This window comes from Tachypleus tridentatus, chromosome 10 (genome assembly GCF_004210375.1).
Source record: "Tachypleus tridentatus isolate NWPU-2018 chromosome 10, ASM421037v1, whole genome shotgun sequence".
NCBI lineage: Eukaryota > Metazoa > Arthropoda > Merostomata > Xiphosura > Limulidae > Tachypleus > Tachypleus tridentatus.
The window spans coordinates 146246063-146390241 of record NC_134834.1 but is presented as its reverse complement, the minus strand read 5'-3'; the positions used below and the strand labels follow the sequence as shown (position 1 = coordinate 146390241).

The window sequence follows — 144179 nt, the reverse complement described above, 5'->3', positions numbered from 1 at the left end:
AATTACTGTAACACGATATTACACTTAATATTCTTTCATCGATAAACGAGACAGACTTCATGTACAAAGTATTCCACTTTTCCAGTTCTTTAGACAACCAAGTTCTTCAGAAATCCTTTAACGGATGTCTCGGTTCATATTTAATAACTGGAGGTGCAAAATAAAACGATCAACGCTGGTTTTAGGTCATTTTGTTGAGTAAGAATCTCATTAAAATTTTTGTTTTTAGAGTCACTCATTGAACGTACTCTGTACATTCAGCAGTGTTCGTATTGTAAAAATAGCAATTACGAAATTACAATTAAAATATGACGATCCTGTTACTCGGTTCAAAGAATCGAGCAAAGTCCAAGTATTGCTGGCTGCTTTCTTTTACCTTGATGAGTAGTTTAGAATCAGAAATGAGCATACTTAGATCCTTGTTAGTTTTTACATGACGTGCCATAAGGTGTTGTTCAGGAAGGAAATTCCAATTCCTTTTCTCATGGCCAGGTGGTTAGGGCGCTCAACTTGAAATATGAGGGTCGCGGATTCGAATCCCCGTCCTATCAGACATGCTAGCCCTTTCAGCCGTGGGGACATTATAATTTGACGGCCAATCCCATTATTCGTCGTTAAAAGAGTCACCCAAGAGGTGGCGGTAGATGACGATGACTATCTACATTCCCTCTCATGTAGCTTTGCGCAAAATCCAAAAACAAACCAAACCAGACCCTTTTATCATGCTGTTAAAACAGTGCTTTATTTTTAGTTTAGTGCTGATTCATTTGTTCTCAAATATTTTGTTCTGAGATAAACAGAAGAGTATATATATATATATATAAACATGTACGAATGTAAACAGTCTATCAAAAAGTAAATAAACACTTTTCAACATTTAAGTCAGAAAAAGTTAATCTTCGTACTTGCAAGATATGAAACCAGGATCTGGAGAAGGACCCAGATGATGATTTATTTAGAATTAAATTGGAACAAATGTTCATTATGGTTCATATGCAGTGACTGACCTGGCCACGAGAGAGTGGTAACGTTCTTATCCTCAAGCCATCCTTTTGTAAAATGGGCTGAAAGAGCAGAATCCACATCTGCCATGAACACCTTGTCTTATCTAATAAGTTGGCCAATAGTGTAGAAAAGTTGAAGAACTCGCTTCAAAAGTGTGATGATTCAACCAACAATAATTGCTTCTTTTCAAATCCTTTGTTGTGGTCACTCATCTGTCCAAATGACACTAGAAACCACTGTAACCCATATTAAAGATGTCTCTTGACTAATAGAGTACAAATGTGCTTCTAAGAAACAACAGTGCCATTCTCCACGTTCCTCAAACGGCACGAATAGTATGTTATGCTTTTTTCAAAGGGGTTTGTAGTGAAAGTGATCTTTGAGTTATAAGTAAACTTGCATGTTATCCTTCTCACTACGGATAGTACTGTTGAAAGTGACCTGGTGATTTCTTGCTGTCTTTGATCAGGATTCTTGACTTTGTTGTATGGTTGTTTGAATTGTTTGGTTTTACTTCATCCGTCTGGTTCTTGACATTTATTTTGGCCTTCAGAACCTGAAAGATAGCCAGGGAGGACCAGAAATGTCTGTTTTTCTTCACTTCACGTAATGACCAATGTATGAGAGAGAGAGAAAAAAGTAAATTTATGGGCTACAAAAGCTATCCCATGATGTGATGCATTTCTTGACCCGTATACTGGTGTCTAAGGCTAGACATGATGTATTTCTTGACTCGTGTTGTGATGATGGTGTCTGAAGCCGTCGATCGATTAATGAAAATGTAATAAAATCTATATAAACTGTACAATGATGGTATCATACTGGGTATTATACCATCTTTCTTATTTTCTGTGCTTTGTATTTTTTTATAGCAAAACCAATGAATGATTTCAGTGTTGTAAATCCGTAGACTTACCGCTGTTAACTCTTCCTTCCCGTCCCGTCACACCAAACATGCTCGCTCTTTCAGCTGTGGGAGCGTTATAATGTGACGGTCAAGCGCACTATTTGTTAATGGAAGAGTAGCCCAAGAGTTGGCGGTGGGTGGTGATGATTAGCTACCTTCCCTTTAGCCTTACACTGCTAAATTAGGGCCGGCTAGCGCAAATAGCCCTCGTGTAGCTTTGCACGAAATTCAAACGACATTTTTAATTTCAGAACCGTTAGGGAAATCGTCTTGTTATGCATTGTGAATCTGATTTTATTTCAACACTGCATCGTTGGGTTTAACTGTACCGTTAGTACTATAAAGTATTGATACCAATTATTTCTTATGTATGGTTCCAATCCTCGTTTTGTGATCATTTGTTTAATGTTTCACTGGCAATGCAGTAATCAATGGATGAAACTCTGATTCAGCTGGCATGTCAGGTTGATTGGGATGTCTTCGGATAAGTTCTTCCCTCATCCAACCTGGATCCATAGTTTAGCTTAATCACTACGCTTAAACTGCCTCATTCACAATTACATCTAGAATATTCCAAGCATGTTTCGTTGTTACATCGTTTTACTTTACATTTAAAAGTTAACTTCTCCAGGTCGGTTCTCATGATCTCAGGTCAGGACACGGGTTTTGTTCCAGGGTGACCTGGATCTAAAATATAGTGTCAAATGTCTCGTTTTTGTCTAATCAAAACAACCAAAACCTTTCCTGATTGACGCTTTTTTAAATTCATATCAGGATGCTGGGCTGGCTCTCGTTGCAGATGTTAAAAAACATAATTATATTTCAAAATATTGCTACTCCATTGGAAAGCAGACATGGCATGTAGTGGTTAGGGTACTTAACTCTCAATCTGCAAGTTGCGAGCTTGAATCTCACCATTGAACTACTTGTCCTTTCAGTCGTTTTATGAGTGTTATGATCTGACGGTAAAACCAATTTTTCTTTGGGAACATAGTATACCAAAAGTTGGCGCTGGATGTTATTGAATAGCTGCATTTCCTCTACTTTATTAATGTTAAAAAAGGGAAAGCTAGCTTGATAAATCTCAAGTAACTATATGGGAAATTCTAAGAATAAAATTATTGGTATTATGTAAACTTGTTAGTTTTGCCATCTGTTAGGAGCTATAAAACCTAAAGCCAATTATAAATACATTTTTACGCTACAAAAGGTGATTTCATTTCAACATTTCATTTCAAACACTTAAAGGAACGGGCACACGGTTGAAATAACAGTTGCTCATCGTGAGAACTTATTTGATATACTTATTCCTTTCCAGTTTGATGAGCTCTTCTGGGGTACAATAACCGTTCCGTTGGTAAGCGTCACGTGTTAAAAAATGGGATGGTGGCGTTCAAAGGAACTCCAACAAGCCCAAGATTTTAGCTTGACGTGAGCACAGTGATAACTGAATTAACAATCTATCGATTAACGTAGAAAGTTTATTCACAGAGAGGGCGACGACCTCACAACAATAAACAAACAAACTCCACGATAATTAGCTTCACGTGCACGTGGGTTAAACAGCTAGGTCGGCGACTTATACAGGTCAGACATAAGCGCCCCTAACTGTTAATCAGAGGAAAGTCAAAAGCACGTGCTGCTATAAGAGATTTACTATTTTAATTTTTAGCAAATATAGCTATACAATGTACTATCTGCTCTCTGTCCGTCGCAAGGAATCGAATTTCAGATTTTAGCATTATACGTCTGTAAACTGTTATTCGGGAATAACTATAACTTTTATAAAACTTATTTGTTCCAGATATGCTCTCGAAGCTGCTTTAGTCTTCCCAGTTTTGAAATGATAGACTAGATGGAACTCTCACATTCACTGTGTGGTTGAATAACAACTTGAAACTAGATCATGTACAGACCATGTTTATTTATAAAGCACTCACACCAAAAAGCTGAGGAACACGTTTGGTGGTATAACTTCTTTGATACTCGGATTCTCCAACCAGCAGCCCGACATGCTAGCTAGTAAGCCACACTTATCCCTGTAAACAATAAATTACTGGCAGTGTAACTCAAAACGGATATCAAATTTTTCTTCCATTTGTTTATTGTTAAAGAAAGAGATGCTTATACACAGTGTAGATAGTACATGTTAATAAATATGTAATAGGTGAAATATTGGAGCATACATCGTCTGCTGATAAATTCTTTAGTTTGTATCCAATGGAATGGTGCAGTGAATCTTGGTTAGTCTCATATGTTCCATAATATCATCTTGACTTGACTAGTGTTAAAACATAGTAACAATACAACATTAATAAGGAGAATAGATTGCCTGTGAAATTTATTTTCTGGCCAAAATTTCTATAGTAAGTTTTAATACATCTGATCCTGAATGTTATAACATAACATTTGAGTGACAATGTTCTCCTTGATACGTGAATATTTAAACGTACCCTATAATTTTCAAGAAATTGTTGATTCCCTTCTTAAACTCCTGTAAATTTGTTTGTTTGAAGCTAAGCACAAAGTTACACACTGGGATGTCTGTATTTTTTCCACCTCTGGTATCGAAACCAGCGTTGTAAGTCCTCAAACATACCAATGTGCCACTGGGGGGTCAAACTCCTGTATAGTGCTGGCCTCCACTAACTGCTGACCGTACCTCTTTCTTTAAACCAACCACGTGTTAAAAAAATAAAACTGTCTTAATTCGAATCTATTCTGTCTTTTCTAAATCTTAAACTTGTGTCCTCTCGTCTTATTGTCTTCAAAATATAGAACAAATAAATCAGAATTATTTATCCTATTGATACCCTCTCATATAATATTATAAAATTAAGTTAGATCATCCTTTACCCATCTTTTCTCAAGAAAAGTAATCTAAGATCTTAAGTCATCGTTAGCATATAACCGGAATAATTCTATTAACTCTCTCCTGTATTCTTTAAAATAAACAAACAACCAATATCCTTTCGTTCGTATGGACTGTACACAGCATTCCAATACAGGCTTAACTAATGATTCGTGTAAAAATATCACTAACTCTTTTGACTTGTAATCAATATACTGATCAATTCACCCCAAAATTTCATTAGCTTTAACAACCAGAAGGACACTGCCTCGATGGCTCATTACTCAATATGTCAATATCTTTTACATTATTGACGTTATTGAATAGGGTCCCATCTATATTAAACGTGTGATCTAAATTATAATAACTCACATACGTTATTTTGAACTTTCTATAATTAAAGGTCATTTACCAGATATTTGTCCAATATAGCAATTGGTTCAAGTTATTCTATAGTATCTCAACGTTTTCAAGAGATTAATGTTATTAAAACATTTTATCAATTTAATAATAAGTCAATAAATAAGCAATTGCAAAGACCCAAACTCTGTCTCCTGAGATATTCCATTAGTAATAAGGGTCCAGGGACTGGGCCTTATTGACGAAAACCTTCCACTTTCTTCCACCAGCCACTTTACAATCGAATTCACTAGTCCTTCTGCGACCCTTACTGGTGTAATTTGCTTAGCTGATTTCCTTTGTATTACTTGATCAAAAGCCTTTTAGAAATCTAAATGCACCACATCCACACCATTAACATTATTCAGATAACAAGTAACATCCTCAAAATGGTTATAAGGTTAACAAGGTAAGGTTTCTGCATAGTAACTCCACATTAGGCTTATTTTATGGTATCAAAGTTCTCTAAAAGGTTATTATTATTATCAGACTTTCTAGAATTTTGTGTAGTATAGAAATAAGACTACATTATGCAAAGTTTCTAAAAGAACTTTTATCACCTTCTTTAAAAATAGGAGTAATATTAGCAAATATCCAATCCTCAGTCGCCTACCTACTGTCTATTGACCAACAAAAAGAAAAATAATATTTGATATTTGACTTTCTTAAGACCCTGGAATCATGGTGCTTTAGTTGTAATCTCACTTGTACCTCTACTTAATATTAAATTATTATTATTTACACGTTTCAAGTCAATTTAAATATCTCCCTCCTAATGCTCAGGACCAGAAACATTGCAATTTGTCATCTCTTACAAAAACAGAGGAGAGGTAAACGGTTAAGAACTATTTCACAGCCTACGAGAGCCCAATCCCTCTTTTTGCATTTTTTTACCTTAAATACATTTAAAAAATCATGACATTAAATTTTAACATTATTAGCTATAAGTTTCTCATAAGACTTTTTTGGATGTCCTAATAACTCTGTGAATTTTTCATTATTTCTGCTAGTTTAAAGTTCTTAATCTTCTGAAATTTATCGATTATTTTCTCCTGCAAACCTTTATGGACATACCTACATTGAACAAGCAGCAATTTAGTTTTCTAAAACTTCCAAATCTGTCCAACTTAATTTTAAACCTATTATTTCGATTCGATAACGATATGTTTTGTTTCGTGGCCTCAAAATTGACTTCCTGAGAATTAAGAACCAAAATTTAATTTTTGTTTTCTGAACATGTATACAGAGAAGAACATCACTGTTCTGTCTTATCTCGTTATTTGTTAGGGATGAGACAAAGGGTTTTTGGTTATCCTCTTTCATAGTTATATTCCATGTATTCAGATTTTTATTTTTAGTACTCTCAGTTTACAGTTATTCATCGTTGTCAGAGAATGGATCACAAATTCTATGTTTCTACTCCATCAAGTTTACTCTACTGTCTTCTAGTTTCACAATATTTTCATTGCATTGAACAATATTATCCTCATCTACCTTGGGATTCTGTTTGGGATCGAGTCACATTGCATCACGTGGAACTGTATATACAGGCCTTCTATTGATGAATTGTTCACAATGTTCACCGGTTTGAGAGCATCTTACCTTTAGCATATCAGTACCTCCGTTTCTTGCCTAATCTGTCACGCCAGAGTTATTAATATCCTGTATCAGGTCAAGTCACGTCTTCTGTTGCATTTGGAGACACAATGTCAGTTTTTTTATATCCTTCTGTTTTTTGTCGTTGGCACCCAGATGTGTCTCTATTCTTCACAGTAATCAATGACCATGTATCACTGATATTTTGAAGATTTATTGTTTCAGAAAATTTTCCACACTCTTTTTATGTAAATTTTTCTACTATTGTATTGTTTATTTTCTACATTCATTCATTTATCAATTCTGTATTGCTGATTGTAACTTCTTGCTACCATTGTGATTATGTATTTACTGTATTTTAAAATGACTTGTTGTATAGATATGTATTTACCTCTTACCTCATGTGGATTTTTGTTGTTGTTGTTTCTGAGCTTAATTCTTTGAGTTATTAAAGCGTACATTTTGGTTATAATTGTACGGATTCAGTTCTCTCGGGCTAACTGTCTCCCGCTGGTACAGCAGTAAGTCTACAGATTTACAACGCTAAAATCATGGGGTTTATTTCCCTCGGTGGACTCAGCAGATAGCCAAAGGTGGCTTTGCTATAAGAAAACGCACAAACACACCCATGCTAGTCTCTGTATTTGTTTATTTTATCAAAACATTTCAAAAATGTATCCTACTTCATGGTCTACCCTATTAATTGCTCTGACCTTGGCATGTGGTCATCTACTGTATGCACGTGGGGCGAAGTTGGAAAGCGTGGGTTCTCAAAATGTCTCTCAACGTCGGTCAATCGCTCCAGGGTACTTGTGCCATCGAGGAAGAACAATTCCATCATCACTGGCCTCTCACTTAATCTTTAAATATAATTAAAATAGTTGTTTCAATCATCAGAAGAATTTGTTACACATTCAATGGTATAAGTTTGGTTAAAATTCATATTTTAGGGATTTCTCTTCCTATCTCTATATGACCTACACTTAATATTTTTTATAAAAACGTCTATTCTTTTTGTGCTAATAACTACAAACATTTCTTCTTTATACTGTGAGTTTTCAGTCCAAACTAGTGTGTAATTGGGTTATTGATTATAAGTGCAAGTTTTGTTAAATACAGATACTGGAAAATATTACGTCACAACAGGTGTAACTATAAAGGAGTTATAAAACATTCATTCATAATGGGAAAGAGGGACAAGTTTATGACAGCTGAGAATGAGTAACTTCCTCTCTCCAATTCTAAATTTTCTTTTTTCAGTACATTGTTTTATTTTTCATTAATTCAATAGAAATATTAATATAGTGCCAATTTTAATTGGAGAATGTAATGTACTCCACTCTATTTCAACATGTTTTTATCCATCATTTTTCAAATACTGAAATTATAACTGACTGAATTAGCTACTATATCATGTAATTTCCACTATATATTGGTAGTAATTACTTTATACATTGTAATCGAAACATGAATATGTTATTCATTAGTAATAAAACATTTCTTTTACAAACCAAATTAGCAGGAAATAAATTTTCACAGAGACCAGAACTGGTTTCCTACGACTGTATTGATTTCATGTATGTCTCATTACATATATGTTGCTATAAGGTTAACTAGTTAAATAAATGTCCAGGTAAAACGTATTCTCAGATAACGAGATATTTTGAATATAAGTCACAATAAACGAAAACTGTCACGAGAAAAATTATTCTAATGGTTAAAGTTGAAATATATTCCTAAAGCAAATTTAAGGAATACTAATGTTATAATTTCTGTCTTCAAGTATCTTTCCAAGTTTACTTTCTAACACTTAACGTTTTGTATATTTGCTAGGTGTATCGAAACATAAATATTCCTCTAAAGTTAAACAACAGTATCTTCCAAAATCCCAAGTAATTAAAATAATAGATCATTACTATATATTACAATGGTGACGTTTCAGATATGTATCTTAAGATCTAAATGATTCTTTTCTTTATGATAAATATAGTTTAAAATCATTCACGTAGTATTCTCGCTTAATCGCTTATACATTTTCACCAAAATAAGAGAGTCCTAGCCTATAATGCTGTAAATGATAAAATATTATTTATCAGTTCCAAGTTGTTTGTTATAAAACATTTTTTTTTAATTTAATTGTGAAACATAATAGTGAAAATTTACTCTGTAATAACAGTGAAATCTCTATAGTTAAATGTTGTGTAGATTGTACAGATGGTCAAATTAATTCTTGAAAATAATTTTACTATACAAATATAACTTCTGTTGTTCTTACGATTACAGGTATAAGTGAAAAGCTCATATCAGTACTTGGCCGTAAAACTGTCTCTGTATCTCTGGGTATTTCACTACTAATCAATAGTGCTATTAATATTATAACCTCCAATTATCGATAATAACGGCATGTTATACGTAACGTTACAGTCAATGAAATGTTATGTCTTATTTTTTTTTAATTTCGCGCAAAGCTACACGAGGGCTATCTGCGCTAGCCGTCTCTAATTTAGCAGTGTAAGACGAGAGGAAAGGCAGCTAGTTATCGGAGACTTCAAAATGGTGGCATTCCTAATGGATCTCCAAGGAGATTTTACCAAGTTTTCCTGTTATCTTTGCCTTTGGGAGAGTAGGGACACCACAGCGCACTACAACAGAAAGCACTGGCCACAACGGACCGAGTTCTCTGTGGAGAGGCACAATGTCAAATGTGAGCCACTAATAAACCTCCAGAAGGTGTTGTTCCCACCATTGCACATAAAATTGGGTCTTATGAAACAATTTATCACAGTTCTTGATAAGGAGTCTGCAACCTTCAAGTACCTTCGAGACTTCTTCCCTAAGCTGGTATCTTCGTTGGACCACAAATAAAGAAGATCCTGGAGTGCACAGGATTCCCCAAGAAACTCAGTAGGAAAGAAAATAAAGCTTGAGGTAGCTTTGTCGCAGTAGTTCGGGGCTTCTTGGGCAATCACAAGGCTGAAAATTATGTGGAACTGGTTGAGGATCTGGCAAAGAACTACGGCAAAATGGGCTGCAGGATGTCCCTGAAAGTCCATATCCTTGACGCTCATCTTGATAAATTCAAGGAACACATGGGAGCATACTCAGAGGAGTAAAGAGAGCGCTTCTACCAAGACATAGTGGATTTTGAATGCCGCTACCAAGGAGGGTATAACAAAAACATGATGGGAAACTATACTAGGGGCTGCTAGGTGAAAGTGATTTACATTACAGTCGCAAATCTCGAAAAACTACTCACTTCTAAAGATTCTTGTATAAATTTAGTATAAATACATTAAATTTTGATTCATTAGTTGTTTTATTCAGACCTTATATAAATGAAAATATAGAAATTTGCCCGTTTTTACAAAGAAAATAAGTTAATTTCTAAATTTCATTATTCAGGTCACAAAAGCAAAGTTTGAAGGGAATAATGGCAATTTTCTGTACTTTTACAACATAAACAATTAAGAAATAACACATACTATCCAGGAACAAAATTTGTGTTATATAATGTAATTAGTGAATAATTAGTCAATTAAAACATTTATTAGACATAACGAGGCACGACATGGTCAGGTGGGTTAAGGCTTTCGACTTGTAATCTGAGGGTCTTGGGTTCGAATCACCGTCGCACCAAACATGCTCGCCCTTTCAGCCTTGGGTGCGTTATAAAGTGAGGGTGGGTGTTATAAAGTGACGGTCAATCCCACTATTCGTTGGTAAAGGAGTAGCCCAAACGTTGGTGGTGGGTGGTGATGACTAGCTTACACTCCTAAATTAGGGACGACTAGCGCAATAGTCCTTGTGTAGCTTTGCGCGAATTTCAAAAAACAAACAGAAATCAATCGTTCGTACAAACTACACATAAAAGTGAAAACCACATTTTAGTTCACTGCTGTGCAGTTTACAGAAGATAAATTAACAATCAATATTTAAGATATGTAAAGTACTGAAATGAAGAGAAAAAATTCTTAATGTTTAAATAAAAATGAGTTGAAATATTATCATAATTTCACATTAATATTACATTCATTTACTAAAAATAGTCCTGACTCTAGTTTTGTTCATTTCTAATTTCATTTACTCTATATTTATTACATTTATTTGTGTTCATCGAACATTAGGTAGATTATACTGCTAGGTTGTGTCGAAAAATGAAGAAAAAATGTAGGCATTGGCAGTGAAATATTTACCATAAAGTTAACCCTAATGTTATTTTTCCCTTTAGAAACATAGCTCTATCTCTGTTTTGTAATATATTTATATGTTGTCACTGTATGTGAATTATACTGCTATGTAATGTCCTAAACAAAAACTGAGACGTAAAAAAGAAAGAAAATGGAGAAAACTGTTAATATTTAAAATAAAACCATATTTGACTAATGGATGGCAGCACGTTCTAGGTGGTCACAACAGGAACCTTTTCATTCAACAACGTAATAAGAAAAACCACTGCGAATAACATAACTGACACATTTGTAAACGAATATATGGGAATTTAGTGGTATAAATATAATTATTTTATAAAACATAGTATTATGGTTATCGTGTATTGTTTTATGGATCTTTCTCCAAGACCATTAGCTAACAAGCCTTATGTGAAGACATTTATTTCTTGGTGAGTTATTTTTAACAGTTTTAACGGCTTTTAATTTGTCTTTTTCATATGGTTTTATATTTTCTGTACTTTTAAAGCATGTTTTAGGAAGCAATTTGAAATACTGTCCATTGTGGGGTGTCTGGAGATCACCGTAGCTATAAATTTAACCTAACTTAACATAACAAAACCTGAGGTAATGTAATGTAAAGTAGTGTGAACTAACGTAACCTAATCTTACACAATGCTAGCAAAAATACGTAGTTAAAAAATAATGTAAGGTGATATTTCGTCAAATCAACAGGTTTGTAAAAGAAAAGTACCATGGTATAGACCGCTTTTAAACACAATATTGATTACTCTACCGATAGAGAAAAATTCTTAATGCAATATTAAGTACAATAATTTAAAACCCAAAGGTTACTACTATTTATTAGCAATCATTGAAAAACAATATTTACATAAAATTATTTACAACTAAATCAAAATCAAAATAAAAAACACATTAATACTGATAAAATGAACAAGTGTGATACACTAGAAATGAAATGAATCCAAGATAAAAAAAAAAGATCCATGTTTTAAAAAGAAAACTTGTAAGGATAGAGTGCAATTTATGGTTAGTTTTCTCATTTAAGCCTTATTTTAATTATTTATACATTGTTTTGTTTCTAAAGGATGTTTCCTATTTTAAACGTTTAATTCCCTCAACAATACATGGCGATAAATTGTACACCAGTGTCTCTCTCTTTTTTATTCATTCAATAAAACATTCTCTCTCAGTAATAAAAGTAAAAGAATAGAGAAAAAAATCTGTACAAATAGCTTGTATTATTAGATATGTAACAGGTTTATAAAGTCTTCCCCCAGTGATTCAACAGTATATCTGTGTATTTCACAACTCTAGAAACCGGGTTTCGATGCCCGTGAATAAGAGAGCACAGATGGTTCAATGTGCAGCTTTGTGCTTAACTACAAACTATAAGTTTATAAATGTATCCACACCAGTGTCGATTACGAATTTTGGTCACCTTTACGGAACTGTAGAATAGCGAACGTACTTATTTATCTATGACGTAATCTGTATCAAGTTAAACTAACTATTTTCAGTTGGTAAGGTTTGGTTTGGTTTGAATTTCGCACAAAGCTACACGAGGGCAATCTGCGCTAGCCGCCCCTAATTTAGCACTGTAAGACTAGAGGGAAGGCAACTAGTCATCACCACCCACCGCCAACTCCTGGGCTACTCTTTTATCAACGAATAGTGGGATTGACCGTGGCATTTTAACGCCCCCACGGCTGAAAAGGGGAGCATGTTGGTGCAACGGGGATTCGAACTCGCAACCCTCAGATTACGAGGCCAGCGCCTTAAACACCTGGCCATGCCGGGCCAAGTTGATAAGAAAAGCCCAATAGCTGACCATGACAGGCTGCCTTGAAAAGCTAGTTCAAATAGCTCTTGAATAGCTCTACACAATATTTAAAAAACAAGAAGACAAATTTATGTAAAATTGTATACTTTGCATCTAGTGACGTAGTTATATAAAACACATATCGGGAATATTATATACGGTTAAGCTTAGTACAGCCAATAGGTTATCTGTAATAGAAGTAGATAAATATTTAAAGGAAACTTTAGTGAAATGACTTAGAGCTAAAAAATCGTTCCAATAGTTGTCTTGTGTCATTTCTTTACAGAATAATTTTGTTTTTGTATAAGACTTTCATGACTGTTCAAACATTATACTACTAACTTATTTTTGTGCATTAATCCATCGTACAAGATGTTTTACAAATACGTTGTTGACCCAATAAATCTTTTAATCCACTGCTTATTATCGAATTATGTTACTTTAAGAAATTCTATATATAATAGTAAAATTTCAAAAACATTTTCAAAGGTTACGTCGAGACTCCATATTGTGTTGGAGTATAAATTATATTAGTGGTGTGTTTGAAAGTCTTTTACTTCTATTCTAATCCAATATTTATATAAGAAATTTAAAGGTATGGTTATATGACTATACTAATTTATTCTCGAGTAGATCCCCCTTCAGTGGTACAGCATTATATTTTCGGACTTATAACGCTGAAAACCGAGTTTCGATACTCGTAATTGACAGAACACATACATTCCATTGTGTAGTTTTGTGCTTAATTACAAACAAACAATTCTCGAGTATTATTTAGTTAAATAAATATGTAACTCAGTCTGCCGTCAAACTGTCCTCTTTTCACAGTTACGCTTCATTCAGAATATTTCAGCTCTCGTTATTGATCTCAGAGAATATGTAAAGTTTTTATATTTTTTTAGAAAAGAAAATATTATATCATTTTTCTTATCTTTTGATCAGAGTGCAGCTTTTGATCAAGTTTTCCGTGACCATCTATAGTAGATTTTGAACTACAGATCACTGGGAAGGGAACAGTTTGATAACAACCATCGCCAGTTCTTGTGTTGTTTACACATTTAGTGTAACACTATAAAACCTCCATTACCTTAACTAATAAGGTGTGAACGTCTGACTCTGCGTTTTTTCCATAATAGCCAGACCATTCCAAAGCTTGGTAATTCGTACAGAGCTTATTTGTGCACTTTTTCAATATAGTTTAAATTTTCTTTTGAAGTTTTATTTTATTTTGGTCATGGGCTAAATTAGTAAAGAACTTTGTATTTTGTATAACTTTATTTTCTAATTAATTACTATAACATCTCGAATTAATTCAAGTTGTGTATTAGTTACTTGGTTTTCGATGAGTCACAGTCATAGTTTTGGACCCAACATGCCTAAACTTGGCAGTAAAATTGGGGTTTTCTAGCAGGCTTAGTTACCTATATCGCTTATCCCCCTACCTATTTACAGTCTTCTCAGTATGATAAAATAGAAGCTTTTTGGTTTTGGACGAAGAACCTCGAAGTAGAAAGGAATGTATTTATGAAGAGACTCACTACTGTTGAAGGGATCTTGCTAATTTTATGATAGTAATTATACACAGTCAACAAATAAATTTATATGCCTTATTCTTGGTTGTTTACTTGAATAATTTAATTTACAACCCGATGATTTGATGTCCTGTTAAACAATTATTTGTTATCAAGTATAAAGGTACTACCAATGATATCGAACCTGTTTTTTACGTTATAAAAGCCTGGAAAAAATAAGTTTGGTCATGTTTTTATTTTAATAATATCTGTTATTAATTTTGAGTTTTAAAAAATTATTTTTATAATTTATTTTGTGAAGTTTTTTCAGTGAACCGAAATTCTGTGGCCTTTTGGGATAAAAAGTAAACAATTTGATGTCATTTAAAGCAAAAATAACTTAAGTTTCTCAATAAATAACATTTTGATATTGCTTAATTAGCTACACAACCTGGTTTATTCTACTTGTGATATGAAAGCATTAATACACATATACTCCTCCACACAAATATAATCAAATAAATTAATATGTCTCCATGTAATAATATTAACTGATATTCCAGTGTAAACGTTGGCATGGAAGACTTATCAAACGTAAAGAGAGTCTGATAATAATAAAAACTAAAAAGTGTTTGTTGTTAAAAACAAACACATACCATGATCAGCTATTTGTTGCGCTCGCTGTGGTTGTTGAAACTCGAGTTTTAGCATTTTAAACTCCCAAATCTTAGTTCCCCACTTCAGAATTTAAATGATGCTGCTACAGCAGGGGGGAAGAGGGGTGATGCCATCAAAGACGACGAGTTCATAGTTCCAATTTTTCATACCAAGGGAGACACTGCTGGGCCGCCATGATACCGAAAGTTGCCACCAGGGTCACGTCGTTACTGGCACGTTGCTATTGTTAATATTATTGTCTAACACCAGACACATAACTATGATGGATGGATGATTTCATTTTAGTACCACTAAATCCAAGATGATTCATTCATTTGTCAACAGGAATTTAATAATGAAAGTGTTCTAAAAATGATGATTAATCTTAATTTGTTAGTTAATTACGTCATCATAAAAAGGATGCTTAATACATGGAAGTAAATTAAGTCCTGAAAAGGACATTATATCTCCTTATCAATTAATTAGTCCTACAAACCCAATAACATAATTAAAATATACTCAATCAAGTGATTTAAAAATTTTTCAGGTTAAATTATTTCATTTTTGTCCTAAAAGGGCTATATCTTACTGAATCTTACATATACATGACTATATGTTGAAATCGCCCTGAAAATAACAATATCACACAATAATTGAAATTTATACTTTTATTAATGTGACTTTATACAACATTTTACCATGTAAATAAAACGTTTATTACGCAATAATACTTTTACTGATTTAACATTATAAAACAAAAAACTTACACATATCACTTTATTTCATGTTCTAAAATGCTGGACTTTCACATATGTGGGCCTGGCATGGCCAAGCTCGTAAGGCGTGCGACTCGTAATCTGAGGGTCGCGGGTTCGCGCCCGCGTCGCGCTCAACATGCTCGCCCTCCCAGCCGTGGGGGTGTATAATGTGACGGTCAATCCCACTATTCGTTGGTAAAAGAGTAGCCCAAGAGTTGGCGGTGGGTGGTGATGACTAGCTGCCTTCCCTCTAGTCTTACACTGCTAAATTAGGGACGGCTAGCACAGATAGCCCTCGAGTAGCTTTGTGCGAAATTCCAAAAAACAAACAATTCACATATGTATATATTTACTCACTATTATTTTAACAACCTTTGGTAGGATTTTAACAATTATAATGTGACAGCACTTCTACTTGTCATCAACGTCTAGATGTAATTGTGTTAAATTCATCATCTGTAATAAGAATAATAAATGAGTGATTTACTACTTATCCTTCCGTTATCTATACAGCCAGTTATCACCTCCAAACGAACCTAAATTGTTGTGCAAATATGGAATATACAACTTCTTTCAATGTTCTGCAGGTTAGTCGATTGTAATTAAACATAAAGCTACAAACAGGGCTATCTGTACTATGTCCGCCACGGGTATTGCAACCTGGTTTTTAGAATTATAAGTCCACTGTATCAGTGGGTGACATTCTGTAGGATAATGTTTCTCAAATCATGCCTAACCCTCCTATTTAAAACACCAGAACTTTCAGATTGTCTAGCACGAAAGATACATACGGTTCTCTACACATTGTTTGTATAATAAGTATACAAGACTAACGAACAGAAGTCTGTTTAACGTGTAAGTAGAAAGGACTATGAAAATACTTTATGATTTCATGAAACTTCAATAAACCAAATATATTAAACATGTTGCTTTCAAAGTCAAGAATGATGAAAGGATAGATCTAGATTGATCAAGTGATTTACACTGCTTTGTAATGCAATGCAAAGTTAGAAAAGTTAAATGTCAGTAACAGAACTGAGAAAAAAACACATAGGATTATTTTAAGTACTATGTAGTTCATAAACCAAGTGATTAAAGTTTTGATAAAATGTTTTTGTTAAAACCAATAAAACAGTTACTATAATAAGATACTAGTACTGATATTCTCTTTATAAATATTTAAATCTAAAGAAGGCCCAGCATGGCCAGGTGGGTTAAGGCACTCGACTCCGAGGGTCGCAGGTTCGAATCCTCGTCGCACCACACATGCTCGCCCTTTCAGCCGTGGAGGCGTTATAAAGTCACAATCAATCTCACTATTCGTTGATAAAAGATTAGCCCAAGAGTTGACGGTGGGTGGTGATGACTAGCTGCCTTCCCTCTAATCTTACACTGCTAAATTAGGGACGGCTAGTGCAGATAGCTCTTGTGTAGCTTTGCGCGAAATTCAAAACAAACAATTTACAAATATTGATAAACTTTTGTTGTTAATTAGTAAAGTTAATCCACTTAGAAAAAATAAATTTTAATTATACTTGAAAGGATGACACTAATTATTATAGAAATTATCATGTTTTTGAAACAGTGAATTTATATATTCAGACATAACGCTGCGTAGAACAGGATATTGACAGTATTCGACCTTGCTATAATCTCCACCTTTTTCTACCTTAATGCCAGGAAAATTTCGGTTTACCCTGGCATAAACAGTGGCCACTTTCTTATCTTCTTTGATATTCAACTTAACAAACAGGAAACTTACATCAACCTTCCACTGGTTTATAAGTATACAGACACGGCCTTGAGAAACTAATTTTATCTGACATCATAGTAACTTTTGATATTTACAAAACTGAACTAGATTAAATTATCATTGTACAAGTTAGTGGAAAATACTTCTGTTGTTACAGGAAAACTTAGTAAAGTAAGTCTAATTAGAATAAAGTAAAGGTTCTATTTTAACACGTGATATTTACAATACATTTATGGAAAGTTTATTAATTATAATACTATGTCAGACATATAACAAATGGTCACAAGTTCAGCCTGTTTTAGTTTGCTTAGAATAAAAGATTGATTATTAAAATATGTGAGATTTCGTTACACACCATACATTATATCAGGTTTCAAAACACTGTTGTTATATATTAAACAAAGTCTTCAAATCATTCACGATAGCCAATTTTGACTTATCTAGAAGCAGTAATAAGTTTATTTCAAATCGAAGTCACTCAAATCATTCACAATAGTCAGTTTTGACTTATCTAGAAGCAGTAATAGGTTTATTTTAAATCAAAGTCACGACAGTGGTTTTGTTAGCGTAAACATTTCCTTTAGAATTTATTACACTGACGATCAGTATCATAATAATTACGTACAGGACATATAACCTGTCTACGTTTATTCTGAAAACACTTTTCTAAAATCAATGTTTGTATAATGTTACAAACTTCACAACTGTCTTTGTTAACACCAAAATCACATTACTCATACCTTAGATTTAGTCACCATCATTTAAAATATTTTTCAAATGATTTAACAAATATATTCTTACACATTTATGTCATTCGCCTAGTTGTTTATTTTGTTACAATTAAAAATAATTAATGAAGGACTTATCGATTGTTCATACATTTTCGTTTAAAAGTTCGCACGAGAAACACTTATCACATAGTTAGAAAGCCAGAAAATTTGTGATTGTTAGAGGAAATTGTCTACTTTTGTATGTTATTATTTTATTTTCTCTGGTGAATTAGTTAAGTTAATAAAAAGTATTTAGTATATTGTTACCATTAGTATAAAGCGTATTCTTAAGTTCCATCGACAATCGACAACAAGAGAAAGGTAGTTTGGCTACTGAAGTATTTTATTTCAGGTTTCTCATGTTTATTATTTATTTATTATTATAAACGCAAATAAACTATAAAACTACGGACATTTCTTGGTTAGTTAAGATTAGATTAGGTAAAATAAATAATAGCAATGCCATAATAAAAACAATTCATGTGGCATGCACGCGAGTAATGTGATTCGACAGCGTAACATTCAGCACGAGCCCCGAATGATTTTCAGCCTGTAGTGACGTAAACAGTAGTTAAAGATGGTTCAGAGGGCAATCAAAGGAGCAACAAAACTATACAATTTTATAAATAGATGTACACTTTTGTGAGCTTAAATCTACTTAGGATAAACAAATGTAGTTTCATGTTACAACTGAAGTCAATCTAGAAAGAAAAAATTGGTAATTTCAATTTGTTTCGATTTATTTTTTGTTGAAAAATAACAAATAAATAAACATTTTACTGGAAAAAACGTTTGAAATGTATTGAAAAAGTTTTAAAGATTATGCAAAGGAAATTTGAGAAGTTTCAATTGAAGAAAGGTATTTTTAATCTTAAAATAAAAAAATCACTTTGCACACAGACTATTCAAAACAAATACTCAATGTACAGTCATTTGAGAAAGTTACGACACCCTATGAAAGATCTTCTGTAAATGTAATTCTACAAAAATGCATATTCTAACTGAGGAAATAGTTAGGATACCCCAACATTTATTTCCACTTAAAGTGGCTCAACTCTCACACGGGTGTATCACACCTGGTGCACATGATTAGAAGATCGTTACTCAGCTGGTAAAGGATTTAAAAAGATCCCAAAAGATTTTGAAATCAGCCATTCCACTGTCCGGAAAATAGTCAACAAGTGGAGAGCTTTCAAAACAACTACCAACATGCCCAGGTCCGGTCGTCCAAGCAAGTTCACCCCGAGAGCAGACCGCAAGATGCTAAAAAACACCCTAACATGTCATCACGGGACCTACAGCAGGCTCTGGCTATTGTTGATGTGAAAGTGCATACCTCTACAATCTGAAAGAGACTGCACAAGTTTAACTTGCATGGAAGGTGTGCAAGGAGGAAACCTTTGCTCTCTAAGAGAAACATCAAGGCCAGACTAAAGTTTGCCAGAGAGAATGCAAACAAAGACCAGGACTTCTGAAATAATGCTCTTTGGACAGATGAGTCCAAAATTGAATTATTTGGACACCAGAACATAGGAATTGTTTGGCGTAAACCAAATACAGCATTCCAGGAAAAGAACCTCATACCAACTGTGAAGCATGGGGGGTGGAAGTGTCATGGTGTGGGGCTGCTTTGCTGCAGCAGAACTTGGACAGCTCACAATAATAGAATCCACCATGAATTCTACTGTGTATCAGAGGGTGCTTGAGGATCATGTGAGACCATCTGTACGAAAATTAAAGTTGAAGCGGAATTGGACCCTGCAACAAGACAATAACCCAAAACATACCAGTAAAATCCATCAAGGACTAAAAACTAAGAAATGGAGAGTCCTGGAATGGCCGAGTCAAAGCCCAGATTTTAATTCCCTGTGGGATTACTCAAAACAGGCTGTACATACAAGAAACCCCTCAAACATCTCACAGCTGAAAGAATTCTACATTGAGGAGTGGGGCAAACATTCTTAAGACAGATGTCAGAGACTGGTAGATGGCTACAAAAAGCGTCTCACTGCAGTTATTTCAGCCAAAGGGGGTAGGGTGTCTTAACTTTTTCCTCAGTTAGAATATGCATTTTTGTAGAATTACATTTACGGAAGATCTTGAAAAATCTTTTCTTCAGTTTTAATTGTTTAGTTATATTCTTATAATCTCTCAGTATTGTTAAAATTGAGATTAAATATCTATATATCCATAAATGTTACAAAAATACACAGGCTTTCATAGGGTGTCCTAACTTTTTCACATGACTGTATTTTCAAGGACAACTCTTTATCTTATTAAAAGTAATTCATTAGAAATATGATTTTTTTTTACATGTAAAAGACCAGTAATGTCAACTGAAAGACTGTCAGATTTTGTAAAGATAGAATTTTCAAATCCATAAAGACTATAAAAAGTACAAAAACATCATGTAATAGTGTTTCAACGGACACTGATACATTTCTCGTGATTGGAAATGTTTCATATCAAGGTAATAACTGGTATAATTTTGTAACTACTAATTTTATTCATTCCCAGCCGACACTACAAACTATTAGGTCTGCCACAAACGATAGTCTAACAAATTAGGACGGCATTTAAGAAAGCCGTCGTACATTTATATAGAATATAGGTGTTTTTATATGTTTTTATATGGAGGAAATCCGGGTGTATGGATATTTACCTGTTGTTATTACTTAGCCTGAGACTTCCATGATGTCGTCAAACATTCAGTTCTTAGGTTTTATTTTCACTGACATAAATAATGTTTATTTGATAATTTGTTCATCAATTTACCATCAAAAGATATCAACGATCAACTTGATTGTTTTGAAGTTCGCGCATAGCTATACGAGTGTAAGACTAGAGGGAAAGCAGCTAGTCTTCACCACCTACCACCAATTCTTGAGCTACTGTTTTACAAACGAATAGTTGGATTGGCAATAACATTATAACGGAAGTAATATTTCATCTCCACATGGACAGAAGTCTCTCTGTCGATCGTTAATGTAGTTTCATGAATGTCAATTTGCTGTTGGGTGAGCTCAGTATTACCTCGGAAGCTTCGAGAAAAAGTTGCAAAGATTCCGAACTGGTAGGAGCCAAGAAAGATAGATGTACTTGCTCGAGAAAGGGAGAGCACGAGGTGGTGACTTCAGGCGTTTGGTATTTTCCATGATGGAGAAAGAAGCATGATATGGCGTACAGTAGGTTTTGCTGGGTTGGAACGGTAAATTGACAGATATGTGTAGAACATGATAATTTGGAAGTTAGAACTAATGATTTTAGAATTGTCGAATATTTGGATTAGACATAACGGACCAGAGATTTGTGATTTTTCATATAAGATTTAGGTTACTAAACATTACGAAGTAAAGCGTACATGATGCGGTCCTCTTCAGCGCCTGGATCGTTCGATCCAATAGCACGAACATTTTCACGTAGGGGAAACTGGAGTGCTCAGAGAAAACAACTTTCACTGAACAGGTGTTTAATAAGTACATCTGCCCAATGCCCTTACCTAAAGACGAAACAGTGGAGTAAAGCATAAATATACATATATAACTTCAAGAGTAGGTAGAGTGGGTTGAATTTGTAATGTTGGTAATCATGTTGAGGAGTGAAGTGTGTCTGGCCCATAATGTTGGGGTGGATGCAGTTCTTGCAAGTTCTTGTGTCAAAGTATTCCTACTTCGTGTATATTTGTGGTAACGAGTGGCGAGTTTAATATAACGTTTCTTTAAGAGGGAGAGGAGGTAGTTCGGCAGGAGTGTACAGGTATTCAAGAGAAGTGTGGTTCCGCAGTCCATGTACTATTTTCTCCCTTTATTCTGACGGCTGTGTAGACATTTGTATTGATACTTTGACGTGTTACTGGTTACGTCATTGCCATGCTCCAAGGAAAATGTGACGTAGGTTTGTTAAGTTGTAGTAACGATTTTAGTCAAGTAGATTATTTTAATACGTCCACTGACTGTAAGATAGTTAATTCTGTTATCAGCTTACTTCGTACAAGTGTTTGTATCAGGTTGAATTGAAAGTGAATCTGAGGCTCAGGAATTTGACAGTATTAATAAAGTTTAACGAAGTGAAATGAATGTAAGGCTCAGGAATTTGACAGTGTTAATAAAGTTTAACGAAGTGAAGTGAATGTAAGGCTTAGGAATTTGACAGTGTTAATAAAGTTTAACGAAGTGAAGTGAATGTAAGGCTCAGGAATTTGACAGTGTTAATAAAGTTTAACGAAGTGTTACTCCAGCTTGATATAAGGTTTTGGAATTTTTATCTGGACTACTTAATTCCCTTAGGGAATGCGATTGCTTGGGATTTGGCGGAATTGAGGGCAAAGCTCCATTTATTACATCAATTGGAGAAGGTGTTTAGTGAAATTTGGACTATGGAACTAGTGGTGTATGGGTTACCTTGAAGTGCTCCATATGGCAGTGTCATCTGAATACTAAGAAATGAGTGTTAAAGTTAGGGGGGACGGTATGTTGTTTACGAATATATTGTAAAGTGTTAGACTTAATACTGAATTATTGCGGGACTCCTGCAGTTAACTTGAACAGGTGGGTCATTGTTTTGTTAATTTTGACTTTGGCTGTACAGTTGAATGTGAATATCCATCGGATTAGTTTGGTGGGAATACCGATAGTGTGTAATTTAAACTAATATCATCATTTTAGAGCAAGTCGGATGCTTTTTGAAAATCTAGGAAAGTTTGGTGGTTTGCCTTATGTTAAAACCTTTATAAACTGATTCGGTTACACGAATTGGGTTATTGATTGTTTTAATAAAAGGTATAATTATTATTTTCTATGTGATTATTGGCTCAAAGTTTGATTAGCTTGTGTGTAGTCAATGGTTAGTGATAGTAGTCAAGAAAAGTTTATCCGGTTATGATATTGCGTTGTTATCTCTCCAAATACTGTAATGTACTTGGAAAACATGTGTCAGGTTAATTAGTGAAGTGGGTATAATAGATAAGTCTAGAATGTCTTGATGAAAGTGTGTGTCTTAGACTTATTATTGATTGGCACAATATTATTATTTTGAAATAATTTATGCAAAATTTTGTCAACACCGTTGGTGGTTCGGCAGATAAAGTCGATGTGCTTACTATTGAGATCACCGAAAATTTATGTTGGGAAACAATTATGAATGTTTTTGAAGGATGTTTAGTGTTCAATTTTTCGATGGAGAGAAACAAATTTTAACTATTGTAAAAGATGGCGAATTGGTGGGAAGATTGGAAATAATATTATTCCACGTATTTCAGGTTTGTTAATTTGAAATAATGTAACCTTAAGTTATATTCTGTAATGCTATTCCATGGCTACCGATGCTCCGGGTTTCTCATATATTTGTACTTTAATTTAACACCATTTTGAGAACAAATTCAAAATACTGTCACAAATCTGTTATTCCTTTTGAGGGCTGAATTAATCACGATTTTGCTGAAATCAGACCCGTGAGAGAAACACGACTGTAGCGTTGAAGGTCTCAAAAGAAAGTTGGAGTTGATATTACACGATTGGTGAGTATAAACATCTTTCACTCGTACACTAACACAATATATATTAAAGAAATTTAAGGTTGTGCGTATACTAGTATATTGATTAATAGCTGTAAATTATTTAGCTAGATAAGCTGTCTAAGTATGTAAGAAGTAAACGAGTTGCCCACTCTATGAAACCGATTACGACTTCTCACCAAGTTATGATCCTTTCAGTATTTTTACAGCTATATAAAAGTTTTACAAATGTTAATGTATATTATATGAAAATTTATACATCTTCATTAAGAAAGACCAAGAATCGTGAAAAACGTACTTTCTCTATCGCGACACTGTCTACTTTGAACAATAAGTATGAGGTATATTCTAAAGGTCACCAACAGATGTTATTGAGAACACAGTAAACAGGTGAATACAAGAAGTAAGAACTTGAACACGTTATTACCTGGTTAGTGTGAAAAAAACCGAGACCAACGTTTTCAGAATCTTTATATCATATAGATCTGCATCATAGTGAAAACGTTCGTCTAGTATTAAAAGTTGCACCCACCAAATACTTAACGATTATCAAAAGTAAATATAGGAATTATAGCCATGGTTATACCTCATCACATGGTAGTAAAATTATGCTTTAATAGTGAGGTTTTGTATTAGTTATTATAGTGAATCAGAACATGCGTTTCATTGAAAAGAAATGCCATCTCGGATACTATCGTCCTGCTTTTAGTACACTAAAGACCTGTGTATTTCATTTAATAAGTGAGCTGAGATAATCGAGGAAAACATTGAATAATCATTACGCTGACAATTAAAATGATCTCTAATTTCGATTAAGAAACAAGTGAAATGTTTTACTGGTTAAAGATTAATATTTCTGATTGAAACCTATACCTTCTTTATTAATATCACCTGAGTGTTTTTCTATAAACATTCAGGCGCCCTAATGTTGTTATATAAATCAAAAGGAATGCTCAATTTCATCAGTTATTAATACACTGCGGTAAAAGATTTTAATAAAATAAAATTTTTCTTCATACTTACATCAAGTAGTTGTGTTGATAGTTAAAATTAGTTTCCAATAAAGTGATTCATCGATTTCTGACTTTTAAAAGTTGAGACTACCTGCTGCTTTCTCTTTCTAAAAACAGGGAAATGATTGTATTTGTGTTTATCAAAATAGAACACTGAAGCGTCTTGACTGTTCTACGTTCACCCCAATATCTGTATAGAAAATTTTAGAATATGCGTGTTAACCATAGTAATTAATTATTGGGTATTAGTTGGCTAGAAAAGCTGTCTATCTATCTCGGAAATGAACATGTAGCCCAGTCTGTCATTCAGTTTACTATTTTTAACAGAGTTATGCTTCTTTCAGTAATTTAAAGGTCACGTTTTGATATGCAAGATTTTTTACGACAGTTTCTGAATGTTCAGATTATTATTGTGTAATACATGTATTTGAATCAGTTCTTCTTTAAAAATCTTCTTTTAAATATTATTTTCTGAATTATTTCATTTTAAGTTCATTTTAAAATGGCTTACCACTGCCAAAATTTCAGCTGTTTAGTAGAACTTAAGTATTTTTAATATTGAAGATAAATAATCGACAAAATTTACTTGGTAGAAATAGTGACAACCTTACAGATAAAGGAGGTACGAGTTGTTCAGATTGTCATATTCATTGTTCAGAATACTTTTAATACAAACATATAACATCCATCGTTCGTACAAACTAAAGGTAGAAGTGAAACTTTATGTAAGTATTGGGGCATGAAACTAATGCTAAATCTTGGGCTACATTTTACCAAGGAAGAGTACTACTAAGGTTATTTCTTCCCGATTGTCATCAGTAGCAGCATGTTATAAGAAAATATAATTGTATAAGTTTGTGTTTGAATCTCGCGCAAAGCTACACGAGAGCTATTTGCGCTAGCTGTCCCTAATTTTGCAGTGTAAGACTAGAGGAAAGGCAGCTAGTCATCACCACCCACCGCCAACTCTTGAGCTACTCTTTTACCAACGAATAATGGGATTGACTGTCACATTATAACGCCCCCACGGGGATGCGAACCAGCGACCCTCAGATTACGAGTCGCACGCCTTAACCCACCTGGCCATGCCGGGCCAATTATGTAAGATTTAAGCCCGTTTAATTTTTGTTAATAATACTGTTCTGCTTTTATTACTATAAATATCCTTGTTTTATCTATGAATTAAATTAACTAAGATAATTAAGGATAATATAGAATAATTATTATCCTGGCATTTAATAAGATCTGTTGTTTCGTTCAAGAAACTAATTGAATGGTTTATATTGTTAAGAGTGTGATGGACAAGATAGATTTTATTAATATCTCGATGGTTTTCGTCTCCATTTGTGCGTGTCGCCATCTATCGGTTTTCTTGCTGTTTTTAATTTCACGGAACAAGTAGCTATTCATACAGTATATAGTAAATTATACCTACAGATTTGCTTAGAACATTCATATATGTTCTAGATCAAACATATGATATTAATAAGTTTATCAGTGTTTCCTTTGTTTATTTACTTCAACTCAGTGAAAAAGATTTCACGTGTGATATACACTCTGTGCCATTTTGAGTTTGAATCCCTGCTTCTAGCATTATACGTCCCTTAAACCTATAGGTAATACATCAAACTACCAATGCTTCATTTTCATCACGTAATTTAGAGGAAATGTGGTTACTAGTTTAGTATAATTAAGTAGAGTTACTTAGAATTGAAACACTTCAGACCAATCATAATTTGTTTCCTTTAAAATATTTCACGAAACACTGAGCAAATTTCTGTAATTACGGCTACAACATAAATGAATATAGGAACTTAATCGGTTACAGTATAATGATGTAACTCACTAAGTGATGAACGTATAAGAAAAAATACAGAAGAAATAGAAGTGTTTCCAGTTATTTTTCTAATTTAATGAAATAAATGCTCTGTTAATATTGTTTCTTGGATAAATATTTCTTGTATACATGAGTAAGAAATCACTACATTCAAAGGTCTCTAAGAATTCAACAGCTTTGTTTGTTTGTTTGTTTGTTTGTTTTGGAATTTCGCACAAAGCTACTCGAGGGCTATCTGTGCTAGCCGTGACTAATTTAGCAGTGTAAGACTAGAGGGAAGGCAGCTAGTCATCATCACCCACCGCCAACTCTTGGGCTACTCTTTTACCAACGAATAGTGGGATTGACCGTCACATTATAACGCCCTCACGGCTGGGAGGGCAAGCATGTTAGGCGCGACGGGGATGCGAACCCGCGACCCTCAGATTGCGACTCGCACGCCTTAACACGCTTGGCCATGCCGGGCCAATTCAACAGCTAATGACAACTTTACATGATAAAGAATTCAAAATACTTTGAACAAAATGTAAACGGTATCACTTACTACCACGACACTGGTTATATTTAGATAAATTTGACTTTTTTGTATCTGTTAAGCACAGCGAACATAGTAAATTAAATATAGATAAAACATTTTATGTTATTCTAATATTACGTTTTGTTGCATGAAATTTGATTCCAAAAATTCTATTTTAAGTTAACTTGAATTATTTCCACGTTTACTGCTTTATTAATGAATACACAAGAATCATTTATGGAGGAGATGATTATTTTGTAAATACTCTATATTTTCAAATATTTTTGTTTTCATCCTTTTGTTTTAATCTATATTATTTGTTACGTTTTTGATATAGGAGCATTTTCTCTTTTAACAATTATATTAAGAACTTTTAATAATTAATTATCTAATTATAGCAAAATCTATACTTAAACTGGTGTTTACAAATGTGTTGTGAAAGACACGTGCACACCACTGCTAAATGGTATGACTGTAAGTATGTTTACTAGAGCTACTTATCAAGAACCATCTGTATACACAACAGTGAATGAGCTTTCAACCTCATTTATAATAAAATACTAAAAAATAATTCATTTCCCAGTATTTTCATCCCTTAATACGTTTACGTAATTGCATATCGACTCATGTGTTTGTCCAGCTCATCTGTGTCTTTGACACATTGCAGGTTAGTCCTCGAAAGAATAAAATCAATAATAAACAAGATGTAAATTTACAATATTTTTCTCACATTCTTCGCATTTCCTTTTGTTGTTGAAGTAACTAGACAAGTGGTATTTTAATTATAATATCTGATTGATAAAATAAATTTAAAATGTTTCACAATACAAGTGTAATCTTTTTTAGTTTTCAAAACTACTAAATTAAAAAAACTTTTTCTGTTCCCATTTAATCAGATGACAAAGATACAAAACATTACGTTGTGATCAATACTGCTTTCTTACAGCATATAGTTAAACATCAAATAAAGAAAAATAGTGTACTTTTTAAAACAAATATTGGTCACATGAAATACATTGTAAAATTTCTTAAATATTACATTTTTAACATATTCTAAATATTATATTCCAATCTGAAAGATTTTACATAATTAGTTTATGTAACGCATATTGTGCTTAATAACATTTTTCATCTATCATCATAAAACATTCAGAAAGAAGAATAAACGTAAATGGTGATTTAAAATAACACCATAGTTTTATCGTATTAACGAAATTATGTGTAGAAATAAAATAAATAACAAATACCTACACAGTAAGTGGACAGCTCACATACTCACAATTAATAATCTTCTTTATAGAATGTAATTCACATTTCGTCAGATCTCGGGGTATTTTAGGTGTATTATATCACAATGAGAGTATTTTCAATGCATAAATAAGTTATGTACAACTAGACGTTAAGAAACAAGAGGAAAATAAACACTTATTTTTATCGAATAGCTTCAATCTTTAGACAGTTGAGAGGTTTGTGAAGTAGGAATTGGCGTCTGAATTTACTTAAAACCACTATTCCTTTGTACCAAACCATATATTAAGATGTTCCTTTACTTGAGTTTCGGTGGGGTTGATCCTGGCATCTCTGTGGGCATTCGTGGTATCATACTTCATAAGTTAGGATCCGTATGTTTGCTCCTTTTAATTGGTCTGACTCTAGCATGTGGTCATCAGTTATGTTCAAACACAGTCATTTGTGGTGAAGGTGGAGAGCATTGGTTCTCAAAATGTCTCTTTAACGTTGGTTTCTCGCTCCGGGATATTTGTACCGTACAGGAGGAAGCATTTCATCTTCACAGGCCTCCAAGTATTCTAAAAATAGAATGAAAACGTTTCTTTCAATTATTAAAGTTATTTCTTGAAAGTACGAAAATCCTGACAGCGATTAAAATGTGTATTTTAGGACTTTCTTTATCAGTCACAAGACGAGGAATTTTTCATTTTCCAATTTCTTTTTAACCACAAAGCTACTCAAAGGGCTATCTGTGTTCATCCGAAAGTGGGTATCTTAAGCTGTGTTCAAGCATTATAAGCCCACAGAGATACCTCAGTGCTACTGGGAAGACTCGTTTCTTTAATCAACAAATTTTTGGTTTTTTAATTACACTATAGTAAACGGATTTTTCTTCAGAACCACTGTTATAAGAAATCTTCTACATAAGCTAGTAAAGTGTGCCCCGAGTAGGAAATAAAACGCTTGTGAATTTTCATTAAAAAAATATGATGCCAAAATGTCATTTTACATGTTAATTAAAGAGCAATATTGAATCAAAATTTGTTAACTACGTGTATTTGAATGTACTACATTATAACATTAATAATAAAACATGAACGAGAAGTACAAGTTTATGACAGGAATGTGAAATCTTCTTACACTATTTTTTCACATTTGTTTTCTCTCTTGGAATATGGCCCGGCATGGCCAAGCGCGTTAAGGCGTGCTACTCGTAATCTGAGAGTCGCGGGTTGGCATCTCCGTCGTGCCAAACATGCTTTCCCTTTCAGCCATGAGGGCGTTATAATTTTTACCACTATTCGTTGGTAAAAGAGTAGCCCAAGAGTTGGCGGTGGGTGGTGATGACTAGCTGCCTTCCCTCTAGTCTTACACTGCTAAATTAGGGACGGCTAGCACAGATAGCCCTCGAGTAGCTTTGTGCGAAATTCAAAAAACAAACAAACTCTTTTAATACAAACATAACCTCCCGCTTTCACCTATACAGTTAACTAAATGTTTTACTGGTTCATATCAGCTTTCTGTAGTCGAAAAGAAAACTTCTACGTCTGGTAATTCACATTTTGTTGAAACGAATAAAAACAAAGAAATAAAAAATGTAAACAAAACACCACAGAAATCCATGAATTAAAGATTCAATGATACTATAACAGATATCTCAACACATATATTGTATAATTTATAGAATTTGACAAGACTGGTACTGTGCTGTGTTCCTCTCATTTTTTAAGTCTCTCATTAACAAGTATAGTATTGAACTGACAACCTTTCCAAACGTACAGTTTACCTTTATCCAAACGTACAGTTTACCAATATGCTACTGTTTAAATAGTTTAATTGTTCCATTACCACCTTTCACTTCTTTATTGTCAAGCACCTAAGTCTATTATTGCTGCGTTTATTCTTTCACAAAATCTATATAGTGTTTGTTCTTCACTTGTTTTTTCCCCTATTTTACCTCTATTTTCATTTGCTAACTTCAGTACCTCCGCTGGTATACATGTTTGCTGTGTGTCTGCAAGCCAACTTTAATTCAACACTATTTTTTCAGTCATCCAATGATGACACTGTTGTTCTTCTACTTTAATACCAGTCCAGTTGTCATCTACGGGTTAGTAAGTTAATTTTTGTTTATATATTAAAAATTTGATCGAATTTACTTTTAAGCTCAAAATTTGTTAGATATAAGAATAAAATGCATTTAACAAAAACACTTAGCAAAACTCTAAATGGAAAACACAACCAATTAGCATTTAATACTGGTATCGTTCCCCAGTGACAGAGTGCAATTTCTGCAGATTCGCACTGCTAAAAACTGGGTTTCAATACCTGTGATTGGAATAGCATTGTTAACCTTTTGTGTAGCTTTGTGCTTAATTCCAAATAACAAGTTACAATACTGGTATCAATATTCCGTGTTGAAGGACGGAAAAACTATAGACAGTTACTAGAAAATATTTTCGTGGAATTTAAGTTTTAGTGCGTTATTACTACAGTATAATATATAAATATAGTGCCATACCTATTTGTTAGGTGGATTGAAAAGGCTGTCTATTGATTTAAGCACTATGTTCACTGTCTATTGATCATGGAATTGAAACTCGAAATATTCATCCTTTCTCTCTTCAAGTTGTCACAATATAATGGTTAATTCGACTAAAAGAGTAACCTGAGGATTTACAGCAGGTAATGTCGATTAGCTGTTTTCCAGTCGATATCTTTAAACTTATGGACCTGTAATTCAGACAGGCCTCTAATAGCATTCCCTAAAATCAAAAGTAAACAAACATTGTAAAGGTGAATGAACGGTACTTGAAGGTTTCTAGCTGAAGTATATTAAATAACCTGTGTATACACAAAGTAGTATATCGTTGTTCAAAGTTCCCTATAATATGCATGCTTCACTCATATTTTGATAAAAATATTGAAATGTGCTTCATCTATGATGCTTCACAATAAATCTCTGAAATGTTTACGTATAACACTAGATTACTGGTATCTATGATGGCCAAAATATCTTCACTTGAGCAAATCCAGATGAGCTTTTGTATGCTGTCCGCTGCTTGAGCTGTCATCAAAGATTTATTTTAGTAGTTTGGAGAAGAACAAACTAAAACAAAAGACCTCTCTGCAACAACGGTAGCTTAAAGTTCTAGCGAGTTCTACGTTCTCTAAATTGGCTTGTTCAACTCCTCTAAACCAGTTTCAGAGCATTTAATAGGTAGGACACCATACGGATCTTAGGCCATGAAACATGGTACTGATTTTGAATTTTATTCATAACAACAAGAATGTTTAGTACAATAAGTACTATAATTTAGAACAAAATTGGAATTGAATTAAGACCTAAAATAGACTTAATCTTTAAACAATCGTTATTGTTTTACATACTAAGTTGTAATGGAAATTAGAAAGTAAATTATAAATTTTAAAAATATTAATACATAAATACACAAGTTAAATAACTGAAAAGCAAATTAACTTGACCTGTGTTTTATGTAGATTACAATGATAGTTTTATGGTTCCGTTAATAATCTTTAACAAGGTAGATGACACTAAAGCTAATTGAAGTGGTTGGTAGGTAGACGAATATTTAGGGAAAAATGATATCAGATTTGACGGATGAAATTAAAGGTATTATCTATGGAGTGGTCGAATATATAACGATTCCTAGTTATCCATCATATCTGTGTAACTAATGCTAGACAGTAAGAAAAGGAAAAGTAGTATTGTTAATGTACTATCATCAGTACGTACTCAATTATTGTTTGGTTACTGATGTGTGGGATGTAGAATATATGTGAGTGGCATTGCCAGACTGATGTTACTAGAAGGCAGAGTACAGATTGAGTACTGACTCTACTGCAAATCTGACAGGCTTCAGTTAAGCTGATATTTTGAACATACTTTCGTTTTCTCACTGAACGTATTTTGTAGACGATTTGTCGGCATAGACCACGTAAACAACTATCATGATTAATAATTTTTACCCTAGTTGTGAATTTCTACACGTGGTGAGGGGACCTCTCAGAGAATGTTCTGTTCTTTCAGTTTACCTCCACTGGGATCTAAAATCCACCGACGCGTTTGTCATCCATGGCAACTCGTGAAGAAGAGGGGATGATCCTAGAGGTTTAGTGATTGAGCCATAACACATACTTTGGCCTTAAATTCCTGTAGACTATCAGACTTGTGGTGGCCCCTTAGGGTCAATAAGCTGGTTCATTTGGGTTAGGGCCAATCATGTACAAATGTTGGATGTTTTCAACGTGTGTTGTGGACATATTTGATGCTGGTGTTTGGGTAGAGTGCTCATGATACCCAAGCATTGTTGAAATCTTCTTGTTTGGCACTATAGTGCGTCCTCTCGTAGGGATCCATGGTGGGATGGGTCAGTTGGCACCGGAACATTCTTACATTCTCAGGGGTTCCCCTAATCAGATTAAAAAAATGGTGAAAACAGAACATTGTTTAAATGACCACGTCTTGAAGATTCTAAACAGCAATCTTCAACACCTGAACCTCATTATTTAATATTTCGCTCTTTAATCAAACAAATCTTTAGGGTAGACGACTCCCTATTTTATTCAGTCTCCTAAATCAGTCAAAAGCCTCATTCTAGTGACATATTGGTGGAAACATCTGCTCTTAAAGACAATGTATTTCTCTTTTATTTAATGGCGATTGAGAATATACCCATTGAGAGTACTCTCCATACTACTTTTAATTCGTCATGAGGTGTTATTGTTGAGAGGAGTTTGAAGAGCATCCCCGAGACAGATCCCCGTTGGTATCTCCACCCAAGGAGTTTCTGCAGTAATGCATATCTCCACTTGCAAAGATGGAATTATGATGCTGACCAATGTCCTCATTTTGATCTTTACATTACCACGTCCATCTGCAACCCTCAAGGCAGATTATCTTAATTGCAAGGTATTGCCATATATTCTGAACCCTCTCGGATGTTTTCAATGTCAGCAGCTCAGTCACTCGAAGACATCATGTCGTGGTTCCTTGGCGTGTGCTTGTTGTATTGACAAGGACCACTATGCCTATGGGTGTGAAACAGTCCACATTGCATTACTTTTAACGGCTATCACCCATCCTACTTGAAACTTCGATCAGTAACTCCTTTCTCAAACCTCAACTTGTATTAATATTCTTGACCTTGAGAAGGCTTATCATACTACGTGAAGGTATGGCATTTTGTGAGACCTCCATTTATATGTGTTATGTGGCCATTTGCTCATTTTTTTATTAAAATTGTTTAATGGGCAGGAGATTCCATGTTCGTGTGGGTTCGACACTTTCTTGTTCTTTCCTACATGAACTTGGAGTCTCTTAGTTTTGTGTTACACTTTTCAGTATAAAGCTTAATGCTATCACTGGAGAACTCCCTTTTACTATTCAAAATAGGCTCTATGTTGATAACTGATACGAGTCATGAAATTTATTGAGTGGCAACTACAGACTGCCCTCAATCATTTCCTGAAGTGGATCACAGCAAAAGTTTTAACTTTTCTTGCTTTCAAACCATCTATATGCACTTTTGCTGCCAAAAGGGTATTTACCCCGATCCTGAACTCTGTGGAAGTGTGCTTTCCGTGGTCCCTTAGTAAAAGTTCTTGGGGCTTATCTTTGAATGTAAGCTAATATTTATATCACACATGAGCAGTTATAAAATTTACAAGAGCACTAAACATCCTCCGTGTCCTATTTTCCATCAGTTGTGGAGCATATTGATGTTCTCTGATAAAGATGTATTGTGCTGCTTTTCGATCAAAACTGGACTATGGGTCTCTGGTCTATGACTTTTTTATGACCTCGGCCTTGAAGATGTTGAATCCCTTTCATCATCAGGTCCTTCGGCTCTGCTCTGGGTTTTTCCACTCTTCCCCGGTCCAGAGTTTGTACACAATCTCATGAACATCCTCTACAATTCTGCCATTTGGAACAGTCTTTGATTTATTTCTAAAACCTTCGATCTTTACCACAGCATTCCACTTGGGGTTGTGTTTTTCTCACTTGGCCATGCTTTTGGCCTTCGTATTCTGGAGCGGTTGGATGAATTTGATCTGTCCTTGAATAACATTGCTGAATCCACTGATCTGCCCATCCCACCATGGCTTATTCCTATCCTCAAATGTGACCTTTTTTAAGTCGTCTGAGAGAAATGGATTCTATGTATCGTCTTTTATTTGCTGAACATCTTTTGAAACGTCCTTCCATTCGTATTTATACGGATAGTTCGAAATTATGTGACAATGTAGGGTCTGCCATAGTTTGTTAATTTTTAGTGGTTGTGCACACAATTCCCTCTACAGTTTCTGTGTTCACTGCTGAACTGTACACCATTTCTCTTGCCCTTGATCACATAGAAGGTAGTTGGTACTGGAATAATATTATCTATACCGACTCACTTACTTCTCTACTTGTCCTGGAATCATTTCACGTTAGTTCTCACCCTGTTCTCGCTGATATTCAAAACTGAATTTCTCTTTATGATCTACTTTTATCCGGTTCTTCTGGATACGAGACCATGGGTGTTCTTTGGAACGAGCTTGCCAACACCACAGTTAAATATCTGCTCTGGCTGTTCTATACATGGACTATGGTCCTGTATTCAAGGCTCGGCTCCATGTCAATTGGCAGTCGACTTGTCGTGAGCAATGTGAAAAACAAGCTTTTCCACATACAACCCTCTATTGGACTTTGGTCTTCTTCTTTCCCTAAAGATCAGAAATAAGTTGTCCTAATTTGACTAGACATTGGTTCCAGTTTTTAACTCATCATTTTCTTTTATCTGTGTCTGATTCACCAATGTGTGGTCTGTGTGACACTTAGGTCACAATAGTCCACATTTTACTGTTTTGCCGTTGTTATGATTTTTAACGATGGCACCATTTTAGATATGTTTTGTCCCAAGGTTTATCCCTCATGCTGGCCAGTATCATTGCCAATGGTGACACTGTCCACCTTACAAATATTTTTAGTTTTATAAAGGCCATTGGCCTTTTTAATGCTATTTAAGTTTCTAATTCATAAATTAAGCCCTATTTTGTTTTAACATGATTCATTTTTCTAATTATAGTAAAATTAAATTGATACAAAATTATAAAATGGCCGTAACGTCAAATAACTTGAAACCAGCTAGGGAAAGACCAACCTTAGGTGACAAATGCTGATGTTTGAACTTACCCATTAGTCATCCTAACATTATGCTACAGAAAGTCATTTAACACTTATATTACTTTATTTTTTCTCGTACTGCTGTAAACCAGACTCAAAAATTCGATTTAACGCCATTTATGTTTTCAATTCAAAAATTAGGCATTTGTTTTAATGATTCCTTTTTAATAGGTTTAAGAGCTTTATTTTTAATTTTTATCGGTTGTTCGGCGCAGATAGCATTATTACTTTGTGCCATAAAACACCAAACAAACTACCAACCAATACTAATGATGCATAGACAAACTATCTTCCATTGGATGCGAAATGCTCATTGTACTATTTTTGGTGGAGATAGTGAGGTGAGAAGATGATACAGGGATTAGACAGACTGGGTGTGAATATTAAAATCTGAGCCCTCTTGTGTGAGACTGCAGATTGCAATGATAACTGATGATAAACAATTAGGGGGATCAAAACAGGTAAGCGTTAAAAGAGTGCAAGTTACACTAAAGTATTTGATTCTAAATGCTATGTAGTAACTAGTAAGAAGATGACATGAATGATTGGTTTGTTGGAGGCTTCAACGAGTTAAATCTGTGTAAGGCAAACCATTTTTTGGGTATTACTGGAACACAAACACCTCAATCTCAGAGAGGAAGATTAAATGTCAGACGAGCTACCAGTTCAGTTTTGTAGTTCCATATAAAGTTTAATTTTTTGGACAATTTATCTGGTGGAAGGCAAATGGCTCTTAAATACCAAAGAAGAGGCATTATTCTCTGGCAGATAATAGTGAACTAAAGAGCGAGTGATTGCAGGGAGTGTTTATAAGCTTAAAGTACGTGCTACGAGTGTGAGACAATGTTTCAGGTTAATTTCAGAGTTGTATGAAAACCATATCCCCAAGGATTTCCCAGCCTGTTTGGTCTAGTATAAGTTGAATGGAGTGTCTTGAGAAGATTTCCATCGACCTAGTCATGTGGCGTTCGACTTTATGTAATTCAGTTGGGCCCCACTTTCCTCTGAATAGAGAACTATCATGTCCATTAACTTGCCAAGAGACACTGTGTTTGATATATAGAATGATATGTCATCAACATGGTAGTGGTTTTGATGTGAAATCCTGAACTACCTGAAAGTGGTACTCTGATGATATCGGTTGAGTGAGTGACATGAGAAAGTAGATATTCAATTAACAGCACATAAAAAGTGGTAGAAATGGGTAACTCTGAAGAATAGATAATAATAAATTTTTGTCAGTGACTTTAGAAGGCGTATCTGGAATGTTTGTTACCTTCATGACACGCTGATTCCAGATGTAGTAAAGCCACGTGCCTTTTGAATACGTATCCAGAGGATATAGTATTTTTCAGATCAGCTGACTCCAGATATAGTAAAGCCACGTGACTTTTGAATACATATCCAGAGGGTATCGTACTTTTCAGACCAGCTGACTCCAGATGTAATACAGCCACGTGACTCTTAAATGTACATCTAGTAGGTATGGCATCATCGAAATAACTAGCTTCGAATGAGTATGCAGAGGGTGTGATGCGCTCGAGGTCAAGTGACCGTCCTCGGCAACTCGGTTAACAACAAGTTACCTGAGTGACGTCAACAAATAAACATATCTGGAATTAAAGTGTTTATTTCTATGTGAAATTCGCACAAAGATACACCAGATCTATCTGCACTAGTCATCTCTAATTTAGCAGTGATATAGTGCGAAATTCAAAACAAACAAACAAACAAACCACAAGAAACCATAGTGAACACAATCAAAAGCTTTGCTGTGGTCTAGAATAAATGTGTGTTTGCTGTAAAAAGTGCACATTAACTTCAATCTTTGAAAACGGGATATCACATAACATTGGTTATAATACTACGTAATCCTTATATATTCAAAGTTACATACGTGAGTCCCATGGTAAAAATTATCAAGTAAGAAAAATACAAAATTATTCTTGACTTTGGGGACGGTTTCACTGGAACTTTATGATGAAGATGATGATAAAGACGATGAGGATTGGCGTCTCCTCCGTCTCGGGGACCTGGAACATGTTCTGGATACTCTAATTGCCTTGCAATATTTCTGTTGCAAGAAGGCACTAACAACTTGTGGAACTAAAGAACACCGATAGGGACGTGTAGAAAGCATTGAACCTGGTGTTCTTGGACCGGTGGTGTGTGAAAGACCAAATCAGAGGAATCTGTCTTGTTATCACCTGATGGTGGAGTGACTACAAAATAGTCTGGAGGTGGTAGCTCTGCATGAAAAGACAATGATGATTGGTTACGATCAGTGGAGACCAGTAATGCATATGAGAAAAAAGACAAATAGTGGCTGATATTTTGGTATCATTGGATCTGGAGAATCGCACTGTTCTTGGTCATAATTAGAAGGTACTGTTGGTGAACTTGAATTAATGACAGGAAGATTTTCTGTTACTTGTTCGACCTTCGTTTGAGCAACTGTCTTTTCTGGAAAGACCTCTCTAGCAACTTGTTCTAGAGGTGGAAAATAACTGTTGCACAGAAGCTGATGAAGGGAGAGTAGCAATCTAGGCTTTACCACCATATGTGGGAATCTGTTGTGATTATGTTGCAATTCCGTGGATACAGCTACAAATGGCACACACAGCTGTGCAGTTGACATCAGAATGATCATAGAGGAGGCATTTAGAACACTTAGGTGTATCACAAACTTTAGAGTAGTGTCCTTCTATACCACATCGTCTATACTGGCGTACCAATCTAGAATAGCTGATCATTTGCGTGTAGTTATGAAAACGAAAAAGTTCGGAACTGTAGTAGACATATTCATACGCAAACAACGGTTTCCTGTTAGGATATCAGGATGACCAGGGGAATGTTCATCTGCTGTGTGAAAAATACGATCGAAGGAAGACAATGTTGTTACTATACTGTCATTATGGATTTCACATGGTTCGAAACGGATGGTGACCAACTTCAAATTGGCATAATTTAACTACCATGTGACGAGGTATAACAATTGCATAGTTCTTATATTTACTTTTGATAATCGTTAAGTATTTGGTGGGTGCAACTTTTAATACTAGACGAACGTTTTCACTATGATGCAGATCTATATGATATAAAGATTCTGTAAACGTTGGTCTCGGTTTTTTTCACACCAACCAGGTAATAACGTGTTCAAGTTCTTACTTCTTGTATTCACCTGTTTACTGTGTTCTCAATAACATCTGTTGGTGACCTTTAGAATATACATCATACTTATTATTCAAAGTAGACAGTGTCGCGATAGAGAAAGTACGTTTTTCACGATTCTTGGTCTTCCTTACTGATAATATTTAGATTGCCATGTAATATGAAATGTAGTTTTGGGTAATGGTTGTGTTTTGTTTTTTATAGGAAGCCGCTTTTACACCATAAGCATTAAAATCGTAAAAAAAAAGAATATTTAAAAGAAGCGAAGAAAACGTCACAGAAATTGAATTCCAGATAAGAAAGAAGGAAATATTTGTAAATTCATTTTCACATATGTATAAGTAGATATAACTTGTTTCCTGACATTAGTACCTTAACTACTAATGTCAGGAATCTCCGTCAAACCAAACATGCTTGCCCTTTCAGCCGTGGGATCATTATAATGTAATGGTCAATCCCACAATTCGTTAGTAAAAGAGTAGCCTAAAGGTTTTAGAGGAGGGAGGTGATGTCTACCTGCCTTCGTTATATTCTTACTCTGATAAATAAGGGATGGCTAGCACAGATAGTGCTCGTTTAGCTTTGCGTGTAATTCAAAACAAATCAAACCCTGACATTAATTAGAATGAATAGAACTCCATGAAACTGTTATAATTTATTAAAAAGTGATGAAGTGAATGATTGATTCCATATTCTAAACAGTTTGTGTGGCTAAGCAATTCACGAGAATACTTAGATAACATTAGTTATTTACATTCTTTAAATTCATACATAAATGCCCCCTGCTAGTCCAGCAGTATGTCTACGGATTTATAACGCTAAAATCAGGGGTTCGATCCATTTCGGTGGGCTCAGCAGATAGCCTATGTGGCTTTGCTATAAGAAAAAAACACCCACCCACACACACACACACACACACATACATAAATATTGGATCATGGTTCGTGTACAAGAGTCTTAAGAACACTTTAACTATATTGTACTTAACTTTTATTTTTTTTTTTTTCTCCCTTCTAGGATTGTTGATTAGGTTTGGATTTCTCCTTTTTACTTTACACTTTGAATAGATTGTCTGGTTAAATAAAACTCGCAAGTATAACTTAGTTATATCATCAGCGCATGTTCTTGAAACTACAATATAAATGTCTGGTTAATGTACGAGTAAAATCCACTTCAAACGCCATACGAACACTACTGTAATAAGTTTTAACCTTTAAATCATTTCTCTAACACTACCTTTACCTTTAAGTATTTATTTTTTTCTTGTCATGCACCAATGCTGAGAGCTGCAGAAACCCTAATGACATCATTTTTTTGCGAAAGTTTTCTCAAAATATGTGAAAGTACTATTTCTAGGAAGAAAATGTTCCTTATACTATTCTTAAATTAATTCATAATGTTATTTGCATTCTGTCATTCTGAAAGCACCATAAGACCATACAAAAGCACATCAGGATTTACTCAAGTTAAGATATTTTGACGATCATAAATACCAGTAATCTAGTGTGTTATAAGCAAACACTTCAAAGATTGATTTTGAGGTATTATACTCAAATAATGTCCGATATTAGGTTCAGAAAAAGATAAGGATATCAAACGCTTTTAATGTTATTTAATCAATAATGTACGTTCCATTATTATTAATTACTTCCTGATAACGATTTACAAGCTTTTGAATGCCACTTCTATAAAATTCTTGGGGTTTGGAGGAAAAGAATGTAGAGACGGTAGTTTTGATATCTTCATGTGTTCCAAGCACTTTTCATCAAGATAGTTCTGCAACCTTCGGAATAGATGATAATCAGATGGGCAAGGTCTGGAGAATAAGGAGGATGTGGGAGTTTTTCCCAGTCTAGCTCTTCAGTCTTTGCAGATGTGATCTTTGCTGTTTGGGACCGATTATCCTGGTGTAACACAACACCTTTACGATTGATCAAAGCAGGCCTCTTTTCCTTCCGTCCAACATTCAAGCGCTCTAACTGTTGACAATAGAAGTCTGATGTAGCCTTCACGTTGTGTGGCAGCAACTCAAAGTGTATCATACCAACAATATCCCACCAAACACTTAACAAGACTTTCCTAGGGTGGAAGTCCGTTTTGGGTTGTGCTTTAGCCAGTGTACCTGCACTAAGCCATTGTATGCGGCGCTTAACATGTTTATAATATATCCATTTTTCATTTTCAGTCTCTAACCTCTCCAAAAAAGGTTAGTTACGTTCACGAGAGTGCAGACAAATGCAAATGTCCACTCTAAGATTGGTTTCTGTCAAATCATGGAGGACCCATTTTCCAACTTTTGACATCTTTCCAAGCTGTTCCAGATGATGATGAATTGTTTAATGGGTTGAATTAAGCTTCTGTGCTAGTTCTTCAACTGCTACAGCACAATCTTCATCAAGTGCAGCCAGCAGCAAGTCATCATTTAACTCAACAAGACAACCTGAAGGTGGCGCATCACTTATGCTGTAGTCACCTGATCCGAACTTCTGAAACCACCTTCGACATTTTCTTTCATTGAGAGACTTTGCACCATAAACACCTTGAATGTTTCGTGTAGTTTCTGCTGTAATATTGCCTTTTTTAAACTCGTAAAACTTTACATGCCTAATGTGCTCCTCAGACACATCCATCTTAATAAGGGTTTATTTGATTAACAATCTGAAAAAGTAGAGTTAGGTTAGTTTCATTTATTTGTCTGAACATTTTTATACACGTCCTACTATAAATTTACTCATTAAAGCCTCCTACAAAGACAGAAATAATGATGCACTTTCTGTATTAAATTTTCGGAAATTACTTATGAGATGACCTGATAAAACAAACATAAAAAGTGTACAAGGAGTTACCCTAAATATTTTAATCATAATTATTATCCTATTTTACCACTTTCAGAATTGCCCTTTCACTCTGTAAGTTTTGTCAAAAATTTCTGAAAGTTAACACATGGCCTCATATGCGTTCGTAGTGAAAATATTTGTATATAAAATTTAGTAATATTGGTATATAACAATAATAATTTATACTTGTGTATTATTTAACAACACGAGCTGTCCAACTGTCTATCAAATAAAACAAAACACAGTTTCTTACCCAGTTTACAATTTGTCTCTAAGTTATTCCTGTTTCTTCATATTCTGATCTCGCTATTGATATTAAAAACATCTAGAATCTAAATATCATTTTAGGCATATTAAACGCAATTATATTCTCATCTCTTCCTTTAGTACATATTTTTGCAATGATATTATATATATGTATATATATATATAATTATTTCATACTTTATTTGTCTATTGATTTTTAGTTGAATTTATAAATAATTTAACGTTTCTTAAAATAGCAACTTCTTATAGACGAGATTAGAGGAAAATTTGACGATTTTTAATACTGGCGATAAAAAAATACCAATGTTCACTTAACTTCGAGACATTTCGATATATTTAAGGAAAGTGTCAATATGTACATGATCACATTCGTTGTTCATAATACTTTTAATAAAAATATAAGTTAAATTGTACGTACACACTTGAAGTAGAAGTACAAAGCACTTTTAAGCACTCTGCTCTTAACCTAACACTCAATCTCAGGATAATTTTTTTACTAAGGTATCGTATGAAATATGTCAACTCTTTCGCAATGTCGAAAATGCAATCAGGTTATAAGCATATGTAACATATATAAATGTTGTTATCCCAAATTTATCTTTCGATTTATTACTTATTATCGAATTATATCACTTTCAATAAATTCCTGTTTTAATCAATAAATTTTGAAAAAAAATTGCAAATGCTAAGACGAGGCCTCATACACCTTTGTGGAATACATAAAATGAGTGGTGATTTAAAGTAATTTTACACATACACTACCACAATATCTTTATAAAAAATTGAGTAACATACATATACGACAAAAATAATTCAATCTTGTATATCATTTAACTACATTAACAGCCGAACTACTTGTAAATTAACATATTACTTATCTTCTTAACCACTTTAATAATTCTCACCAAGTTATCCCTGTTTTATTACGTTGTAGATCTCGCTTTTGACGTTATAAAATAGTTCAGATTTTTACGTCATTTTAGATATATACAAATATAATTATACTCTCATATCCTCCTATCGTGCATGGTACTAGGAATTAAATTTTATTTGCATATCTATAATTCTTTTAAATTTTCTTAAACGTTTGACTTCAGCTTGGTTTATAATGGATTAGACTTGTAAAAAAAAAAAAGTTTTTCTAGGCCACATTATTGGAAAATTTAAGTATATTCCATACTGGCGTCAACAAATCGTAAACTTTTTTGCGTAACTTCTGAAATTTTTTTTGGGTAAAGATATTACCAATATGTAGTGTTCGCTCTCATTGTTCAGAATACATTTAATAAAAAATATGTTCTATCTTTTGTACAAGCAATATTATAAGTACGAAGCACTTTTAAGTACTTGGGTATTAACGTGCCGTTATATCTCGAGCTCTTTTATTCCAACTAAGGTACAGTTGGATTAAAGTTGAATTCTCCCCATTTCGAAAACGTCATCGTTTTATAACGAAACGTAACAACTGCACGAGGTGATATCCCAAATATGTATTTTGATTCCATACTCTTATCGTATTATACCAGTTTAAAAGAATTCCACTTATACTCAGTAAATTTTTGTAAGAAGAAAAAACATCATGGTAAATGTTTCGGTTTAAATTTATATGTCTCCAGGTGGAACTTGGGAGCAGATATCATTGGAGGAGCTCAGGAAATTCCTTTCTCTTCACCCCGCACTAAAGTCTTTTATATCTTGCTATCTGAGGAAGTGAAAAGTAAAACATTCAAATTATGTACTACATTCCTGATATCTGATTTAGTTAAATCTACAAGCAGCAGCAGCGGAAACAAACCGACGACAGGCATCGAGCGGTGGGTATCAAAAGATCAAAGACCGATATGTGGCTTAGGGTCCATCAGGGCCGCGAGGATCCGTAGATCCTATACAAATTTTTGATGTGGGGAAAACAGGAGTACCCAGAGAAAAACCACTTTCACTACTCGGACGCCGAATATTCAGTCTGAATAGTGCCTTATCTGAAAGCAAAATGAACATATATGGACTAAACCACTGGATATGTTATAAGTGTTTCAGTTGATGAGTTAGTGTTTGTTGAGTTAATGAAATTCAGGGACGACGTGTGAGTTTGCCATGTGTGTGGAATGTCCGACAGGGTTAAGAATTCTGAAGATAAAGGATTTCTTATATATGTAAAAAAAATGGCTGGTATGGATAGATAAAGCACTATGTAGAGGAGCGAACAACATTTCGACCTTCTTCGGTCATCGTCAGGTTTACAATTGAAATTGTGTTGGCTTTTTTTCATTTTTAGTAGTATTTTGTTTAGTTGTGTTTCGTGTGTCATTGTTGGATTTTGTGTATTGGTTTAAATTTGTTTGTGTCTGATAGGATGTTCTTCATTTTTGGATGTATTCATTTGTGTTCATTATGACCATAGCGTTTCCTTTTTCTTTTATCTTTTAGAATCTTAATGTTTTGTCTTGTTTTAGGTTTTTAATGGAATTAATGTCTCTTTTCGTAACGTTGTTTTTTAGTTTTCTGTTCTGTGAAATTATGTTGACGATTTTGTGAGAAACTTCTTTGAAAAAATCTTAAAATCTTGTTTTTAAGTGTTTCTGGAAAATATAATTTTTTAATTTTTCCTGGGAAGTTTGGCTGTTGAATGTCAATAGAATTGTCGAAGTCGTCTTCTTTCTGTCGGTTATTTTCTGTGAAAAGTATCGGAAGTCTCCTGGCTAGGTCATCTAAACATGCTTTAATTTCTAAGGTCAGAATGTACCTAGGTGCGATTACGAAGTTGAGTTCTTTGTTAAGTAATGTATCTCGTCTGTGTTTAATTGTCGATCGATCTGTTAATTTTGAGGTTAGTCAATGGTTTGTTGTGTTGGTTTTTTTCCTGTTGTTTACATCTCAGTTTCTCCAGTTTTTTGTTGTACCAGATCGTTTTGTCCCTGTTGTTCCTAATGTTGATTTGGTTGATGTTCCATTGTATAAGTCTGTAAATCTCTGGTTTAATACAACATGTCAGTTGATGGTCTAGGTTCATTTTGTGTGCCTGTAAGTCATGTAGTTCTTTGTATTTCATGTTCAACATGGTGTTAAGTAGTTTTTCTGTAAATTTTGGACAATGTTTGTGCATTGATTAAATTTTTTTGATAGTTTTACCTTTACAAAGTTCTTCTCGTCATCACGAATAAAGGATTTCTGTTGACTGATTTTTTTGTAAAAGGGTATCACTTGTGTTATTCTTTCTTTAATGCTTGAAATTCTGTCGACGCGGGTTAAGTAAGAAAGAGGGGTATATGTGGGTAGTCTGTGTGCTATCCGGATGGCTGTATTTTGGTGTACTTGTAGTTTATTGTATAACTTTTCAAACATATTACAGAGGACCATGTTGCTATATTCTGAAATTGACTGTATATACATTTTATATATATGTAATACAGTGTCTGGGAGCAACCTTTTGAAGGTGTCCTATTTTGTGGAGGTAACATAACCTCTGGCTTATTCTGGTACTAACATTATTGATGCGAGTCGTCCACGTTAGGTCCCTGTTAAAAATGATTCCTAAAAACTTTGTTTCGTGAAGGTGATGCTTACATTTGTTTAACTTGAGATATGTTTTTTCTTTTTTCCCTTGAAGCATCTGTAGAATGTTATATCTTGCGTCTTGTGTGAGTTGAGGGCGATCCTCCACAAGTCGCACCAGCTAGTGAACGCATCAAGGGCGGTCTGTATCTTGCGAGCCGCGGCTAACGTGTGGTACTTCATATCGCTATATCATCAGCGTATTGAAAAGCATGAGAACCATTTTGCTTGGGGAACGATATGCCGTTTACGAATATTATACAAAGCAATGGACTAATTACTCAACCTTGTGGTACACCTGCTCTTAATTGTTTTGAGTAAGTATAATTAATACTAACTTTGGTTGTTCTATTGTGAAGAAAACTAGCTATCCAACGTGTGAATATTGTTGGTATTTCATGTGTTAGTTTGTATAGTAGGACGTTATGCCAATACCACACTGAATCAAAGGCACGTTTAACATTTAAAAATACTGCTACTGTAACATTTAGTGTAACTTGGTGATCAGCAGTTTGTCTTTTTCCTCTAGTGGCATTTTGGATGTTTGAAAGAATTTCTGTGTCTTCTGGATGGAATAACATCCTGGTTGCGACATTTTTTTCCAATAATTTACTAAGATTATTAAAAAGACTAATAGGCCTATAGTTAGAAGGGTCTTGGAGGTTCTTAGCAAATTTCACTATTACTATTATTATTGCTGTTTTCCAGCTGTTAGAGTAGTTTTAAGTAAAGATTGTATAGAGCTACCACAGTGCTCAGGAAATTGTCAGGTAGTTCTTTAATTATTCAGTTGGTAATTCTGTCTTCTCTTAACGCGGTACTATTTTATGCGTAATTTGGACTCTGTTATGGTTATGGTACGAGTTAGTGTTTTGTGCATATCGGAGAGAAGAAAAGGGTGTCATTTGAAAGTAACAGATTCGGCGTAAACGCGCGTGAATGTTGGTTGATGTAAAAGTTTATTAGTTTTTCGTGATTGAATGTTGATGAGTCTGGCGTGGTAAATGACTTCTCCAGAAATTTTGTAAATAGGTTGTTTTTTCGTCACTTATTACATACGTATTGTCGTGTTTCATGTTGTGCATATTCTGTTTTTGTGTGGGGTAACACATGGATTTAATTTTTTTTTCTGAATTTAACTTGTTTACCTTTTGTATGGTCGTTTATTTTGAATATCACTCAAAGCTACTTGAGGGCTATCTGCGTTAGCCGTCCTTAATTTAGAAGTGTAAGACTGCAGGGAAGGCAGCTAGTCATCACCACCCACTGCTAACTCTTGGGCTAGTCCATTACCAACGAAAAAATGAAATTGACCGTAACATTATAACGCCCCCACGGCTAAAAGGGTGAACATGTTTGGTGTGACGGGGATTCGAACTCTTGACCCTGGAGTTACGAGTCGAGTGCCTTAACCTGGTCATGCCGGGCCTTGTTTGGTCGAGTAAATGACAGAAATTTTCCCAGTTAGTTTCATTTTGAGCTTGGATTAAGTTTTTAATTTTGTTGTTTTTTACGATAAGTTAGTGTTTTGAACTGTCTGTTCCGTATCATGACAAATAGCCTTCTTAATCGGCGTCTTTCACGAATGTGTTGATATATTTCGGGGGTTAGTTGCTAGTGTTGAAGGTGTTTGGTGTTCTGTTTCAAGGGTGTTGTTCTTTAAATTTCTTCTTGAATTGTGGTTGTAATTTTCTACGTGAGGATATCAATGGTTTCTGTCTCGTTGCTGAGCTCTGCTATCTCTATATAGGTCTCATTCAGAATTTGTGTGAATTTTTTTGACTCAGTTCTGGTATAATGGAAGGACACATTTGATGGATGGTTGGATGATTTGTTTTTCATGAATAAAGTGAATAACATGAAGAAGTGATCACCATCTATGTGTACCGTAATATGAAAGTTATGAATATGATTGAAAATGTTGGACGTTGAGAATTCTAAATCTAAAATGTCTTGTATTCCACCTGTATGTGTTTGGGTGGGCTAGTCGTCATTAATACAAATTAAATTGTTACTATATGTGAAACTCCGGGGTATTAACCCGTTTCTATTATTAGTTTTGTATAAAAAGTCTCTGTGTTTGAAGTTTAGGTCACCTATAACTCGTTTCCGTTTTGTCATCAGGGTTTATAGTAATGTGACGTTTTGTGATTTGGTCTTACATACATCACGACTAGTATGATTGATAGATGGTTGGGGTGTGTGATGTCAGCTATAATGATTTCATTATTTGGGACCTGTGTGACATTATGGAAGTCTATTCTGATATTTTGTTTTAAAAGAAGTGCATTGCTCTAGTGGTTTCTGTGTGTGGTATATCTTTGATATTGTAACATGGTAATTTAAAATTATGATTTGTTTTAAGTAAAGTTTCGTTCATGGATAGGATATCAATATCTAAGCTATTGCGTAGGTTAAATAGTTCATATTTCTTATGTGTTAAACTTTTCTGAATGTTGACGTGAAATATCGAAACCAGTTACCATTACCAAAACGTGGCTCTGGAGTGCCAATGATCGATGTACTCTATCAACAAGAGTTGATCCGGGTTTTCGAGAACCAAGTAAAAGTCGGCTGCAGAACATATTTTTCGATGAGTTGGGGGACCAATTGGACAGACCCAGAGAAGCAGATTACAACTACGTAAGATAAATGGGTCTATAATTACTGGGACAAATTTTATCACCTCCCTTTAAAAGAGGAGTTATATTAGCTAATTTCTAATCCTGTGGTACATGCCCACTATTCAAGGATTAACAAAAAATAGTAGTAAGTGGCTCACATATCTAATATTTAACATCCTTCAAAACCATTGGAGAAATACTCTGTGGCCCAGGAAACTTGTCGTTTTTTAAACTTCCCAATGTTTTTTCTTAACCAGCTCAGAATTAATGCAGTCATCTTGTTTGATCAAGCTTCCATTTATCAACAGTTTAACACCCGGAATATTGCCGAAATATTCATTATCAAAAACCGAAGAAAAAGCAAAACTTAGTAACCCAGCCATCTCTTAATCATTAGATTCTAGCTTTTCTTTATCATCCCTCAAGGGTCAAACCCCCATTTCAACATTTCATTTACTCTTAATGCATTTAAAGAAATCCTTACTGTTAATTCTTACATTTTCAGACAATCTTTTTCTCATGCATCCTTTTTATGTCCTAATTTCCTGTTTAACCAACTTTCTTGATTTTATATAATCTTCTAAATTTCCTGCAATGCCTGTCGGTTTGAATTTCTTAAATTTCTTATGCTTATATCCAATTTTATCTTTTGAATTATTTGTGAGCCAACCTGGATTTTTACCTGTAGCTACCCTTTTCCTTCTATAAGGGATACTTTTACCTTAAATATTTAAAAGTTTATCTTTAAAACCTTTCCATATCTGATCAGTGTCTCCAAATAACTCAGCTGCTTTGTTCATAACAGATAAATCTTGTCGTATCCGCTCAAAATTTGTTTTTGTTTCGTTTCTTAGCAGTTTGTAATCAAAATATCATTATTCCTTTTCTCCACATGCAGCAAAACACCGAACCGAATGAAGAAATATCCTGTACCCAGATGTTTTCCAATTTACAATATCTCGATCATTTCTATATTTGAAATTAACAAATAACCTAAAATAGCTTTCATTCTAGTAAATTCTTTGACTAAATGATGGAGTAAGTCATCCTGAAAAGTTTCCAAAAACCCTTTTCCTTACTCGTTTCACTCTAGCGTTTCCCAATTTATATGCCTGAATTTAAAGTCACCCATAATTATGTCTTAGTTTACAGCTGAAATCTTAATGTCATTGTAACGAACCTAACGAACATTCACGTTCGTTTGTCAAACTATCGTCGGTACTTTTCTGCTTCATCAGTGGATTATCTATATATGTATACAATATCTCAGTAAACAACAGTAACAAAACAGTTACGGGACATGACGAAGATTCCCGATAGTTCGTTAAAATGTTCATAAAATCATATTAATATATATTTATATATATCATTTTAATAGTTAGCTTTCGCCCTCTAGTGATAGTTTAAATTGAGCTGGTTCTGCGATTTTGTGAAATCAGTAAGTTTTCTTTGGTGAATTTTAATATAGTGTTAGTGACTTTTTCTGACGCTTTAGTTAAAAAACTACGTTAAAGTACCATTTGTTTACTCATGAACTATATTAATCTTGGTTTGTAAAATGAATAGAAACGTTGTATTATTTTCGTTTTTGATAAGCTTATCGTTTTTCGGTTTTATTTACAAAGCAACTGCAAGTGATAGTGATGATAAGGTTAAGCTGAGATATCGTAAGTTTAGTGGGATTCCCTTGGAATCGACTTCACCAGAAGGGGCTAATAGTACAAAAGAATGCAGATTTTGGACTGAGGTAGCAAAAAGTAGCCTTCTTCCTGCCCCTTTGAATGATTTTTCAATATCCTTTGGCTGTACAAGAAACGTATTATGTACTGGAATAAGCTGCTCGGGAAAGTACGATAATACTACGTTCAGTTTTGGTTTGGCTATTAATGCATGTATTAGCCCACTAAGTGTAAGTATATTTGGAAATATACCTGTGCTTGGAGCTAAATGGAATAAGACACTAACACATGGTGACACAATTGATATTGCAGAGGAAGGTATCCAGTTGGATAAGTTGGGCTTAACCCTCAAGCCAAAATTAAAGTTTGGGATGACACCAGCTGGAAACGAATTAGTGTTGAATTTAAAGGAATACACAGAAAGTAATGTTGGGCATGGGTTGTTTTTACCAAAGAATTTCACTATTTTACACAACTTGAGAATTCCCTTACCAGTTTGCTCTCCAAAAGCTGTTGATCACCCTGTATCTTCCCAGTCAACTTCAAGTCAGCCAGAAAGTAATGAGAAAACTGTCAACAAGGTTAAGGAGCCCCACCAAAAAGCACTTTTATATCCCAAAAGAACACAGTTGAATGAAAAAGAATGTTATATTGGAGATATGAATGCTTGTGGAACAGATTATTATGAAATATGCGAGCAAAAGACCTATAATTCTCCAAAAGGAATCTGCCGCTGTCAGTACGGTTATCAGCGAAAACAAAATGGAAGCTGTATGCTAACAGAAGAAACTCCAACTGATACCACAGTAGTGACTATTATCAATGGAGAATCTGAAAATACAACCTTCAAACTTGATTCAAGTGTTACAGCCAGTTCATCTCTTAAGGTCATTCTGATGGCCACTCTGGTTCCTCTTCTAGTAATCATCCTGTTCTCAGCTTCCATTTATGCCCTTGTACGTTACAAACTGTGCCAGCCACTGCCCAGAAGACTTCGAATTAGGGCATCTGAGCACATGCTTCTTGACCAAGGTGATGAGGAATTGCAAGATCCTGCAAGCTAAGTTTAATCTCAAGAATATAGAAGTTAAATGATATCATGAGTTTATTTCATATAGTTTGTATGCATTGTTCAAAAGTGCTTGCTCTAAGTTGATTTTGACATAAAATTTATTTACTGCATAAATTTGTTACAGTTTAGAATTTCCAAATAAAACTTTGAGAGTGGTTTGTGTTAAAGAAAGTGTCATTTTGTGTATTTAAGAACTTTTTTCTTGTAGATTGAAAATAATTTTATATTCAAAACCCTGAAAACTATTTCTATAATTATGTAGTTGTTTTTGTTATTTCATTGAACTTTCATTTTTCACCCAGTCTTTCAAGGATACTTCAATAAGAAACATTTCTATTTTAGTAAGGAATTATAGGATGATTTTATTTGTCTTTGTTTCTTACAAGAACATACATCAAGAAACAAATGCTTCTAATTTCTTCAAATAATATACATAGCTTTCTATAGGATAGTTTTGTTTACCATCCAGTCTTTCTTGTGTAAACTGGACATGTTATCTATTGACTATGCTCAGAGTTAGGAGTTTGTAACAGTTAATATGGACTTGTTCATGTGACATCACAAAGCCTTACTGGTTGTATTCTCACATTAACCTTGAGATGCAGACTGCAATTTACTTATAAAACTGTCATTTTTGCATAAAGTTGAAAATTAAATTACCAAGAATTTGTTGTTAATATTTTGATTACCAAGTAAGCATTCGTCAGTGTATAGTTGAGAAACTCAGAATAAAAATGTATAAGTATTAGGCTCTGAAATGGTTTGTATTCATAGAAATAATTATATGGTCAGTAAGTGCCCACTTATGAAAAAAAATTTAACTTAATTTTATATGTCAGGAAATCACTGATTTCATCTTTAGAACACTTTTATATAGCTATAGACTATACTAATGCCAATGCCAACATTTTCCATGAGCCAGTCACTTGGGAATTTTAATTTTTTTAAAGGATAACAAAGGACCTGTTCTCCTCAACAGTAGGCCATAACTTTCCATACCTTTCTCAAAAGGAACAAGATTATACCTTATCTATATACTCTAACCCTTATAGCCATGGAATTCTGTTAGGCCTCGTCTGAATATTGCCCAACAGGTCAGTATCTTTTTCTAAATAAGTATACCAAAACCATGCAGTATTCAATATGAAGCCTAACCAGTGATTTGAGATATTACCTCTTTTGACTCAATCAGTATGTTTACAAATACACTTTCAAATTATTTTAGCTTTACTATTATCAACAGAGCACTGCCTCAGTGACTTTAGTGGCTTATCCATTTCTATCTCAAAGTAACTTTCTTCAGTCGAGTTATTGAACAGGTTCCTATGCATAAAATGTGTGTTCTAAATCACGATAGTCTTAATGAATTATCTTGTTATTTGTATGATAAAAAATCATATTTACCCATCTTAGCAATTAACCCAGTTAATTCAGTATTTCAGCATCCTCAATACAGATAAAAATGCATTGGGGTTAAGTTCGTTGGCTAACTTATGATAGCCCTATCAATATTGTTAATATACACGAAATAAAGCAAAGTTTTGTGCACTCACCCCATTGATTACAAGTGTTGAGTTTGACTGGACTCCACTAATAACAGTCTTATTTTGTTTTCTCACCAACCATTTTATAATCCACTGACCTTGTCTTTCCCCAGTTCAAATCATTGATTATCTTGTTAAATATTTGTGCATCTTATATCCTCAAAAAAGTTTAACACCAGATTGGTAAAATAAGCTTTCCCATTAGTAACTCCATGTTGACTTTTTTTTGTAATATATTTCACTAAATGATTTTGTAAAGCTTCTCTTATCAAACTCTGAAAGAAAAATAGATCTCAGAATGGCTGGTTTGGATATTAACACTTTTATTGATAAGCAGAGAACAATGTTTCAACCTCCCTAGGTCATCTTTGTGAAGATGACCTAGAATGGTTGAAACATTGTCCTCTGCTTATCAATAAAAGTGTTAATATCCAAACCAGTAAGTAATTCAGAGATACATTTTTATTTCAAGTGGGTTTCTCTTCATCAAGGAAGACTGAAAGACTTTTTCCACTACAGACATCAAATAGAATAACTGGCCTATAATTTCCAGGGCAAATCTTATCTCCTTTACAAAACAACAGTAATATTAGTGACTTTCCAATCCTCAGGTACTTGCCTACTTTCTACTAACCTATGCAAAATAAGAGAGGGGGAGGTTCACATATTTGAACTTTGATCTCCTTTTAAGCCCTGAGGTAAACATTTTGTTCATAGTGCTGTCTCCTTTCTACAAAGGCTTAATATGTACATAATTCAGATTAATTCTAATACTTTATTAAAGTTATCTGGTGAATGATTCTCAAACTCTGATCATAAACATATTTTTAGTCTATATATTCAGAACAAAATAATACATAGCTTCAGGAGTTGTAGTGTAAAATAATTTTATAAATGGTGCATTTTGGGAGTTCAAAGTGTAATTTGAAATGAAAGCATGCTGTAAGTAATTCATAAAATAACCAAAAGTGATTTGATTTGAGTATTCATTATTACTTGGTTAGACAAATTATTCATGTGGCATCTGATTGGGTGATAAGGCCAGAAATGTAAACCTGAATATAATGAGTATTTTCTAGAATAATTATCATTAAAACTTTAGTTGATTTGTACACGTTATACAGGGGTGTGTGTTTTTATATATAGCTAATTTGTTTTGTTTTTATGATGGGTGAAGGGGTGGTGGTATTGGCATAACTGATCTTCTGTGATATATATATATATATATATATAGAAATGCTAGAATTTCACCTACTAATGGTTAGCTGCTGTATTCTAGGTGTGAGTGTGGATATTTGTAGCCATACAAACAGTCAGTACATTTATATTACTCATGTTATAGAAAACTTTACTGACTTGTTTTGCACACAGTTTTTTTCTAGTACAAGGTATACATGCAGAAATACTGTGTATCAAATCCTTAGTACGTCAGTTAAAAAATGAGAGGCTTAAGAAAATTCGGCTTTTATTGTTTCAAGTTTGGATTTAGTCTATAATTTTACATGTATTTTAACATGTCATATCTTCATATACTGACATTATTAATTTAATTATACTACTACAGAAGTTCAAAAATTAAGATATGTTTTAACAAAATTCAATTTCTAGATTTAATATTTGCATTTAGTCATTGTTGAAATCTTCAGTCCATCAATAGTTGTCTGGGTTAAAATGTGTATTATTGAGCATTAGCATTAATTAAAGTTTGGAAAACATTTTGAAAGCATTCATGGTATTTGAATAGGAAATTAAAGTAATATAAACATAATTATGTGAATTGAATTATATATATGTATGTATGTGTGGGTAACTTTTCTGAGTTTTAATAATCAAAAATTCATTCACTTTAGTAATTCCTTGCTCTCGTTTTTACTTTAAGTATATTGTTTATTTTGAGATTTATGTTCAATAATTGTGATAATTAACAAAACATTAAACTAGCAGTGTATTATGGTGTCTGGTAATATGACATTAACACTCAACTTCTAGAGTGGGGTCTTAATAACCCACAGACAACAAACAAACAAACAACAGTAGGATAGAGAACTATGACAGTACATCAGTTCTGTTTAACACTCGATAAATGATTGATGGTATCATACAGAAAATATTAGGTAGAGAACAGCACCGGCTGTGTTGGAATATATACTTGAAAAACCAACATGGGTCATTCTGACCTCATGTTTCAGTGGTCAATAAGGGTTAGCCAAAAAAGCAAAAAAAAGCCCATATAACTAATTAAAAGAAAAAAATGTACAAACACATTGAGAAAACCATTTATCTTGTTAAAGATGCACACAAACCCAACTAAAAAACTGAAAATATATCTAGTGACAATAAAACCATTTTGCTTGTGAAAGACACACACATATATCCAAACAAAAAATTGTATGTATATATCCAGTGACAAAATTAATAATTTATCTTGTCGAAGGCACACATGAACCCAAACAAAAAAACTTAAGATATATGTAGTGACAAGAAAACCATTTTGCTTGTAAAAGATGCACACATATACCAAACAAAAATTGTATATATATCCAGTGACAAAAAATAATTTATCTTGTCAAAGGCACACATGAACATCAAAGAAATAACTGCATGCATATCCAGTGATAAAAAAAAAAAAAACACATTTAGCATGTCAAAGCACACATAAACCCAAGCTAAAATTTGTATATATATATATGGGGGAGGGGCAAAAAACATTTATACTGTCAAAGACACACACACACAAACCCAAACCAAAAATTCATATCCAAACAAAAAACAGCATGTAAATCCAGTGACAAAAAATCATCTTGAGAAAGACACAAATAAACTGAGACATTTTATTTGTGGGGTTTGATTTTTTTACATGTTTATTTATTATTCATACTGTTAGTACGGTGTTCGAAATACAAATGTATTCTTTCATTTTTAATCCATTGAATGACTTCATGCTGCAAAATCGCACATCATCTGTACAAGTAAAGTTAATTCTTATGATATAGGATTTATAGCCCTCTGGTGGCACAGTATTATGTCTACGGATTTACCATACTGGAAACTTTGTTTAGATTTCCGTGATGTGCAAAGCACAGACAGCCCTTGTGTTAATTTTTCTGCATGAAAGACAACAGAACAAAAATGAACCACTCTATCTATTTATTTATTATTTCCAAGACAGTGCAGAAAGTAGTGCATAGTTCGTTAAAACTGTTGTAGGCTTATGTTATTCATTCAAAAATAAAGACCACCGTCAGTTTAGTGTCTTTTACGCCCTCGCATGAGATTTGGTCGCACTTCATTGTCTTATCTTTACGTTATACTCTACATAATTTAAAAAAAGAGCGATTTGGGTTTGTTAGATATAAAACAGTAATATAGTTTGTGCTGCATAATTTCCCGTAATTTTAATATGTGTACGAGTTTCTTTTAAAATATGAAAGAAATTTCAACATTATTGGAAGTTTTATTGTAATTATGCTTAAGTGAAATTTACATTTTTTTATTAAAATGTTTTTAAATAATATTTTCAACAAGTTATTGAAATTGTTTTATGTTTTGGTTTAACTTTTATATAAAATATTAACACTCCTACGAAAAGTGGGGCCTAATAGGCCCCAGAGCAACTTGAAAGGTTATTAATATTAGGCTAATAATTTTGTATTTAAATGAAATTGCCATTTAAATCCATTAATGAATGGATTAACGAGATTCCCACTGTCCCTATCTACTATCTAGCGAAACCACAGCCAGGGGAACAGGCTTGGAGAAATCAGGACTAGAAACGTCTTTTCGTAGGAGTGTTAAAACTTGTTATTTTTTGAGGCTTTGAAGACACTAAATTCTAAACAAGCCTGCCATCTAGTGACTCTTTGATATAATATTGACAGTGATGTCTTTTACCTTTTAATACAAATTAAATATGAGTAAATGACGGTGATAACTATATTTAATCTAGAAAGTTTTGATATACCCTACTAACATATAAGTAAAGAAAATATTCCTTAATATAAGTAGCGAAGTAAGTTGTTCAAGTTATAATGATGAGTAAGTAACAAATGATAACCATCCAGTAACTTTCCAAGACATAGTTTACACACGATATTATTAAAAAAGAAATACAGAAATGAAATTCAACGTCTCCAGTCACAGAACTTAATGGCATTTTGTCGGTTATATATTCTTTAAAGTTTTATGTTCTGGTTTTAGCAATTCTGTTTATACTATTCGAGAGTAGTAATCTTAGAATTTATGAGTTTGTAAATAAATATATCAGAGTTTTATTCTTTCTCTTGTAGTTTGATATTAATTCTGAATATTAGAGTTTTCATGCGGAGATTTATTAACTATTTAATAAAATATACATTGTTGTTGAATTATTGTGTATGTGTGCGATATTTTTTAACATAAAAGTATGACATCACCTAATACGTATGCACGTTACGTCATTGTGACCTGTGTACGTTTAGACCTGATAGAGTCAATCGCACGCGCTACTCTATACTGAGCAGATTATTTATTAAACATCTTATTTCAAGTCAATAAATCTTTGATTACAGAGATTAAAGTTTTTTTTTTACTGTAATAATTTGATATTATAAATTCCCAAATTAAAAATTCGCACCCAACAAAAACCTTTCAATTTCGACGATTATAGTTTAGTAAAAATGACTAGTAATTTTTGGAAAAAATAAAAATTAACATGAAAATAACCTGAAGATCAAGAACATGTAACATACTTAATAAACTAGAAGATGTATTTCTTATTTCATTGGGTGTGTGAACTTGCATAATAGGCCCTGCATGGCCAGGTTGTTAAGGCGCTCGACTCGTAATTTGAGAGTCGCGGGTTCGAATTCCCGTCACACCAAACATGCTCGCCCTTTCAGCTGTGGAGGCGTTATAATGTGACGGTCAATCAAACTATTCGTTGGTAAAAGAGTAGCCCAAACGTTGGCGGTAGGTGGTGATTACTAGGTGCTTTTCTCTAGTGTTATACTGCTAAATTAGGGGTGCAGATAGCCCTCGTGTAGCTTTGCGCAGAATTAAAAAACAAACATAATTCTACTTGAGATAGGATTACGGGTAACCCCATTTTCTTTTTTTGAAACTAAACTAAATTACGCTTTCTATATTCTAAACCAGTAAAACGACCTGTCTGATTCTCTCTTTAGTACCTGTCTAGACTAGTTTCAGAGAGCAACTGTCAGAAGCCTTTCGTACAATCTTTATCAACATTAAGGTTTTAGTTTTGGTTTTATCTAGATAACTTGCGCAAATGCATTCTGTATGATAAAGTTAACATAGTTTAACACTCCTACGAAAAGTGGGGCCTAATAGGCCCCAGAGCAACTTGAAAGGTTATTAATATTAGGCTAATAATTTTGTATTTAAATGAAATTGCCATTTAAATCCATTAATGAATGGATTAACGAGATTCCCACTGTCCCTATCTACTATCTAGCGAAACCACAGCCAGGGGAACGGGCTTGGAGAAATCAGGACTAGAAACGTCTTTTCGTAGGAGTGTTAATAAATCAGTTTCCAGATAACGCATTGAGCCAACTTGGGACCTATTGGTCCATCTCAGCTGTTCCATCCTATAAATTAAACTATTAATAAATAATTTAAAAAAATTTTAAAGCCAGCCCTTATCATTCATATATCTATCAATCTTTCCATTAAACTCACTTAAATCTACTACTTCCACAACATCCAAAGGCCAACCACCTTAATAAAAATAAAACTCTTAGTTGAATACGAATCCTGCCTTACAAAAAAATATATATTTGTGTCCACTAGTCCTACTGTTATAGCCGTTAATTTTGAAAAAATCAACGATGATGTATCAACACTGTCAATTCCTTTTACAATGTTAAACACCTCAATCAGATCACCTGTCATCTTTTTTCAAGAGAAAAACAATTTCAGAGATTTAAGCCCCTCCATCTCAGGCACCATTCTAGTAACCTTTCTCCGAATCATTTCCAACAATTCAGCATCTCTTTTAAAACAAGGAGACCAAGATTGAACACAAGATTTCAAGTATGACCTAACCAGTGATCTTTACAATGAAATTCTAACTTCTTTAGGCTTGTATTCAGTGTTTCTATAGATACAACCTAAAATCCTGTTCTCCCTGCTACTAGCAACAGCACGATGCTTGGATGGCTTTAGACTGATCAGTTATTACACAAAGATTCCTTTCCTTTATAATACTGTTAAGGTTATTCCCATCAAAATTATACTTATAATTCAAATTATGATAACCCACATGCACTATTTTGAATTTATTATAATTAAAACCAATCAACAGCATCCTCTTCACAGCCAGAAACATCCAAGACCTTGATATCATCAGCTAATTTAAGTAACTTATTGACTACTTCTTCATTCCTCCGCTGGCACTGCGGTAAGTCTACGGATTTACAACGCTAAAATCAGGGGTTCAATTCCTCTCGGTAGACACAGATATCCCGATGTTATAAGAAAAACAGCTATTTCTTCATCTATGTGACTGATGTAAACCAAAAATGCGAAGATCCTAAAACTGAGCTCTGAGCACATGTAACATTAATCCAATATGAGTGAACTACACTTATAACAACCCTCGACTTTCTTCCATCTTCTATCCAATTTGCTAATTTATCCTCCACACCTATAAAGGTAATTTTTACAAGCTTTTTGTGTGGTACCTTGTCAAATGCTTTCTGAAAATCCAAATACACGAAATTTACACTCTTACCCTCGTCATTTTATCATTAACTGATTTAAGTTTTTTTTTGACTGACATCAGATTATCATCGATGGTACTTGTTAATCTCTACATATTTTTTGCAAGTCTGTAAAGATGAAAGTACACAAGGCACTTTTAAGTTATTTTACAGACAGTAATTCATCAGTAACAGTGGAAGATCATAACCCCACATTATCTGATGTTCATTTCCATACACGGCAAACTAATTTAAAAGTGAATTTTACCACTGAAGTTAGCTATTGTTTTCGTAGAAATATTTATGTCTAATAGTAATCCACTGAAGTTGAACGGTTTGTAATATTCTAAATCTATAAACATTCGCGTTCAAATATCTGTAGTTTCCTAACTGATAAATGTTAATCTCAGTTATAGCTTCCGAAGTATTAGAGTATACAAACTGTAGCAAACCAACATTATGTACTGTCTCTCCGTGTGTTGCGATGGTTATATTTTATAATCATTAGGGTAGATTCTTGAAATTTCAGCTAAGGTAATAATACTAATATTTACATGCGTATATACACTGCTAATTCTTAACTTGAAAATCTTCTACAACTTTATTGAATAGGCGGAAATTTCGCAATGCACATCTAACAGTATATATAACATGCATTTCAAAGTATGTATTTAACCGAAACAAACATACATATTAAAATAATTAAGTAATAATAAATCCGTTACAAACCTCACGTCTTGCAATGCTCCATCCAGATTTGAATTGTATCTTATGGTTTGTTACATTCGTGATTCTAAAAATTACATATTTATTCTTCAGTTCTAATAATCATTAATTTATAACAGACACACTGGATTGTCCGGTTCTATTACAGCCCAATTATTTTTAATAATTTCTGGTATGAGTATTTCAGTTATTTTACAACAACTGCTCTCCTTATCACAGGAAGGTCAATTCCTGTGTCATATAGTACATAAGAATTTCCTGGTAACGGGTTGTAAAACTAGCATAACCTGTCATCCATGCTTCTGCGAGAAGTTGATTTTCAATATACACTCTTCCTCGATGTCAATAACCCACAAGTCTTGAGGCGTGTAGAAGTCTCCTATAAACTGGTAATCTTCCTCTTGCTGGAACCTTATGTTCACTTGTTAGTGTACTACTCCTTTTTATTCGTATTTGGAGGCAGTTTATCAAGTTTCATTACCAGTTCAAGTCGAAATATATATATTGTAGCTGTAGAACCTATGTTGATTAAAATTCTGCATGATTTCCCATCAACTAATTTCATTAGAAAGTGACCTTATCTTATTTGGGGTAGATTGGGTACTGCTAACTGAAGCCTTCCCTACGAGTCCAGCTAATTCCTATCTGGTTAGCTCTTTGTTCTTGTCATTTATTTAGCTTCATGGCTCATCCTTGGGGTATTTTTTACTTCGATCATTAACAACTGTTTTTGTTTTGTCTCGACTGTAATGGTTAGGTTTGCCACGTCTATATCAACTCCCCTTTCTGTTACCTTGTAGGAGGATTTTTTATTCCATAGAAACTTAAGTCTTCAGTTCCCTGTAATATGTTTTTTTTAAGTAACACTTCAAATGTTTACTGTCTTGTGATTTATTTACTACATTTTGTGTAATAGGCTGTCTAACCGTTCATTTTAGCTCTTCAAAACTATCGTCAGTATGGGTTTGATGCTTCAGTATTATTCGATGTGGCAGTCCTATCGCTTCATGTTGGTATCCATAATGTTTCAAACCGTGATCTAAACAGATTCTAGTTTTATCACCAACTGCAGAGTGTCCTTTGAAGATGCGCATAAATTTTGCTTTGTCCTGATTCTCAAAGCTTCATTTGCAATAGCACCTATAAATTTGTTACATGCCAACAAATTCATCATTTTACAAAGAGCATCTGGATAATATAATTGAACAAGCCTTTCCACATTTTGGTCAAGCTCAGAGTTCTCATCTTTTCCCTATACCCATTTCAAGAACTGTATTCTGGATTCTTCCTTTTGGTGTAACAATCCTAACCTGTACGATAAGACAGCAATCAAAATTTGATACTTGTTACAGCTCTTATGTAGAAAGTTACTAAATATTCTCAAAGATGGCGGTTCTTGTTAACTATTCCACTCATTCACTTTGTAAATTATTTTACCATGGTACTTTCCCATCAAAGTCTAACACTTTCTCTATTGGCCAGTTTAATCTACCCAACGAACTTCTGGAAATGAATTTGATGATATCATAGCTAGAGCAGTACAGAAACGTCATTCAGTAATATCTGGTATAGCAGTAGTGATAACAGATGTAGACCAGTAAACTCTCCTATTCCATATTTTGTATTAGATGATGCTCCAGATTAGAACTATTGAGTGGTGTAGTTGTTTTAGTGTTCACATTCAATATTTCATCTTTCAAATGTTTTATTCTGTTACTGATGGTGTTTCCTAACCCAATGACACATTTTTCTACCTCGTCAATGTCCTTTTTTACTTTGTTGTAATTTCAACTTTTCTATACTTTCTCAATATTACTCACCCACAGTGGCACAATGGTATGTCTGCAGAATCGCACCACTATAAACCGGGTTTCGATACCCGTAGTGGGCAAAACACGTATATTCCATCGTGTAGCTTTATGCTTTATTTCAAACAAATCTACAAACTTATTGTTATAATCTTTCTGTACTTCTCCAATAGTTTCCTTGATCTTGTCTTCAATTAGATTTATCTTTATTCAATTTCATAATATTATTATAGGGTTGTTCTTTCACTTGCACATTCTTTTAAACTATCTGGTGAAAATAATTCAAAGTTAATCCAAGTCAGTTATAATGAATTGGTTTATTTCTTCTTTTAAAGTTCATACAGGCCCGGCATGGCCAGGTGGATTAAGGCGTTCGACTCGTAATCTGAGAGTCGCGGGTTCGAATCCCCGTCGCACCAAACATGCTCGCCCTTTCAGCCTTGGGTGCGTTATAAAGTGACGGTCAATCCCACTATTCGTTGGTAAAAGAGTAACCTGAGAGTTGATGATGGGTGGTGATGACTAGCTGCCTTCGCTCTAGTCTTACACTGCTAAATTAGGGACGGGTAGCGCAGATAGCCCTCGTGTAGCTTTGTGCAAAATTCAAGAACAAACAAAGTTCATACAAGCTTGAACGCTTGCATTATTGTAAGCCTACGTTTTAAAAAGAGGTTAACTAAGGTAGAGTGAATCAACTTACTCGTACAAAGGAACTCGACTGGCGCGAATGTGAACACAAATCGTTTACAAAAGCACACTGACTGTTTAAACACTAACTAGAAGAGAAACTTTATCAACTTTGTGACTATCTTTCGATCTAATTTACGTACTTTACAATTAACCCGAATTTATAGCACAGTTTTGAATGTACCATTTACGTCACATTCTTATAACGTTCATGTGTTATTGGCCAATTGTTTCTTTCTTAGACCTTTTGATTCGCTCGTCATCGTTAAGACTCGAAGCTTCCTATAGCTGACACTTCAATTACAAAATTACAAACGTAGCTTATAACAATTTGATTGGGTTGTCTTGAATCAGCTAAATATTTGTAGCGTGGGTATCAAGCAATAATTAACATTTGTTTTTAACAGTTATTCAGGAATGACCCTTAACTGGGCAGAAATATAACATATCAGTTTCTGAATCAATGAAGAGTTTACGTCCAGAAGACGTTTTAGTTGGCTGAAGTTTAACATGTAATTAAGTAGTTAAGTTTAATAACTTTGTTGAAAGGTAATTTATTATAGTCACTCAGTGGTAAGCTTGACAGCTCATAACGTTACATTTTGGGATTCCATTCCTGTTGTAGGAATATTATGGATAACTCGACAGTTAACAAATAAGTATTGTAAATATTTACTGTTATTTCATTGAGAATATATTATATGTATGCGCACAAATGCTTAACGGGCGACTTACTATCCTGCTATATTATATTTTATCTGCAGATTGTTTGTTTATTCGTTTTTGGAATTTCGCGCAAATCTACATGAGGAATATCTGGGTCCATAATTTAGCAGTGCAAGACTACAGGGAAGGCAAACAGTTATCAACACCCACTGCCAACTCTTGGGCTACTCTTTTACCAACGAGTAGTGGGATTAACCGTCATATTATAAAGTCCCCACGGCTGAAAGGATGAGAATGTTTGGTGTGACGGAGATTCGAACCAGCGACCCTCAAATTACTAGTCGAGCTCCTAAACCACGTGTGCATGTCGGGCAATTTTATTTAAAGAAGTTAAAACAATGACCGGGTGGGATTCGAACCTATAGCTCTTCGTTGAGGGAAACATAACAGTTGGAACGATTCGATTCAAATCTATCCCGTATAGATAGACATGCTTTCAAAAATGTTATATATATATATATTTGTGTGTGCACATTTTTATTTGAAGTTCATCATAAAAAGTCATAGATGAAAATGGAGTAAAGATTGATCCAAATTGTTTTGATCGTATTGTAATTATTTTCGTTTTGTGAGTATATCTATCTCGGCTACTGTTTCAAATAGTTAATTACAATATTATTCTAAATACAGTCTCTACGAAGAAACAAGAAATGTAACAGAATTTTGAGTCATATTACGAAGATGTTATCTCAATAAAATGAAATTAAAAATAACCCATGTATGATCATATATTTCCAGCTAATTAATCACATTTTTGGCTAATGAGACTGTATTTGTCAAATTTACAGGATTTAGCTCTAAGCAAGTTATAAATTTACATGTTTCAATTTATGACCAAAGGATGGCAGTAAAGTATTACTATATAATTTCAATTTTATGAAAAAAAACATTTCATCTCTAAAAGTAATCAAAAACAGATTACAGATGAAACCACTATTTTAATACTATGCTTATGTCTTTAGCATTAACTAATCTCAGTATTTTGGTAAGCAAAAACAATAATTATTAGAAAATTTAAATTAAAATGTACTAGCTGAAACGCCGCCCTACTCGTTCCTGTTTGTGCTAGTGTTTACTAATCAATGTATTCACACTTTATTGAAACAATAAATTGTAAAAAGTGAACATTTTTTTAAAATGGATATTTCTGATAAATGTTTTCGAATTATGCTGATATAATGTTTTTATATAGTAAACGTGATACCCTCTATTCAAAAAAATAAATTTAAGAACTTACGTACAGTTCTAGTGAAGGTCGTGTCCTTGTTTTGAGAATAATACGTTAATATAAACTTGTGTTTTATGATAAAGAAATGTTATTGCACACATCACAGTTATTTTTCTAATTGTATGAATCTTGAATACCTAAAGTATAAAAATATGTTTTTGTTTGTGGTGTAACTCGATAGATGGCACTACATAATTTTTTTTTTGGTCATGTACACAGATATATACACACACGCTGCGTCCACTGTAGTAAGATTGTTCCGTAAATATACTAATAAATGTGTTTGCGAAAACCTGGAAAGCTATTGTTGGCAGCAGTATCTTATGTTTGAAACTCTTATATTATTTAGGAAATATTACGTTTCAGACTTTTTTTGGATACTCACATATTCAATACATCATTATTAACTTGTTTGTTTGTACCTGAGCACAAACCTCACAATGTGCTTTGCTAACCGCGATTATCAGAAACATGGTTTTTAACGTTATAAGTACACAAAAATACCGCTGAGCCACTGTTAATAAGGATAAAATTAACAGTTTTTTTATTTTGTAAACCAAAGTAATCTGTTTCTACTCAGTGTGCGCCGTGTCAAATAAAAGGGCTGATTAAATCTCACATTTCGTTAGAAGCCCGCATGCGTACAGCTAAGCCACTGGGGAACGAGCAATGAAAAAAAAAATTAAAGTTACACAATAATGGTAACCCCGCGAAAGATACTTTAAAATACACTAAAAAGCGTATACACTTAGACAAATATCTGTAATTCTTAAATGAAGCACCAACCACAGTAAACTATCTGTTCACAAGAGATTAAAAAGTAAGTTCAATATGGAAAACGTAATAAGTAATCAACCTGTATGAGAGAGTAAACATGTAACAGTTCGTACGAGCTCCTCCGTCGAGGGTATTCCTCGTTGTACAGAGAATCGAACACGGGAATGGAACACCTTTCTTTCGACAGCACAAGTATGTAGTGCAGTAGTTCAATGTCGTGATGCCAATCGCCTAAATATTTTACAATTAGTACATCGTACTAATGTTTAGAAGGAGACATGAGGGAAAGAAACGACGCAAATGACCTCGTACTAAACAAATAAGTCACACGCAAACTTAGCGACGACATAAACAGTTTAATGGATGTTTTTTGTGTCGTTTTTTTCTTAGTGCCTAATTAGGTCAGGCGTGAAGTGCAAAACAAGGGGATGTTTACTTTGAATAAGTTATAATCTATCAACATTTTATTAGTCACTAGAAACCCACGACTGAATGAATGTTTGGAATGTGATGTTTATATGTAAATGTTCACGTCTGATACGGTCCAATGAACTTCAGATTAAACTGAGATATCATCTAGCTTTTATTCGTTAAGTATTGAAATGAAATAAAGTTCTGGATTATCTGTACTGCAAGTCGGATTCAAATACACTGATTAGGTTATATTACTAAATGATTACGCATACTAAATGTTAGGTAAAGTAACCATTCTACTTGGTTATATGTACTACAGTTGTGTGAAAGTAATTATTACTCCAGGTCATATGCACTAAATGTTAGGCTAATTACTCCACTCCTTTGCATGATTTATAATTATAAATGAAGTATATGACGCATTTGAAATGATAAATCATTCAGTTATTGTATACACTTCTCAATGTATATAAAACTAGAATTACTCTAAATAAACATGACTACTGGATTCTAAGTAAACATTTAGTGCAATGCACTAATCGTCCTACTTGGGTCCTAGCGCTCTTTTTAGCATCTAAAAAGTTTAAAACGCATTACAAAATATCATTATTTTTCTCTACATCCTACCTTTCACTGCCCCTATCCAAGTTCTTTCTACGAATGTTAGAAAGTTAACAACATTCATGGAATCATGTAAGAAATAACCTCCTGTTATTGTTTCACAAATAAATTAAGAATAATTAAAGAACAACCGGCTTATAAGATGATGAATAATAACAAAGAAAAGAACTAAGAAATCTATTGTGAATTAGTGTGTTTACTGTGACATACACGTCCCTAGATACACAACACCTACTAAACATCTATTGTGAATTAGTGTGTTTACTGTTACATACACGTCCCTAGATACACAACACCTACTAAACATCTATTGTGAATTAGTGTGTTTACTGTGACATACACGTCCCTAGATACACAACACCTACTAAACATCTATTGTGAATTAGTGTGTTTACTGTTACATACACGTCCCTAGATACACAACACCTACTAAACATCTATTGTGAATTAGTGTGTTTACTGTGACATACACGTCCCTAGATACACAACACCTACTAAACATCTATTGTGAATTAGTGTGTTTACTGTGACATACACGTCCCTAGATACACAACACCTACTAAACATCTATTGTGAATTAGTGTGTTTACTGTGACATACACGTCCCTAGATACACAACACCTACTAAACATCTATTGTGAATTAATGTGTTTACTGTGACATACACGTCCCTAGATACACAACACCTACTAAACATCTATTGTGAATTAGTGTGTTTACTGTTACATACACGTCCCTAGATACACAACACCTACTAAACATCTATTGTGAATTAGTGTGTTTACTGTTACATACACGCCCCTAGATACACAACACCTACTAAACATCTATTGTGAATTAGTGTGTTTACTGTTACATACACGTCCCTAGATACACAACACCTACTAAACTAGATTAACCCATCGGTAAACTTCAGTTTTCTTCTAAAACTGGATTTTAGTTCTTACAGAAAAATGTATATGTGATGGTAAAACCATGTAAACAAACAAACTTTTACGAAGCCTGGAATATTAAGACACGTAGCTATCTAACAATAACAGTAGCAACATCTCAGTAAAGTACAGTGTACCACTTTAAAACAGTAACAATATATCAATCATGTACGATGTATGACTTTTGTAACAGTAACATAACCTCTATAAAACACAATGTATTACATTATGAATAGTAACAGCATGTCTCTAAGGCACGAGGTTAAATAAGAAAATTTTTCTGAAGACAGGAAGCTATCGAGATTCCAGCCCCAAATTTCCTTAAAAGGTAGGTGAAAGAGACACTGAATGACGTAACTGTTACCTGTCACTACAAGTCTGATTTTACTACCTATTAGGGTATGTCATAATAGAGACGTTAGTTGTATAATTACGTTAGCTACAACATCAATACCGTAAATATTGTTGAGGGTTCGAGTCCCACTTGGTTTCAGTTTATACTTCTTTAAAGGATGGTGTATCGCTACTTAACAGTCTACCTTTTTAAACCTCACACTGCTGTTAATAAATCACAGAGGATCGAAGGTTAAACAATCACAAAGTAGGAAACTCCATAACGTATGTGCTTCAGAAAATCGATTTATTTACGAAGTATAAAAGTCCGACCTCCGAAATCGTTTGGGGTTATTGGGTTCTGATGTCATTAGTAGCAGTGGCTTTACTCATACGTTATGCACCAACTAAAATTGTTCAGAGGAAAATATTGTACGAGTGGAAAATGTCACGCAACTGAAAACTGCCAACACCGAAACATACTTTGTGATTATAAAGGACGATCCCCAGGTATTTAACTTGAAAAATCAGTTCGTGTTCTTCAATGTTCCTCCACCACTGTAGTGCAGTAACTGGTGCTAACATTTGTGCCACATATAGATCCTGCTGTATGCTGTGGTCACGAACCTGTAGTGTAAAAGAGCTTTACAAATAGTCTACTTGTATTCTTTACAAAGTGTTCCTTGTTGGTGACACAATTTTGTTTTCCTGATGATAAGTAGGGTAAGTAATGAGAGGGCAAAATAACTACTCTCCTTACTATTATTATTTGTTGACTGTTTACTAGCAGTCAAGAGTTAAGGAATCGTTCTTATATATGACATCAATTTCAAGATTACACGAACCTCTCCTGTAGTATATAATAATTTGACACTTCTGTCAAAAGTCCTCAGGGCATAACATTTTTTTTCTTCCCGTTTCAAAAGAAACGCGAATTAGGTGCATAAAACTGTGGAAGACCGGAGCAGCCACACATATACACAGCCCTTCATTCACTGGTAAGTTTTGCGGACGAGTTCAATTTACTGTCGTTGTCACAAGGGGCTATTTGCGTTCTGCCCATCGCGATTAATCGAACCCTGGGTTTTAGCACCGTAAGTTCGTGAACCAACTGGGGAATAATATTTAGAAATAACAATATAGCGACTAAACATTTAAGAGAAGGGTGACGAAACGTAAAGATATGTTGTACAAATCTGCTGAGTGTGATGTCATGTATTAGTTTAATTATACACATTTAGCCTATCAACAAGCACGAGGAAGTACTTCAGTAACCAGGGTAATGTTTTAACACTTACCTTCTAAGGTCGTGTGCACTTTGCCGGTGTAAGAGAAAAACATCGATAGAATACAAACTACACTGAGTCTGTTCTAATGACATATTTTACTTATAACCACACTGGTTTACATATATACAACGATCAAAGTCTTTACTCAAAGGCCCGGCATGGCCAAGTGTGTTAAATTAGAGACGGCTAGCGCAGATAGCCCTCGAGTAGCTTTGTGCGAAATTCAAAAAACAAAACAAAACCAAAAACTTTACTCAAAACTTATACATTCTTAATTGGGGTAAGCTGATAATGTTACTCTCGCTGTATTGTTTCATTAAATCCCAGTCTTTCTCCAGTGTTACCAAGTTCGCTTAAAACAAACGTAATTCGTCTTGTTTGTTATTATCTTTTAAATCACTTTAATGTTTTGAGAACTGAGGGTTGCAGTTTTTGGACTTGTTTTATTATGAGGTTGCTTATTTGAGTGTTTTTGTTTTCTAGATGGCACTAACACAGTAAAGTATTTCTATTGGTTTAATGAAAATCACAATATTATAGAGTCATCCTATCTCCACTCTTGTTCACTTAGAATGAAAACAACAAAAACACTCCCACAACGTGAACGTTTTTTTTTTTTGGCTCCTCGACTCGACACATTCAATATTCCTATTAAACCAAGCAAATTGCCGTTTTTCAGGATAAACCATAAAATATCACTTTTGAAAGTCAGTGCTGCTTCTTAAATGTTAGTTTCGAAAGCCAAAGTTACTTGCTTAATGTTTGATTTCAAAGTCAGGCCTACTTGTCTGTTTGTTTTGAAAGTCAGTGCTGCTTGTTTAGTGTTTGTTTTGAAAGTCAATATTACTTAGTGTTTATTTTGGAAGTCAGTCTTATTTGTTTCTTTCTTTTGAAAGTCAGTGCTGCTTCAATGTTTGATTTGAAAGTCAGCAATACTTGTCTGTTTGTTTTGAAAGTCAATGTTACTTGTTTAATGTTTGTTTTGAAAGTCAGTGCTGCTTGTTTAATGTTTGTTTTGAAAGTTAACGCTGATTGTTGAATGTTTGGTTTCAAGTCAATATTACTGGTTTAATGTTTTGAAAGTCACTGCTGCTTGTTTAATGTTTGTTTTGAAAGTCATTGCTGCTTGTTTAATGTATGTTTTGAAAGTCATTGCTGCTTGTTTAATGTTTGTTTTGAAAGTCATTGCTGCTTGTTTAATGTTTGTTTTGAAAGTCATTGCTGCTTGTTTAATGTATGTTTTGAAAGTCATTGCTGCTTGTTTAATGTTTGTTTTGAAAGTCATTGCTGCTTGTTTAATGTTTGTTTTGAAAGTCATTGCTGCTTGTTTAATGTTTGATTTCAAAGTCAGGCCTACTTGTCTGTTTGTTTTGAAAGTCATTGCTGCTTGTTTAATGTTTGTTTTGAAAGTCATTGCTGCTTGTTTAATGTTTGTTTTGAAAGTCATTGCTGCTTGTTTAATGTATGTTTTGAAAGTCATTGCTGCTTGTTTAATGTTTGTTTTGAAAGTCATTGCTGCTTGTTTAATGTTTGTTTTGAAAGTCATTGCTGCTTGTTTAATGTTTGATTTCAAAGTCAGGCCTACTTGTCTGTTTGTTTTGAAAGTCAGTGCTGCTTGTTTAGTGTTTGTTTTGAAAGTCAATATTACTTAGTGTTTATTTTGGAAGTCAGTCTTATTTGTTTCTTTCTTTTGAAAGTCAGTGCTGCTTCAATGTTTGATTTGAAAGTCAGCAATACTTGTCTGTTTGTTTTGAAAGTCAATGTTACTTGTTTAATGTTTGTTTTGAAAGCCAGTGCTGCTTGTTTAATGTTTGTTCTGAAAGTTAACGCTGATTGTTGAATGTTTGGTTTCAAGTCAATATTACTGGTTTAATGTTTTGAAAGTCACTGCTGCTTGTTTAATGTTTGTTTTGAAAGTCATTGCTGCTTGTTTAATGTTTGTTTTGAAAGTCACTGCTGCTTGTTTAATGTTTGTTTTGAAAGTCATTGCTGCTTGTTTAATGTTTGTTTTGAAAGTCATTGCTGCTTGTTTAATGTTTGTTTTCTCTTAGTGGCAATGCCTTGTTTTTTTTTATGTCACTTGTTATTATTGCCTAAGAAGGTTATACACTTTATCGTTAGAAACTTAGAACATAAACTCATAGTTACACTAGTACATAATATACATACGAATAAAGGTTTTACGGCATGAATGTTAGATTTCAAATCGTTTTATCTAAAACAACGTGTTCATCATTTTGGTATGTTGTGATCAATACCACACTTGTTCACAAGTAAAATTCTAATAAACAGTCTCTGAAAACTAGATTATTGGAAGTAAAAATGTGAATTAGGTCTTCCGGAGGAAAGAAACGTAGTTTTTCGTTGTAAAATCGTTTATCAGTTTCCTACAAACGTTAACACGTCATGCTTGCACTTACTGGTACCCAAGAAACAAACAAAATAATGCTATACTGTCGTTAAGTCGTCTCTTGTATCACACTTCCCAGGTTTAAGTTGGTACCAAGACACATAACACGTATTAGCCTTTAAGATAGAGAAGTATGGCTTAACCAAAAGAGATCTTATAAATAGCATAAGATGATCAGCTAGTTTTAGTTAGCCCTCGAGGTTTACTTACAAAAACCGAATTATGTAAAGGAATACTCCAACAGACGACGAGCTCATCCATGAGTAAGTAATTTCTGACCTAGTTTTGTTCCCTCCGATAAACAGACTGTAAACTTTTGTTTGGAAGATAAACTAAAATAGAACTCAATAGCAAAATATATTATTGGGTTTTCAACTTTTTTCTTTTCTTTATTTTTTTATTTTTAAAGACGGTTGCAGGAAACCATTCGCCAAAATGACCTTGTGTTAGTTTCTGTTTAATTTCAGGAAAGCTACATGAGGACTGTCCAGATTAGCCATCCATAATATAGCAGTAGAAGACTAGAGGGAATGCAGCCAGTTATTATCACCCACAACTAACTTTTTTACCAACAAATAGTGAGACTGATCCACACATTATAATTTCCCAGGGCTGACAGGGCGAGCATGTTTGGCAGGACGATGATTCGAACTTACGACCCTCACATTGCGAGTCCAGCGCCTTAACCACCTGGCGATGCCACGTCGACCTTGTGTTAAACAGACACAAAATTCTTCTAATGTAGACGCTCGTTGTTAATACAACTTTATATATATACACTTCAAAAAAAGAAACGCAAAAGGCAAAATATGAGACAAATTGTTAACAAGTTTATTCCGGGTAGTTCTGTATGACATGTGTGAAACTTTGCACATTCACTGCTGAACATCCAAAGCCTGCAAAGGCGAAGTCCACGCTCACTAGGTGAAGTTTAATGTCACTCAACGTCAATAACGAGTATGCCCCCCGTGAGCATCAATAACTGCTTGGCATCTCCTGCCCATGGAAGCAATGAGATGACGAATCACATCCTGTGGAATGGCTGTCCACTCAGCCTGCAAAGCTGCTGCAAGCTGAGGTAGAGTCTGCGGTTGAGGTTGTCGCCGTCGCAGACGTCGGTCCAACTTGTCCCAAAGATGTTCGATGGGGTTTTAATCTGGTGATCTGGAGGGCCAGGGAAGAACGTTGATGTTGTGGTGTCTCAAGAAGACAGTGGTGAGTCGGGCTGTGTGAGGACGGGCGTTGTCATGTTGAAAAACATCGTTGACGTTCACCATGATGGGTTGCACATGGGACCAAGAATCTCGTAGACGGTTGCGTACGGTCTGATCGGAAATCCTACGCAGCCCTGGTATGGTTAAGGCAGTAGACGTCGTAGTGGTGGTCCTATCCCGAAGGTGACGTAACCGGATGTTGCGATCTTGTCCGGGCGTGGTCACACGAGGTCTGCTAGATCGTGGACGGTCACGAGTTGATCCATGTTGTTTGTGACGATTCCATAGCTTTGTGATAGTGCTTGGGTAGACATTCACAGCTCTGGCAACATCTGATCGAGATTCGCCTGCTTCCAATCGATCAATGGCGTTGTTGCGTTGTGCTACAGTCAGTCTTGGCGTAACTGTATTGCGTGTCGGTGGCTTAACACTGAGCTATGGAAACCGAGAACCCGTCATTTTTATAGGAAATTTGCACATGTTGCACTTGCAAAACATGCAGATCTCTCAAACAAATTTATTGGACACGCATGCGTTTTGTCGAAAAATCCGATGTTTTCCTCCGTTTTCAAAGTGCACAACTTTTATTGTCATTTTGGTCTGACAATCAGTGCCTTAACACGTGTAACATCACATACTCTGAGCTTGTAACGTTATTACATATATTTCTCTTTAAATAACAAAAATATCCCTTTTGCGTTTCTTGTTTTGAAGAGTATATATATATACAACTAATATAAAAGTACCAGCAAATTTACCGTGTTAAAATAAGAATAGTATAATATATATATTTTAAGAAATTTGAAACAACGAAGAGTGACATTCCGCGATAGCCTCATGTTCGACACTCCGACAATTATGTTAATATAAATCCTTTAGTACTCGTCTCTTCCGCAACTTTCTATTTCAGTCGTTACAATACCCATCTACTCACAAGTTCAGTTATCTACACATCTGCCCATCTAATTAACTATAATCAGCGCTTAGAATTTCATATTCAGGTTTGTTAGAACAAAACCATATTGCGCTATCTACTGTGCCCAAAACTTACTATATTATGGCTCAAGTAAAGTTTATAAACTTGATTATATTTTACACTGGCCTAAAACTGGACGGACGATTTATATTATATAAAATCAAACGTTTTTGAACTCACTAAGACTAACTGTCGATTATTAAAAATACCAGCAGTCAATAGACATATAATATTGTTCAGTTGTTTTCATATTAAAGACAATTTTTCTAAGCGTAAGATTATTACAGTATTAAGCAGCAATGCGACCACGAGTTAAAAGTTAACAGTATGAATATTTCTTCAACCATAACCACTAAAGTTAAGCCTCGAAAAAGAAGGGGGAAACATATCACTCACTAGTTGACAATCTAAAGTTTAGTATTCTTGTACTTGGTAAAGTAATGTTAATTATGGAAATGTAGCGGTGATACACACACTGGTATATTGTATAAGACTTCTTTGTCTTAGACAGAGCATTACAACATCTATTGTTATCATTGCTGTACACGAAGGTACCACGTGTTTTCCAGTGAGCTAAGCTAAGATGTTCAAGTTTTTCGAAGTTATTGTTTATCAGTGTTTCTAATTTGGACGCAAAAAGTCGCTCAGGCAGATGCCTGAACTTTCCTCGTATTGGTACGCGTAAAAAAGGAGTTCATTAACTGGTAATTTATCGAGTTTATTATATTTAAGCCTTTTCAATCAATTTTAACTTTAACACCTGTATCTATGATGATTTAAACTGCGATATTTATAACTTAAAAGACATTCTAAACTAATTATAACATTTTATAACCGTTTTTATGATTTATTTTTATGTTTGTTTCATTAGTAACTTGATAGCTAAGAATAAGGTAAATTTAACTTATAGTGCGTATGTTTGTTTTCATATTACATAGCCACATCGGGCTATCTGCTGAGTTCACCGATTAACTTATAATGAACTTCTATTTAGGTTTGTCTGTTTTGAATTTCGCGCAAAGCTACCGAGAGCTATCTGCACTAGCCATCCCTAATTTAGCATTGTAAGATTAGAGGGAAGGCAGCTAGTCACCACCACCCACCGCCAACTCTTGGGCTACTCTTGTACCAACGAATAGTGGGATTGACGGAAACATTATAACGTCCCCACGACTAAAAGGGCGAGCATGTTTGGTGTGACGGGCATTCGAACCCGCGACCCTTAACCACCTGGCCATGCCGAGCCTCTATTTTGGTTCACCCATAAATGTTGTGTTTGCTTAAAGCAGATGTAGTTTTGTTTTATAAGTTTTAGCTTTTGGATTTCCATTTACGCTAACTTTGGAGGTTTCACTTTTATTTGAAGTTTGGAGTTGTTGTTTTTAATGTTAGTTAAAGGGAGACACACATTGAGATATTAAGAACATTTGAATGGTGTCTTCACGCGTCTCTTTATCAGTTTGACACGCACATTATACTGATATTTTATATACAACAAATTCTGTTTCTTTGTGTCCGTTGATGTCGAGTCTTTCGTTAAGACGTTCCCGGCGAACCTCCGTTTATAGCGGGACTAACCGATTGCCCTATGAGAAACCCGTGGCATGGAAAAATCTACATCATACAGTTTATCACGGTACGACTGTACAACATTGTTCTACTGTCCAGCATTAGTCCCCACAATACAGTCAAGTTGCTTGACTGTATTAATCATTTCAGGTTTTACAGACGCCGGCGCAGACTTACAAATGTTGATATATGGATCCTGTGTAGGCCAAAACATGGTTATCAATGCTCCAGATCTTTTCACCATCAGTATATAGCTTCACTGCATTTTTTGTAAGCTTGATGTTATTGTCCATTGCCATTGTTTAATGAAGGGTATGCACGTAACGGGAAGGGGGCGCTGCAGAATGTTGGTGTAACCCGAGTTATACGTAAACAGATGCGAAAGCCAAACGCATTTTTATACAAAACCAATGAGGCATAAAATGTGTGTTTGTATCAATATAAATTATGTGTTTACTTGTTTTTCGTTGTTGTTTTTCCACTTACATCTTGCCGCCATTTCTTCTCTTACCAACATGTTTGCATACCCGTACATACTGCATCACTTTAACCACTGTATCTAGCAGGAAGATGAAAACCCACTGTAAGAGTCGAGTTCCTGAGGGAATGATACGATAGATCAGAATCTAACTGTACAAAGCAGCAGTCAAGGTGCCATCAATTAGAAACAACTTATATGAGTCACACACATTGGATCTGCGTTAAGTTTACAGACTTAAATGCTAAAATACGTGGTTCTATTCCTCGACCTGGACACAGTAGGTTGCCTAATGTAGCTATGCTTTAAAAAACAAAAAAGAAATACTTACAATACTAAAATTCGAAACTTGATTCCCGCGGAGGGCAGAGTGCAGATAGACCATTGTGTACTTTGCACTAAAACAAAGTTTAAATGAATGAAAAAATAATAATATGTTGTATTAAATATTACAACGTGTATCAAGATGTTTTTATTACATATTTATTATAAAGCTGTTTTTTCTTTCATTGACTAATCATGTCGTAATTGGCGATTAAGGATACAGTATGTTCAGATGAATAACAGCTACAAGACACTTTTAATTTATTAATAATTTAGCAACGGAACAATTATGAGTAGAATACAATACTTGAATATCACTTTTCATAAAACTACAGCCCAGTTAAAAAAAAAATAATTTATTGAATGTAGAACAATATTTGTACCACTTTATTGCTTATCAAATAAAAAAAAACAATTTAAATGGCCACACGAGAGAGTGAGTGTGTGTGTGTGTTTGTGTTTTCTTATAGCAAAGCCACATTGCACTATCTGCTGAGTCCTCCTAGGGGAATTAAACCCCTGACTTTAGCGTTGCAAACCCCATAGACTTACCGCTGTGCCACATGAGAATGTAACATGGTTAAACCCTATTATATTTGAGTGCTAAACAAATGGGGCAAGATGTGACCTCCTTGACTTATTAAAATAAATCTAATGAAATACATGTCGCGCAGTAAACATGTGAATGAATTGGTTTAAAATAATGACATTTAGTATTTAAATACTGTTGTTTTGTATCACAGAGTTATATTTAATTCTGACAAGAAACACGATGCTATTTGTTAATGTTTCTGATAATTAATTCGTTACCATGTGTTATTCAGGACATGCTGTTGGTACTTACTTTCCTGGCATTCCTTCTTCGAGTTGAAGGACAACAGCAACAGGTGTTTTTCACCCCGCCGTTAGCCAACTATCACGATGTGGACAACAATAGGAATCCTCAATTTCGTCCTATATTGGAAAATCCACCACCCACGGACAGATTTTACGTTTCACATGAACCCACTAATACTGGTTTTTATACGTCCGATCGTTCCAATGGGTTTAGTTCTAAAGGATACGATACTCCTAATTTCAATGATTATTATATTAGAAAAAATTACTACAATCAAAAAACGCCCTCTTTTAGTGGTTTCAGAAGGGTAACACCGACCAAACTTGACAGAAAGTCAACAGGTCGTTTTCAGTTTGATGTTCCAAATATAAAAGACAATTTCAATGAAGGACGAACAGCTTTTGGACGAAAGCCTACTTCGATCTTTCTTCGAAAAGTTTTTATCAATAACTCTAAACTGAAAAGTTCCAACAAAGCTCCCAAATCTACTGACAGATTTATCACGCCTTCCATTCACAACTGGACACCGTTGACTGATTACGGAATAAAATCCAATTCTCACAACCAAAACCAACAAAGAAAGCCAACCTTAGTAAATGGCAACAGGAAGCCTTTAGTATATTTTGACGACGATGAACCATTATCTAAAGCTTTTGAAACCCCATCCGTTCAAGATTCTAGCCAGAAAATCCGAACACCATCTTCCTCCACTGCCAGACCTGAGTCACAGTTTAACCACTATGACCATTTGAAAGACATGTTTTTCAGAGAAGGAAATATCTTTTCTCGTTCTTTTAAAAATCCAAGATTCCCATCTACTGCGTTTAGAAATAACCAGCACCGGCCACAAGAAAATTCCAACAGCAAAAGGGGGCGTGGCAGTTTCTCTGCGCAAATCACTAAAGAATTAGCTCCTAATTTTCGTGATAGCTCAGTGTCAACTAGAAGAAACACTTCAAGTTTACAGGAAGAGGTAGTCCAGGAGGTCTCACCAACACCAGAGAAACTTCGCGATGTTATACCTTACCAAATCAACCAATCACACAACGAACATAACGGTGAAACAGGATCAAAATTTGCTTATCGTGTGGTATATCTTCCATATGAGACCATTCAACAGCTTCTGAGACGTTCTGATTACAAACGAGATATTGAAGTGTAAAATAAGCCACAACTTCTATTTCAGCTCTTTGAAGCGGACATAACCAGATCGTCAACCTACTTATCACAGCTAATGATAAAACTTATACATGAAAACTAATAGGAAAACTGATGTAGGTGTTTGTAAGTTTACTTTATAAACATAAACGTTGCATGAATATTTCAGTTTTGTTCCACGTTACAAACAACAACAATAAGTTAATTACATGAAAGGGGACTGTCAATATTCTTCATACGTTTTTAAAGAAAAAAACATGCACGAGTTTTTAAGTTTCAAAATACGTCGTTTATATCAAACCTTTTGCGTATCAGATCTTAAAATCAGAAGTGTTTTCTAAATTGGCAGAAACTAAGAAAATAGTTTTGAATAAATATTCTCTAAACTAAGAAAATAAAAATACTTATTCCCAAACTGGATATAAAAGTTTCTTGGAGTGAGTTAACTAAAACAACTGCGTCAAGCTCTGTAGTGAAAAATGAAACTTCCATTTCTAAAAACTTATTATATAGCTATAACGCATCTTTAGAGAATAACCTATATCTGAATCTTAATACCAAAAGCAAGTGACAACAATAGTTTCTGAAACAATGAAATGAAGTAATGATTTTCACTCTGTGTTACTTGGAAAACTCTTATGTGATTTCAAACTTATTTATACACGTGATGTGTGTTCACTTTACTGGTATAGCCGAAATTCGAACTGGAAGCCTTCAGGTAAAACAAATATATCGCATGAGTTGTAGTAGGTTTGATAATGCTCAAAACTGGGTTTCGATATCCGTGTTGGGCACAACACAGATAGTCTTTTGTGTAGCTTTGAGCCTAACAACAAAGAAGCAAACACTAGATTTCTTTTAGCCCAAAGCTATCAATGGGCTAACTGCGATCTGTTTACTGTAGGGAATCAAATCCCGGATTTTATGGTTGTAAATCTGTAAATTTACCGTTAACCAGCCGGTTTAACTTTTAAACGACGAGGAAACAACATCCCCAAAATATGATAAATTATATCTGTAGTTTGGATTAGAGTTTATGGTTCACGTCCCATGGTATGGTTTGCATTTTTGCAAAATTGCTTATTTACAATGTCATATAATTTAGTCTGTCTCTCTATCTTTCAATTTAACCATTAGTCAACCATCGTAATGAGATGGTATATTCACAAATAACATTTGTCAGTTTTACACTAGAACATGTAAAAATAACAGCATTGTCTCTTGTCAGTTTTACATCAGAACACATAAAAATATCAACATTGTCTCTTGTCAGTTTTACACCAGAACGTATAAAAATGTCAGCATTGTCTCTTGTCACTAATTATGCAACTTTTATTACACAAATTATTGTTAGTTCAAAGTATTTTGAGTATCTTACTGCCAGATTTACTCTATAGGAGACGATTTAGCCTGAAATGACCAGAAATATTTCACTTATTCAGTCTAACTCTCACCTTCCATGAAGAACCACCCGGTTTGTAAAATAAGTCGCCCTCTGTTTTCATGGATATAGTTGTGCTGAAAATGAATTACAAAAATACATTGCAAAAGTCTGTGATAAATGAAATAGATAATAAATCACTATAAATAACTTTAATGTGTCATTCGTAAGATACTGTTCACTTTAATGTGTCATTCGTCAGATACTGTTCACTTTAATGTGTCATTCGATAGATACTGTTCACTTTAATGTGTCATTCGTAAGATACTGTCCACTTCAATGTGTCATTCGTAAGATACTGTTCACTTCCAAACACCATATTTTATTACAATCATCTTTATTGTTCATTTAGGAGTAGCATTATTTTGGCTCCAGTGGTTCACCTCCAAGTATACAGACTTTCGACGCTAATACTCTGTTTTCGATACCCATGATGGGCAGAGCACCAATAGCTCATTGTGTAAATATGTGTTTAACAGCAATAAAAATTAAATAGAAGAATTGTTTTCATGAAAAAATCTGCATTACTCTAATTTCATAAATAGAAGACGCAGATAACCATGACATTCCAATCTCAACATTATTGTAACTTCATAAATAAAAGACGCAGATAAACTATGATATATTTTATTCCAGTCTTGTGTTCCAAGTTATGTATAGTATAATACACGACACGTACTGGTCCTATTAGTTTAAAATTCGGTAACAATTTGTTCGTTTAGCAGTTAAACACTTTACATTAATCTCCAAATAATGTCAAGAGACTGAAATTTGGTATAAAGTAAAAAAAAAAGGGTGTTACGGACAGATGAGTCCAAGTTTGAAATATTTGGTTCAAAGCATAGGTTGTATGTCTGGTGGAAGAAAGGTGAAAGATACCTTATTCTATAGCACCTACCATGAAGCATGGAGAGGCCTTATGATAGTTTGGGGGGGGGGGACTTCTGCTGAGGCAAAAGGTGATATCTGAAAATAGATGCAATAATGGACCAACACAAGTACCATCAGATACTGATCCATCATGGCATGTCAAGTGGTTTATGTATTATTGGTAAAGGATTCTACTACCAAGAAGATAATGCCCCCAAACACTCATCCAAGCCATACAGAAATTCCTTAGTTAAGAAAGAAGCTACTGAAGCTATTCAAATTTTGCTCTCACAGAACCCTGATCTCAACCCAATTGAGCATATCTGGGATTTGACAGGTTGAAAACTTTATGGTAGTATAGTATGGACAGTTTGAGTAAATATATTGCAGCAATGCCTGGAAGACTGTCTGTAGTTATTAAAACAATAGGGGATACACAATATCTTAATTGTTTGCTGAACTCAAGCACTTCCACTGAGTTTCTGTTGTGTTAAATATAATGGTTGATAAAATGTTATTGTTTCACCTGTGATATACCTTCCATTGTTTTTGAAAGAAGCCTGAAATCTAATTTTTGACTTTTGCACAGTACTATATTTATATGTAGCTGGTGAGTTTTAATAAACAAATATTTTTTATAAAAAACAATCTTCGCTTTTATTCTCTCTTAATCTCACTTGCCTAAAACAACAATTGTTTTAATAAAATTTTAATGTATTTGGCACGTGAATGTTGCATTTAAGCCAAAACATCTGATTTGAATATGAAAATTTCCACATGTAGGGCATTTCAATCAGTGTTAGGACGGTGACAGCAACATTTCTAACAGAAATTTTGTAAACTCACACAAACCTACGAAAGAGCTACTTGTGATGAGCCTACTCAGTTACTCAATTTTGAAATATTAACTAACCAGCAGCATCCGACTCTGTGGCTGTCTTACTGAAGGGTGGAATTTAACTGTCACTCTTATAACGCAACAACGGCTCTAAAGTGCAGAGCGCGGTTTCGCAGCAATAGAACTCGAACCATGAATCCTCGATCCTAAATAGAGGCTGCTGTGAGAAAATAATTTTTTATATACACGTTTTAGAGTCGTATTGATTTTGTGCCGCCCTGTATGATCCTATAAAGTAATTTGATAGAGTAAATAACGCGTAATAAACAGTCTCTAGAGAGAACAAGTGCAATGAACACGGAAATGCAAGATGCGCAAATTTAATTGTACAAAGGACAAACAAAAACTGCTTAACATTTTTTGATTTTTGTAAAAGTTTTCACGGTAACAGAATATTAATTCCAAATTATTCAAATCTGAAACCATGTCAAAAGTGTTTCTATCACAGAACAATTTATGTGGTTTTTGTAGTCAACCATTTAATATTAATTAATTAGAACGGTGAAAACGGTCGTCAAAATAGGTTTGTCCTCAGGGTTTGTGACAATGAAGTAATAGTTGATATATATGATAAAACTAAAAAGGGCCGAGAGCCACCCGGTAGTTACCCTGTTGGAGTGCGAAACTCAAGATCCTTGTTCGAGTCTCTCTAGCACCGAAAAACATCGCTCTTAAGAATTTTGGGTCGTAGATGCGTTATAATAGTAATGTTAAAATCCAACTATTCGGTTAGACTAGAGAAGCCTAAACGCTGAAAGTAAGTGATATTGACTAGCTACCTTCTCTGTAGTGTTTGTTTATTTTTTAATTTCGCGTAAAGCTACACGACGGCTATCTGCGCTAGCCGTCCCTCATTTAGCAGTGTAAGACTGGAGGGAAGGCAGCTAGTAATCACCACCCACCGCCATGTCTTGGGCTACTCTTTTACCAACAAGTAGTGGGATTGACCATACATTATAACGCTCCTACGGCTGAAAGGGCGAGCATGTTTGGTGGGACGGGGATTCGAAACCGCGACCCTCAGATTAGGAGTTGAGCACCTGGAGTCGAGCGCGGTGCCTCTCTGTAATGAATCACCTTAAAGTTAGGAACGGTACGTTTGTACATCATGACTAACTACCGAACGCTGAACTTGAATTTTTCGCTAATAAGCTTCCTATCTTAATGTGACAAGGCCACAGAAACGTGGTAAACAAAATAAAATAAACTGTAATCAAACAAAATGACAAACTTAGTACATAAGATTAGACGGACAAACAACGTTCTATAACTTGAGCACAAAATATATTTGTACAGATGTTCATCTAATTAGGGAGTTATTAATGACCTCTACGACATCTACGTTTGGAAGCATTCTCGAAATTGTATGCAAACAATTGTTTGTTTTCTATTTGTACCCACTTGTTAGGTGACCGGGTACTGGATCTTTAATAATATTTGGGGTCAAAATCCACATTTCTAGATGTTCAGTGCACGTGCAGTACAAAAGCTGAAAGTACAATAAACTACCCATCAACAACCCACAATGACATAGCGGTAAGTCTGCGGACTAACAACGCTAGAATCTGGTTTTGTAAAACCTTGAAAATATTCAACACAACCAGTTCACTTTATGTTATCCAATCATCATCCACCTTTGAAAGAGAAAACGACTTTCACAACACATATTTTCAACAAATATTCCCTGTGTAACTAGAATTACATTCATAAACAAGAAGCTAGTGTTAATAACACCGAATCTGTAACTCAAATACCGTGGTGTTGCCAGTTCAGTCCAGATTAGTTAATTCCCGTAGTGGACCAACCATGTGGAGATTATATTGGAATAGACCTTATGTTATGCTAAGTAGAAAAATATGGTAATTTTGTTAGAACCAATGTGAGAAAAATTCCACCACAAAACATTCTGTTGTTTCGTCGTTATAATCTGTATTAAAACCCACACTGCCAAACTTAGATCTATATAACGCTATCTCCTTACTTGATGTACGAGTCGATTTTCTTGTTGGTCGGACGTAGTTGATATATCTAAAAGTTTGGCTCTCCAAAACTCACTTGCAAATGGAAGGTCACAAGGTACTGTATATTTACCAATAAACCTGATGTGAATAAGGTCATGGTGAGGTATAAGTGACTGCAAAGGTAAATCGTAAAAGGGATAGACAAAAGGAATAACAATTTAGGAAACAGATGAAAGAAGCACAATTTCCTTTAGCTAGGGAGTGTCCAAAAAGGTGCAGAGAATTAAATCCTAATAAGAAGAACAAACAACGGAGCAGAAAAAACGGCTTAAAGAATGGAAGGTCTGTAACCTCTCGGACCCGATGACCATTTTTGACTTAGAACATCATACAGAGTCCGTTTATTCCAGTATGTCCTCTAAGGAGAAATGCTCGGACCTACAAAGATGGACTGACTACTACCTGAAAAATGTGACTCTCAAGAATCATCTCTGTCACGAAACTCATGATCAGTTTTTGGTAACAAATGCAAAAAAGCAGTTTAAATAATATGATGCAATGTTATAATGAGGCTACAAAAGTATGAATTGAGAAAAGAATTATTCATGAATTGTTCTGCTCTTAGGGTCCTTATATATCCGTCTCTGACATTAAACTACTGACCAAAGGGCAGACACCTATTCAGGATCATCCACCGTCGCTACAAGAGCTTTGTCCGGTTATTAAACCGAATAAATGAATTAGCTGCAACTACTATAACGTGACCATGGAACGTATTCCGCAGTATCATTTCTAAAACCTTCAATTCAATACCCGACACCCAGTCATTTGGCCACACTGGCGCTTTATTACGGTCTCTATATTTTGATGTGATCAAGATGTTAAAACCGCTGTTTATAAGTTAATAAAAAAACGTATTTTACACGTAATGTATGATATTTTTACCGCTATTAATGTGTATACGTGGAACACATTGAATTGTCTAACTATAGAAGTTTGTTTTATCTAGCACAAGCACTTTTTAATGGCAGCATCTCAATCCCCACCCCCTCCATCACCACCACCACCACTGCAAGTCACACAGTTGTTTCTTGTTGAGCAATTATGTTGCCACACTAAATTTTTGGCGATTCACAGGGTCTCGTAGAAAAAGAAGACGGGTGCAAAAAACTCCTTTCGATGACAATATCTCTTGTGTGTGCAAACAGGTGCCAGGATTGATCCCGCGAAAAGACTACTGGCGCAGTTTAAACTCATGTTTGTGTTTGCAAATTAAAGCTCAATTTTCATTCAATTTGGTTTGGTTTGTTTTGAGTTTCACACACGAGGATTATCTGCGTTAATCGTCCCTAATTTAGCAGTATAAGACTAGAGGGAAGGTAGCTAGTCATCACCGCCCACAGCCAACTTTTAAGCTTTGCTTTTACCAAGAAATAATGCGATTGATCATAAGATAATGATGCCCTCAAGGGTGAAAGGGCGACCCTGTTTGGTGGGACGGAGATTCGAACGTGCGACTCCTACATTGGGAGTAAATCGTCCTAACCACCTGACCATGCTGGGCCATTCACTCTGCGGTAAACACCCGATTAGGTTTGTGGTTTGAACATTGCAAAGTTTAATAACCTAGATACTGCAGTAAACTATAGGAAGATCAACATTTCATGTCTTATCATGTTCACAGTATCCATATGTGCTTTAACGTAAAATCATGAACTATAACAACAATAGAAGCATTGTACCGATTATTCCAGTATTTCCTGTATAATAAAAACCCATACAAATATGGACAGTACTATCAATCTAGAGCACACGTGTTCTAGTGACCAAAAGGCCTACATCTCAGGTGATGTATATATATATATAATACTGGTCTAATTCTAGTTTGTAAAATAACGCAGTTCTTGTGTACTTGTTAAGAAATAGATAGATCACGTGATCACAGATGGCCGGTTCAATGACAGAGCGTGCAACGCACGCAAATCAAGCAAGCCTTTACAGTAAAATACATTCGCAAAAAATAGGATACTTTTTCGTTTAAAATAAGGTAGTACCGCACAAAGAAACACGTGCAGAAAAACAGGTTCCTAAAGGACTGTATTAGAAACTGTTATTTTTGTGTTTAAACCGATGACGATTTCTTTTGCGTTTTCTTTTTTTTTCCTTTAATGAATTAATATTTTTCAAGTAGTTGTTGTGTATTCCGTCGCTGGCTTCTGATTTCGAGTCCGGATGTAGGTTAAACTTGAAATGTTGGTTTAACTAAAATTTACCATACGTACAAAACCTCAGAACGTTAAAGTCCCCAACTGCATTACGGTGAAGGCTGTAAATGCTCAAAGCCCGTACGTTTGAAAGTTCTCTGAGTGTAACTGAAAAATCTGTACGTTTGAACGTTCTCTGAATTTAAATCAAACGTCAGTACATCTGAACGCTCTTTGAGTTGAACTAAAAAATCAGTACATTTAAACATCCTCTGAGTTTAAATCAAAAGTCAGTGTGTTTCCAACATCATTCGAAGCTTCATAACTAAAATCAATGCTCTCCTTGGATCACTGGTGCTCATCTGTTTGAAAAAGAACATTCGAGAACATGAAGGTAAGATTTAAGCAAAATGTTTTGTCCTGACAATACAGGTAAATTTACCATAAATATTTGTTTTAAAGATTAAAGAAGATAGTTGTTTTCATAATTTTCTGTGGAATTTATCTATAATTTATATTTATTTATTTTAGTACGTCAATGATTTGTGTATGTGTTTTCTTATAATTTTTGTTTGTGAATTTCGCACAAAGCTACTCGAGGGCTATCTGTGCTAGCCGTCCCTAATTTTGCAGTGTAAGACTAGAGAAAAGGCAGCTAGTCATCACCACCCACCGCCAACTCTTGGGGTACTCTTTTACCAACAAATAGTGGGATTGACCGTTACATTATAACGCCCCATGGCTGAAAGGGGGAGCATGTTTGGCGCGACGGAGATGCGAACCCGCGACCCTCAGATTACGAGTCGCACGTCTTAACACGCTTGGCTATGCTGGGCCGTTTTCTTGTAGCAAAGCCATGTCGAGCTATCAGTTGAGCTCACCAAAGAGAATCGAACCGTTGATTTTAGCGTTGTAAAACCCTACACTTACCGTTGTACTAGCGGGTGGGTAGTGAGTTGTGCGTACAAGGTAAAAATAATCACTAAAAAAATTAAAAATAAAACATCGAAAGCCAGAGATTCTAACAGAGCTATTTCCAGTTGTATTTATTATAATATTAGCCTGATATCATATAATACAAGCATGATAATTTATAAGTACGTATAATACAGGCATGATAACCTACAGTACTAGCCTGGTACTTTATATGTACACTAATTTTGATAACCTTTTGCTATCTGCCATTCAACATGTGAATTGTTTGTTTTGTTTTTTGAATTTCGCGCAAAGCTACACGAGGGCTATCTGCGCTAGCCGTCTCTAATTTAGCAGTGTAAGACTAAAGGGAAGGCAGCTAGTTATCACTACCCACCGCCGACTCTTGAGCTACTCTTTTACCAAGAAACAATGGGATTGACCGTCACATTATAACGCCCCCACGGCTGAAAGGGCGAGCATGTTTAGTGCGACGGGGATTCGAACTATTGACCGTTAGATTAAGAGTCGAACGCCTTAACTCACCTGGCCATGCCGGGCGTCAATATGTGAGGCCAATTCCAGTTCCAATGTCATTCAATGCTAAAATTATATCCGATGAAATTATTAGGGGTATTTAATTTTGACATTTCATTAACCATGAGATATTTAGTTTTACTGTCATCAAGCATTGTTAGTTATAACCTAAAAATTAAGGTTAGTGTGATTTTTAAATAACCATGAAATATGTAGTCTTAATGTCACCATGTGTTGAACTCATACATACCAAAACGTTAAAGTTTAGTTTCATCATTTCTTATTTGAATGCCATTTAGCCTTGAAATGGAGTCTGTAACAAATTAAATGTATCATTATCTTCAATTTGATACAATATTATAAGGTTTGGAATAAATAATATAAAATACACAATAATTTTGTTTGTTGTGCTATCTGTGTTATGCCTACTGCCTTTATTTAAACCTGATTTTGAGCATTGTGAGTCAACAGACTTGCTACTGAGCCACCAAGAAACATAAAATTATAATGCATGCTTGTAGCGCCTATTTGTACCCTAAATAAATAAAAGCGTGTAAATTATATCCAAACATATTATGGATGGCTAGATTATCCATATTATAGTTATCTGTTCTTCATTTTTAAAGGTTACTTGCGTTACAAATTATTTACCTTTCCCCCACCAGTGGCATAGCGTCATATCTGGGGACTTACATCTTTAGAAACCTGGTTTCGATACCCATGATGGGTAGAGAAGAGGTAGTCCATTGTGTAGCTTTAAACCTTAAACAAACAAACAAACAAACAACCGATTTACATATGACCCTGCTGACCTAGCGATGAGTCTGAGAGCTTATAATGATACAAATCTGGTGGACTACAGTACAGATATGCCCTTCTTGAAGCTATGTGCTCAACAATAAAGAACACAAAATTCCATTTACTTGTATGAAATAATTTATATATTTATTTATATTGTGAAAATGTGTGTGTGTGTGTGTTTGTAGTTAATCACAAAGCTTTGTCCCATTATTAAAAAAAAAGCCAAACAAACAGTAATTTATAAATATATTCTAACAAAAGTTAAACTGATGTTTTAATAAATCATCTGTCACTCAATTCCATGAAGGAACATAGGGCCGCAATCACTTGCGGTTTCAGTAATATGTGTTTAAGTGAGTAGGTTGTTAGCCCACTGCACCGAGCCGTCCCTAATTTAGTAGTGTAAGACTAGATGGAAGGCAGCTAGTCATCACCACCCACCGCCAACTCTTGGGCTACTCTTTTACCAACGAATAGTGGGATTGACCGTCACATTATAACGCCCCCACGGTTGGGAGGGCGAGCATGTTTGACGCGACGCGCACGCGCGACCCTCAGATTACGAGTCGCATGCCTTAACGCGCTCGGTCATGCCGGGCCTGATGTTTTAATGTAGTGCTTTAAAAATGTTAAGACGCATAATTTGAATAATTATGGTTTTCTAGAGGAATATGGTTGACTTCTCTCACGCGTCAATATAAAATAATATATTTAAAAGCAGACAGTATCTATTGTCTACAATCATACTGTATTACTGGTTGATGTCATTAATTGACTTTACTTCTTTCTTTTCAGGGAGTCCAAATTATAATATTTATAGTGGTGTTTGGACAAGTTCATCTGAATGAAACGTACTTCACTGATTTAGCTCAGAATACCACTAACAACCACGAAAGTGGTAATTTATCTTTTAAAGGGACTTTAAAAGACGAAGAAGCAGGAAGTGAACTGGTAGAAAGACAACAAAGAGTCAATGTTCAGACGTTTAAGTCTGCACCTCAGCAGAATAACGGGTCAATGATACAGTTGCCTTCAAATAATAACACCAGAAGAAATGATGGTGGCGCTCAGTTAAACCACTTTCAAGATGGCATCAGCGTCAGTGACAGATACTTAGACATCGATTTTAAGAAAAGTGAAACCAGGAATAATCGAGGATTTGACAATGGTAATTTGTACAAACTCCATAAAAAACAGAACGAACCTTACAGACAAGACAAATCCATGGTGGTTATAGGAATTCCAATTGAAGCTTTGAGAGTGTTGAAATCAGCCTCGAAAGACCATACAGGGCTTGGTGATACACCATATTCAACGATAAATAGTCAAGATGGTCTATTAGAGAATTCTGGTAGATTTGAGAATGACTATGATCCACTCAATGATTATGAGGGTTTTCAAGGTCCTGATGAAGATGAAAAGTTTTCAGTAAATCAGCCAGTCTTCTATGGTAATAACGATGAACGATTACCAAATAACCTTCAAATTAAACATACATTAAGCAAAGTCACCAACCCGATAAATCCACTTTTCGTTGAACAAAAAAAGCATCCAGATTTTTACAATGGCAATCAAGGTACCAATGAAGAAACTTTGAACAGAAATCCCAATGGATATAAACAGCCACTGACACTAATTAAAGAACCTGGAAGCCCAAGTAAGTTGAAATACACAGGAGCTCAGGGAAGTTATGTTTCTTATGTTACAGATAATAACCAAGCAAATACGGAGAAGTTACAAAATGACCCTGAATATCAAGGTATACAAAAGTCTCCACCAAGGCTCATTTTCATTGGTAATGGCCGATTTAGTGACCATGGTGAAAAAGCACATTATACGAACCTGAATCAAAATGTTAAGAATGTGCAAAACCATAATTTGTTTAGATCACATAAACCTAGCCAACAGCCTAATATTCGAAGACCTGCCAGTTCAACAAGTCATCGAATTAACAATCCTGATGCACCGCGTTCATACAAACTTATTGATGCAAATCAAAAAGGTTTTGCACATCAGCCAGAACATTATACCAACCAAAAGAAAGTTAGGGAAAATTACCAGGTTAAAATTAAAAACGGTAACAGACAAACAAGTTTTTCGCACGGAGTGAATTATAATAATCTAAATCACCCTGGAAGATTGAGTAAACAACCACAGTATGGCAATCATAATAATATTAACTACGAAAACTCAAATTATCCACAAGAATCTAGAATACCAAACTATCAAGGACCCAGGTTAACCATACACCAGGGAGCAGGTACTAGTGGGTATAACACCTATCATAACTCTGGAGGAAAGTTTGGGCATAAGATTGTTCTAGCAGGCCCAACACACTATGGGCCTCATAGTCACAGACCATCTAAGGCCTTTGTAATAACTAAAGAGGTACACTCGAAACCAGCTGGAAGTTACCACAACCCTCCTGGAGGAGGTTATTTGACTATTACTGGTCCTTCCATAATTCCCATTGGAGGCAGCGCTGGAGACTACTACGATCCATTTCCTGATTCAGAAGGATTAGGTTTAGAAGACTATACATATGGACTAGGAATTGACCCACTAAATGAATTTGATGATATTGATGGAGGAAGTAAAGGCATTGGATTTACATCTGGATTTGGATTGTCAAAAGGCATCACGATCACATTTTCAACTGGTGGACCGAGAAAAGGCCATGGATATCATAAAGGTTTGGGGGGGACTATAGGAATTTACAAAAAACATCAAGCTCCTTCTTATAGAATGCAAGGTGCTCCTCTCACATATAAGAAAATTCACACTTATAGTCCTGAAAGGGGTAGAAACCACAACTACCATGAAACACCAGGTGTAAGTCATGTTAAGCCACAAGGTCATAACGGTGCAGTACAATTAATCCCTACGTACAACAATGGGGGATACAATGATGCCCAGCTATTTCCTCAAAAGCCAACTGGAGGATACAATGGTGCACAAGAAGTTTATCAAGGAAATCATGGGAGATCCAATGATGTGCATCCATTTCCCCAAGGACCTAATGGTGGTTATAATGGTGTACAACCAGTTCCTCAAAGGCCTAATGGACAATATAATAATGCTCATCTAGTCTCTCAAGAACCAAATGATGCATATAATGGCGCACAACCAGTTCCTGAAGGACCCATCGGGGGATATAATGTTGAAAACCAATTTTCTCAAGAACTTAATGGTAGATATAATGGTGCACAACCAGTTCCTGAAGGGCCTAATGGGGGATATAATGGAATACATCTAGTGCCAGTTGATCTTAAAATTGGATATAGTGATTCAAATCCAGTTCATGAAGGAACAAGTGAAAACTATAAAGGGAAAAATACAGTTTTGCAAAATAACGACAAAAAAGTCGATAGCATAACTGCAGTTTATCAGAGACATAACCATGAATACCATAAAGAAAACGAAGCTCAAGACAGCTCAAAGAAAGAATATAATGTAGAAAACGTTCCGGACAATCCCCCAAATCATAGAAATGGAAATGATGTTATTCAAAAATCTTATAGAAAATTTAATACTTCAAACTCTGACTCTCAAAGCTATGAGTTACAATTTGAGGGTTCGAATCCTGTTTCACAAGGTCTAAATGGTGGACCAAATCCTTTTTTACAGGACCAAAATGGAGAAGCAAGTGTTACAAATACTGTTTCTCGTGTCCAAGACATACGAAGTAATGGTTCAGGCCCTGTTTTTCAAGGTCATAATAAAGGATATGATGGACCAAAACACATGTCACAAAAGCAAAATGCCAGAGGTCGTACATCAAATAATGCTTATCAAAGTCACAAGAAACAAAATGGTGCCTTCAACTCTCTTCCTCAACAACAGAGCAGCTTATACAGAAACATAAACCGAAATCAACAAGATCAAAACAAAGAGAACAATGATCAAAATCGTAATGGTTACCTAAAACCTTTATACGGTGGTGTTTCAGACGTCAATCCTCATGGACAAAAAACTGGATATATCAGCATTTCAAACAATGATCCAGAAAAATCAGATAATGAACATTATGGTGGTTCAAACATTTCTAATCTTTACAATTCAGAAGATAGTGGATCAAAGAGTTTTCTTCTTGGTCAAAATAATCAACATAGCAGTTCAAGCACTATTCGTCAAATAGAAAATGGAGCAGGTACTAAATTAAAACCTGTTGTCAAGATCCACAGTGAAGGACATGGAAGATCAAATCCCGCTTTTCTACACCAGTACAGAGAAAATTTTGGTTCATCTTCTGTTTCTCTACTAGGCCAGACCGCACCACATAGTAGGACAAATTCTTTTCATCAGAATGAAAATGACGAAAGCAGCGATACAAATAGAAACATTCCTCAGCCAATACACCATATCTTTGACAGTGTAAAAAGTAATAAACATATTTTTGTAAAACCCTCTATAGATCGTAGTGATCTGCAGAAATCCGAAAGTTACAGACACTCGACTAACAGAGAAGGACGTTCTGATGTAAAAACACAAAACCTTGAAGAACGTGATAAAAATATAAGTTCAAAACCTGAAAACCACGAAAAAATTACAAGAAACGATTACCCTGCTGAATTCGTCAGAGGGCGCATTGATGTGCTAGAACGACAGAATCTTTCTGAAGTGGAAACTACTAAAGGATATTCTAGCAGTATATCAAATTCTTTTGGAAAACAGAATCCACCAGTTTTGGAAAGACAGTTATCTCCTGTATCCAGAATAATCGCCAAGGATCAAGCCAAAACAGAATCAGAAACCGAATCTGGTTTGTCGAGTAATTTTTCAAATCATAAGGACTCTGATGTTGGGGAAGATTTATTAACTAAAGAAACGCAGGAACAAAATGATCGTAAAGCTTTTCTTGGACGTGAAGGTAAAACAGTCGTGCCAGATACCAATAAAATCCAAAGACGTATTAAAATCAATACCACTCATGTTTCGGGAGAAAATATAATACCTAAGAATAACTTAAAATCACATGGGTATAAAGATAATTCTGCAGGATCAAGCAACTCGAATGCTTTTCATGTGGTTCCAGAAAGCGAAATTATAAAATACGTAAAAGAAACAAGTGCCCAAAAGGGAGGACCAAACAAACAAAATAACGCGAACCAATCAATAGATGAGAAAAATATGCCTTCTAGGAATTACACTTCAGCTAGAACATCGGGACAGGAAGATAAAGAGGGTATTACTAACATAAGCGACACACAACAAGAGGATGGTAGTTTTCAAGAAATAATTTCTGATCTATCAAGCCAGAGTTCTGTCTTTACTTCAAGTGCATCAGACATTTTAATCCCAGCAAAAGAAAACACTAGATCCAATATCTTATTAAGAAAAGAGAATGAAGTGAAAGGTGATAACAATGTTGTTGACAGCAACAACATCAGGTCTCCTTCAGGTTTTGTAACAGCGGATTATTTTATGAACGACAAAAATAAAAGTACAGAAAGCCAAACTTCAACCAAACAGAAACTTCACTATTTTGTGTTCGATCCACAAGAACCTTCTAAAGAACGACTTCATCCTGAATCGATACTTGGACATGGCGCACCTCTTACACAAAGTCCAGAAATACTTGAGACAGAAACTGCATCTTTACTTAAAAGTGTGCTCAACAATTCCTCTGACTTGTTGAAAAACCAAAAAAACAACACTTCTGTACCAGTTTTAAATAACGATAGAGATTCGTTAGATCTGAATAAAAAAGTTCGTAATACCACAAACAGTGAAACGTCCACAACGGAAGTGACTGATGACGTAGCTATATTAGGTAATTATTACGTAACAAAAGTGAATAGTGAAGATGGTAATATCGTTGGTGACACTGGGGATTATACAGTTACAACAGCTAATGGTAATAACGAACTCCAGACATCAAGTGAAAAAAGTATAGGTGAAAAATCTTTCCAAACCTTTACGTACCCTTCACTGCCGATAGTTGAAAACGACAATGGTTATTTTAAGAACATTGATAACGAAAACATTTTTACACCGATCGGAGGACCGCAAATTACGGACGTCGAGTAATAAGGCTTAACCAATTCAAAGAATGGTAATTTTTTGAAACCCAAAACAAGACGAAGGAGGACACAAAGGTAGAACTAAAAACCTTCGAGAAAAATGCTACACACACATTAATGAAGATATACCTATGTAGTTTCGAGAGATGCTACTATTTTAGTGTTAGCATCATTGATAAGAAACTTTTAAATCAATATTAGTGAACACCATGTATTAGATAGAGGCTATAAAACAAACAAATGAAAATAATTGTGTTGGAGACGAAGAAGTAAACATATTTCTTTAATGTGTGACAACATTTGTTAAACGTGATATAGGGTGTTTATTGTACGTCCCGAAAAGTTCAGCAGCCGACTTTTGAACTAAGCCTAACAACTGTGATGAAACTTAAGGTGATATCTTCGAATCGGGAATTGTTTCTTTCGAATACGAAACCTAAGTTGGTACTTACTTCAAATAGTAGTCGAGTGTTACATTTATAATTTAAACAACAAAATGTTTATGCAAATAGCTGCTTATATTAAAAATGTTTTAATAGTTTAATTGTATACGAGACCAACAGAATTATAGCAGCAATCATAAAATGTGTATATATGATATACTATAATCAATTATTTTGAATTTCATTTAATAGCCATTGAGTCTTATAGAATTATTAATTAAAGACTCATCAACAATTTCTTTATATTTTACCATTATTTCTAAACACTTATTTTATGTGAATTGAAACTTGGTGTGCGAAGGAATCTCAATAAAACATTAATTGTTGTTGTTGTTGTTGTTTTGAATCAAACACAAAGTTACACAATGGGCTATCTGTGTTCTGCCTACCATGGGTATCGAAAGCCGGTTTTTGTATTGTAAGTCCACAGACATACCGTTGTACCACTGGGAAGTAAAACGTTGTTTGTTTGTTTTTTAATTTCGCGTAAAGCTACTCGAGGGCTATCTGCGCTAGCCGTCCCTAATTTAGCAGTGTAAGAGTAAGGAAAGGCAGCTAGTCACCACCATCCACCGCCAACTCTTGGGCTACGCTTTTACTAACGAATAGTGGGATTGACAGTAACATTATAATGACCTCAAGGCTGAAAGATGGAGAAAAATACGTTTATATAAATGATACTCGTAATCCCAATTTCTATCCGCAAACTTTTGCAAAAAATGAATTAGTCGAAAAAAAATCATTTCGAATGAAATAAGCGGGTATAAAAATATACGATACTTATTCACGAAGAGGACGAGTTGACTTTTCAGTAGAGCTATAGATGTCAGAGCTGCCATGTCAGCTTCAAATCCACGTGTTCTTACAAAACATTCCACGAACTTTTAGCTGTTGGTGTGTCAGCGTTGGCTACCTTCCATCTGGTCAGTAGTTTAAAATTAGAAGTGACGGTAGATAGATAGATAGCCTTAGCAGTCTTGCAACAAAACACAAATACAAAACTAACCCACTACTGTCGTTTACTTTAGTCAACCTTTAATCAAAGATCAGTGTTTGCTACAAGTTAAAACAATAGATATTCGGTGTACAATATGAAAGTATAATGATATTGATGCTAGTATTTGTCATCAAATGAAACAACAACGCTGGTGGTTGACGGTTTTGTTTTGTTTTCAGCTGGTAAAATTGTCAATTATACGCTTTATCTCAAGCAATATTTTATTTGTTTTACACTACGAAACACTAAAAGTAACAATAACTTATTGATAACTAATATATACGTATATAAAAAATAAAACAAAGCTATTGTTTCAGCACTTAAAAATAACCTAACATAAAATACAAAGAATAATGGACGTCAGAACAGAATTTACTGAGCCTAAAATGAGGTCACTAGCAAAGAGCATTATCCTGCGTTTTGTATTAAATGTAAGATTTCCTGTTCATCAAAACACATAAAAGTACATCTGCAACAACAGAATCTTAAATAAAAATAAAATACAATGGCCTAATTCCCTTGAACTAAATATTTCTAACGTGCATTTATCAGCTACAATTGTTTGGTTTCTTTTGAATTTCGCGCAAAGCTACACGAGTGCTATCTGCTCCAGCCGTCCCTAATTTAACAGTGTAAGACTAGAGGGAAGGCAGCTAGTTATCACCACCCACCGCAAACTCTTGGGCTACTCTTTTACCAACGAATAGTTTGATTCACCGTCACATTATAACGCCTACACGGCTGAAAGGGCGAGTATGTTTGGTGCGACGGGGATTCGAACCCGTGACCCTTGGATTACAAGTCGAGTGCCACCATGCCGGGCCTATCAGTTATAACATAAAAATATCACAACGTAACTAAATTTGTTTAACATACAAGTAAGAGTTATTCATTCGCAAGCAGTTTAACATTTAACTTAAGTTCCAATCCAAAAGTTTTCATCATATGAACAATTTACAATGTAGTTAATTTGTAATCTTAATATTTTCATTACAGAGATATTTTAAAATATATATTAAACTTCAATTCAAAGATTTTCATCATATGAATAATTTAAAATCTATTTAAAGCTTTAACCCAAAGGTTTTCATCATATAAATGATTTATAATGTAGCTGAAGTTTCAATCGAAAGGTTTTCATCATATGAATGGTTTGAAATCCGAAGATTTCCATTATATTAATGAGTTAACACATAGTTGAAGCTTTAGTCTGAAGAACTTCATCATATAAATGATCCAAAATCTAGCTGAAATTTTAATCTAAGGAGTTTTACCATATAAAGTGTTTCCAAGTCTACCTGAAAATTTTCAAAATATGATTTGTTCAAATCTAACTGAAGCTTTGATTCGTAATCTTTTTACCAACAGATTATTGAACTTGTTAGTTTAATTGTAGGAGAATTCACGACAGTTTCATCTTACAAGTGAGCACCTGTTAAAATATCAAATAGAAATGAAGAAATGAGAGTAATTAATTTCCTGTAATGTGAACACAACTCAGCACGGTGATGACCCAGAGTATTACTAAATATCTATTGGTAGGTAATCCGACGAAAACATTATGATCATCTTAATGGAGAAGAAACAGTCCTGTCTCAACTTTAATTAGTCTTTAACCAAATGAAAAACAAACACGCAATAATTTAATGCGAGCTGTACATCGTCCTTTCTGTAGTAACCACAATAGTTCAACCATGTTTAACTGCCATGGTCTGGTGGTTAGAGCGCTCAACTGGCAATCTGAGGGTCGCGGGTTAGAATTCCCGTCACGCCAAAAATGCTCGCTATTTCAGCCAAGGCGGCGTTATAACGTGGCGGTCAATCCCACTATTCGTTGGTAAGATAGTAGTCCAAGAGTTAGCGGTGAGTGATGATGACTAGCTGCCTTCCCTCTAGTCTTTTACTGTTAAATGAGAAACGGCTAGCGTAAATAGTCCTCGTGCAGTTTTCTACGAAATTCAAAGAAAAACAAACAAACTGGTGATTAAGCTAAAACGTAGGATTTCAATATCCGCAGTGACGGCTCATTGTTTAGCTATGCACTTAACATCAAATAGTTCAAACCACCATTTTTTCATTAAATTAGGCCTAACTAGGAACAAATATTGCCTTGTCGTGAAACTTTTTAGGTTTTGTTGTCATAAAGAATTGTTAATACTCTTTAGAAAGAATTTATAAACATTCCACACATTGTCTAATTTTAACAAAGAAAGCAATATATTTTTTACTTTTCGATTTTAAATCCTATCATACTTATGATATAAGTTTAGCTACACTTTGTAAAACGTTTTAAAATGTAGAATTATGTAACATGCAACAACGCTGATGCTGATTTCTTGCACAAATAACACATAAAATTATACGCCCCGATGAATCGGAAATGAGCTTGTCAAGATAGAATAGAGTGCATTATGACCTGGGTCGCGAAACTGTCGAAATATTTTACTATAACTGAGAAATGGCGTAGCCGTCTATGTGTGTGCGTGTGATCGAAATAATAAATACGATAGTGCCATCTTTTGTGCTGAAATACAACAAGAACCAAATGCCAGAAGTGGTAGTTATGCCTTATGAAATATAGCACCACTTATTGAATAGCTTTACAAACAAAAAATCCATAAAAAATGTACAGTTTAGGTATTCAAAATCCACACAGAAAAATAACTACGATATGTACGACAACCATTTCTTTATCACAGAACACGAGTTTATATAGAAGTACCTTCCTCTCAACAAGAACACGATTGTCACTAAGATTGTACGTGAGGGTTTGATTATATCTTTATTGATATAATTTTTAAATGTAGCACTAAAAACTGGCATTATTAATTTTTTTTCTTGAATAAAGGATAGCACTTAATATATATAAAAAATTACAGTTTATATCAGTAACACTGATTACAAATTTTAGCTCTCTATATTTAATAACTTTTACTCAATGAGTTGTGTTTCACTACAGAACGTAATTAAAGCATCTTTCCCATGCAGTACTTCCCAGAAAAAAAAAAAAACAACACATATTAAACAAATTGTTCACTTTTATACAGTTTCTTACAATAAAGTATAAATACTAAGATTACTAATTATCAGCACAAATAGCCGCTCGTAGATCGGAGTTTCTGCTAATAAAAAAGATTCCATATTTTCTATGTAACGCAAAAGTAACCACAAACCATAAATCCAATCACGTGATTCAAATATACTCAAAACGACCATTATCTCGAATTGTTACGTTTTTTATGGAACATTCCCATCAAAATATGAGTATTTTTATTCTTATATTTTATCAAAAAATACGCATGTTAGTGGCATGTGCGATCAATGTTTAGGAAAACATGAAAGTTGCTACATATAAGTTGGTAAAAGAGTAGCCCAAGAGTTGGCAGTGGGTGGTGATGACTAGCTGCCTTCCCTCTAGTCTTACACTGCTAAATTAAAGAAGGCTAGTGCAGATAGCCCTCGTGTAGCTTTGCGCAAAATTCAAAACAAACAAAGAAAGTTATAAGCCAACCATATCAGATTGACAACTAATGTACCGATGGTGGTGAAGATGTGAACAACCAATGTACACTGATGGTGGTGAAGATGTGGACAACCAATGTACACTGATGGTGGTGAAGATGTGGACAAACAATGTACACTGATGGTGGTGAAGATGTTGACAACCAATGTACACTGATGGTGGTGAAGATGTGGACAAACAATGTACACTGATGGTGGTGAAGATGTGGACAAACAATGTACACTGATGGTGGTGAAGATGTGGACAACCAATGTACACTGATGGTGGTGAAGATGTGGACAAACAATGTACACTGACGGTGGTGAAGATGTGGACAAACAATGTACACTGACGGTGGTGAAGATGTGGACAAACAATGTACACTGACGGTGGTGAAGATGTGGACAAACAATGTACACTGATGGTGGTGAAGATGTGGAAAACCAAAAATTAATGAATTAAAGTAAAGATTAATTTTATTCATCGTTCTATGAGCTTCGCGACGAGAGTTTGGTAAAATGCAGGTTTGGTATCGTTAATCCAACAGCGTATAGCTGTTTCAAGAGCACAGCTAGAAACAAATGTAACTGGTTTGGTATGCATACAGTGTTTTCACTCTCCATTGTAACAACCTACTTAAACCATATACTTCAAAATTCTCGCGCAGTTGCTATTTTGATATTGTGATGTATTCAGCGCGTCCCTCATAGAAACCCTTATGAAAGATACAGACCATGATCAGTTGACGTCATCATGCTTTCCGAGGATGTTTTAGGATGTTTTGGAATTTCGCACAAAGCTACTCGAGGGCTATCTGTGCTAGCCGTCCCTAATTTAGCAGTGTAAGACTAGAGGGAAGGCAACTAGTCATCACCACCCACCGCCAACTCTTGGGCTACTCTTTTACCAACGAATAGTGGGATTGACCGTTATATTATACACCCCCACGGCTGGGAGGGCGAGCATGTTTAGCGCGACGCGGGCGCGAATCCGCGACCCTCGGATTACGTGTCGCACGCCTTACGCGCTTGGCCATGCCAGGCCTCATGCTTTCCTCTTCTACGTTTTCACTTTTATACACTTTACAATATTATACTAATATAACAGCTTGGCTAGTCATCAACACTTACTGCCAATTCTTGGGTAACTCCTTTACTAACAACTAGTGGAATTGCCCATTACACTATAACACCACCACAGCAGAAAGAGCAAGCATATTTGGTAGAATGGGGATTCGAATCCGCTACCCTCAGATTGCGAGTCAAAAGCCCTAACCATCAAAAACCTCATCATGACGTTACTCCTTTCTAACTACCGAACCTGTTGCAAGTTCGTTAAAAGTTTAAAAGTTAAGGTTTTGTTTTCGTTTATCGTGTCAGCGTGGTTCAACAATTTCAAACTACTAAATAGTAATGCTTCTATGATTCCGTATTAAGGGTAAGAGAATGTAAAATCATACTGCAATACGGGATATAAAATCCGTTGCCAGGGAAATAAAGTGCACGTGCTAATCATTCATATTGACAAGAAGATCTCCGTATCGGACTAATATTACGTCACATGCCAAGACGGCATTGTGTTTGGAGGCCAGAAACCGAGAGAACACATTTCCGTTTTCTTTGTGTTACGTGAGTTTACAATAGTACTGGTGCTAGTCAATAAAAGCTATGGAAATTACGTTTCTCAAAGTATCAGTTTTACTTATTTGGATTTTATGCGCCCAATCTGCAAAAGTGAAAATCGGTAAGTGTGAATTTCGGAGGCGTCCATATTTCGTTTGCTAGTTTGTGTCCTTACTTGAGCGCACCAATCATCTTTCCGTTTTGTCTTGTGGTCGTTGAGTGAGATATTTAAAGGAATAAAGGTACAATTATCATCACAAACTTCTTAGTCCAGAGTTAAAATTTGTACGTAGTTCGTTCTGTATGAGTTTTATTACTAATCACAAAGCAACACAATGGCTTATCAATGTCTCTGTCCTGCCCACTGAGGGTATCGAAACCTGATTTTAATGTTATAACCCCAAAGATTTAGAACTTAATCACGAGAAAGTGAATAACAAATTCCCACGAGAAAAATTAAAGCGTAAAATACTTCATAAATATTGTTAAGCCAGTAACTAGTTCTCACGTATTTAAATTAGTTCCAACGGTTTAATTTCACAATAGTTTTAGTTTTGCTAAGAAATTGAATATTACTGAACTACGAACTGTGAAGACAGTTAAAGGATGTTTAGTATTTACAATAGTAAGCATGTAAACTGATTGTAGTTTAAATTTTATATCGTGTACAAATTCGTATTGAAATGTAGTTTAAACACTGTGTGTGTATATATATATATCTATTGGTTTGAGCATGTACATATATTTCCTGAATTGTAGATCTAAAACGCTTGTATATTTTTATTTATTAGTCTAAACTCCGTATTATATACATTTATTTTTTAAGTTTTATTTCAAACTCTGTGTTGTGTATATATGATTATTGAAATGTAGTTTAAATTGTGTACAGATAATGGCTGAGTTGTAGTATAGACTCTGTGTATTGCACATATATTAAATGAGTTATGGTTTACACTTTGTGCCCTGTAGAAATATTCGTTGGTTTGTAGTTTAAATTCCGTGTGGCATAAGGTTGTTCAAATTCCGTGTTGTGTACATATGTTAATTTGGTTGTGCTTTGAACTGTGTGTTGTGTACAGATATTTATTGGGTTGTAGTATAATCCTTGTGTTGTATACAGATATTTATTGGGTTGTAATTTAAGTTATCTCTTGTTTATATATATTTTTGAATTGTAGTTTAAATTCAGTGTTCTACATATATTCATTAGGTTGTAGTTTAAAGTCCGTATGCACATATATTCATGGCCCGGCGTGGCCAGGTGGTTAAGACCCTCGACTCGTAGTCTGAGGGTGGCGGGTTCGAGTCCCCGTCGCACCAAACATGATCGCCCTTTCAGCCGTAGGGGCGTTATAATGTTACGTTCAATCGCACTATTCGTTGGTAAAAGAGTAGCCCAAAAGTTGGAGGTGGGTGGTGATGACTAGCTGCCTTCCCTTCAGTTTTACACTGCTAAATTAGGAACAGCTAGCGCCGATAGCCCTAGAGTAGCTTTGCACGAAATTCAAAACAAACCAAACATATATTCATTGGATTGTAGTAATGTTAACTGTGTGTATATATACATATATATGTGTATGTATGTATGTATATATATATATATGTATAAGTACTGAGTAGCCGTAGTTTAAATTTTATGTTGTGTACGAACATTTATTGGATTGTAAATTAAACCTTATGTTACATCACGCATTCAACAAAACTGCCTGAATTTTAACTTCGGGTCGAAACAGCAAATTGATTGGAGCTTTATGTAGTCTTTCGTCGAATATTTGTGAATAAAGAATAACGCAGTGAAAAACAACAACATCAAAATTAAAACTTTTCTAAAGGTCCATTCTGTCCAAATTGGTTAAAGTTACAAAATATATTTGCTCATATGTTTTAGTTGTTAGCATGCGATGCTGCGCATTAGTGGGTACAAGGTTCAAGCTGCGACGTATCGAACTAATTTCACACATTCTGCTGTAGGAGCATTCTACTGAAACATTCATATTTACTAGTAGAATAACAGTAGCCGCATAGGCCGTGGGTGACACTGACTTATTGTTCTCCCTCTGATCAACATGCGTCTAACTCAAGAGTGGCTGTAACCTCTAGTGTCTCTGGCCAGACCGTTTAGTCTGTATTCGTACAAGGTGGTGTTCAGTTTGAAGAAATCGAATATTTTATCTGTCTGTATCCAGGTTTGTGTGGTAACCATATTAGAAAAACCTATACTAACTGAGCAGAAATGAAGCCAAATGATCAACGTTACTTAGAAGTGTAGGTTCAATAAGTACAAATATTATTTCATGTTTCAGTAAATTTAATATAAAATGATATGTTTTAAATATTTCAAGAATAAATTATACAAGTTATATTCATACGAACTTCTATTTTCTCAACGCTTTGTCGTGTTAGCTTCCTCTGAAGAGCACGTGTGTTTTTCAGAAAAGCATGAATCAATTCGAACGTTGCTTGATTGGTTAAAAGGAAGGTGGAATGTAGTGCACTCATGGCAACTTACAAAGACAACTATCACGCAAACTTAAGATCATGGTGTGTTACCAAGTCATTCTTCGATCAAATCAATCACATTTTTGATCATTTTAGACCTAACAGAACTGTATGGTAATGTTAAGATCGCCTGAGCATAACAGGGGTACGTGCCAGCTTGGTGTAAAGTTTTATACCTAAAGTAATCTAATAACCTGCTATTTAAAAGTCGTAAATGTCATGAAACTTCAATATTCATGCACGCTTCTTCTGACATGTCAAATGCGTCTTTCGAGTTAAAAGAGTGAGCAGTTTAATTGAATATCGTTTCTTGAAGCCTGCTATTTCACTTTTTACGTAAACATTCCATACTGTACCTTGAATTTTCTACAAAGCGTAATCAAGGACAACACTTTCAGTATTACTCACCCTGTCTAACACTACTCAGTATTACTCACCCTGTCTAACACTACTCTTTATAGCCTGACCTTCTCGTTACCAGGTAAATTATTAGTCGAATTTTCTTGTTCATCAGATAATTTTACTCACCCTGTCTAAGACTAAACAACTATTAATCAGCCTGTACTACTGGGTGAGTCCTCAGTGGACTTCACTCACCCTAGCTACCAGATGGCTCTACTTTATAGAGAGAAAGCAACTTTAAATCAGCCTTACTACTGGGTAAATTATTAGTCGAATTTTCTTGTTCATCAGATAATTTTACTCACTTGAGAGGAAAGAGTAAACAACTTTAAATCAGCCTGCTACTACTGGGTGAGTCCTTAGTGGACTTCACTTCCTAGCCACCAGATGGCTCTACTCAATAGAGAGAAAGCAACTTTAAATCAGCCTGCTACTACTGGGTGAGTCCTTAGTGGACTTCACTTCATAGCCACCAGATGGCTCTACTCAATAGAGAGAAAGCAACTTTAAACTATCACTACTGGCTGAGTCTTTAGTGGACTTCAATTCCTACCCACCGGATGGTTCTGTTCACTACAGAGAGATATCAACTGTAAATTGTCATTACTGGATGAGTCTTCAATGGACTTCACTTCGTAGTCACTAGGTGACTCTACTCACTAGAGAGGAAGGGTTAAAGTCAAAAGTGTCACTACTGGGCGAGTCCTTGATGATTTTCACTTCATAGCTCAACTCTTGGGCTAATTCTTTACCAACAAATAGTGTATCGACCGTCACAAACCGCAAATTGCAAGTCGAGCACCCTAACCGCCAGGTCTCAAGTGCAAAGAATTTCTAAATTTCGCGCATAAAATTAACTTTTTTAAACTTTCAAGTTCCACCATCAGTTATTGGGAAAAACGAATAAATAAACATCCGTCATCCTTTAGTAGTTATTTTCTTAAATTAATCTGCAGAGATCGAGCCCAGAATTTTAGCACTGTAAGGTATGTCTCCTGACTCACACCGCTAAAAACCAGGTTTCGATACACGTGGCAAGCAGAACACAAATAGCCTATTATGTAGCTTTGCGCTTAATTGAAAGCAAACAAAGCACTGTAAGACCTGAAACTGGTCAAGTTCAGCAAATAACACAGGAAAAACAAAACTTGTTTTCTTTTTCTAACATTAATTTTAAATTAGTAGTGGTGATAAATTAGTATCAAAACATTCCAAGAAAAAAACAACATTGTTGGGTCTACTGTATGTGTTCATACTACATTAGAATTTTTAATCAAATTAGTGTGTGTTTGTGTGGTTTTGCTATAAGAAAAACCACATCATGCTATCTGAGCCCATCGAGGGAAATCTAACCCCTGATTTTAGCATTGTAAATCCGTAGACTCACACCGCTGTACTAGCAGGGGAGGTAATCAAAGGGATCAACTGTTATAATATGTGAAAATAAATTCTAAAAACATGTTTCAACATGTCAACAACACTATTTAAGCCATATCTATTACAGACGAGGCCTTTCGCCTGATACTAGGGCTCATCAGGCTGGCTGGGACAGTAAGTGAATAACGCCATCTCATTTATTTATTTTATTTTTATTTTAACTCTACTATCATTCAGTAAACCACGCGGTGTTAAAGAAGAAAACAAACATCAAACTACAGCACAGTAGGTGACGTTTGAGCTAATCACTGATCGCCAATATTTCTCAAAAATGGATACGAAGACGGTTCGGTAAAAAGATTCAATTTATTTTATTACAACCATCAAACACATATCAATACTGTCAGGGATTCAGTTGAATATCCTCTGGGATATATATGTATATATAGTCCTAATTATTTCCCGATATTCATCACATCGATTAAATAAAATTCTAATATGTTCTACCAGCTATCTGTAACAGTGGTCCACGTCGATCTTTAAGTCAATCAAAAAAACGAAGTCAAATAGCATTTACTCCTGTCGTTTCGCGGAACGGAGAATCGAATCCTTTCCAGACTTCTCAGTTGCAAATGTTACATGATGATCAATATGGGGCTTGGTATTAGCCACTTGAAGCTAAAACTCTTGGTGTACAGACAGAGAGATATATTCATCACTGTCGTTGTGCACATAGTAACGGAATAGATTACAACCCATTATTCAATATTCAAAACCAATGTCCCTTGCTTTTTTTTTACAGAATTGCACGCCCCCTACCGTGAAAGTCACGTGTTAAGTATTTCCCTGACCAAGAGTTTGTTTTGAATTTCGTGCAAAGGTAAACGAGAGCTATCTGCGCTAGCCATCTCTAATTTAGCAGTGACAGACTAGAGGAAATAAAGCTAGTCATCACCACACACCGCTAATTCTTGGGCTATTCTTTTAAGTACAAATAGTGGGATTGATCGTCACGTTTTAATGCTTCCATGGTTGAAAAAGCGAGCATGTTTGGTGGGACGAAAATTCGAACCCGCAACTTTCAGAATGCGAGTCGAGTGCCCTAACCACCTTAACATGCCGAGCCTGACACTTACCAAAAACATTTATCTTTTAGTAGTATTCAAATATTGTTTGTGCATAGAACTCTCATCTAGCTTTGCGCACTTCTGTTCCAAATCATTCTACCTGTTATATGAGTTTGTCTCGTTTGATTTGTTTCTTGTTGTTGGCGTGTAATTTGTTCTGTCTTTCTATAGTGTAATCCAGCCCTTACAACAGAATATTATAGAAACTTTCTTTTCGTTTCGTTATGATAGGGGGTATTATGAGGGCGTTGGATCTAACCAGAAAGGAAGCTTTTCTTTTAGCTGTGGACGACATTAATAACAGTTCAAGTATACTACCTGATACTCAACTCATTCCACTTGTTTTGGAGGGTGACAATTCCCTGGAGGTAGTACGTGCTGGTAAGTTTTTGTTATAGTCTTTCTGTATTGATACACAGAGCTATTTTTTTAAAAAAAACAGGTGAGAATTGTATAAATGTAGTCTTTGTAAATACTGATTCAGTTGCGTTGTGGAATTTTATTTGTTTCTGTTATGGTTGGTTTAAAGTGGATGCGCCATTGATATTCAGTAACTGGAGACACTGTTATAAATATACATACTGTTTACCCTAATAAAATGAAGTCTTTATAGCTAGTATGAAACGAAGCACTTCTGACTGGTATAATAATGCTTAAATGGCTTCGAAAAGCTTATGGATGAAGGACAGAAAAACGTAGAAAATTTTATGGGTAGAAAACTCAGTTTTTAAGAACAACTTTTGCAGGAGTTTGTTTAGTAGTTGTGAGCAGATTTTGGCCCAGTATAAGTAATTTTTTTTTACTATAGTCTTCGAATAGCTTTGAATAAAAATTTGGACAGTAGATATAGTGATGAAACAAAAACAATAAAATATCTCCTCCTCTTTCAAGAAACGATATAAAAACAGCCCTATATCATGCACAAGAGTTTTTTTAGAAGGTATACCTAGGTTTGAATAAAATATTAATTGACGTTTTTTTTTTTTTCTGTACACTCGTGAAACAAGAACAAAATGAATAATAGTACGAAGAACAAATGGACGAATTTTTTCTAACAATTGGAAAATCAACTTTCTGCTATTACAATATTTTAGCAGCTTTATCATTGAGATAGAAGGATTTTCACGAACAAGTCTGCTTTTTAGATGGATTTTACCTGTATGTTTTATTTGAATTCTTGTGAAATTCCTGGGTGATCCCTATTATGAACTACTATTGAGGTTCATGATAAATATATCCGTAATAGCTTGATGAAAGTATAACTTTATAATATCTTTCTTATTTTGCAGCTCTGTATTAAGTTTTATAAAGTTATATAATAAGCCAAAGATTATTTATAATCAGTTGTTCTATAGTATTTTTCTAAAATTCAGAGTTAAATCATAAATCAAATAAATTATTTACAGTGATGCTTTCGAAGAGGAAGCTGTTACACCAATTGTGCCTGGCATTGCCTGGTGGTTAAGGGACTAGACTTGCAATCTGCGGGTTATGGGCTCTAATCCTGTTACCAAACATGCTCGTCTTCAAATTCCAATATTCATTAGTAAAGAGTTGCCCAAGAATTAGCGGCAGTGAGAAGTATTGACTAGCTGTCTTTCCTCCAGTCTTTCACTTCAGAATTAGGGGTCGCTAGTGCAGTTAGCCCTCAAGTGGCTTTGCACAAAATTAAAAACAAAGAAGCATATACTCGCTAAATACGCCTTAATACATTTAGGCATTTCAAATCTCATGCACACAGATATTTCGTACATATAGTTACTGAGGTTATGAGATCTACCTGACGCCCTTCTCCACCTACTGACATCCGGTGAAAAAAGCTGCATTTGAAGTAGACAAGATTTTGTGTTTTCAGTTAAATCGAATGTGGAATAATGTTTCACTTTTTTATTTTCATTTCTTAAGAAATCCAATTGGTAATCATTTCTACTATAATTATCTGTATTGATTTACGATTTATAAACACTTTATTTTACAGTTTGCCGCCTGGTGGACGAGAGTGTGATTGCAGTTATTGGTCCTTCTACGTCTACACAAACCAAGGTGGCGCAGAGTATATTAGGGGATCTTCGAATACCCCATATCGCTCCTACAGCAACAGATCCTACCTTATCCATCACTTTATCAGGACAAGGGCTCTACCCCTCACTTCTGAAGATGATACCTCCCGACAGTTTTCAAAGTCGTGCTCTTAGCGCCCTCTTGCGAGAGTTTGAGTGGTCGGCTGTGGCTATCCTGACAGAAAACAGTGAATATGGTGATACATATTAAAGAAATACCTTTCTTTACAATTTTATGTTTTATAATATAAGTTTTATTTTGCAATAAAACCAAAAGTAAAACCAGTGGTAATTTTTGTGCACGTCAGGTTTTATAGGACCACTGCTCTAAATGTCTTTGTCAAATGATCATTAAATGGTTATTTATTACAGTTGAATGCAGAGCTTTAAATAATTCTCAGGCTGATTCAATTATTTTAGAACTCAACTGACAAGACAAATTATTCTTCTGCACTCTGTTATCACGATACAAACTGTGATAAATTCATTTAAGTTACACCGTGGGTTATTGCAATTGAATTTAGAGCTTTAAATAATTCTCTTTCAACACAAAATTCCATATAGAGTGAGTTCACTTATTTTCGAACTCAATGGAGAAGACAAATTAATCTTCTCTACTCTGTTATTAAAATACAGTGTGCGATTACTATACTTTAAAAATCACACTGTACATTTTTATGGCTACCTCTTTTTCTCACTAAATTGTCGACACGTGTATATATATAGATATATTTGGTATAATTTCTTTACTTGGGTATGTGTATATAGCTTTTCTGTGTGTGTGTGTGTGTATATATATATATATACATACTCTCGACAACAATCTAGGACTTTCTATATGTCCCTCGCTGGGACAGCAGTAAGTCTTCAAATTTACAACGCTAAAATCAGGGGTTCGATTCCCCTCGGTGGACTCAGCAGATAACCCGATATGACTTTGCCAAAAGAAAACACAGACACACTGTCTATACACTACTATATATTATATGATGGAGGAACAGTATTCGATTAAAGCAACAAGAAAAACTGAGAAAGTTCGAGTGGCATGACGTAATTCACAACAACTGAACTATACAAAAAATGTTTTGTATAGTTATTTGGCGTTATTTGCCATAACTATCGTTCCTAAAAATTAATTACTTTAACCTTCACACTATTTAAACTAAATAACACTTAAAATGAACATCCGTGTATATTTAACGGAACTTTTCATTGCAATAATTGAAGATAGGCAGGTTTACAGTACAGACCCAGGTGGTTAAGGCACTCGAATCGTAACCTATGGGTCGCGGGTTCGAATTCCAATTGTACTAAACATGCTCGCTCTTTCAGCCATAGGGGCGTTATAATGTGATGGTCAATCCCACTATTCAGCGGTGGGTGGTGATGACTAGCTGCTTTCCTTCTAGTTTTACACTGCTACATTAAGGACGGCTAGCGAAGATAGTCCTCGTGTAGCCTTGCACGAAATTAAAAAAAAACAAAAAAACAATACAGACCTGGAAGGTTTATCTGGAAGGGCTCAAACAGACTGCTTTCTTCCCAGTTAAAAACTAGCCAATATTTGAAATATCATGTTAGTTTACCATCTTTTAAAAGTTGAGCCACTAAATGCAGACTTCTTTAGAAACTTGAAGCGTTAGAGTGTTAAAAAGCAAGAGTATTTTTAATTCAAATCTTATGTATTTGTTATGTCAATATGGACAAAAAGCGGTTATGTCATCTGTCATAATGATACTCGGGTTTTGTCTGTTCTGAAAATGAGCACTCACTTCATTTTCCAAGTATATAAACAATAATCGGTTGTAAATATACTTTAGTAACGTTTTTTAGAAAGCTTTAAAGTTAAGTCGTAGAATAACATTACAAGTCCATTTATTTATAGTATTAAATACAGTAAAATTCGGCCTTAACTAAATTAAAGCAAGAAACATGTTCAAGTTGCACTGTTAATATATCTCTTTATCGAATATAACTTTAGGTATATTATTGCCTTATTACTACAGTGTATTACTTTCTTTAAAAATTAAGTTTTCCATTGAGAGAAACTACTTTTTTTTCAGATTTTGTACGTGTAGGATACAAATAACCAAATATAAATTTTTATGTAATATTGAACCTCACTTTTAAGGGCGGAACGGATTACTGGAATTGCAGCAAATCGCCACCCGGAACGACTGGACAGTAGTGAGTGTTGAAAACTTTCAAACGAGTACCGACAGTGAATCGATAGATGTCCGATATCACTTACAAGCTATTAAGGTAAAATATTTGTTTACAGACTTGTAGGAGTGGTATGAAAGGGATGTGTTTAACACCAGCTGTTAGGAAGTAAAACGAAGAAGGTATAAAAATGTAAAAGTTGGTGCCATTTGGCAGTAAAAGTAAGAATGACACAACCTGTTTATTTTACACAAAGAAACAGAGAAAGAAAACCAACATTTCAAAATACAACAGATTCCATCCACTACTTACAAACAAAAAATATAATTTCTTTTAATTATAAACAACTCATTCTAAAGATATTGTAATAACACAACCGGCCAGTTGGGCTAAGGTGTTCGACTCGTAATCCGAGGGTCGCGGGTTCCAATCCCCGTCGCACCAAACTTGCTCGTCTTTTCAGCCTTGGGGGCGTTATAATGTGACGGTCAACCCCACTATTCGTTGGTAAAAGAGTAGCCCAAGAGTTGGTGGTGGGTGGTGATGATTAGCTGCCTTCCCTCTAGTCTTATATTGTTAAATTAGGGATGGCTAGCGCAGATAGTCCTTGTGTAGCTTTGCGTGAAATTCAAAACTAACCAAACTACGTAACACAACCCGTTAGGAATAACAGAGGCTTACGAATTTAAACTTCATAAAAGTTATTTTGGTTTTAATAACAAATTTTCCATAATTCAGCTGCACAGTCTTCAAAAATAATATAATTGTTTTCTATCAGGTAAAGATTTTTTTACAAATTGGGAAAAAAACTCTTCCATCAAATTATTATTTCGTTTACTACAATTAACATTTTTATTATTATGTTTGTTATATCTGGGTTCTAGAAGAGTCAATAAGACTCTCACTCCGAGTCCTCCGCTAGTACAGCGGAAAGTCTACTGATTTACAACGCTAAAATCAGGGGTTAGATTCTCCTCGATGAACTCAGCAGATAGCCCGATGTGGCTTTTCTATAAAAAAACACACACATCACTTAGCGACCCGATTTCAATGAAAACGATTTACTTATGTAAACGTATGTGTGATGTTTTGTGGAAAATCTGTACGTGATGGAAAAAATGGATATAATTTTCTGGGACAGCGTAAAGGAATTTCTGTCGATCATGTAAATATTTCAAGATAATGTGTGTGTGCAGATAGCCAAGTTGCTTTGCGCCGTAAAACGCTAAACTCACCCATAATACGTGTGTGTGTGTAATTACAGTCGACAACAAGTGAAATCGAGGAGGGAAACGTGAGATAAGGAAATCATAAAAGAACGTAGACATTATAATAACATCTTCAATTAATGAAAATTTGTAAGACGTTCAAATTAATATCAAACAATGTATATTTTGGGAATAAAAATTAGGAAAAAAAATCCTTTGTCTCCCAGAAAAAAAAAATATATTTTTTAATTTCAGCCAATGGTTTATTCTTATGGCTTTATCGGGATGAGTAATACAAAAACTGAAACAGCTTTTGTATTACTAGCCCTAATGAAATCACAAAGGCAAAACGTTGGCTGAAATAACTTTTTTTTTGTTTTAATGGGTAGAGTAAACGTTATTATTTTTATTAAGCATTGACGAAATGCTTCCTGTATGCACTACATATAATACAAAATATATATCTTGGAGGAAGACTGTACATTGTTAAGTCTAGTGGAATATTGTTCAAGGTCAAATATTTCTTTTATCGGTAGTGCTAGGTCATTGTTGGCTTCGTTGATGATGGGATCAGTTACACGCCGAAACGTCTATGCTTCTGTAAAATGAACATGTTTTTCGTTAGTTTCGCGTTTCTTTTTTACTTCCAGATTTCATTTTCTCTCAAATACATAAGTTGTTGTTGTTTGTTGTTAAGCGAAAAAGCTACACAGTGGGTTATCTAGCGCAGGGATCAAGCCCGGATATTTAATAGTGTAAGTCCTTATACTTCCTCATGAACTAATTAGTATTTTTATTGTAGATAAGTAAAAAAAAAAACAGTAAAAAGTTACACACATTTGTTACGCATAATTTTAATATGTAATAAGCCTGCACTGTTCATAAAATGAAGTTATAATTTGTGTAACTTTAACAGTATTACATGTTTAGATTAACAAATAAATCCCCACCCACTGACGTACGAAACAGATAACAACGATTCGGAACTAAAATTCCACTCTATTTTACAAATAATTGGTTTGATGTATAAACATATGCATGCTTTTTATTAACTCGCACTGAAATAAAATTGGAAATCATTCATCTTTGATGATAGGGTTAGCACTCGGGTTTCCTAGACATTTCAGGGCATTGAGAACATTTGAAAATATTGTTACACAAAAAGCTTCATAAATCACGCAGAAATGTAGAAGTATCACAACAACTCTAGGGCATATAGAAGGTTATATACCGATATGAAAGTGATGCATTAAATGACCACCAGGGGACAGGATAATTCCAATTTCTACATATCCTCTCTGAATGACTGTTGGTCTTAGAATTGTGCTTCTGAGAGTGTTTTCTAACAACAACAACAACAAAAAGCCCAAATGTTATATCAATGTCACGTCCATTTCTGACATACAGCAAAATTAGCTCAGTGAACTATGACATTCTTTATATGTCATGGATAGTTTTTTTATGTGAATATCACGCTCCAGTTATAGCGCTACTCAGACAACATTGTGCGAATTATGAATTGCCCTGTACAGAACGTTTTGATTGTACCGATTCATTATTCATATAATGAAACTGTAAATTATATTTTACAATGATATTATTATCCCTTTGTTTAACATAATAAGATATTCACCCCAACCCAGTCTACAGGACAATAACAATATGTGAACCACCAGGGCCTCCAAAATTAGGTAGGGGGCCCCTAAAAATTATAGCCACGTAGATAAACATAAAAACATAAAATACATGGTTTATTTGTTGTCTTTTCTTTACTACTGGGGGCCAATCCAATTTTCAACGGGTTTGCTTCATTTATATTTGTTTCTGTGTGAGCTTGTCAACGGAAATATTAATTTCCGACTATTTTTGTTTTTTTTGGGGGAGGCGGATACCACGCAGGTATTTTGTTTAATATTATATATATGGATGAATCTTAAGTCAGGTTTGATAGTTAATGTTGCTAAATCAACAAATATTTACTTTCAATCATTTGTTCACGTTTTTACTCGATTATCTCGTGAAGGGTGGAGCTAATGTTATAAAGTTCAAGGTCTTTGCAAAACGCCCCCCTCCTCCATTGGCGCAGCGGCGTCTTCGAACTTATACCGCTAGAAACCGGGTTTCGATACACGTGGTGGGCAGAGCACAGATAGCCTATAGTGTAACATTGTGCATAATTACAAGCAAACAAACATCTTTTCAAAAACTGAAAATTCTTAGTATATTATACTTAGTGGCTAATGTGTAATCTTTAACGCCCAATGTTTTGTAGAAAAATTTACGCTAATGACTGATTTTGATTAGATCGTATGTTTAGCCGAGGGCTGAACGGCTCACAGAACGACTCTGAGTTCGTTTTTTTTTAACCAAGTACAAACATATATCCTATACATTCGTCATCTCTTTAACCGCTTAGAGATTTAATTACAGTTTTCGACCTAGAAGTTCAAACCCTTTCGATTGATGTATTTGACCACGTCAAAGATATCATAGAATACTTTAATATAATACTGCTTAAAATAATTTAAACTTGAGGGAAGGCTGGTAGAGACCCGGATGAGTAATAAAATCAAATCGGGTATACGCATACCCTCACGCTTGATATTGCTGGTGCGCAAACGCATAGCTAATTAAATGGAAAGCAAATGTATTACACACTAATTTACTCTAATCCTGCCTAAAAGAATTACCAGAGCCGCAGCTATTGAGGATTCCCTCTTATCTCCTATTAAGACGCACATATTATTTCCAACGGAATATTTCTAAAGTATTTGAAAGCTTGTAAAATACTTAATAATTGAAAATAAATCCAAATGGAATATCTCTTAGAATGTAACACACCATTTATGAATCCTATCAGATTTAATGGATGTTAGGTATATTTATACTTCCATAATGATGCATCGGTTTCGTAGCTAAACTCTTAGATACTCTTTTTGGTGTTGTGTTTTCAAATTAAAAACTATTTTGTTTCAGGAATCTTATTATATATGTGTATTATTTTCAAGAATCAACACGTTAGAGTCATAGTCCTACACTGTCTTTCCCAATATGCCAGGCCAGTTTTACGTCAAGCAGACGAACTAGGCATGCTCAGAAAGGGATGGGCGTGGCTAGTCACGGAAGGAATCACCAATAACGTAAGTTAACGTTTGAAAATGTATTATTGTTAGCACGAGAAACAAAAGTGATTAATTGAATACAAAGTGATGAGGGATGCGTCTAAAGTATCAGACAGCTTACTTTCCATTTTATAAAGATACTGTTCAGTTTAATGTCTGAGTTAATTACAAATTTTTTATGAAATGAGGTTGTAAACTCCCCTTATTTGATAATTACGTAAATTATTTTCTTTTATTGACATTACACAGTTACTGCCAGCATTTGTTTTTATTGGTACATAAAAATATATTTTCATTATTAATGAAATAAATACTTTTTATTCAATTACAATCTGTACATTACAAATTGTTGGTTTTCTTTGTCACAGTTTTATGGAAAGGTTTGGTTTGAATTTCGCGCAAAGCTACACGAGGGCTATCTGCGCTAGCGGTCCCTAATCTAGCAGTGTAAGACTAGAGGGAAGGCAACTAGTCATCATCACCCACCGCCAACTCTTGGGCTACTCTTTTACCAAGAAATAATGGGATTGACTGTCACATTATAACGCCCCCATGGCTGAAAGGGCGAGCATGTTTGGTGCGACGGGGATTCGAACCCGCGATCCTCGGATTACGAGTCGAGTGCCTTAACCACGTGGCCATGCCGAGCCTTTTATGGAAAGACCTTTTGTCTTTAATTTTTTTTTTATATACTTATGGAACAAGTATATCATGGGTTGGATATAAATTTATGGACAAACTATTACCAGGGGTAAGATTGTTGCGCTTAAAAGATTATACAAGACAATTTTAAACTGTGTAGGTTGTCACTGCTTTACGTGTATATTTTTCATTCAGGTGACTTTTTATTGGCAATTTTAAAGTTTAAGTAAGTTGTAAATGACTCTTGTGGTAGATTTTAACAATATTTCTTTCAAGTAAAGACATCAGAAGTTGACGGATACGACAAGCAAAACATGTGAAATTTAAAAATTTTTCTCATGCATAAAGTCTCCCGCTCGGATAGTGGTAAACCTTCGGATTAAAATCAGGAAATTCGATTCCCTCTGTGGACACAGTAAATAGCCCGTATTGGCTTTGGTATAAGAAAACACATATTAATGCATAAAAGTATTTTTAATCTTAAAATCAAAATTACTCTTTATGTTGCCTAGTCAATATTCTGAAAGAAAAAAATTACGAATCTTTAATAAAAATATTTTAATATTTAATTTAAAAACCTGATATATTTTGTACTAAGGCCTTGTAATATTTTCTAATAACCTGCAGAATTTTGTAAACATATGCTTATATCATCAAAAATCATGGATAACTTCGTGGTTATGAGCTGAGTGAATTCGACCCAACCCGTAATGAAAGGGAATCAAACACGAGAGCCTCGTGTGTTATGGTAGTGTTTTCGCAGAATAATTGTTTTGTAAAATTTCACAAAAAGCTACTCGAAGGCTATGTGTGAACTAGCAGTCCCTATTTTTGTTTGTTTGTTTTTTTGAATTTCGCGCAAAGCTACACGAGGGCAATTTGCGCTAGCCGTTCCTAATTTTGCAGTGTAAGACTAGAGGGAAGGCAACTAGTCATCACCACCCATCGCCAAATCTTGGGCTAATCTTTTACCAACGAATAGTGGGATTGACCGTAACTTTATAACGCCTCCATGGCTGAAAGGGCGAGCATGTTTGGTATGACGAGGATTCGAACCCAAGCCCCCATAATTTTGAAGTTAAAGACAAGAGGAAGTCTAAATAATGAGCAGACCGGCAACTCTTAAGCTACGCTTTTACCAACGAATATTGTGAGTGATTATCACATTATAATATATGTACTACTGAAAGAACGAGAATGTTCGATAAAAAGCCTCAATCCCACAACCCACACATTACAGTGCGAGTCGAGCATCTTAACCGTAGCCTGATCAATAAGTGTTCGTTATAATTATTGAACTTTCAATTGCGTATATTCAGCTTTAAATATAATGTTTTACACAAGAAAGTTACCTTTCTGGAGAAAAATAAAAGACAGATAATCGTCAAAACGATACTGCTACACGTACAATGTGTTTCTAGTCTTTCCTCTTCCATCATTAAACCAAGTCTAACTGAGCATCGCCATTGTTACAAAGTAAAGAAGTTGATCTTGAAATATATTTATCTAAACACGAACTCACTTTAATCTAAAGCTGAAGCACACCTTTTAGATACTCTCAACAATTGGAAATGTAAAGTGAGAAAAACAAATACATTTTGTTGTAAGTCACATCATGAGTTATACCTATTGTAAGTATTCGAACCTTACAGGGTGGACGGGCAGTAACCGATACATACGGCCATATTCCCAATTATATGCAAGGCCTGCTGGGAACGTTGCCTTCAACTGACGAAAATGACCAGTTCCTTTTCCTAAGGGAGAGGCTCACAAAATCGTTAAAAAGTGCCTCAGACGAACCTTTGGTAAGTTTAGTGTATTTCGTTGGCTAATATATTTCAGTGAATGAAACAACGTTTCTTACTGGTCGCTTTATTTCAGCAGCTAACCCGATTTGGCTTTGTTATAAGAAAACATACACACACACGCTTTATTTCAATGGAAATTTATTTCTTTTGACTTAAAACACTTGACGCAGTAGATTAAGAGAACAGAGAAAACGGAAAGTGTCCAAGCTTTCACAGAACTGTTCACCAATCAAACTCGTGATTTACATATCAAAGGATGCATTTAGTTCCATGACATAATTTTCGAATATTTTAACATCTAGCACACGAGTCAATGAATTCAAGTTCGGGTGATTTAGTGGGCTAATAGAAGTGTCACAGTTTATAGTATTTTAGTTATTGTAACAACAACAAAAATACTCTGATAAAGAGCTCGTAAATCTATTTCAAAAGCTCCAAAAAAAAAAAAAAAGGTTGGCCAGACCGTATTTCAATTGTACAAAATATTGTAAGAGTCCAACTTCAAATACATACTGCACTTATCACATTACAGTCGTAAGTAACTTCGTTCAGTCCCTCGCCCATCTCTTTCGATACAACTCACAAAAACCGTGGAGCAAATGGTTTATACAGCTGAAAAGCCAGATTTTGTATCGCGCAACATGTGTGGGTATTATCGTGTGTTTTGTTGGTAAAAGAGTAGCCCAAGAGTTGGCGGTGGGTGGTGATGACTAGCTCCCTTCCTTCTAATCTTACACTGCTAAATTAGGGACGGCTAGCGCAAATAGCCCTCGTGTAGCTTTGCGCGAAATTCAAAACAAACCAAAGCATTTCTTAACTATTTTACAAGTACAGTAAGTGGTCTCAGAAAATTTTATTCGTCAGTTTTTCATTGAGTGGAACCAGACATGGCCTAGTGGTTACCTTGCTCTTTAAAAATGAAGGTTTAGAGTTCATGTCTGTTGCCGAGAAAACGCTCTCTACAATTGGTGGCTATGTCAGTATTATAAGAATGAGTGTTAGTGCTATTGACGAGTTAGCTTGCTTCTTGTCTATAAGCTGAAAATTAGGGATACAGCTATGCGTAAATATTCCATGCAATTTACACCTGTAGTGAACAGTGAAAACAAATCGATTATCTGAGTCACGCAACACATAATCTTTATATGTAAAAACTGTACCAGTATGTCTTATAATTGATAAGAACAAAATTGTAATAACTGACTTTAATTTAGTATAGTATCATTCTGACGAATATTATCTGGAAGGAAAAACGGTCGACTTAACTATTCTTACACTTATCAACGACATAAGGTCTTGACGTGAAAACAGGTAGAAATATTAAAGTATTCAATTCATGGCAGAAAATAACAAAACCAAAACTGCATTTATCAGGAAAGTTGTGAGGGGAGGAGAAGCTATAGTCTTTGTAATCGAAGAAGAGGTTTAAAGCTAGAAAATGTTTCTTCTCTGAATGTTTTAATTACATTGCGACACCTCTGGCTGAAATTTTGTTTTTCTATCAAAGATAAATTTTTTCAACATGAACCTGATAATGTAAATTTGTTGATATTTGATAACTCCATAACTCTTCTAATACCTTGTGTATCTTTTACACCACAGATAACAGCTGCACGTGTATACGATGCTGTTCTTGCCGTTGCTCAAGGACTTCATATGTATTTACAAGAGGGCAATTTGTTGAAGCCACCATCTTTCCCTCCGAATTTCTGTGCCAGCGAGTTATTACAAATTTGGCCACAGGGGGAGCTGCTATTTCAGTACATCAAGGAATTGAAAGGAGTTCAAGGAACTTTAGGACATCTGACTTTTACGAAATACGGATTCCATACTACGATTCAGTATGATATTGAGAACCTCATCTCTCAAGGATTCATCAAGGTAGGACAGTGGCAACAGAATTCAGTATGGTATTCAAAACCTGACCCCCCTTAGAAGGATTCATCAAAATAAGACAACAGTAACAAAATTCAGTGTGATATTAAGAACCTGAGTCCTCAAAGATTCATCAATGTATGAAAGTGGCAACAGAATTCAGTACGGTATTCAAAGCCTACCCCTCCTCCGAAGGATTTAATAAGGTAAGACAGCAGCAACAGAATTCAGCATGATATCAAAAACCTGATCCCTCAAAGATTTATCAAGGTAAGACAGCAGCAAAGAATTCAGTAGAATATTAAAAACCTGATTCTCGAAGGAGTACTTTTTGCTTAGAACATTCATTCTCGCTATCAATCTTCGGTCAGTGAAGACGTTACAGGAGTTGCTGGTTTATTTTTTATGTTTTTCTAAGTAACAACGAAGACTAATGTATTAACTACAGTAACGGAGAAGACCAAATACTTTTTCTCAAACTTTCGCAACATGGAAGTTCGCTGTTATAGCTTCCTTTGTAATAGCTGACCAATAAACGTCCATCTTGAATCAACACTTCAGACATGTTATTTACAGTACTAATAGAATTAGCTAAAAACAATTATTCAAATATATTCTCTAATAATTCTAACAGAGTTAGCCAAATCAACCATTCAGGTACGTTCTTTAATAGTACTCCCAAACAGAATTTCTCAAATTAAACCATTCAGACATGTTCTTTGATACCCATGAAAAGAATTAACCATTCGGGTAAGTTCTTTTATAATGCCCACAAACAGAAATAGCCAAAGTCAGTCAATCAGACATGTTAATAATACCCACGAATAAAATTAACCAAAATCAACAATTCATAAATATTCTTTAACACCAACAAACAGAGTTGAACATTCAGACATATTATTTTATGATGTCTACGAACAAAATTAGTGAAAGAAATGTATTGTTTCAACGTATATCGTTTCAGATTGGAACGTGGAAATTGGGAAACATGTCTTCAGAGTTAGAACTTTCTTCTAAAGCTGTCTTTCCAGGAAATACCCTAAATCCACCCGTTGACAGTATCTACGATTTGTCTAACATGTCTCTCCGTGTAGTGACAGTAAAGGTGCGTCTTCTGTGTTCGGTGTTCGATTTTCTTTCTCGCGGTTCATTTTCCTTTATATAATCTTTGATACTATCCTTCTGTATATATTTACTTTCTGTACTTTAATCTGTTTGTATAAAGTTATTTTTATTTTTTCAGTCTATCGTTCTTCTGTCTTTGTTTTATTACTGTGTGCTAAGCCTATTCCTAAACTTTAATTATAGTACGCTATTAAGGTAATGAATTATAAGCGTAAGAAAGATAAAATTATGGACCTATATTGTTCTCAGGATGCTCCTTTCGTCGTGGACAACCCGGATTACAAACCTGATGATCCGAACAGCCTTCGCTACACTGGGTATTGTATAGACCTACTGTTGAGATTACAAGAAATGTTAAGCTTTCGGTTCACTGTGTCGCTAAGGGCCACTTACGGTCGTCAAGATCCCCAGACTGGATCGTGGGACGGGATCGTCAAAGAACTGATGGAAGACGTAAGTTAACCTCAGCGAGGTCCGCGTATGATTTTTCGATAGATGGAAAACAAGTGATGCTTTTGTTTTCCGTTTTTAAGCGCAAAGTTGCACATTTAGCAATCCTCACCGTAGGAATCGAAATCGAATTTTATTGGTATAAGCCCACAAACTCACCTTTGAGTCACTAGAAGGAGGAGGGGACTCAAAGTTGAGACATTTTATAAAGCATAAGGTTGCATAAGAACTAGCTGTGTTGTGCCTTCTGTAGGGATCAAACACCGTATTTTGGTCAATAAGGCCTAAACATTGAGGCTGAAAATCACCAGTTGGAGACACTAAGAGACTTAAACAATAAGCTTTCACTGAGTATTTGTTATATGGTAAAAATAGCACGCACCATAGTGTGTATATATATATATATATATATAATGTCAGCCCCCACATATTTCTTATTTTCGCGGGCCCGGCATGGCCTAGCGCGTTAAGGTGTGCGCTTCATAGTCTGAGGGTCGCGGGTTCGCGCCCGAGTCGCGCCAAACATGCTCGCCCTCCCAGCCGTGGGGGCGTTATAATGTGACGGTCAATCCCACTATTCGTTGGTAAAGAGTAGCCCAAGAGTTGGCGGTGGGTGGTGATGACTAGCTGCCTTTCCTCTAGTCTTACACTGCTAAATTAGGGACGGCTAGCACAGATAGCCCTCGAGTAGCTTTGTGCGAAATTCCAAAAAACAAACAATCTTATTTTCGCAAAAAACGTCCAGTATGGTTCTCGCAGTTAAATTTTATTTTATAGTTTTTTATTGTTATGAACACCATTCGAGAGGAAGAGATTTTAATCTAAAAGTATATGGATCAAACAATATAATTTTTATAATATTAAGAACTGTTGTTTAGAAAACAATAAAGACATAATTTAATAGAAGGACGAAACATGAGAGATGATTGTTCATTACAAAACAATAAAGATGTAATTTAATAGAAGGATGAAACACAAGATAATTGTTCATTAGAAAACAATAAAGACATTATTTAATAGAAGGACGAAACAAGAGAGATGACTGTTCATTAAAAAACAATAGACATAATTTCATAGAAGGGCGAAACAAGACTGACAACTGTTCATTACAAAACCACGACAAAAACATAACGTAAGGACAAAACAAAACTGATATTTGTTCATTACTAAACAATAAATGCATTATTTAATAGAAGGACGAAACACGAGAAATAACTGTTCAGTAGAAAACAATAAAGGCATTATATAATAGAAGGACGAAATAAGACAGATAATTAATTGTATAACAGTAAGAATACTTCAAGTAAACGTTACTGACGATGAAATATCTCCTGATTTTACAAGTCAAATGTTGAGTGAATAAAACAGCATTTAATAGTTTGTCTGAGCTTCTGTCCATCACAACTAAAATGCCGAATGAATGATGCATATTTGTTTGTAGTTATTGAAACCTTGATTTTTAACAGTGTAAGTCCGTAGACATTCTGCTATGCCACTTGGGGATTTGGCGTGTGAATGAAGTAATGTCGAAGGGTTTTCTACGTTTCTGTATGTCACAATTAAGATTATGAGTGAATGAAGGGTTTGTCTAAGTTTCTATATGTCACAATCAGGGTGTTAAGTGAATGAATGGTTTGTCTAAGTTTCTATATGTCACAATCAGGGTGTTAAGTGAATGAATGAATTGTCTAAGTTTCTATATGTCACAATCAGGGTGTTAAGTGAATGAATGGTTTGTCTAAGTTTCTGTATGTCACAATCAGGATGTTAAGTGAATGAATGGATTGTCTAAGTTTCTATATGTCACAATCAGGGTGTTAAGTGAATGAATTGTTTGTCTAAGTTTCTATATGTCACAATCAGGGTGTTAAGTGAATGAATGGATTGTCTAAGTTTCTATATGTCACAATCAGGGTGTTAAGTGAATGAATGGTTTGTCTAAGTTTCTATATGTCACAGTTAAAGTGTTGAGTGAATGAAGGGTTTGTCTAAAAGTCGTTTCCTATCACAAACAAATGTGTAAACAAGAAACAATAATCGATGAATATATAAGCATGAGATATCCAAAAAAGTTAAAGACATTTTAACATTTTGATGTTTTGAACTACTCTTTGGTTTTCTTTGTAGAAAGCAGATCTTGGACTTGGAGCCTTTACAATAAACTTTGAACGTCAACAAGTTATTTCGTTCACAAAACCTTTTTTCGACCTTGGACTAACCATTCTGATACCTCGTTACAATTCTGCAGTCCAGAAAGATGTTTTCGCATTTCTTTCACCCTTTGAACCCTTGCTATGGGCAGTAATATTAGTGGCGTTGTGTGTTACATCTCTGGTTCTTGTAATATGTAGCAACTGTACACCAGAGGGCGTTCAACGTCGACGACTGTTGAAAGACCATCGCAAACATTGCGCTATACGTCAAGAGCCAAACGTTGCTCCAATGGGAATATTTCATGCCCTGTGGCTGGGGTTTTCTTCGTTAGTGAATCAGGTAAAAGTATGTTTGGTTATAATAATTAAGTTAATGTGATGAGTAACTGGAAATATGTTAGAATAACGTTACGAATATAACATAGGGAAGCAGTCAGAGGGAAGGAACATTCGAAAACACTTACTGAAACAAATTATTCCTTCGTTTTACATAATTAAAGTTTACTAAAAAAACAGGTTGGTCAAACAGTCTGTACTACGTCATTTAGAAGCTACTAAAACAACACGTTCTAGCACTATCGCTTTAAGTGTGCGTGTGGCTTTTGTACAGAAGTGAGCGGTTGGTATAAGAACCTATTTCTTATTAATAGTAGCTGAGATTAACAGAATATAACACAAGTATTCACCTTGTCTATCTTTGAATATATTTATTTAATTTTTCTTTAAAGGAACGGAGTTAAAAATAAAATGAAAACTTGAGGTATTTGAGATTCGGTAATCTTGTTGGAATATGTGTTAATTCTATGAGTCATAAGTTTTTTTTTCCAAAACAAATATTAAAATAAAATTGCATGTCAATATTTAACCGTTGGTTGATTTACTATTGCTATCAACAGAGTATTGATCCTGGAAGACTTCTGTTTCCCACCCGTATTACCCTTGCTGTTTGGTGGATATCTACAACAGTACTTGTGTCAGCTTACACAGCCAAGCTAGCTTCCGTGATGACAGTGGAGAGGTCAGATAAAGGTAAAACATTTTTCTCTGTCGCTTTAGGAGGAAATAGAACATAAATTTTGTTCTTGAGTTGCACGCGTTCGCAACGCTTTCTAACAATTATATGTTTATGTACATCTACAGAAGTGTCGTCGCTCGAGGAACTCGTGCGTGACTCCAAAATGGAGTATGGCTGCGCAGAAAACAGCAGTGTTGTTGATTTCTTTGAAAAGCACGAGATGGCGCTTTATCGAGAAGCCTTTCAGAAGATGAAGAAGATGAATAGTTTAGTTGCTTCTTTTCACGAAGGTATTAGAAAAGTCCGAGGCTCATTTAATGTTCCCCGTGGTAAGTAAACAATAATAAAATTTCTTTGTTGTTAAATAAAGTACTTGTTGGTCTAAACAGGAGATACAAGTGGCAACAAAACTGTAGTTAAACATCATTGATAGAATTAATATAAACTGCTGACTAGCAACTGTAAAAAAGTAGTGGCAGAATATAATTTGCTTACTAAAAATAACGCTTGTTGCTCAGCGACAAGACCACCTGCTCATAATATCCTTCTTCGAAAAGGAAAGCTGAACCTAAATGGAAGTTATTTTCTAGAAGGCAGCTACACGTATATCTAAGTGTGTCATGTAGAGCACATAGTTTGAGTACCCATCTAGGTGTAAATAGCGAGATTTTATTCTACTCAGATTTGGTAGTATTTTATCTTCTGAATAGTCTCGTATTATTTATTGATAATATCAACAATCACTTCATTCATATAGCTTCAACAATATATAATATCAACAATCACTTCATTCATATAGCTTCAACAATATATAATATCAACAATCACTTCATTCACATAGGAAATGTTTTCACAAATTCTACTATGTATACATACATGTATATATACATGTGTATACATACACAATGAAATAAATAGTGCCAATATTGCTAATTATATTAATTGTTAATAGACGATTAAAATCAGCACTTTGAAGTAATAACGAACTTAATATGAAATAACCAATAAGAAGTGTTTTGCTAAATCCATTATTAATCCCAGTTGTGACCTGTGATAACGGATATTGTCTGTAATAATAACTCTCAAATGCGTTATGGATAACCCTTTTACCAGACAAAATCTGAACGCTGATGTTAAACTAGTCAGCTACCATGGAAAAAAAGGTATGGAGCTGAGTGCTTACACTCACAACTTCTCCACCTCTACTGCCTTTCATTGTCTGCAGCCATCTTGTTGAAAGGATATTACCATTAAAAGTTCTTGTAATTCCTGAAGTAGAAATGAAATGAACGCAATATACGTTATGACTCTAAGGTGACGACTGGGACTTACAATGGATTTTGCAAAGAACTTTCTAATGCATATTCTATATATGTATTTAGAAAGAATACGTTATATTAAAATGGTTTTGGAGCCTCACCACGTCGTTACAGTTTCATTATTCAACCAGTTAAGGTATGAAAAAGTTGAACGGAAATGCCACGGAAGCATCTTCTTTACACATGACTTGCGTCGCTTTTCGTAACGGAAATCCTTCTTGGTTACGACGATAACACCACCTGTTACGAAAACAGCTTTTAACACTAGCCCTTATGTTTGTGAATTATTAACTATTATTAGGTGCTGCAGCTTTCGTACCACGTTTTAGCTACGACTTATTGCACATATCTTTCTGCATGGTCCTACGGATCTGCATATTTTGCATTATTATTCAAATGTCTAAATCATCGAACTGAACACAACTTTTTTTGTCGTGAAAGTACTTATTACATGCCCTTCTAAAACAGATGATTTTCTGATAGCATCGCATAATTTAGCATAAAAAATATTCTGTTACATGCCATCCTCCAACTGATTTATATTATCAGTAGCTTTTGCCTAACTTGTTGGGCCCGGCATGGCCAAGCGTGTTAAGGCGTGCGACTCGTAATCTAAGGGTCGAGGGTTCGCATCCCCGTCGCGCCAAACATGCTCGCCCTCCCAGCCGTGGGGGCGTTATAATGTTACTGTCAATCTTACTATTCGTTACAAAATTCAATACAAACAAACAACCTGAGGGCAAACAGTCATTTGGCACTTATAAACTCACGTATTCTGACTGAAAGAAGGTTTCTTTGTTTGTTTCAAATAAAGCAATTAGCAACACAGCGGTCTATCTGTGCTCTGCCCAACACGGGTATGAAAACCCAGTTTCTAACGTCGAAATTCATCAGAAATACCGCTGTGCCACTGAGAGGCAATGAAAAAAAAAGATTATTTAGATTCCATCACCAAATAGTTGTTTATGGTATAAAAGAACACACATGAAGAAAGCCTTGGAATGCAACAAGAACATCTTGGCAGGAAGCAATATCGCTGTTAAACGTGACGATTTCACCACAGTTAGTGAAGCTGAGAAAGAGTAGCAGCTTAAATATTAATGTACAAGAAGCTGGTGGTTGCTGATTTAAAGCTTTTACCAACCCACAAATTTTGGCTTATCCATTCCTCTTCAATTTATGTTCGTTTTCACAGTACTATCTTTAGTTTATCAGGTCACTCGCAGGTCGCAGAGGAAAGAAGAAAAACAAATTGCAATATTAATTGCAAGTTAATACTGTACTTGTAAATTAGAGCAAAATGTAAAAGGCAGAAGTTGCCACGTGAAAGTTTTGAAATAACAGTATATGTACCGACAAGTATTACCACCAGAAATATTATCTAAAACTTAAGTTAACTTACTTTTCTCTGTATTTTATGGAGAGGATTAGAGAGAAGAAGCTCTAAGTATATTGATTCCCAACATTTCAGGAACTTCAGGACGGTTTGCATTTATTGGTGATTCTCCCATCTTGACATTCGCCACAGAACAGGAACCTTGTAATATTGAAACTACTGGACGGTTGTTTGGAGCAGTAAGTCTTAATTATTTTTCTTTGTAATCACTAAATATATAAATCACATCTAAATACATTACACTAGTCTATACTATAATTCTTCATCAGCACTCTCTCTTTTCTGCATGGCAGACCCATACTTGACACCCATTGTACTACTTCCTCAGTCAAGAAATACCCGAAAAATAAGTCTTTTGCATGAATTTAATAACAGGGGTTTTAGTTATTCTGTAATCTTATTATATTCTTTGATACTAGTTAACAATAATCTTATGCAATCACTTGTCAAAATATTACAAAGGTCATCCAGTATTTGGTTGGAACACACCTGATCTGAATGACGCGAGCAACGCTACAGAGAATTAATTCCACAAATGATAAAACACAGTACTTGTTATCATTTCTCCATGGAGAACATAGAATAGTTGTATTAAAGAGAATGGTACGTTGCAGGCAATACCCAATACAGAGTTTTAGCATATTCCAAAGTTCTTACTTGTATTTTCATCTGGAGACTGTGGCAGTCAGACCATATCTCATGTTCATGCAATCACTCTTGGACTTAATGGATAGTGAAATTGACGTCCTGAAACACATCATTATTTGGATGCAAAAATCACATTAAATGGAGAACTGGGTTGGCCACTATATATAGATTCTACATACTCTGAATATGCTTTTGGCTCGCCAATAGGATAAGAGGACCCAAACCATACCATATGAACTACACCCAGTAGCATGAACTGTTGCCAATCAAAGTTCAATGATTCATAAGGTTTCTATCATACCAAAGCCCTGTGTTCAAAACAGTTTGAAGCAACAATCTTCAGAATACATGAAATTCTTTCTTATATATACACTGCTGGCCAAAATCTTAAGGCCAATAAATATAAAGAAAAAATATGCATTTCGCGTTGTTAAACTTAACCACTTATTTGAGTAGAGCTTCGAAAGACGAAAATAAGAAAAGGAAAAATAAAAATAAAAAACTTTTTTAGCATTTAATAGGGAAAATGTGAACATTATGAAATTAGCTTAAATACTAGCTGGTCAAAAGTTTAAGACCATACCAAAAAAATGTCCTAAACAGGGTAGGAAATGCCCAACAAGAGGTCTCAGTAGTGAGTTGCACGACAATCATTGCGAATAACTTCAAACATTCGTTTTCGCATAGTCGATATAAGCGTTTGCAGAAGGCTGGCTGGAGTGTTATACCAAGTGGTGAAGATGGCTTAAAGAAGATCATGCACTGTTTGGAATTGACGTCCATTTCTATGGACTTCCATTGCTATCCACCCCCAAACATTTTCAATGGGGTTCAGTTCGAGCGAACACGCTGTATAGTCCAAAAGAATCACAATATTCGCCATGAAAAAATCCTTTGCTCTGCGAGTATTTGTGGATTGCAGCGTGGTCCTGCTGAAAGATCCAGTCATTTCCACACAAGTGAGGGCCCTTAGTCAATAAAGGTGCTCTCTCCAACATGCCAATTTAGCCTGCTGCTGTTTGACGCCCTGTATAATCTGAAGCTCCATTGTTTCATGGAAGGAGAAAGCACCACAGATCATGTTGGAGCCTCCTCCACTGTATTGTGTAGAAAATGTCTCCGGTGGGATATCCTTATCATGCCAGAAACGTTGGAAGACATCTGGACAATCCAGGATAAATTTTTTCTCATCAGAGAACAAAACCTTTGTCCACTTCTTTACGTCCCATGATTGGTGCTTCTCAACAAAGTTTAACCGAGCTGTTTCGTGGTGTGGAAGGAGGTCTTATTGTTCTTGAGCTGCATTCTGCGTCCGTAAGGGCCTTAATCTGGTTCGACGATCGGCTGGTGTCTTGCCGGACAACCCGTCGAATCCTCCTGCTGAACACCGGCGAAACTTTCTTGGGCTGACCACTTGTAATTCTCGTTCCGTATCCCTCAGGGTCTTTCAAGAAATTTCCAACAGCAGTTTTACTTCGCCCAAATTCAACAGCGATTGCAAGTTGAGAGAGACCTTGCTTTTGCAGCTCGACAATTCTGCCACGTTCAAACTCTGTCAACTTTTTAGCCTTTGCCATGTTTTTACCCAATGTAACACAGGAAATGCCAGTGGGAGATGTTGAAAACGCTAATGCTTGAACACAAATGACTAAATTTCTTTACGTGTTTACCGATTAACGCTTCGTTTCAGTATGGTCTTAAACTTTTGACCAGCTAGTATTTAGGCTAACTTCATAGTGTTTATATTTTCCCTATTAAATGCTAAAAAAAGTTTTTTATTTTCTCTTTTCTAATTTTCATCTTTCAAAGCTCTACTCAAATAAGTGGTTGAGTGTAACAACGCAAAATGCATATTTTTTCCTTATATTCATTAGCCTTAAGATTTTGGCCAGCAGTGTATATTTGGAGGCTTGAAAATATACCTGTGCAGTTATCGTGTAATCCTGTCAAATGATGAACACACAGATGAGACTGCTGCATGCCTGTGACTTCTCATAATTCATCTAATGTGTTTTCCATTTCTTTTGTGCCCAGAGTTTTCCTCAGTAGTGAACATGTCACCTATGGCCAGAAATAGAGATCTGGTGGTTAAGACACTCGATTCACAGTCTAAAGTTAAGGGTTCGAATCCCAACACTGAAAATACTCGCTCTTTCAACCATTAGGTTTTAATAATGTGATAGTCAATCCCATTATTCGAATGGAGTAGCTCAAGAGTTAGCGGTAGATGTATTGACTAGATACAAACCCTCTGATCTATCACTTCTAAATTATAGATGGTTAGTGAAGTCTTGTGTGAAATTGGAGAAACGAACAAGAAGAGTTCGGAAACTGTCTTGATAGACACTTTTATCAACTTAACCAATTTCTTAATGTACAACCCTGTTATCTTGGCTCCAACTGTCATGCCACTTATGAACACGCTGATATCCAACCATCTTCTTTCCCAATGAATGACGGTGATTTTTGTTTCATTGTTTATTGTTAAGGACAAATCTACACAATGAGTTATCTCTGCTCTGCTTACCATGAGTAGCGAAATCCAGTTGCTAGTGTTATATTGGCCCGGCATGGCCAGGTGGTTAGGGCGCTCGACTCACAATCTGAGGTTCGAGGGTTCCAGTCCCCATCCCTCCAAACATGCTCATCCTTTCAATCGTAAGGGCGTTGTAATGTTACAGTCAATTCAACTATTCGTCGGTAAAAGAGTAGCTCAAGAGTTGACAATTGGTGGTGATGACTAGCTGCTTTCCCTCTAGTCTTTCATTACTAAGTTAGGGACGGCTAACGCAGATAGCCATCACGTCGAATTCATAACAAACCTTATGAACACAGTTGGGAATGGCTTATTTCAGGTACGAGTATAACCAAAAGAAAAAAAAACATGCCAAAGCAAGGGCGTAAAATACGGACATTAATTAACGTCTATATTAAATTCTTTATTTAAATATGCAAACGAAAACTTACGCAAAAATATTGCAATAAGAAAAAAAACTATTTAATGAAAAATATAAAGTGAAGTAATAGTGATTATTCGTCAGTTTCTCAGATTGGAGAGTATATACAGATGTCGTGTTGGTAAAAGTTGTCTGTCACGATGATAAAACCACATCGTTTATCATTATCTTGGTAATCAATAAGACTTTCTTTCTGTACATTTTTGGAAGGTTAAAAAACAAAACCTACTCCACAATACACCGTTCAACTTTCTGTACTATCTTACCAATGTTGTCAAACACAGTACACAATACACCGTTCAACTTTCTGTACTATCTTACCAATGTTGTCAAACACAGTAAACAATACACCGTTCAACTTTCTGTACTATCTTACCAATGTTGTCAAACACAGTAAACAATACACCGTTCAACTTTCTGTACTATCTTACCAATGTTGTCAAACACAGTACACAATACATCATTCAACTTTTAGTACTATCTTGCCAATACTGACAAACACATTACACTGCGCAACGTTCAACATTCGGTACTATCTTGCTAATATTGTCCAACAGAATGCAACGTTTAGCTTTCGTTATTATCTTGCCAATATTACCAAACTTAGTAAACAATACAACGTTTAAGTTTCAGCACTATCTTGCCAATATTGTGAAACATCGTACACGATACAAAGTTCAATTTTCAGTACTATCTTGCTAATATTGTCCAACAGAATGCAACGTTTAGCTTTCGTTACTATCTTGCCAATATTACCAAACTTAGTAAACAATACAACGTTTAAGTTTCAGCACTATCTTGCCAATATTGTGAAACATCGTACACGATACAAAGTTCAATTTTCAGTACTATCTTGCTAATATTGTCCAACAAAATGCAACGTTTAGCTTTCGTTACTATCTTGCCAATATTACCAAACTTAGTAAACAATACAACGTTTAAGTTTCAGCACTATCTTGCCAATATTGTGAAACATCGTACACGATACAAAGTTCAATTTTCAGTACTATCTTGCTAATATTGTCCAACAGAATGCAACGTTTAGCTTTCGTTACTATCTTGCCAATATTACCAAACTTAGTAAACAATACAACGTTTAAGTTTCAGCACTATCTTGCCAATATTGTGAAACATCGTACACGATACAAAGTTCAATTTTCAGTACTATCTTGCCAATATTGTCAAACACATTACACTGCGCAACGTTCAACATTCGGTACTATCTTGCTAATATTGTCCAACAGAATGCAACGTTTAGCTTTCGTTATTATCTTGCCAATATTACCAAACTTAGTAAACAATACAACGTTTAAGTTTCAGCACTATCTTGCCAATATTGTGAAACATCGTACACGATACAAAGTTCAATTTTCAGTACTATCTTGCTAATATTGTCCAACAGAATGCAACGTTTAGCTTTCGTTACTATCTTGCCAATATTACCAAACTTAGTAAACAATACAACGTTTAAGTTTCAGCACTATCTTGCCAATATTGTGAAACATCGTACACGATACAAAGTTCAATTTTCAGTACTATCTTGCTAATATTGTCCAACAGAATGCAACGTTTAGCTTTCGTTACTATCTTGCCAATATTACCAAACTTAGTAAACAATACAACGTTTAAGTTTCAGCACTATCTTGCCAATATTGTGAAACATCGTACACGATACAAAGTTCAATTTTCAGTACTATCTTGCCAATATTGTCAAACACATTACACAACGCACTCATTTCTTCCCCCCTCTCCAGATCCCAACAAAAGTAATCATACCTTTATAATAATGAGTTTTGCTTCCTTGTTTCTTGTTAAGCATAAAACTACAACATGGGTATCGAAACCCGGTTTCTAGTGTTATATTTACCCAGCACGAACAAGTGGTTAGGGTGCATGACTCGTAATTTGAGGGTCCTGAGTTCAAATTCCCGTCACATCAAACATGTTCGTCCTTGCAGCCGTGGGAGCGTTATAATGTGACGGTCAATCCAACTATTAATCGGCAAAAGTATAGCTTAAGAGTTGGCGGTGGATGGTGATTTGGTGATTACTAGTTTGGTTTGGTATGTTTTGAATAATTTTCGTGCAAAACTATATGAGGGCTATCTGCGCTAGCCGTCCCTAATTTTGTAGTGCAAGACTAGAGAGAAGGCAACTAGTCATCACCACCCACCACCAACTCTTGGGCTACTCTTTTACCAATGAATAGTGGGATTGACCCTCACTTTATAACGCCCCCACGGCTGAAAGAGCGAGCATGTTTGGTGTGACGGGTATTCGAACCCGCAATCGTCGGATTGCAAGTCGAGTGCCTCAACCACCTGGCCATGCCGGGCCGTGATGACTAGGCTTTCACTATTTAAGTAGGGAAGGCTAACGTAGACAGATCTCTATAGCTTTGTGCGAAATTCGAAACAAAATCGAAACCATATCTAACGTGCCACTTGGCATGTGGGCGTTTATACGTGAGATAACAGTTCTTCTGAAACCAGATAATACTTCGGCTACAGATTGTCTTCGGTCGTCTCTTCAAGAGACATTACTCTCCTGAGAAAATCCTAGCTATTTCAAACAATCAACAATGTTTTAACACTTATCATCTTTACTTTATCAAAGAAATATGTGATTTGTTTTTTCGCATTTTATCCTTTGCGCTAATTTTCTGCTAGAATAGAAACATATAAGATTTTCAGCCACTGTAAATGCTTTCGACATATTCGGTGATTTGGATTTTGGACTCCACAAAACAATTATCTAAACATGATAATAGTAGCAGTGGCGTAGGGTCGAGTATGACCCAGGGGTTAATATACGAACTTTGAAGTTTGGGTACGTTATAGTGATGACGATCATATCCCATTGTATACAAGAGTAACCTAAGTGACAGTGGATGCTTTGACAATGTTTTTTATCGCTAGACTATCAGTTCAAACATAAGGGCGGCTAGTATGAGTATGTGTAGCTTTGTATCCAAAGTATCATTTGCTTTATTATCTCTTTGCTCATCTGCACAATCACATTAGCTTGACAAGCGATTGAGAACATCTCGTGAGGGGTTCATCGAGGAAATGTTTCATTAAACCTGTTGAAAGGTAAGGGCACAGCTGGGACACGTTCTCACCATTTAGATAAGTTTGTAATCATATTTTCGGAAATCTAACTTACTTAAACTGTGATTTCGTCATCAAATTTGTCCTAGCTTCGTATCTCTAAGCGTTTATAAGATTATTTGAAATCAAAGAAAATCTTCCTTCGAAATTCACATTTACAAAGGTTTAATAAAATATGTTTCAGTACTAAAGATAATTAAATATATTGGTATTTTTTAAAGTGTTGTTTGGTTGTTGTATTTCTTTTTTTTCACGCAGCAAAACTATGGTCTTGGCCTACAAAAAAATTCACCCTATGAGAAACATTTCAGTTTAGGAATACTAAGCCTAAGGGAGGAAGGATTTTTTGAAACTTTGTATCGTAGATGGTTTGCTGGGATATGTAGCAGTCCAGGTAAGATAACAGGATAAGTTACAGATAAAGAAAACACTCAGGTAAAACTGTCCTTCAGGTTACACTGGTGAACCCAGGATTTTTGTTGTTTTTGCAAAGTGGTGAGAGGTTGTTTTTCCACGAAGTCATGAACTCTTCTAAAATAATTCTCTTTATTTGTTATTTCTAACGGTACTTAGTTTGATGGTACGTGAAGGGGTGGGTGACTCCCCAACGTCATCTAGAACGTACCAGTAAGTTGAGTAATGAGTGTTGTTTGATTTGGTATTAACTAAACCTTATTTGTTGAAGCAAAGTAAAAGTGATCATTCTGGTAAACCAACAAACGTTAGTATCAGATAAGTAAGATAAATAATAGTTTGGATAACGTGACACCTGATGGATGAGATAATATAACACCGTATAGCTCACGTGACTTAACACTTGATAGTGAAGATAACGTGATTTCATGTAGTGTAACACTTGGTAGACCAGATAACGTAACGCTTGGTAATTCACACCACTCCACATATTATAACCCAGATAGCCTAACAAGTTATTGCTTAGATAAAATAACACCTCATGGATTAGGCTACCTAACCCTTATTAATAGATCAAATGATTTAACACATAATAGCTCAGGTAACTTAATACCTGATAGTTCTTTGTTGTAATATGTTGTCCGGGTTAAAATGAAACACTGAAATTCGTGAATTTCAGGGAGAAAATATAACACAGGCTTTGAAAGCTTCTATTACATCATAAAAATATGATTATGCAATGATTCCTTTAAAATTATTGGCACACAAAACTAAAATTAAATCTGTCTTTCACCTTATTTCATTTGATGACTTAAATATCGAACAGCCGAACTTTAGATTGCTTCTTCTTGTAAATGTAGCCAGTTTATCATTGTTTGTTTGATCTGCCAGGTAAAGGAAGCAAGGCAACAAACAACAGGCAGTTGGACATATGGAGTATGATAGGCGTGTTTTATTGTTTGCTTATTGGGATTGGCGTAGCAGCAGTAATGGTGGTTGTTGATTGGTTACGCTACATGTGCTGGACTACAACGATGACTTGCAAAGTAAAGAAGTCTAAGGTAAGGTACATATAACAGACATTGTAATTAATCAAAGTTTTAACATTAAAATTAAAACAGTTAATTTAACACTGTGTTTTCAAACTTTTAGAATTAAAATAAGAGTTACTTCACGAACCACAATACAATTACATACTTAATTTATTGTAATAACTTTAAATAAAGGGCTGAATTTGATAAAATACTTTAACAACCTGACCTCATACATTGATATATAAAGTCATGTAGACTGGCTCGTCACCTGATCCAAGTTTTCACTATGTTGTATAACTACCACACGTAACGCTATGTTAGCTCGTCACCTGATCCACGTTTCATCTGTGTTGTATAACTACCACACACAACGCTATGTTAGCTCGTTCTCTGATCCAACTTTTATATATGTTGTATAACTACCACACACAACGCTTTAGCTCGTCCCTTGATCCAAGTTTTTTCTGTGTAAAAGTAACTCTTACAGACTAATTCCCACTTCCAACTTCAAATTATTTTGTGACATTTTTATTCTTCGTTGTTAAACACAACTTTCGATTGTCCTTTTCTCATTTTATTCCAAATTATGGAAAAAGTTCATTACTTTTCTCGAATTTTGAATAATAAGACGAATTGTTATTTTGTTTACACTGTGATTGAACCTTAGTTAATAACTCTTGCTACGTTTCTCATAGTATCTTTAGTTTGTTCACTATCCACAGTTTTAATTCCCAAACACTTTTCGTGCCATGTTCAACTCATGCGATAGCATGAATGTGTATATTCTTACTAGCTTTTCTTATGCAAGATCGCACTGTTAGTCCGTGTTCACAATACAGTTCCGCTTAGCAGTAATATGCGCGTGTGCACACACAATTCCATTTTTTAAACACGAAATCCTTTTAAAACAGAGCTACGCTTACGTCTAGAATTGAGTTCGCTTGTTTGTTTCTTCTTTTTGTTTTTGAATTTTGCGTAAAGATACACGAGGGCTATCTGTGCTAGCCATCCCTAATTTCGCAGTGTAAGACTAGAGGAAAGGCAACTAGTCATCACCACCCACCACCAACTCTTGGGCTACTCTTTTACCAACGAATACTGGGATTGACCCTCACTAAATAACGCCTCCACGGCTGAAAGGGTGAGCATGTTTGGTGTGACGGGGATTCCAACGCGCCACCCTCATATTACGAATCAAACGTCCTAACCACCTGACCATGCCGAACCAGTCCAGTTAGCCCAGCGCTTTTTGTTCCGAAAATTATATATATGTGATGTTTAGAGTGTAGAAGTACATAGGATTTATTTCGTCGTGTAGTTTGCTAATCAATTCGTTTTTATTAATATATTTTTATAATATTGAAACGAGTTATGTAGGAACCTGTCTGAGAGTTCTATCGAGTTCCCTTCATCTTCATCAGGATTCGGTCTGTGTTTTGGATCATGGACGGTTAGGTGCAAGTTAGGCTTTTACTCGTTTCTTTTTCTTTTCTTTTACTTTTGCGCAAAACAACTTTAGAACTACCTGCACCAGCCATCTTTAATTTTGAAGTGATAGATAAGTGTTAATGTAATTAGTAAACACCACCAACATCCATCTCTTCACCAAGAAACAGTGAGATTTGTCGTCACGTTACAAACTCCTAACGGCTGAACAGAAGAATGTTTTTCGGTGACGGGTTTTGGTCACATAACCGGCACGTTGCGGACAAATAGTCCTAACAAGTAGGTCTACACGTTAGGTAGAACGTTAACTTTCGCAGTATTTCAATAAAATTTTTTACAAGCGTTAATTGCCACAGGAAGTTAGATAACAAGAAGCGAAATAAGTCTTTAAAATTGTACGAGCTGCTTTGGAAACTTGAATTGATAGATTAAACTAAAATTTGCATGACAGAAATGATAACGAATTAACAAAGACTTAGTCGTTTGAAGTCCTTCAGTGTGAAAGAAAACAAAAATCCAAATAAGCCTATCGAATTTCAAGTAAAAAGTTCCTGAAGACGTTTCGTAATTTAATTAGATATATTAAATATTAAAAACTTTATTTATTTATTATTTTAGAGGATAAATATATCGACTTTTGTAACGATGTATAAAAGCGTACACATTAATTTGTTGTTTTTCTATTAATAATTTAACCTAGCGACTGATATATATATTTAATTTATATAAGCCACCTTAATCTAAGGCTCGCCATGGCCAGGTGGTTACGGCACTCAACTCGTAATCTAAGGGTCGAGGGTTCCAACCCCTATCCCACCAAACACCCTTCAATCGTGGGTGCGTCATTATGTGACGGTCAATCTCACTATTCGATGGTAAAATAATCGCGCAAAAAATGGCGGTGGATGATGATGACACTTCTAAATTAGGCTCGTGTAGCTTTGTGCAAAAATTCAGAGCGAACAAACCGTCTCAATGTATGTTTATTTTCTTAATTTCACAGGATATCTAATTTATTTTTCTCAAATGTGATTGATACTATAGTGAACTCGGGGAGTCATTTTTCTGTTGTACGGTATATTTATTGTATATATTTGTGTATGTTTTTCTATTTTCAGGATCCGTGTCAGTGCACATCGAAAGGAACAAAAAGAAAACAGATGGCACTGCAAAATGTTAAAAAAGAAGCCGGATTAACATTGTATAGTGATGATTTTAAGATAAAAGGAATTAGGTATTAAAATGTATTCACAGTTCGCTGCTGAGAATCAACGTAACTGATCTGATTTAACACTTTCAAGGATAAAAAATGAAAATTAAAATCACATGTTTTTATGATAAAGTTTGATAACCCTTGTGAAACGTTAAGAAATGATGTAAAAAATTTTATTATATCTGTTGTCACGTATAAAGTTTTAGTCTCATTAATAAATGAAATAAATAGATTTTAATGCAAACTTAATTCATTTCACTGAATGTTGCCTGCGTAATTTCCTAAATGTTGGCTGTATAAAACATTCAAGTAATGTCTTTTCCACTTACCTTCAAAATTCTCCAACTTACAGACTATTTCTGGACTATCTGACTCGCTATTATGTGGTTTACGTGAATGGACTTATCTAGATTATCTGACTCACCTTTATATGTTTGCTGAATGGACTCTAGTTGGAAAATATGAGTGAGATTTATATACATTATGTGAATGGACTCTTATCTTGATCACACGAGTGGGATTTACCTAAGTTTTATTAATGGACTATTTTACCTGAATATTATTAAGTGTGCTTTATATAAGCTATGTGAATGGATTTTTATCTGGATAGTACGAGTGGACTTGATATAAGCTAAATAAAAAGGACTATTATCTGGATCATATGAGTGGGTTTTATATCATGATGACGAAAACCCACTTGAAGTAAAAATATATTCTCGAGACGGCTGGTATGGGTATTGAAACTTTAATTAAAGTACAGAACAACATTTCGACCTTCTAAGGTCATTCTCAGGTTGACAAATTGTTTTTTGTCAGCCTAAAGATGACTTAAGAAGGTCGAAATGTTGTTTTGTACTTTACTTTAATTAAGGGTTTTATATCAGTTGTTTGAATCTACTTTTATCTGGATGAGTGGGTTTTATATATATCATCTGAATGGACATTTGTATGGATAATAAGAATGGGCTTTGCATGAATAATATATTTATTACAGATTACCAGAGTAGACATATTTTACAGTTAATAAATTATAAAACATTTGTCAGTTACTTAAATATAAATTAATCAGAATTGTTATTTACCTCTACAATAAAAAAGGAACAACAAATACGTGTGGTACATATAGCTTAGAATAGGGAAGTGAGAAAACTTAATGTAGCGGCTGAATTTGTTTGTTTGTTTTTGAATTTCGCGCAAAGCTACACGGGGGCTATCTGCGCTAGCCGTCGCTACTTTAGCAGTGTAAGACTAGCGGGAAGGCAGCTAGTCATAACCACCCACTCTTAGGCTACTCTTTTACCAACGAATAGTGGGACTGACCGTCACATCATAATGCCTCCACGGCTGAAAAGGCGAACATATTTGGTGCAACGGGGGTAGCGGCTGATATCCAGTTCCTCTTGGATTAAAACTCGCGTCGTTTTATTAAAAGAAATTAATCTGGTAGATTCTGAATAATTTATAACAGTCATGCTCTCTACTTTAGTAGGCAAATAGGAATAGGGCAAAGAAAAGTTGAGATATACACAACTATAAAATGTGGAATTAATTCAATAAAACCATAATTTCTTTCGGGTTAACTTCATTTGATAATTTGAATTATTGCATGTTTTGAAGTTCGTTAATTAACCCTAGTTTAGGCGAGGGACGTATTTAAGGACTTACCGATAGAGGAAAAGTTCTTGAGCGAGTTGAACAAACACGTGTAAAGAGAAGGTGCAAACTGGTGACTGTAATCATAATCTGGATGAAATTAATATAGTTAACTGACAAGGGGCTAGAACTTTCAACTACCATATAGGGCAACAAACTACGTATAGTGACTAGTGTTAATCCAGTGGTTAATATTAGTAATGTTCAATGAATTTTCCTCGCTGAAAACTGAAAAGGTGTTGACAAATCTCACTGAATTTGAACACTTATCTAATCTGCCTTATAATACACACAGAGTTTTTTTTATATTGGTTTATCAGTTTAAACTGAAATAAAATGTAATATAAAAAGGGATTTTTCAACTATTACGAAAATCCAAATTAACCAAAAAAAAAAGGCACTAGTAGATGTGTATAGTATTTATCCAAGTATTGCTATACCAAAACTAAATGGCCCCGACATGGCCAGGTGGTTAAGGCACTCGACTCGTAATCTGAGGGTCGTGGGCTTGAATCCCCGTAACACTAAACATGTTCGCCCTTTTAGCCGTGGGGGTGTTAAAAAGTTACGGTCAGTCCAACTATTCGTTGATAAAAGAGTAGCCCAAGAGTTTGCTGTGGGTGGTGATGACTAGCTGCCTTCCACCTAATCTTACACTGCAAAATTAGAGACGACTAGCGCAGATAGCCGTCGTGCAGCTTTTCGCAAAATTTGAAACAAACTAAAACTGTTAAACATTTTAATTATTTTAAAATACATTCACTTTCCATCAATAATTAAGGTTACAGAAATCTAGTAAAAATACTTTGGATGTAAAAAAGAGATGCAGCAAAAACAAAAAAGATTAAGTGTGACACTAAAAGGAATAACATCTAAGTTTGTAACCAAAGTGGTTAATCACACTTAGAGAACTGATGTGCATTTTGCAGCAAATTTTGATTCACTAGTTAGCCATGCCGCGTTTTGTTTTTTTGTTTAACTTGGGGCATGATGGTGGGTGAAATAAAATACTGTGTCTTGATACGTTAATCTGTATTTGATCCATTAATCTGTATCTTAAACCTCTCTCTTGTTTTCCTTGCTTATAGAAAGAAATCAAACTCAAACATTTTAGAGTCGACAACTTATGCGTGGATAAACAGAATGCTGGAGCGTCTGAAAGAAGTCAAACGTATTTTCGTTCGAAACGGATTCTAATATGGTCCCGTGGTTCTCACGCTTAACTATGCATCCGGTTTTCCGTGGTTAACAACCTGTTACCACGAAAATAATAAAGTAAAATGCGCTCAGCAATTTGAAGCCACTAGTACAATATAAAAGTAACGGTCGATTCTCTCTATTCTGTTATAGTAGTCCACGAATTGGTTAATTGCTGTCCCTCTAGTTTAACACTTCAAAATTGTGCTAGGTTTGCCCAAAATTTAACATTATAGCTATGTTCGAAATGAGTAAATACAATTTCTACTGTATGTTTAACGATTACGAAGTCTTAATTTGTACTTATTTCTACGATTTCTGTAAACAAAGTTATATTTTGGTAGGATAAACTAAATATGGAGTTAGTAATTAGTATGCCAGGTTAAATATCATGCTCTCAAAGGTTCGATCCGTGGTATGTTGATAACCACGGTCATCACTTTCAACTTTGGAGCGGGGGATATTATAAAATGTGATGGTCAACCCATTCGAACAATAGTAGCCATAACAGACAGTAGTGCAAAACTTCAAGTAATTTTAACTTTGTTCGGTGAAGTTTTTTTCTGATTCTGATGTTCATATCACAACGTTCACACAGTTCTAAATTAAAGATGGCTGTGTATAAATTTTGAATGTCCCTAACCTAGTTCGCATAGATTTTCATTGAGGTTAAAATTACAGATATCAGACGAACTAATTTCATAAGATATTTCAGGTACGATATGGAAAATCTATCCAACTTTCAAATCGGTTATTCAAATTAAAACTTTTTCAAGTTTCCAAACTGACGACAATATACGTGTAAAAAACCTGAGTAAAATTTACTTTAATATCGTTGTGAAATAGATTGAATTAATATTTGACTTCTATCGAACGAAAAATGTAAGTTCTTATCAAAAGGTGTGAGTCACGTGACTAGTTTTAACATCAAAATAACCATGTGTTGATCACGTGACTAGTTTTAATATTAGAATAACCATGTGTTGAACTAAAACTTAGATGATTACATAAAGATTTCCAATTTGGTTAAATGAAAATTGCGTAACTAATTACACGGACTGTAATAAGATAAGTAATTATATCGAAGCTTCGCAACATTCCAACAACAGCAGAACCCAAGGTATTGTTGTTCTCGCCACACGTATTCAACACAGTGTTTTGTTAGGTGCTTATTTCTGCAGTTTCTTATTTTGAATAATTTGTGTGAAACACTTAACCGATTAAATCTTTTCGTAATAATGACAACTCTTCCAAAAATGGAAATTGTACTGGTGCTTTTTGAATGACATTCTTTTGTATACTTATGAAAGAACAACACAGAAACCAATAGTTTTTCAAGAGAATCCGACATTATATTCAATCCGCACAGCACTATTTATTATTATTCACGCCCATTATTATTTCGTTATATTGAACAGTTGGGTTTCCTCTCCATACCGCTAACCGCATAACAATATAATGACATATAATTATCGACTTAGAGTAGCGGTAACAATTAGAAGTGAGATAAAATAAGTGTATTAGTTATCGAACTCTCATTTCAGTTCATGTACGAGTTTTGTACGTACGTATTTCATAATCGTTCCCCTAGCTTTTGAAAGAAGATTTAACAATTATGTAGAAAAAAAAAAAAACAGGTGCGATTAACTCATCAACTCCTCCAGTGGCACAGCGGTATGTCTGCGGACTTATAACGCTAAAAACCGGGTTTCGATACCCGCGGTAGAGTTCAAACAGGCCATTGTTTAGCTTTGCGCTTAACTATAAAGAAAAAATAAATCGTCAAAAAGAAAGCATAAGATATAAAGTGACCGCAACGTAAATTCTCTACACAGGTGATTACGTTTAACAAGTGAACCCAAAATACAGAAAGGATATATAAGTTAATACTAAGTCACCTAAAAATCGTATGTCTCTACGGTATCATAACACAAAAAATATATTACTTTGACAGTTTGTTACTATTACGAAAAAAAGTACGCCTGTAACCGAAACGGCACTTTCTTCAAACAGAGATTACCATCGAGTTAAAATGTCTCAATTGTATAGAATTTTCAGAAATAACTAATAAACTTGAATATGTATCTACGAATAGCATGGTTTACGTTTAAAATGTGAAAAATGACACGTGTTGTCTTGAATTAGGCTACGCTGTTATTAGTGGAGGGATTCTTACCTGACAACTACCAACTGATAATACAGAGACAAGGGAATAATCATAAGGATGTTTCAATGATGTAAAATATTCTTGAAGTAGATGTAGGGAAGAAGACTCTGTAACCTTGAAACTAAACTTGGATGTCTAGACCTTGACAATATATAATAGTAGATTTAACGAAATGGTCACTATAACTCACCATCTTTTAAAGTAGCAAACTTTAAAAAACAAAACCTCAGACTTTGCATTATAACACTAGGTTTAGGAAAGCGCACACATTATAATTCTCCCTCTCGTAGGTAGCATCTTTAACACTCCTACGAAAAGTGGAGCCTAATAGGCCCCAGAGCAACTTGAAAGGTTATTAATATTAGGCTAATAATTTTGTATTTAAATGAAATTGCCATTTAAATCCATTAATGAATGGATTAACGAGATTCCCACTGTCCCTATCTACTATCTAGCGAAACCACAGCCAGGGGAACGGGCTTGGAGAAATCAGGACTAGAAACGTCTTTTCGTAGGAGTGTTAACACGTAGACGTTACATTATAATATAACAGTAGGTTTGTAAAGAAGAACACTGTAACTTACCTTTTCGTAGGTAGAAACCTTAAAATACACAGACTTTACATTATAATATAACAGTAGGTTTAGAAAAAACGAACACTATAATTCACCCTCTCGTAGGTAGCAATTTTAAAACACGTAAATTAAACTATAATATAACATTAGGCTTAGTGAATAGTATACATGTCATTTTCTCTTCATAATCGTGCAAATGTGCCTTTAAATTAACATAATGACCATAAGACTCATAAGATCTGAGTTTTTATACAATACATATTATTTTTCAACTAAACTCGGTATCAGACGATAAACATCTGGAATTTTAAACAATGCTAGACGTGGTTCAATATTCTGGGCACCAAACTTAAAACGTTTAGGCTTTTATGCAATATTAATCGGTAGCATAAAAATGACAGAAAACCACTGGAAACCAAAACGATAATTATAAAACTGTCAGGTATTACAAATAGCCTAACACTGAGTTAAGTTGTAATTTAGTTTCAAAATTGCGGCCCAGCTTGGCCAGGTGGGTTAAGGAGTTCGAGTCGTAATCCGAGGGTCGCGGGTTCCAATCCCCGTTGCACCAAACATGCTCGCCCTTTCAGCCGAGAGGGCATCATAATAATACGGTCAATCCCACTATTCGTTGGTAAAAGAGTAGCCTAAGAGTTGGCGGTGTGTGGTGATGACTAGATGCCTTCCCTTTAGTCTTACACTGCTAAATTAGGGACTGCTAGAGCAGATAGCCTTCATGTATCTTTGCGCGAAATTCAAAAACAAACAAACAACAACTGTTGCTTTACCTATTCTGAATTCTAAATATCTGTAAATTTCATGTCAGAAAATGGGCAGCCATCACTTCTGGATAAGTTACATTATTACATAATGACAATAAACAATAGATTTACAGATAAACTTTGTAACAATAATTGTTCTTATCATATTTATGGGTTTTTGAAGCCGTTTATTTCACCATAGAATAAACTAATTCAATTATGTGAATAATGTTATGACATTTCATGGAATTCATTATTTAATATTATACAGTGGAACAACTGTTTAATGATTGTACATGTATGTTAAAAATTTGTCTTCTTTTCCACCAGAAGTGAAATTGAAAAAGAGAATCTCTACTGTTAAGCCTTGAATAGGTAAAAGTGCAGTCCAGCAGAGAGTACGCCCAAATATAATGATGTATTAGGCCTCTATATAGTCAAATATCCTCTTTTCAATTTCACCCCTGATGAAATAAAAACCAACAAATTATTTAATATAGCAGTCGGAATAACCCGTCCCTGGATCAGAAGTTATGGGAATTCATGATTAATGACATGAAAAGTTGCCCTTATGTGCGGGCCCGGCATGATCAAGCGTGTTAAGGCGTGCTACTCGTAATCCGAGGGTCGCGGGTTTGCATCCCTGTTGCGCCAAACATGCTCGCCCTTTCAGCCGTGGGGGCGTTATAATGTGACGGTCAATCCCACTATTCGTTGGTAAAAGAGTAGCCCAAGAGTTGGCCGTGGGTGGTGATGACTAGCTGCCTTCCCTCTAGTCTTACACTGCTAAATTAGGGACGGCTAGCACAGATAGCCCTCGTGTAGCTTTGTGCGAAATTCAAAAAAAAACAAACAAACAAACAAACTCTTGTGTGCAATTGTATAAAAAAAACAAAAAAACGCCCACAAAAACTACAAAACAGAAAATGTGAAACCGCAAATCTACATGTTTATATGCATAAACCTTCATGTAAAATTGGTTAAGATCCATCAACAGGGGGCGAATTAGTGGAATGAAAACGGAAAAAATAAAAATAGCAAAACTAAAAATTTGTACGCACCCCAGTATGGCCCTGATGAACCTCTGTACCAATTCTGGTGATGGTCTATCTACACCCCGCGAAATATGAACATACAACAGACAGTACCACTATATAAATATATATATATATATATACAACCGGTCTTACGGTAAACTATACATTTGTAGAATAGTATTCTTAAATAATGGTGACTGTTGTTTCACTTCTCGTAAAATAAAGATTACGACAGTCGTTTATTTGCACAGACGAAGAACTAGGCTTCTAGAATTAATTTTCGATAACAATATTATCCGTTATTCTACTAACATAGGTTTAACTTCTCATAAATAAGTGACACTGTCAAACAGGTTCATTAAAGTGTGAAATATTATATTTCAACAGTGAATGTAATCTACATATTTATATTTAACTCCATTATAACATAACAATATTTACTCGTTCACATATAAAATATTCGTCGATATTACCAGTAGAGTTTACTTTAATATCCATATATAAACGCATGTCACAAGTAATATTTGGTAGCTGTCTTACCCA

General features: G+C 34.9%; 4 protein-coding genes across 7 annotated transcripts; all 4 read left to right on the top strand.

The window, feature by feature from the left end:
- Positions 1-51671: 51671 nt before the first annotated feature.
- On the top strand, positions 51672-80361 carry LOC143230552 (uncharacterized). Of its 4 annotated transcripts, none has more exons than XM_076464306.1 (2): positions 51672-51810; positions 76298-80361. In XM_076464306.1, the coding sequence occupies exon 2, from the start codon at positions 76301-76303 to the stop codon at positions 77471-77473; it is 1173 nt and encodes a 390-aa protein (XP_076320421.1). In that variant the 5' UTR covers positions 51672-51810; positions 76298-76300; the 3' UTR covers positions 77474-80361. The 4 variants fall into 4 exon arrangements, with proteins under 4 accessions (XP_076320421.1, XP_076320420.1, XP_076320422.1 ...); XM_076464305.1 differs by lacking the exon at positions 51672-51810 and adding an exon at positions 67790-67936; XM_076464307.1 differs by lacking the exon at positions 51672-51810 and adding an exon at positions 68041-68211.
- Positions 80362-84802: 4441 nt separating this feature from the next.
- On the top strand, positions 84803-93750 carry LOC143230551 (uncharacterized). Its single transcript, XM_076464304.1, has 2 exons — positions 84803-85237; positions 87892-93750. The coding sequence occupies exons 1-2, from the start codon at positions 85232-85234 to the stop codon at positions 93124-93126; spliced, it is 5241 nt and encodes a 1746-aa protein (XP_076320419.1). The 5' UTR covers positions 84803-85231; the 3' UTR covers positions 93127-93750.
- Positions 93751-107005: 13255 nt separating this feature from the next.
- On the top strand, positions 107006-109437 carry LOC143228533 (metabotropic glutamate receptor-like). The gene is made up of 2 exons (XM_076459776.1): positions 107006-107345; positions 109280-109437. Exons 1-2 carry the CDS (start codon positions 107246-107248, stop codon positions 109435-109437), a joined length of 258 nt encoding a protein of 85 aa, XP_076315891.1. The 5' UTR covers positions 107006-107245.
- Positions 109438-113510: 4073 nt separating this feature from the next.
- On the top strand, positions 113511-136898 carry LOC143228234 (glutamate receptor ionotropic, kainate 2-like). The gene is made up of 12 exons (XM_076459527.1): positions 113511-113659; positions 115936-116088; positions 117694-117972; positions 118931-119071; positions 119341-119544; positions 121669-122034; positions 122591-122723; positions 122835-123038; positions 125500-125603; positions 132398-132533; positions 133445-133614; positions 136152-136898. The coding sequence occupies exons 1-12, from the start codon at positions 113609-113611 to the stop codon at positions 136272-136274; spliced, it is 2064 nt and encodes a 687-aa protein (XP_076315642.1). The 5' UTR covers positions 113511-113608; the 3' UTR covers positions 136275-136898.
- The last annotated feature ends 7281 nt before the right edge of the window (positions 136899-144179 follow it).

What these genes read in the sequence shown, in the direction of transcription:
- LOC143228234 (XM_076459527.1), top strand. Translation starts at nt 113,609, where the DNA reads ATGCTCAGAAAGGGATGGGCGTGGCTAGTCACGGAAGGAATCACCAAT. An exon ending in CTGGACGGTTGTTTGGAGCA is followed by an intron (nt 125,604 to 132,397) that starts GTAAGTCTTAAT and finishes TTTTTCACGCAG; the next exon opens with CAAAACTATGGTCTTGGCCT. An exon ending in GCAAAGTAAAGAAGTCTAAG is followed by an intron (nt 133,615 to 136,151) that starts GTAAGGTACATA and finishes TTCTATTTTCAG; the next exon opens with GATCCGTGTCAGTGCACATC.
- LOC143228533 (XM_076459776.1), top strand. Translation starts at nt 107,246, where the DNA reads ATGATACCTCCCGACAGTTTTCAAAGTCGTGCTCTTAGCGCCCTCTTG. An exon ending in GACAGAAAACAGTGAATATG is followed by an intron (nt 107,346 to 109,279) that starts GTGATACATATT and finishes CTCACTTTTAAG; the next exon opens with GGCGGAACGGATTACTGGAA.